At 46.7% G+C, this 140255-nt stretch overlaps 6 protein-coding genes and 1 pseudogene across 6 annotated transcripts; 3 read left to right on the top strand and 4 right to left on the bottom strand.

Moving 5' to 3' along the window:
* Positions 1 to 3045: 3045 nt before the first annotated feature.
* Positions 3046 to 5301, bottom strand: LOC117165496 (uncharacterized). The gene is made up of 2 exons (XM_033348878.2): positions 5191 to 5301; positions 3046 to 4941 (listed from the first exon to the last, which is right to left on the bottom strand). The coding sequence occupies exons 1-2, from the start codon at positions 5299 to 5301 to the stop codon at positions 3046 to 3048; spliced, it is 2007 nt and encodes a 668-aa protein (XP_033204769.2).
* A 390-nt stretch (positions 5302 to 5691) lies between these two features.
* On the bottom strand, positions 5692 to 6852 carry LOC117165494 (uncharacterized). Its single transcript, XM_033348879.2, has one exon. It carries the CDS (start codon positions 6850 to 6852, stop codon positions 5692 to 5694), a length of 1161 nt encoding a protein of 386 aa, XP_033204770.2.
* Positions 6853 to 9805: 2953 nt separating this feature from the next.
* LOC143304428 (uncharacterized) lies at positions 9806 to 74431 on the top strand (annotated as a pseudogene).
* Positions 74432 to 75235: 804 nt separating this feature from the next.
* Positions 75236 to 78136, top strand: LOC117165607 (uncharacterized). The gene is made up of 4 exons (XM_076626892.1): positions 75236 to 76226; positions 76292 to 77155; positions 77519 to 77703; positions 77900 to 78136. The coding sequence occupies exons 1-4, from the start codon at positions 75236 to 75238 to the stop codon at positions 78134 to 78136; spliced, it is 2277 nt and encodes a 758-aa protein (XP_076483007.1).
* Positions 78137 to 88075: 9939 nt separating this feature from the next.
* On the top strand, positions 88076 to 90331 carry LOC117165233 (uncharacterized). The gene is made up of 2 exons (XM_076626893.1): positions 88076 to 88186; positions 88436 to 90331. The coding sequence occupies exons 1-2, from the start codon at positions 88076 to 88078 to the stop codon at positions 90329 to 90331; spliced, it is 2007 nt and encodes a 668-aa protein (XP_076483008.1).
* A 14081-nt stretch (positions 90332 to 104412) lies between these two features.
* Positions 104413 to 112316, bottom strand: LOC143304429 (uncharacterized). Its single transcript, XM_076626894.1, has 3 exons — positions 111326 to 112316; positions 110710 to 111260; positions 104413 to 104985 (listed from the first exon to the last, which is right to left on the bottom strand). Exons 1-3 carry the CDS (start codon positions 112314 to 112316, stop codon positions 104413 to 104415), a joined length of 2115 nt encoding a protein of 704 aa, XP_076483009.1.
* Positions 112317 to 129463: 17147 nt separating this feature from the next.
* On the bottom strand, positions 129464 to 131012 carry LOC117162292 (uncharacterized). The gene is made up of 2 exons (XM_076626895.1): positions 130250 to 131012; positions 129464 to 129948 (listed from the first exon to the last, which is right to left on the bottom strand). Exons 1-2 carry the CDS (start codon positions 131010 to 131012, stop codon positions 129464 to 129466), a joined length of 1248 nt encoding a protein of 415 aa, XP_076483010.1.
* Between the last annotated feature and the right edge of the window lie 9243 nt (positions 131013 to 140255).

The following is a 140255-nucleotide window of genomic DNA, read 5'->3' on the forward strand; positions in this document are numbered from 1 at the left end:
GTCCGCAATAGAAATTGAACTGCATGGTTTCTGCGATGCCAGCGAAAAGGCTTACGGAGCCTGTGTTTATCTCCGAACCCTTAACACCAACGGCCGTGTTTGGACCCAACTTTTAACCGCAAAATCGAAAGTCGCCCCCCTCAAGTGCCAGACAATTCCTCGGCTCGAGCTGAGCGGAGCACTCCTTCTTACGTCCCTGATGTCGACAGTACAACAAGCTCTATCACATAAAATTACTCGAACTATCTATTGGACCGATTCCACTATCGTCCTCCATTGGCTCAATACATCACCTCACACCCTTAAAACATTCGTCGCTAACAGAGTCTCCGAAATTCAAACAAAAACCAGCATCCGCGATTGGCGCCACGTTCCTACCGACGACAATCCCGCGGACTTAATATCACGCGGCCAAACACCCGAAGAGTTTCTGCGCCCAACCATCTGGCAGCACGGTCCTGCATGGCTCTACCAGTCGGAAGGCTATTGGCCGACATGGGAGCTAACACCGCAAATTGAACTACCGGAGCAGAAAGGGGCGATTTGTCTGTCCGCAAACCCCGCCGATTACAGTTTGTTGCAAAGGTATTCATCCTGGCCCAAGTTGATACGAATCATAGCTCGTTGCCTCCGTTGGAAACAGAAAAAGAACCGAGCGGCACCCCTAACCGTTACCGAATTACGCATAACGCACAATAAGCTGATAAAATTGTTGCAAAACATCCATCTCTCCGAGGAAATTCGTACACTCCAAAAAGATCGGAACGCGGCGATAAAGGGTAAGCTCACGCGACTCAATCCATTCATAGACAAGGAAGGAATATTGCGAGTCGGGGGTCGACTCAGTCATTCGTCGATGACCTTCGCCCAGAAACATCCCATAGTATTACCTAAGTCATCCGTTACAACACACATCATAGAACACGAGCACAAGATCCACATGCACTCCGGAACGCAGGCTACATTATACGCAGTAAGACAAAGATACTGGCCCGTCGACGGTCGAAGTCAAGTATGGCGGGCGATCAAAGGCTGCGTCCGCTGCTGCCGCGCTCAACCACCGCCGGTAGAATACGTGATGGGTAATCTGCCGGAGGCGCGAGTAACGGAATCTCGCCCATTCACAAACGTCGGCGTCGATTACTGCGGGCCGTTCCACATCAAAGAAAAACGAGATCGTAACCGTCGTCAGATAAAGGTATACGTAGCCATTTTCGTATGCCTAGCAATTAAAGCGGTACACATCGAGCTTGTTGACGATCTCACTAGCGAAGCCTTCATCGCCGCTCTTCGCAGATTTATCGCTCGACGAGGGTATTGCTCCACCATCCATTCTGATAACGGCACCAACTTCAGAGGAGCAAGCAACGAATTACGAGAGCTTCATGATTTATTACAATCGGACGATCACAAAGAAAAAGTAACCGCATTTTTAGCCGACAAACAAATCGAATGGCGCTTCATTCCCCCTCATTCACCGCATTTCGGTGGGCTATGGGAAGCAGCGGTGAAGTCATTTAAACGCCACCTCAGGCGTGTAGCCGGCAACGAGTTACTCACCTCTGAACAATTGAATACTCTTATCATAGAAATAGAAGCAGTCCTCAATTCCCGCCCGCTAACTCCTATCTCCACCGATCCAAATGATCTCCTAGTCCTCACTCCCGGACATTTCCTCATTGGCGATTCACTAATGTGCTTACGTGATCGAGATTTCAGAGACATTCCATCGAACCGACTCTCCAGATGGCAGCATATCCAACAGCTTAAACAGCATTTTTGGAACCGCTGGCATAAGGAGTATTTGAACGAGCTAACCAACCGCAATAAGTGGAGCAAGGGTGGACACGGCATCCAAAAGGGCACAATCGTCATCCTCAGAGAGGACAACGTTCCCTCCATGCATTGGCCTCTGGGCCGAGTTATCAAGGTTCATCCAGGCGCCGATGGTGTCATCCGGACAGCTACAGTTCAGACGGCAAAGAGCGTTTTGGATCGGGCCGTCAAAAGGCTTGTCCCACTGCCAATTCAACCCGATTTAGAGAAACCCGAACAACTAGCCACCGAGACGAACTAAGATGGGAACTTCAACCTAACTTGATCGGTACCCTCTCAACGGGGGGAGAATGTTACGCCATGCGGCTTACCATAGATCATATTCTTAACTGTCGTTCGCGGCACTATAATGTCGCAGATGGATCGTCGCGGCTGCCCGGCAAACAAACTTGTAGTGGCAAGCGCATGGTTCATTAAGCAGGGCGACCTCCAGAAACGTCGATTCGTGGCCGTTATTTTACCTCGCGTAAAAGAATGTGGCGTGGTCCGAACGTAGTGGGGGTCGCCTTCCATAAAAAACGGGAAAAATCGAAAGGCGAGCAGAACTCTTCGAGAAGCCGAACCGTCAACACATCTCTTATATCGCGCATTACTTAACAAGCAAAACGCAGTTACATTTCTTTTTGTTGTTCTCTTTATGTCTTCCTAGTTGATAATTTGTTAAAATAAACGTTAATTTATTTGTGTTAATTCTGTGGAATTCATTGAACTACCCTTATTATCCTAATCGAAATAAGGGAATCGATCAGTTCGTGGCGTCGATTATTTAATCGTAACGGGAACTTACAACTCTCGTTGACGTGATATCTCGCGATCGCGTCTCTCCGCGAACGATCGAAACAACCATCGTGGTGGATAGATGACTGTGAGCGTGAGAAAAACCTAGCTTGTTTTATTACAGGGCTATTCGGATTTTCCTAATGGGTGCATACCCGCTTTCTCCGTGTTTTAAGTGCAACTAATAAACCCAAGGACCTCTCTAAAAACCGACTGTGTCTCGAGAATATTTTTAAGCTTTAGAAATTCTTCAAGACAAACGGATTGAAGACACATGGCGAAACAATACAGGGAAGTGAAAGTTATGGTGGGTCCTTAGGTTTATTGAGGGTCGAAGTGACGTTACGCAGGTCGGTTGTTGTCCGGTCGCCCGGGCTGGCGTGCAGATGTTTTAGGCGGCGTAACATCCTCCCCCCGTTGAGAGGGCACCGATCAAATTCTGGCTGTGGAGTCAGGTGTGTCGTTGGTGACCTCCTTCGCTCCGTGTGGACGTTCGGCCTCGTCTGGATCTGGGTGGATGGGTAAGGGGACCAGTCTTTTGACACCGCGGTCCAGGATGCTTGTTGCCGTCTGCACGGTAGCGGTCCGGATGATTCCGTCGGCTCCTGGATGGACCTTGATTACGCGGCCCAACGGCCACTGCATAGAGGGTACGTTATCCTCCCTGAGGATTACTACGGTGCCTTCACGAATGTTATGTTTGCCCTTGTCCCATTTGTTGCGGCGGGTTAGCTCATTTAGGTATTCTCGATACCATCTGCTCCAGAAGTGCTGCTTAATCTGGTGAATGCGCTGCCAACTGGATAGCCGGCCTGATGGAACTGTCCTGAAATCACGCTCCCGTAAACTGGTTAGTGTGTCACCGATCAGAAAATGTCCGGGAGTGAGGACAGGAGGATCTTTCGGATCGGATGAGATGGGAGTCAGTGGGCGTGAATTGAGAATGGCTTCAATTTCGATCACAAGGGTGTTGAGGTGCTCAAAGGTCAGGAGCTCCGTGCCGACCACGCGGATGAGATGGCGTTTGAACGCTTTAACCGCGGCTTCCCATAAGCCGCCAAAGTGTGGTGAGTTCGGAGGATTAAAACGCCATTGTATTTGTCGGTCGGCGAGAAAATTCTGTACCCTATCCTGGTGGTCGTCGGACTGCAATAGGGTCCGGAGTTCTTGCAGCTGCCGATTAGCCCCGACGAAATTGGTGCCGTTGTCGGTGAGGATCGTTGCGCAGTATCCTCGCCGCGAGATGAAACGGCGTAGCGCGGCCAAGAAGGCGTCGGTGGTTAGGTCGCTGACTAACTCTATGTGGACCGCCTTTGTCGCCAGACAGACGAATATGGCGGCGTACGTCTTTATTTTACGTCGGTTGCGGTCCCTCCTCTCCTTGATGTAGAATGGGCCGCAGTAGTCGATTCCGACGTTCGTGAACGGCCGCGATTCGGTAATACGCGCCTCTGGCAAATCACCCATCAAGTATTCCACTGGTGGAGGGTTGGCTCTGCAGCAGCGGACGCACCTTCTGAGAGTGCGCCATACCTGGCTACGGCCGTCGATTGGCCAATAGCGCAGTCTCACCGCGTATAGTGTAGCTTGTGTCCCCGTGTGATGATTGTTCCGGTGCTCTTGCTCTATAATTAGCTCTGTCACCGGGGACTTTGGTAGGATGATCGGGTGTTTTTGGCTGAAGGGTATGGCGGAGTTGGCTAGTCGTCCTCCTACCCGGAGTAGCCCATCTTCGTCGAGGAAGGGGTTTAATGGCTGTAGTTTCCCTCCAACGTCCTCGCTTCGATTTTTCTGGAGGATCCGAATTTCAGGCGCGAAACGACTGGATTGTAATATTTTTATTAGTCTGTTGTGCGCTGCAGTCAGTTCGTCTGTGGTGAGATGGGCAGATAGGTGTTGCTTATGTCTCCATCGAAGACACCGGGCGACGATTCTTATTAGTCTTGGCCAAGACGAGTAACGATGGAGGAGTGTGTTGTCGCTAATATTCGTCCTCAGACAGATCGTCTTCTTTTGCTCCGGGAGGTCGACTACCGGTGTCGGGCTCCAGACCGGCCAATAGTTTTCGCTTTGCAGGAGCCACCTTGGACCGTTTTTCCAAATGGACGGACATAGGAATTCCTTGGGCGTCTGGCCTCGGGAGATGAGATCCGCTGGATTATCGTCGGTAGGCACATGACGCCAGTCGGAGGTATTGGTCTTGGTCTGTATCTCAGCGACTCGATTCGCCACAAATGTTTTCAAGGTGTGCGACGAAGACCTGATCCAATGGAGCACGATGGTGGAGTCAGTCCAGTATACTATCCGCGATATCTTGGTCGCCAGGGCCTGTCGTATTGACGAAATCAAGAACGTCAAAATAAGTAAATTCGAGCTTAATTCGAGACGTGGTATGGAAAGCGATTTGAGCGGCGCTACCTTCGACCGCGCCGTGAGGAGTCGAGTCCAAATATTGTTCTTTCGGTCCGTCGTCCGCACGTAGACGCGCGCCCCATATGCCCTTTCGCTAGCGTCACAGAATCCGTGTAGCTCAATTTTCGTTGCGGATTCAATGATGGTCTTCCGAGGGAACCTTACCACATTTAACAACGGCAATTGGGTGTGGTATTTGATCCATTCTGTGTGTACGTCTGTCGGAAGGGATTCGTCCCAATCTACCTTCAATGTCCAGACTTGTTGCAAAATCATTTTTGCTCGAACGATTACCGGCGCGAGCAATCCTAGTGGATCATAGATTTGTGCGATGACTGAACTGATTGATCGCTTTGTGACTCGGGAAGTGTCACTGATCGTCTTGACCGAATAGAGTATGGCATCGTCGGCTGAATCCCAAAAGACGCCGAGTAGTTTTGACGTGGATGACTCACCGAGATGTAATTTCTGGTTGGTGTCTTCTTCAGGTAGCCCTCGTAGCAGATCCCGATCGTTTGATGCCCATGTGCGGATATTTAGACCGGCCAGCTTAAGTAATTTCGTGAGATCATTCCTGACTGATAAGGCTTCGTCCTTCGTATCGGCTCCGGTCAACGCATCGTCGACATAGAAGTCTCGCCGTAGGATCTGCGCTGCTCTCGGAAATCAAGGTCCCTCGTCTTCTGCCAACTGTTTGAGACATCGGATGGCCAGATACGGGGCTGCGGATAGACCGAACGTTACGGTGTTGACTCGGTATGTTTCGATCTCTCCGTTGTCGGCACGCCACAGAATCTTTTGATAAGGACGATCTTCTGGACGTAGGATGAATTGACGGTACATTTTCTCGATGTCGCCGGTAAGGACATATTGAAATGACCGGAATCTCAATAGGATGTTTCTCAGGTCTTCTTGTAATTTCGGGCCCGTATGAAGGGCGTCGTTTAGGGACACTCCCTTGGTACTTGATGCGGAGCCGTCGAACACAACCCGGAGCTTGGTGGTGTCGCTCGATTCCTTGATCACGCCGTGATGTGGTAAATAATATCCGTGGTCGGTGGCGTGATCCGTGTTGATCTTCGTCATGTGACCCAAGTCTAAATATTCTTGGATCACAGCACTATACGCGGTTTCATATTGTTTGTCGCGTTGGAATCGACGATGAAGAGAGGCGAGCCTGCTCATTGCAGCGGCCTTCGATGACCCTAGTGAGGAAAGCTTTTCGTTGAATGGTAATGCAACGATGTATCTGCCTTCCTTGGTTCGTCGGACGTGGTTTCGGAAATGTTCTTCGCATAGTCGTTCAGATTCCGAAAGATGAGTAGTGGCCGGTCCCTCGTCGATCTCCCAAAACCGTGCGAGGTCCTCTTGCAGAGCCGTTGTGGTTGCGTGGAACGTATTTATCGCGGCTTGGGACGTTGGACTCCCCCCGATTACCCAGCCGAACCGTGTTTTAAGTAGACGTAGTTCAGGTTCGCCTGGTTGCGCCAGATTGACCTGCCCGATGCACAGCGACGCAAATGTTGATCCGGTACTAAGTAAGACATCGATCGGGGCTGGGCAATGGAATTGTGGATCGGCTAATTGAATATTTCTGGGTAATCCCAGACTCGAGGGGTCGATGGGCTCGCTTGGTATGAAAGTCGACATGGCCGGGATAACAAGAAATCTCAATGTTTTCTTATACTTGCCGTCCGTCGACGTGATTGTGGCCGTGGTGTATCGTTTTGCCGTTGTGCTCAAATTGTCGAGGGCTCCGATCTGGATCGCACATCTCCTTTGTTTTATACCGAGGGAATTCGCGAGCTTGTCGGTCATGAAGTTCATGCTCGTCCCAGTGTCGAGTAAGGCTCGGGCTCGGATTGGTTGTGCCTGTTTGTTCAAAACCTTGATCTGTGCTGTGGCCAACAGATCATGATGCAGAGGGCTGTGGGGAGATGTGTTTGTTAGTCCGATCCCCCTTGCTGTCGTAGTCTCGGACAGTCAGTTTTGCCCCGGTTGGGACTTGGACGAGGAGGTAGGGGTGGTGTTCTTGATCCGGGCTGAGCGTGACTCATACGAGGCATGCCCTTTCGTACCTCTTGGAGCTGAAGATGTATGTTTCCGTGAAGTGTCGGATGTTCGTCTCGACTTGTGGGACGACCGCGATTTCGATGATCCAGATGGTGATTGTTCGGTGGAGGCTCGCTTGTGTGATGAACGACTACCCGACGACCGACCGCTCGGTGCGCGACTGCCCGACGTCCGACCGCTCGATGAGCGACTGTCCGACGACCGACTGCTCGGCGACCAATCGCTTGCCGATCGACCGCTCGACGATCGACCGCTCGAAGATCGACCGCTCGACGACCGTGAGTCTACCTGGGTTTGTTCGCGGTGTAGGTAAGTATGGTGTCGGTGACCGCAGATACGACACGAACCCGATGTACACTGTGTCGGCGAATGTCCTCTGCCTAGGCAATTTATACACAACGATGCCTTCTTCACGATCTGAAAACGTTTGGTCGATGATTTGGCCTTGAAGATTTTACAGTGTCTGATATCGTGAGGTCCGTTGCAGGTCGGACACACTACCGTTCTGCTGGTTGTAGCAAGGGTTCGCCCATGCGGTATGCTTGTTCGCTGACTGTGGTGTTTGTGGATTGACTCTTTTGATTCCTTCGCTTTAGAGAGGAATTGAGTCCCGTTCGCCCGTGTTTTGAGAAAGTGTATCAGATGCTGATAGGATGGCACCTGCTGGCGGGGCAGTGTGCGTTGCCATTTACGCAGGCTGGACGAGGGCAATTTCGACGCGATCAATTCGATAATCGCTATATTTGATGTGACGGGCTCTTTTAGGTGTTCGAGCGCCTTTAGATTTACGCTGATGGTTTCCAAAAAATCCTCTAGGGCTTCTGGAGTTTCCTTTTTGATTTCCGGATAGTTGCGCATCAAATTCCAATGGCGCATGCAGATTTGGAGGGGGCAATTGAACTTATCCTTCAGTGTGTCAAGCGCGATGGGATAGTTGGCCTCTGTGAGTTCTAATGACTGGATACTCTGTGCGGCCCGTCCAGTTATAGATGAGCGTAGATGCTGGAACTTTTGGATATTCGGCAAACTTTCGTTACGGTCCACTATGGATGAGAACGTGTCGTAGAAATAGGTTCAGTTCTCGAGGGCACCGTCGAATTGGGGCACGCGGACCTCTGGAAAGGTGGTCGGCTCTGGTTTCCGGCATGTCTCGCCTGTTTTTGTTGTCGACGGGGTTGTTGCTGACATTTGCTCAAAGAGACCTAGGAACCGCACGTCAAGCTCCCGATGCTCTTGCGACAACGAAGCTACACGCGCATCTTCCCCCTCATCTAACCCATCTAACTCTTCTTGAACCGCGAGTATCCTCCTCCAAAGTTCATCGAACGAGCTGCGGCAAGATGTTAGGAAGATTCTGTTTGCCTTCCCAGACGCTTCGTATTCATCGAGTTCGCGCTTTATGGTTGCAAGTCGACCGGCTAGGTCATAATTTTGTCCTCCGTCCACACTCAAAATATTATCTACATGCTATAATTAGGGATTCAATTTTATAATACGTTGCCTCACTTTCCATCACTGCTTTCCTACTATCAGTCACTTTAACTGTAATATAAACCAGTCTTTTATTTCCAATACTATTCTGCATACCATTTATCAGGAACAATACATTTTATTTGTTAATCTAACAAGATGCGAAGTTCCTCATTTGTCCTAACATCAATCAATGGATAAGTGAATTGAAATCTGTAAATATAAGTATCTAGTAATACGACTTCCGAACCGACGTAATTTGTTACGTCGCGTAACACTCTACCTAGCCCAGGCCACACACCGCGGGCAAGATGGCAACCAGATGTCTTCGGATACTCACTGCGTACGCTCAATAGTCTCAAGTACCTTCCATAAATCTCAGTAATTTCCTGGTCGAGGTCCTTCAAACTGGACAAACGTCTGTTTCCGAAGCATTTCTAAAGACCTTAGTCTACTACGGCTTGACAAGGGAAGTTTTTCTCACGTATGATGCAACTTTCCTTCCACTAACCACTTTCTCTCGAGGGCGGTTAAGACCCTTCGATTAACCAATTAACAACGAAGCCTATTTCCCTCACTCTCTTTACTAAAATCGTCACCAACAAATCCGATGGCCCCGTGGGCTATACACACCCATCCTTAGCTTTCCTCCGTCACAGCATCCTCTCCGAACCACACTGATTTTACATCCTTCGAACTGTCAACATCCTTTGACCGGGAATACACCCTTAGATCAGTCACTCACTCATCTCGTGCATACGCACCAGCGTAACTGTCTTCTTTACAAGTTGTCAGAATAAACGGTGATATATAACTTACTATACTGTTTCATATTCATTTAACCACCTCTGTTATCTTAACCGAAACAGGGGGAACGACGATTTCGCGGCGTCGATTATCCGAATCGTAGCGAGAACTTACGCCTCTCGCTGACGCGTTTTCCTCGCGACCGCGTCTCTCCGCCAAGAGTCGTAACATTTGGTCCTTCGAGCCGGATTCAGGGTCAAGTGAAAAGTGCACACCAGTGACACCCACTATCACACAGTGCCACGTGAATCCAACACAACCAGCAGCGGAAGCGTTACCACCCCAGCGAGGTCAGTAACGTCAAGGGCCGTCACCTTCGAAGAGGTATAATCCGGTGGTTGAAACGCAACCACACAGCCTCCTGCCGCAACTGGACAATCGTCGACAGAAGTAAGTTATAACCACTCCATTCTCAATTATATAACAAATAATGACAACCGGAAACGAACTTGCCGCCTTGCGTCGACGCCGGGGCCAATATACCGGCCACTTTACACGCTTATCAAAAAAACTGGACGTAATCGAACAATCCGGCTGTCCGCGAGAGGCCAAGTTTATCCAAATCAAAAATCGTCTGGAAATCTATGAGACGGAAATCCGCGTCATTTAAAACGAGATTGTGAGCATAGACGAGGAAGCGAGCGAGCGCGGCCTTGAAATAGCAGACGAGTACAAAAAATTAGTACTCCGAGTAACCAATCAGTTAAACCACATACGACTAACTACGACGTCACAATCGACCAACGACGAATCAGCTGCCGGTCGCGAGACTGCTTCGCTTAAATTACCGGAGAATCATTTTCCGGGACATAATGCGATGACGCCACCTTCGCCATTGCCACAAGGGCCCACGGATAAAGTACCCACCATGGCGAATTCACAACCACCAGAATATAGCAGCAACACGTCTATCAGTTTCCTGGGAAACAATAATAATCTAAACAGTAACGCTATTCAGACTCCGCCGACGGAGAAGATCGCATCGACTCGAACGCCGATCGCGTCGCGAGTCACGCGTAGCTCATTGCATGACACCTGCAGCTCATCACCTACACGCGACTTGACGACAACCAAGTTCGCGTCCGCATTATCTCGACCGTCCTACCCAAGGACACTATTAGGGAAGTGATACATTTACACTGTACATGAGAGTGTGTGTGTAAGGGTCAGAGGGCGTCCAGGTCTTAGTTGAGACAAAAGACTGCCGTTAGAAGATTCTGGATAGTCGGTTGGCGACAAGCGTGCGTGCAAGACGTTCTTCAGAGTGTAATATAGATGTATAGCTGTTGTGTGTGAAATATAGTCAATTATTTGTATTTCCAAATCCTCGAATTTCCTTAACATGGTAGCAGAGCGTGGTTACTAGTTTTGCAAGATATGTAGTGCGTGGTTACGATCTTGCGAGTGAGTTTTCAGTAAAGAAAAAAAAACTGTCAGAGGAAAAATATACTTCGAGCACGTAGGAACGCTTGAGTAAGAAAAGAAAAAAAAAGAAGAATCAATTAAAATGGAGAGATCGGAAATCGTGATACCTATATTCGATGGTGAGGATTATGGAATGTGGAAGCAAAGAATCACGATGTTTCTCAAATATAAGGAATGCGAGGTTGTTACAACTAGAATGAAGAACGAAAGAGACGATGAAGACTGGGACAAAAAGGATTTGAAGGCGATAAATATAATTTATAGTGCAATATCGAACAGACAATTGGAGTATGTTAGGGAAGGAAAAACGGCGTATGATATAATAAAAAGGTTCGATGAAATGTACTTGAAAGTGTCGACGGCACTGCAGATCGTATGCAGAAGGAGATTGGAAAACATAAGACTGGAGAACTACAGTGATTCAGCATCATTCTTTAACGATTTCGAAAAATTAATAAACGAATTAAAAAGTGCGGGCGCACAAGTAAGTGAGAGGGAAATGCTGAATTACATGCTGAATACGTTACCCGAAGAATACAGCTACATAGCGGACATAATAGACGCATTGAAAGAAGAGAATCAAACGGTAGCGTATGTGAAAAATAAAATAGAAATAGCAGAGAAGAAAAATAAATCCAATCGAGGAGAAAGACAAATCAACGCCTTTTCTGCAAAAAAGGAAGGATGATTCAGATGTGGAAGATTAGGACACTTTCCAAGAGAGTGTCAAAATGGCGTCCAAGCGGGAAGCAGTAACGGCTATTGGCATGGGCCAACACGTGGTCGAAACAGAGGAAGAGGGAACAAAGGCAATACGAGCAGGGGACGTGGAAACTTTCATCGTCAATCAACAACCGGCACGGGCGAGCATGGAAACTCAAGAGCAGGCATATGGATAGCAACGGCGCACGCAGCAAACAGCAGTGAGACGAATGAAATAAGTAAGAACGAAATAGTGTGGCTATTAGATAGCGGTTGTACCGATCACATAATTAATGATATCAATTATTTTGATAAATCTATCGACCTAAAAGAACCGGTAAATATATATTTAGGCGATAATAGACCGATAAAAGCGACAAAAGTTGGGAATGTTATAAGTTATTTTGAAGCATTCGGAAAACAAAATAAAATAAATATGAGGAAAGTATTTTACGCGAAAGAAATGTCCGCAAATTTGATTAGTTTAGGTAAACTAACAGATAATAAGAATACGGTTATTTCCAAAGGAAATATTGCGAAAGTAATAGATGAGGATAATAAACTTACAGCTGTAGCGTTCAAAGAGAATGGGACATATAGAATAAAAAGTATTGTGGCGGCACGGGCCACGGAACTTTTCAACGGCTCCGGATGCAAAGCGCGACGCCGCCAAAGTGCAACACCGACGTGCCCAATGTACCATCGATATCTTCACACTCTTTCCGCCGAATTCTCGGAAGAGCATACACGTGCCAGCACTGGCAGCACATCTAATGAATGCACGCTAGTGGGGGATATCGATGGGCTACGAAGGGAAGAATCTGCGCGATCCGAAACAAAAGCAGAGTCAGTCTGTCTTGCGCCATTAAATGTGTAACTCCTCGGTACTATTTGCATAGCAACGCGTCGAATGATCTCTCGGTGTCTATCGTTATTTGTTAGTTGTTACCTGTTGTCTGTTAAGTGTAATTGTTAGTTGTTAATTGTTAACTCTGATTGTTGATTAGTTCTAATTAAACTATTGTTCGTTAAAAACACCAAGAGTAGTTCCTTACGCACCTATCACCATACCACCTCAAACTGGTGACCCCGACGTGATTTAACGTGACATTTAGTGAAAGAGGTGACCGTGATAGTGCTATCGTCTTTAACCACCGATTTTGAGTGCACCGCGACGATGGAAAGTAATACACAGGGAACCATAGCCAGCCAGGTGATCAGCATGTCTCCACTGCTGCCCACGAACACGGCGGCATGGTTTGCCCTTCTGGAGAGACAATTCGAGGCAGCGCGAATTACGGAAGACACCATTAAGTACGTGACGCTGGCAAAATGCCTCAACGATCAACAGCTCCAGGACGTCGAAGACCTAATGACGAACCCTCCAGACATCGGACGCTACGAGAAAATAAAACATGCGCTCATTCGCAAATTATCCGATACGGACGCGACCCGGATAAAGAAGTTGGTGGAAAGCGAGGAGATGGGAGATAGAAAGCCATCCCAGTTTTACCAACACTTAAAAAAACTCTCCAGCCCCTCCACGCCCGATGATTTTACTCTCACGCTGTGGAGGAACCGATTACCCGCCCGCATCAGGCGTATCCTCGCGGCAGTCGACGATTCGGACCCAGAAAGGTTATTGCGGCAGGCGGACCTGATCGCTGAAGAATTCACGGAGGATTTTCAGCGCACCGCCCGGGTAACGGCAGTAATGGACCCACCAGCGCAAAACGCTGGAGTATACGAACCAATGGCCGCCGCAATCAACGTGTTGAGAGAGCAAATATCACAGTTGCAGGCACAGATGAACGCGTTGAGCATGATTAATCATCGTCGACCACGATCACGATCACGCTCGCGTTCGCGATACCACCGACGTTCGCGCTCGCGAGATCGGCCACGGCAAGACGGTCTGTGTTTCTATCATGCAAAGTTCGGAGAACGCGCGAGGAGCTGTCGTTTCCCATGCACGTGGAAGTCGGGAAACGAGACCAGCCGTCCGTAGACGCGGCAGACGACGACGGCCTGAGTTCCCGCCGCATCTTCGTTACGGACAAGGGAACGAAGATCTCTTTCCTTGTAGACACCGGCGCCGACATCAGCGTATACCCCCGCAGTAAAATCCATAGGCACGTCAGGAAAAACGCGTACGAACTATTCGCGACCAACGGGACGCGCATCGCAACGTATGGTGCCACTGCGATTGGCCTTAACCTGTCCCTAAGACGAGCCTTCAAGTGGAACTTCGTAATTGATGACGTTCAAACCCCTATCATAGGCGTAGATTTTTTAAGCCATTATGGGTTGCTCGTGGACCCGCGAAACAAACGACTCCTCGACACGACAACCCAATTATCAACAAGGGGATATGCTGCCACGACGGAAGAAATATCCATCAAAACCGTAATCGGCGAATCGGTCTACCATCGACTTTTGGCGGAGTTTCCGGATCTAGCTCGTCCACCGGCCTTCGGACGACAGAAAATCCGACACAGTGTGGTACAACATATTGAAACCACACCCGGGCCACCCGTCTACAGTAAACCTCGACGTCTCCCACCGGATCGTCTCAAGCAAGTCAAGGCGGATTTCGCAACAATGATCGAGCAAGGAGTGATGCGGCCATCGAAGAGTCCATGGGCATCACCCCTGCATGTCGTCCCAAAGAAGGACGGAAGTCTACGACCATGCGGCGACTGTCGTGCGTTGAACGCTCGCACCATACCCGACAGGTACTCCCCACCACATATCGAAGATTTCGCGCAACATCTGTACGGTAAGCGTGTCTACTCAAAAATCGACCTTGTCCACGCTTACCACCAAATCCCGATCGCGCCAGAAGACGTTAAGAAAAACGCGATCACGACACCTTTCGGACTTTTCGAAGCAACCAACATGACGTTTGGGCTTCGAAACGCCGCGCAAACGTGTCAAAGATTCGTTGACGAAATTACCCGTGGTCTGGACTTCGTGTTCGCTTACATAGACGATTTCTTAATCGCATCCGAAACCGAAGAACAACATCGCGAACACCTTCGGATTTTGTTTGAACGCTTAAACGAGTATGGCGTAGTCATCAGCCCAGTAAAGTGCGAATTCGGTGTGAACGAAATCACATTCTTGGGACACACCGTAAACGCCGACGGGATAAAGCCGCTAGCCGAACGCGTTGACGCTATTGTAGAAGTACCGCTCCCCGGGACCGTTAAAGCACTACGCAGGTACCTCGGTATGATTAATTTCTACCGACGTTTCATACCGGGGGCCGCAAAAATTTTTCAACCCCTAAACGACCTATTAAAAGGAGGAAAAAAGGGCAACGCGCCCATCAAATGGACAGAGCAATCCGAAGCCAGCTTCCGCGAGTCGAAACGCGCCCTCGCTAACGCCACGATGTTAGCGCATCCGATACCTGGCGCACCTGTTAACCTCGCGGTAGACGCATCCGACTATGGAATAGGAGCGGTCCTCCAGCAACGCGTCAACGACTCTTGGCAGCCGTTAGGTTTCCTTACCAAACCGTTGAAATCCGCGCAGCGAAAGTACAGCGCGTACGACCGCGAATTACTCGCTATGTACACTGCGGTAAAGCGATTTCGACACGCCATTGAAGGGAGAAATTTTATAATTTACACCGATCATAAACTCCTTACATATGCGTTCAACCAAGATCCTGATAAGTGTTCGCCGCGACAATTCCGGCAACTAGATTACATCGGACAATTCACTACCGACATAAGATATATCAAGGGGTTAGACAATAATGTTGCCGACGCTCTGTCACGCATCGAAGCGATAGGAAAGTCTGTGGACCATCGAGCTCTCGCCGCCGCGCAAGAAGCCGACAAAGAACTAAGCAACATCGTCAACTCCGGTACATCCGCGCTACGGTTAAAGAAAATACGTTTCCCCGATCACGACGTAGAAATATATTGCGACGTATCGGGTGACTTTGTACGACCGTACGTACCGAAATCCTTGCGGCGCGACGTATTTAATTCGCTCCATGGACTTTCCCATCCAGGGATACGTGCCACTCAAAACCTGGTGACGACGCGTTTCGTCTGGCCGTCCATAAACAAGGACTCCCGAAATAGGACACGACAATGTATCCCGTGTCAACAATGTAAAGTCACCAGGCACGTATCCTCACCCGTCGGAACATTCGGAGAATTAGCGGGCCGTTTCGAACACTTACACATAGACATTATCGTGATGCCATATTCAAAAGGCTACCGATATTGTCTAACGTGCATCGACCGTTTTTCGCGTTGGCCCGAAGCCGTTCCCATCGCCGACATGGAGGCAACCGTCGCTTCGGCTCTCCTTTCCACGTGGATATCTGGTTTCGGCGTGCCTTTAAGAATAACGACCGATCAAGGACGCCAGTTCGAGTCGAACCTAATTAACGAACTATGCCGGTTGCTCGGCATCAGACATTTGCGCACGACAGCCTATCACCCCGCGTCCAACGGGATGGTAGAGCGCCTCCACCGACAACTAAAAGCAGCAATCAAATGCCACGATACGAGCAACTGGGTGGATATCTTGCCGATAGTTCTATTAGGCATACGAACAGCTATTAAAGAGGACCTAAACGCGACGGCAGCCGAAATGGTTTATGGCACCGGCATACGATTGCCGGCCGAATTTTTTATACCGACTAAACAACAGGCCAATTCGGAATTCGCAAGTCGCTTAAAAGACCGAATAGGAAAAATCAGACCTCATCCAATTACGCGACACGGTGAAAAGAGAACCTTCGTGTTCCGCGACCTCGAAACATCGCCTTATGTATTTCTGCGTCGCGACGCCATCGGAGACCCCTTACAACCACCCTACGACGGGCCGTATCAGGTTATAGAGCGAGGAAAAAAGACCTTCACTATTAAAATAAATAATAAAAACGTAATAGTGTCCATAGACCGATTGAAACCCGCATTTCTATTTAACGATAATATTTAACACCATAGCACGGAAAGGCGCAATGTAACAATACCGCCCGGTGCCCGAAACGAACAAAGCGAAGGGGACTCAAGAGTTCATCACACCGCACGCGCGGGCAGGAGAGTTCGATTTCCTGATTGGTTTCAGGCGGGTCTCGGATAGGCGTTAGGAGCCGGCGAACGTGCACCCTTGCCTGTAACATTTATATATTTTTCATTTATATAGCGTTATCACTGGTAAGGGGGTACTGTGGCGGCACGGGCCACGGAACTTTTCAACGGCTTCGGATGCAAAGCGCGACGCCGCCAAAGCGCAACACCGACGTGCCCAATGTACCATCGATATCTTCACACTCTTTCCGCCGAATTCTCGGAAGAGCATACACGTGCCAGCACTGGCGGCACATCTAATGAATGCACGCTAGTGGGGGATATCGATGGGCTACGAAGGGAAGAATCTGCGCGATCCGAAACAAAAGCAGAGTCAGTCTGTCTTGCGCCATTAAATGTGTAACTCCTCGGTACTATTTGCATAGCAACGCGTCGAATGATCTCTCGGTGTCTATCGTTATTTGTTAGTTGTTACCTGTTGTCTGTTAAGTGTAATGGTTAGTTGTTAATTGTTAACTCTGATTGTTGATTAGTTCTAATTAAACTATTGTTCGTTAAAAACACCAAGAGTAGTTCCTTACGCACCTATCACCATACCACCTCAGTATATTGAAAGGGAAGAAGCACTTAGTAAACAGCGCCGAACGTAGTGGTATGAGTAAAAAGGAAAGATGGCATAAATATTAAATACTTGGCGTAAATTTATGGCGTAAATTTTATATACTTAAAGATTTTGGGTAAAGAGCAGCTAGTGACTGGCATACCGAATAAATTTGAAAAGGAACTTTTGAAATGTAGGGTGTGTATAGAAAGCAAAATGCATAACTTACCTTTCAAAAATAATCGAACTAAGGCTAGGGAAATAATGGAAATTATTCATACGGACGTATGTGGTCCCTTTAAAAATATTTTATTTCATTTATCGATGATTATAGTAAAATAACTAGGATCTATTGTATAAAATCAAAAGATGAGGTCTTTGATTCTTTCGTACAGTTCGTAAATGAAGCCGAAAATTTAACGGGCAAGAGGTTAAAAATATTAAGATGCGATAATGGCAAAGAATATTTAAATAATCGAATTTATAAATTTGCTAGGGATAAAGGTATAAGAATAAATAATTGCCCAACATACGTACATGAATTAAACGGGACAGCGGAAAGGTATAATAGAACAGTGATGGATATGGCGCGGTGCTTGTTAGCGGAAGCGAAAGTACATAAAAGGTACTGGCCGGAAATAGTTTGTACAGCGGTATACTTGAAAAATCGAATATTAGCGAATACTATAGAGAGAAAGACACCATTTGAAATATTCTTCGGGGGAAAACCAAGTTTTAAAAATCTACATCTATATGGAAGTAAAGTTTTTGTAAGAAGGCCAGAACAAAAAAGAGTTTCCAAATGGGACAAGAAGGCAGATATGGGAATTCTATTAGGATATAGTGAAGAAGGATACAGAGTCTTATTAGGTGGAAAAATAACAATAGCTAGACATGTAGAGGTCATAGAGGCAGACACTTAATGTATCGGTTTTGAGGAAAGCTCATTGGAGGCAGATTAGAGAAATGATAGCGAAGATAACTATTCATTGGATGGTATGGATAAGGAAGAGTTAGAAGGTAGGGAAGATGAAAATGATAGTAGTACTGAAAGCTCAAACACTACTAGGAGACCTACACGTATTAAGAAAACTCCAGTAAGGTATCCAGAAAAGGAAAATATTTGCGAGATTCATGCAAATTATTGTAAAGTAGATATCCCTCGTACATTTGAGGAGGCGATTTGTTGCGAAAATAATGAAGTTTGGAAACAGGCTATGGATAAGGAAATAGAATGTCTCTATAAGAATAAAACTTGGAAATTGGTAGAAATGGTAAAAGGCAAAGAAGTATTAGATGTAAAATGGGTTTACACGAAAAAATCAGAGGACAGGTATAAGGCTAGGTTAGTGGTAAGGGGATTTCAACAAAGAAACGTAGCCGATGACATATACTCTCCAGTGGCGAGTAATCAGACCTTTAAGATATTGCTATCATATTGTTGTCAAAATAGATTAATAATTGAGCAAATGGATGTAGAATCTGCCTTTTTAAATGGTGAAGTAACCTCGGACGTATATGTAAATCAACCAAAGGGATATGCGGACGGAACGAATAGAGTTTGTAAATTATCGAAAGCGCTTTATGGGTTAAAAGAAAGTCCGAGAGACTGGTATGAGTGTTTTGATAAGTATGTGACGAGATTAGGTTTTAAGAAGAACAATATAGAGCTGTGCCTATATACTTATGGAGAGGGAGAAAATGTTGTTTATTTGTTAATATACGTAGACGATTTGTTGATTTGTGGTAAAAACAAAGGGAAGATACAAAGTGTAAAAAAAATTATTAACTGATAAATTTGAAATGAAAGATTTAGGTGAAGTAAAAGAATATCTTGGAATTAATATAGAGTATGATTATTTAAAAAATGAAATGAGATTAAGCCAAAAGAAATACATAGAATCATTAGCAAACAAATATAAATTACATAATAGCAAATTGTACTGTACACCTATGGAGACCAACTTAAAAATTGAAAAAGCTGAGATAAATGGAGAGGACATTGGATACAAGAATTTAATTGGCGCATTGCTGTATATTAGTGTAAATACCAGACCCGATATAAGTTATAGTGTGAATTACCTGAGTAGATTTCAAGATTGTTGTAACGAGACACATTTTAAATATGCCTTGCGAATATTGAAATATTTGTACCGGACTAGAGATTTAGGGCTACATTATAAAAGAAATGAAAAGTGCGAAACGATAGATTGTTATGTGGACGCTGATTGGGCAGGAGATTATATAGATAGGAAATCGACTTGTGGGTATGTAATTAGATTGTATGGAAATGTAATTGGATGGAAGTCTAAAAAACAAAGGTGTGTGACAAAAGCCTCGACGTATGCAGAGTATGTTACTCTATCGGAAGCGGTGAGCGAAGTAATGACTATCAGAGAACTAATTAAAATCTTCGATGTAAATGTAGACGATAACCCTGTAAAAATCTATGAGCATAACACTGGAGTAATGAGTATAGCAAAATACGGAACTTTTACAAAAAATTCTAAACACATTGAAGTTCATTACCACTACGTTCACGAGTACGTAAAGGAAAATAAGATAAACATAATAAAAGTAAGTACAGAAGAAAACACTGCGGATATTTTTACGAAGACACTGTGTAGAGAGAAACTTGAAAGGTTTAGGTCATGGATGAATGTAAAATAAGAGAAATGTAAATAAAGCGATAAATGGTAAATATTTTGTTAATTCGACAAGTATGTAAATAAAATTAAGTGTACAGTATAAATGTAAGGAGGCGTGTTAGGGAAGTGATACATTTACACTGTACATGAGAGTGTGTGTGTGTAAGGGTCAGAGGGCGTCCAGGTCTTAGTTGAGACAAAAGACTGACGTTAGAAGATTCTGGATAGTCGGTTGGCGACAAGCGTGCGTGCAAGACGTTCTTCAGAGTGTAATATAGATGTATAGCTGTTGTGTGTGAAATATAGTCAATTATTTGTATTTCCAAATCCTCGAATTTCCTTAACAGACACAAACAACCTTGAAGGTGACAACCTTCAACGAGCCTTCGGACCTGAAGAAAGAGAAGGTCTCACCAGGCGACAAATCGATTCAGAAAGTAATCTCCCCCAATCTGTTACAGAACGTTCATGACTCTTTGACCGTAGTTCACAACCTAGAAAGTAACGGGTTGAGTCCCATCCAGGACAGCAACAAGGTCAACGTCGAGTCGAAACCTACTATAAAGGCTTCGAAATCCACTGTGAACAAACCATCCAGGGGCAGTGTTTCTCCGGCCAATACTTACACGATGGACGTCCAACACAACGTATCGACGTCCAATCATCTCTCTTACATCACGTCATCTGCACCACCCCAGATTAGAAACATTGCATCGGACAGTCACACTCCGAGACGTAACGTGAAGACTCCTCCTTCGCCACCTCAGACATGTGCTACGCCTGCAATTGGTCCTACTCAGAATAATTTCAGCATTATTAATACCATGACTAATCACTCAAATGGTGTCGGTAATTTACAGAACATTCTATCTGATCCCAACGATTCTCTACTGAGTTCACAGAGCGCCGTACCGAACTAGTCGCGTATCATAAACATCTCACTGGAGTCACCCGTGGCTCCAAAAACGCCAGTATACTCTCCAACACAAAGGCAAGTCACAGTCACGACGTCCAACGGTCATTCTCCACCGAGGATCATCACTAAGAGAATGCGATTCGAGCGGGTCATCGGGGGGAGTCCAGCCTCCCAATGAACCTCAAAACTCCGCACCGCGCTTGATGAATCTTCACAAAGCACCACCGACGTTCCCTTCAACGACACTTTCTGGGCCGAGGTGTTTAACGACACTTCCAGAAGCAAGATCCACGACACTTCCTTGGTCGTGAATTTCACCTGGAAATCGCTCGGCATCGACGAGGAAGACGGCGATCTAGACTACAAGGGAGACAACGTGCCATCCAGGCAACGGCCCTTCGGCCGCATCGCCAAGTTCACCCTGGGGACGACAGCATCATCCGGACGGCTGTTGTTCACACGGCAAGGAGCATCTTGGATCAAGGTGCCACGCAGCTCGTGCTACGCTCCTGGGCGAGTCAGACGCCGGACGCCTACGCAAAATAATAGTGAGTCAACAACTAGACGACGGGACGCCTTCTCAATTCTACGGGATCTGAAAAGCCTCGCCACTCCGGCAATATCAGACGAATTAATCCGGACTCTCTGGGAAGGCCGACTCCCGGTGTACGTGCAACGCGTCCTAGCCGCCGTCCAAGATAAGAGGTCCGAAACTCTGACCGCGATCGCCGACAGCATCTACGAAATACGCCCGGAACTAAGACAGGTTGTTGCGGTCAGTACAGACCGAACCACGGCAGGAGGCAATCCAACAACGTACGGCGGCGGGGTGAACGATGCTACGGCTGCCGCCATCAACGAGCTGAAGGAACAAATAACGCAGATACAGGCGCAGGTAAGCGCGTTGACCATCGGGGGCCGCCGGCGACCATTCTCCAGCGCTAAATACCGTCGCCGTTGGCGATCCCGAAGCCCGTCACGGCAAGGTGGCTTATGCCTTTATCATGCGACGTACGGGGAACGCGCGAGAAATTGCACCGAGAAGTGCACTCACCGTGCACATTGAAATCGGGAAACGGAACCGGCCGTCCGTAAATGCGGCAAACGACGACGGTTTGACCTCCCGCTGCATTTTTGTTCTGGATAAAAACACGCGCATCTTGTACTTGGTGGACACCGGCGCAGACATCAGCGTCTACCCGCGCAGCAAAGTGCAGGGACCTGCGATGAAGAGCGAGTACGAGTTGTTCGCGGCTAATGGAGCACGAATTGCGACGTATGGTACAGTCGCGATCCACCTCAACCCGTCCCTCCGACGCGCCTTCAAGTGGTATTTTACAGTGGCTGACGTCCAGACACCTATCCTCGGCATGGATTTCCTGAGTCACTGCGGGTTGCTCGTGGACCCACGGAACAAAAGATTAATCGACACGACGACCCAGTTATCATCAAAGGGGTACGCCGCCATAGACAACACGCCATCGGTGAAAACTATCTGCGGCGATTCGGTGTACCCCCAATTACTGGCGGAATTCCCGGCCCTCACGCGTCCTCCGTCTTTCGGGAAGGAAAAGGCCCGACACGGTGTAGTACACCACATCGAAACTACGCCTGGCCCGCCGGTCTACAACAAACACCAACGCCTTGTACCGGACCGCCTCAAGCAGGTGAGAGCTGAATTTGAGTTGATGATAGAACAAGCCGTGATGCGCCCATCGAAAAGCCCGTGGGCACCACCCCTTCACGTTCTGCCCAAAAAGGATGGAAATTTGCGACCATGCGGCGACTACCGAACGTTAAATGTTCGCCCGATACCCAACTAAGCAGCGTGCCACCACGGAATTTGCATCCCTGCTCAAGGAACAAATGGAGAAAGTCCGGCCTCAGCCTGTGACACAACACAGGGAAAAGAAATTATTCACTTTTCGCGAATTGGAGTCTTCTCCCTACGTATTCCTGCGACACGACGCAATTAGAGGCCCTTTACAGCCGCCTTACGATGGACCGTTTAGAGTAACGGGAAGAGGCGAGAAAATGTACACCATCAATGTTAACAATCGCGATATAAAAGTTTCCGTCGACCGGCTTAAGCCAGCATTTGTAGTATCAGAGGATCTCGACGCGAAAACCGCCGAAACCCGTGACATACTTATTCCACTAGAACAAATGAACGCTCGCAATGAAAGCGACGTGAATAGCGACAACGAAGGAAACACTAGTAATAGGAATGTTACACGGTCAGGCCGAAGAGTCCGTTTTCCTGATTGGTTACAGGCAGGTTTCGGCTAGGCATCACAAAAGATTACCCACGGGGACTTTCTCGGCAAAGGCAATAAAACGTTATCACTGGTAGGGGGGTGATGTAGCGGCACAAGAGTTAGAATTAGCTGCATACCGTGTTGTTGTTTTGCTTCGGAGTATCAAGACCGTTAGGTCACAGGTATTGCAAGGAGTTATGAACTCCGGGCAGAACAATGGTGCCGCTACATGTAACCGTAAAACAAGACGAATTTGTATCTTTTGACCTCCTTCTGACGATTATGACTAAACGAACGTGATCGCAAACGATTCAGTATAAACTGTGACTAAACGTCTGTATTGATATCGTTTCGCGACAAGATCTGTTTTAAATACACTAACGAGTACACATATTGGTAGTCTCATTATTCGATCCCCTACAGCTCTTATTAAGGAAGATAGAGGTCTGTGACAGTATTCAGCTTGGCCAACTTTGAACAGGGCATATTGATAAGCCAGAGTAACTCACATACAAATTTTTTTTTTCTTTTTTTTACGTGGAGAAATCCTCATGGACACTCCTCTGTTCCAGTAATTGCGTAACAGCAGAGTAGTGTCGGACTCCTACCGACTAAAACTCCACGATGACCATCTTATGCGCGTGACAGGGGTGCTCCAGGAACTTCTTATGAATTAACTTCAGTTGCACCCCCTTCTCGCGTTCTCTTGTTCGAGCCGGCTATTGAGTAGGCGTTAGGGGGAGGTCGTTGGCCCTAGCGCTGTCACTTCTTCTGGTCGTAGTCCGTTGGGGTGGTGGCGGGGCGGCTCTGGGTAGTCTGACTGCCATCCTTCTCCATCGTCTTATCCTGCAGGGGTGAAAGTTTTTTTTCTCTGCCTTTCCGCTCGCTCCTTCGCGAGCATAACTCGCTCGCAGAAGAGGCGGACGGCCTCGTGTTCCTGTCACCCTCTCAACATCGCTTCTACAATCGCTGAGGGTGTCAACGTTTCTCCTATGGCGTGCGGCAGGGTGTAGCGGGGCAGCTCCCACACCGGACAGAGCTCCAGGGTGTGCTGCGCTGTGTCCCTGCCATCTCCGCAGTGGTGGCAGGTGTCTGTCGTCTCTCGCCTTATTCTCTTCAGGAACTCGCCGAACACGCCGTGTCCGGTGAGCACTTGTGTCATCCTGAATGTGAGTGGGAAGCCGTGGCGGCTCCTCCATGCCTCCCAGTTTGGTAGGACCGCTTCCGCGCCTCGGTGTTCGCTTCTCCCGTTGATCAGTTGGGATCGCCACAGGTTCCATGTGTCCTCCTCGGCGGTTCCTGTGTCGTTTGGAGCCGCCTGCTCGGTGGGGTCTTCTCCCGGATGCCATTCTCTCCGGCGGGTGTATCACTTTTTGAGCGCCAGCGCCCGCAGCTCCCACGGGGGGGACGCGGCTAGGGTGGACGCCGACGCGTGAGACACCGTCCGGTATCCCCTAATGATTCTGATGGCGGTCACTCTGTGCCTCCTTCTCAGGAGCAGAATGCTGCCATCAGGTCGTCCGCCCATACTGGGGCCCCGTACATCACTCGTGACCGAACGACGCACTCGTAAAGTCGGCGCACCGCTTCTCCGGCCCCGCCGATGTTCGGTAGTAGGCCGCACAGGGCATTGGCAGCCGCTGACACCTTCGGGATCAGAGAGTCGAAGTGCAGGTCGAACGTCCACTGGCTGTCGATGGTGAGTCCCAGATACTTCATCTGTGATCCCACCCGGACGGTTTTACCTGCCATGTTTATGCATAGGCCGGGCGGTGGTGTCCCTCGCCTCTTCCTGTCAAAGAACCAGGTGGCCTCCGACTTCGCAGGGGAGACTCTTAGGCCCAGTTCGTTCACGGCACGGATCGCACAGGCCGTTGCGATTTCGCCAATGCGCATTGTCTCGTGCCAGCCACGACCCTCGACCAGGATTAGGGTGTCGACCGCATAACATATCATGGCCGCGCCTGGGGTAGCGGGCATCGCAGTACCTCGTCGTGCGCAACGTTCCATAGTATGGGGCCCAGCACCGAGCCCTGTGGGACGCCACGCTCGACGGATCGCTTTTCCTCTCCTTCCTTACTGGTGCAACACACCCACCTGTCGTCGAGGTAGGCTCGGATCAATCGGACGAGGTAGCTGGGAACCTCGAAGTGCTCCAGGGCCGTCACTATCCTGTCCCATGGCATGGTGTTGAACGCGTTGACGATGTCCAGGGAATCCGCCAGCGCCACGCCTTTCCGGGAGACCATGTCCTCCGCAATCGCTCGTACGCGTCTGACCGCGTCAATCATCGAGCGCCCCTTCCGGAAGCCGTACTGGCTTTCGCGCAAACCTGGCACTTGGCCCGCTATGTGTCGTTCCAAACGGGCGGCGACTACCCTCTCGAGTGGTTTGCCGACCTCGTCCAGTAGGCATATCGGCCGGTACGCTGACGGCGAGGTCTTCGGTTGGCCCTCTTTATGGAGCAGGACCAGTCTCGTCGTCCGCCACGCCCGGGGGTAGACTCCCTCCCTCAGGCATCTTGTGAAGAGGTGCCGGAGTCTGGGGGCCATGACCCCCATCACTTCCCCCCAGATCCGGCCAGGGATTCCGTCCGGGCCCGGTGCCACGTTGCGAGAAGTCATTCTTCTGGTAGCCTCCCATATCTCCTCCTCCGTGACTTCCCAGTCGTCCCTCCATTCCAGCGGTCGTGTCGTTTCCCGTGGCCGTTCCACCGCTCTGTTTTCTTGTGGGGGAAAGAGCGTTCCGGTGATCCGCGTCAGCAGCGCAGGTTCCATCTCCGTCGTTGTCAGGGGGCCCTTCGCGCGTAGTTTCTGTGTCACCGTCCTGTATGGCCTTCCCCATGGAACCGACTCGACTGTTTCGACCAGTTCGGACCAAGCACGGTCCTTCGCTTTTTTAATTTCCTTTTGTAGCGAGCGCCGTAGCGCGCGGTACGCCCGGTAGCGCAAGGAGACTTCTTCTTCGTCGCGTCGTCGCCAGCGGCGGGCCCTTAGGTACTGTCTTCGGGCCCGGACACATCTCGTCCTCAGTTCCGCGATGTCGGGGTTCCACCAGTAAACTGCTCCGCTTCGCACCGTGCCCGGTGTGGCCCGTGGCATGGATGCGTCGCAGATTGCTGTCGTGGCTTGGCGGAGGTTCTCGGCCTCCTCTTCCACGTCTGCTTCGGTCGTCGTTGTTGAGGCCTCCCAGCTCCAAGCTGTTGCTATAGCAGCCGCCCGGAGTAGATCTTCATTCCTCTCCTTTATTTTCCATCTAGGTGGTGGGCGCGCGTGTCTCCCCTTCGGCGGGCCGCGCCCGTCGTTTGTCGTCGGCATTCCAGGTCCAGGTGCGTCCACCTCCATGAATATGTAGAGGTGGTCCGACAGCGTCTCGACCCCTTCGGCCACTCTCCAGCCTGAGATCCGCCTGAATGCCTCGGGGGAGGCCCATGTTATGTCAACAATGGAGCTCCCTCTGCACGTCACGCAGGTACTGGTCGAGCCCCTGTTCACTAACAGAAGTCCAAGTCCCGCGGCCCAGTTTGATAGCATGCGGCCGCTCGCGTTGGTCCTGGCGTTCCCCCATTCCGTGGAGTGTGCGTTGAAGTCTCCCAGGACGAGCACCTGTCGGGGGAGTCGTCGCCTGACGCAGTCGCCAACTCCGTCTAGGAATTCTTCGAACGCTGCCCGTCCGCTGTTAGGTGACACGTACAACCCCACCACCATCATCCCTGCCCACTCGACCGCGGCGTACCCGTTGCCGCGTTCCAGCAGGGCTCCGTGGGCGAACGCCCCGGGCGTTGATGTCCAGGTGCCGGCAACCATTCCGTCCGTGTCTCCGACCCACGCCGGGGCATCCAGAACTCTGTATGGTTCCGCCACCACCGCTAGGGCGACCGTGCCCTCCCGGATGGTTTGGTGGAGCAGGTCTTGTGCTCGCCTTGACCTTCCCAGGTTAGTCTGGAGGATGCGCATTCTCAGTTCTTTGGTGTTCTTTCCTTGTTTGTGGCTTCCTCCGTGCCTACCTCCTTTTTCGCGCGCTTAGGGTCGCTTTGCGACGGGGAGCCTTTCGCGCTGCCTCTTGCAGCCTTTCTTCGAGGGGGCGCAGGCCGGTCCCCCCATCCTGTGCACCGACGGTGCTCCAAGCGCCTCGCAGAGCAGGTATTTCGGGCTCGCAGTAGTGCATGCTGTCGCCTGGTGCTCTGGTTCGCCGCATCTGAAGCACAGGTGCCCCTTGTCCTCCTTGGCGGTGCAGGTCTTCCCCGTGTGTCCTATCCCAAGGCACCTGTAGCACTGTAACGGTCTCCGTTCGATGGCTTCGACCTTCGCCGTCGACCAGCCTATTGCGACCTTTCCAGCCTGGGCCCGTTTCCTCGCTGCACTGGCAGGGCCTCGTATCCATACGGTGCCAAGTCCGTTCCGGGCGGGGCGGATTTCTCCCAGCCGGATGTCCTCCGGCTTGCAGCCGCTCTCCCTCGCCAGGGTGTTCTGGATTTCCGCCTTGGTGGCCGCTATGTCTATCAGGGACACCCTTGCCTCCGCGGCTCGGAAGGGGGTCGCCACGCGGACCTCGTTCGGGTCCAGAGCCCGCGTCAGCTGTGCTGCGAGCGCTGCGGCCTTCTCCCTTCCCTGGTCCTCAGGGACCTCTAAGATGACACCTCCGGTGATGGTCTTCCGCATCCTCATCGTGTTGATGCCGAGATCGGTCAGGGAGACACTGTCCTTGGCCGCAGCCACCACTTCCGCGTAGGATTGGCTCGATTTGTCCGTCAGGGTGATTGTTACCGCTGACGTTCGCGGTGCGCGCGGGAGGGGCCCCCTGCCACCCCCTCTTCGTGCGATCTCCAATCCACTCTCCGGAGTTTTCCTCTGGCTCTCCGCCCCTGTCTCGGGGATCAGCTTCGCCGGCTGCTTCTTCCCTGCCTCCTTCTTCTTTCCTCTTCTTTTCCTTCCGACGGTCTGCCATTCGGTGACAGCCGTTCGGCCTCCCTTGAGCGCTGGGGCGCTTGGGGCTCCAGGCTCCATCCCTCTCGTGTTCGCGGCAGGGGCGACCTCCTTTCCTTCTCCTTTTTCTGTTCCCTGCAGTTGTTCCTCCAGTCGGTGCAGCAAGGACCTCATCTCCTCTACATGGTGCTCGACTGCAGCGAGACGCGCCCTGTAGCTGCTCTCATCCGCGGTGGGGCGCGAGGCCGGCTCTTTTCGGAGTGCCTCTACCGCCGCCTCCAGTGTTGCTATGCGTCCTTGCGTTATAGCGAGTACGTCGGTGACAGGGTCCGTTCTCCTCACTATCTCTGTCACGCCCGCGGTGATGGTTCTCGCCGCCTCCTTCAGGGTTTTCCCCTGCGTGCCCTTGTGGCTGCGGGGTACCTCGGCAGCCTTGGCCACCTCGGCGGCCCGGCGAATCAGTTCGGCTCCTATGTCCGCCGTTGTGGCTGTTCTCATTTCTTCAGCCGGGTCCGTGGGGAGTTCGGGGGATTCGTTGGCCTTCTTTCTCTTCGCTCGGGGTGCTTCTCTGGCGGGGGTTTCCTCCTCCTCTGTTGTTTCCTCAGTCTATATTCCCTCCTTGTACAGCGTGAAGCGGGAGGGTCCCTCCTTTGGCGGCATCGCCTTCGTCACGCTCCAGGTGCTAACGTGCGGCGGCTCCGCAGCCAGTTCCGTTTCCCTCCGTCCCCTAGCGTTTTCCTCTACCACCTTCTCCTTCGCCATGATTGCGTCCGTTTCCCCGTTGGGCAGGAAATGTCGCTCGGTCAGCACTTGCCACTCTGCCAGTCGCTGTCACTTTCAAGTGGCCCGCGCAACGCGCTACGGCGCACGCGCCAATATGGCTGCGTCTGGGTAGTTCCTCAGGTAGCCCTTGTAGCGGCGCTGTTGTCACGCGTCCTAATATGGCTACTCCACCGTCCTAACCTCACACTTGGTATGTTTCGCTTTAACTCCTCCTTGTCCAAGCCGGACTACCCGCATCCACACCCGTTTTGCGCTCACAGGCACTAGTCCTCCATTCTGGTTACCTCCCTTGCCCAGGCTCTCCAGTTTACCGGAGATTTCGATTACGCTCGCAGCTCCGTCCTCTCTACGTCTGCCTCCCATGTATCCCCAGCCTGGGTTGTAATGGATCAGATGATACTGGAGTCATAGACTCGATTTCAATGATAAGTGTATTTAAATTTTCGAATGTAAAGAGCTCGATACCTGCGACACGCCTGAAATGTCGTTTGAAGGACTTCACTGCAGCTTCCCATAGCCCTCCGAAGTGAGGTGAGTTGGGAGGAATGAAGAGCCATTCGATCCGTCGGTCGGCTAAAAAGGACTGAACCTTTACCTTATGATCGTCGGATTGCAGGAGATTTCGGAGCTCTCGTAATTCATTGTTGGCGCCAACGAAGTTGGTACCGTTGTCGGAGTAAATTGTCACACAGAATCCTCGGCGAGCGATGAATCTTCGCAGAGCAGCAATGAAGGCCTCGCTAGTGAGGTCGCTGACCAGCTCGATGTGGACTGCTTTGACTGCAAGACATATAAAGATTGCTACATATACCTTAGTTTTGCGTCGGTTGCGATCCTTTCGTTCTTTGATGTAAAACGGTCCGCAATAATCTATTCCGACGTTGGTAAACGGTCGAGATTCCGTTATCCGTGCAGCTGGGAGGTCGCCCATTACGTAATCCACTGGAGGTGGATTAGCTCGGCAGCAACGGACGCACTTCTTCAGCGTGCTCCAAACTTGACTACGTCCGTCGATAGGCCAATAAGATCTTCTTAAGGCGTATAAGGTAGCTTGAGTTCCGGAGTGGACATTGATGAGGTGTTCATGCTCGATTATGAGCGCTGTGACTTAGGATTTGGGTAGAATGAGTGGGTGTTTCTGACTGAACGGCATTGATGAGTGACTGAGTCGGCCTCCGACTCGCAACATCCCGTCTTTGTCGAGAAATGGATTGAGTCGTTGCAGCTTCCCCTTCACTGCAGAATTTCGATCTGTTCGGAGAGTGCGGATTTCATCTGAAAAATAACAGAGTTGTAACAGTTTGATCAATTTGTTATGCGCATTGGTTAAATCATGTGTGGTTAGAGGTCTCCCTCGATCCTGTTTTTGTCTCCATCGGAGGCAACGAGTGGTAGTTCTAATCAGCTTGGGCCAAGAAGAAAATCTCTCCAGTAGACTGTGGTCAGCGGGAGTCACGGCCAGACATGTTGCTTTCTTCTGCTCTGATATTTCAGTTAATGGTACTGGGTTCCACGTCGGCCAGTATCTTTCTGGTTGTTGGAGCCATTCCGGACCATGTTGCCAAATGGTTGGTCGCAGGAAATCTTCGGGTGATTGGCCTCGAGATATGAGATCTGCAGGGTTATCGGCAGCGGGAATGTGACGCCAATCTGAGGTGTGAGTCTTCTGCTGCATTTCTGTCACACGATTAGCGACAAAGGTTTTCAGCGTATGGGGTGATGTATTGATCCAATGAAGTACGATTGTAGAATCCGTCCAGTAAACAGTCCGAGAAATGTTGCTTGGTAAAGCTTGAAGGACTGTGGTGGCCAATGATGCGAGAAGAAGTGCTCCACTCAGTTCCAGCCTTGGAATGGTTTGTGATTTCAGTGGAGCTACCTTTGATTTTGCAGTGAGGAGTCGTGTCCAGACATGACCATCCGGAGTGATGATGCGAAGGTAAACGCATGCCCCATAAGCCCTTTCGCTAGCGTCACAGAACCCGTGTAATTCATTTCCGCTGCTGCCTTGATTATCGTTTTACGTGGAAACTTCACGTTATTCAATAATGGCAGCTGTGCATAATATTTGCTCCATTCCGTGTGCACGTCAGCCGGTAGAGATTCGTCCCAATCAATTTTTAAAGTCCAGAGTCGTTGGAGCAGCATCTTAGCTCGAACGATCACTGGTGGCAATAATCCGAGGGGGTCGTAGATCTTGGCGATTTCGGAGCTGATTGTTCTCTTCGTGATTCGAGAGGCGGTGGAATTAATTTTTACGGAATATAGGATCGAATCGTCAAAGGAATTCCAAACCACACCCAGAGTTTTGAAGGTTTGCGATTCGCCTAGTAGCAGCTTGTCGTTTATGTCCTGCTCGGAAAGTCCTCGTAGCAGTTCCCGGTCGTTCGATGCCCATTTTCGAATGTTTAAGCCGGCTAGTTCAAGCAGTTCCGTGAGCTCCGTTCTCCATGATCGTGCCTCGACCTTTCTATCAACTCCAGTGAGAACATCGTCGACGTAGAAGTCTCGCTGTAAGACCGTCGCCGCTCGTGGGTACCGATGTCCCCCGTCGTCCGCCAGTTGTTTGAGGCACCGAATGGCTAGATCAGGGGCCGCTGACAGCCCGAATGTCACTGTATTAAGTTGATAGCTGTCAACTTCTCCATCAGAATTGCGCCACAAAATTTGTTGAAATTTTCGATCCTCTGGACGCACAAGAAATTGTCGATACATCTTTTCGACATCGCCTGTAATGACGTATTGATGAGAACGAAATCTTAGAAGGATGAAGAATAAGTCATCTTGTAGTTTCGGTCCCGTATGAAGTACGTCGTTTAATGAAACTCCGGTGGTGGTTGGTGCAGATCCGTCAAACACAACTCGGAGTTTTGTAGTTTGGCTGGACTCTTTGATCACGCCGTGATGTGGCAGAAAATATCCGTCGTCCGTGCAGTTGTCCGTGGTAATCTTCGTCATGTGTCCTAATTCCACATATTCTTGTATCACGGCGCGATAGTCGGCTTCGAATCGTTTGTCTCGTTGGAATCGACGACAGAGGGAAATGAGTCGCTTCATCGCCATTGTCTTAGAGGATCCAAGCGAAGGAGTTGTTTCGTTGAATGGGAGAGCGACCATGTATCGCCCTTCGTTGGTGCGTTGAACGTGATTTCGAAAGTGTTCTTCGCACTGTCGTTCCGCTTCCGAAATGTGTGCAGTGGGCGTTCATTCGTCGATTTCCCAAAAACGGGCGAGGTCCGCCTGTAAAGCCGCCGTGGAGGCGTGAAATGCGAGTGCTGATGATTGCGAGGTTGGGCTCTCCCCGATGACCCATCCGAATCGCGTTTTTTGCAGACGCAAGTCGGGCCCGTTTGCTTGACTGATGTCAAGTTGGCCGACACAGAGTGATGCTAGCGTTGGTCCGGCGCTCAACAATATTTCGATCGGCGCAAGCCTATGGAATCTTGGATCGGCTAGTTGGAGATTCCTCGGTATATGTATTATTGAGCGATCTACGGGTTGATCTGGGACCCAAGGCGATATTGTCGGTATGATTAGGAACGTCAAGGTGCGTTCGTATGTGCCGTCGATGGAGGTGATCGTGGCCGTGATGTAACGTTTCGAGGTTGTCGATAACGTGTTGAGTGTTCCGATTGGGACCTAACATTTCCGTTGGTTAAGTATTAGCGAATCAGCGAGTTTTTCGGTGATAAAGTTCATGCTAGAGCCGGTGTCTAGCAGAGCTCTACAACGGAATGCTTGAACTTTATTGTTCAATAGGTTGACCTGCGCTGTGACTAACAAATCGTGCTGCAGTGGTTCACAAGGAAGCGAGATCAATGAGTCCGTTTTCTGTGGTTCGGTCCCTCACAAGGTCGTTTGATGACGTCATTGTTTTCCTTGTCGTCTAGGACTGGACGATATATTTGATCCCGATGCCGTCGTTCGCGATAACCGAGATTCAGGTTTCGGAGATGTTCGCGGAGACGATCGGGGAGACGATCGGGGAGACGTGGATGCGCGTCTCGAACGATGTGACTATCGCGGGGTCGGTAATCGACCGTTGGATGATCGATCGCTCGATGATCGACCGCTCGATGACCGGCTTACACGTGGTCGTGATTTGCTATGACCATGGTCTTGATGTAGGTATGTATGGTGTCGCTGCTTGCAGATGCGACATGAACCGGCGGAGCAATGAGTAATAGCGTGTCCCTTACCTAAACACTTGGTACATAGAGACGCCCTCTTGGCGATTTCAAGGCGTTTTTTAGGCGACTTCGCTTTGAAGACATCACAATTCCATAATTCGTGTTGTCCTTGACAATTCGGACACACCAACGTATTATGTGTACTTGTGAATGCGTAACTTCGCGGTGCGTTCTGTCGCTGACGTTTGTGTTGATCGGACTCCCTTTTTATCACGGTTGATGCAGAGCTTGTCCTGTCGCCGTTCGTCCGTGTTTTCAGAAAGTCTACCAGATGCCTATATGACGGCATTTTCTTGTCCGGCAATGTGCGCTGCCATTTGCGAATGATGGCTGAGGGTAGCTTCGACGTGAATAATTTTATAAGAGCGACATTTGAGGTAACTGGTTCACCGAGTTTTTCTAACGCTTGGAGGTTTACCTTGACCGTCTCAAGAAAATCATCTATCGCTTCGGGTGTCTCTTTGGTTATTTTCGGATAATCAAAAATCAAGTCCCAGTCGCGCATGCAGACTTGACGGTGGCAGTCGAATTTTTCCTTCTGAACGTCAATAGCGATCGAATAATTTAACTCGGTGACATCTAACGATTGTATGCTTCGCGCGGCCTTTCCGGTCAAAGAGGATCGTAGGTAGTGGAATTTCTGCACGGGTGTAAGTCGCTCGCTTCGATCGATAGTGGATAAGAAGGAGTCGCATGTCTAATATTTCGATTAGTTGCTCTACTTGCGGTAGTTCGCCATTCTGGATCATCTAGACTCAACAAAGATGCGTTCAATTTATCCATGCCTTAAAAAGCTCTGTAGCGCCAAAAGAGTTAGAATTTGCTTCAAACCATGTTGTTGTTTTGCTTCGGAATATCAAGAGGTATTGTAAGGAATTATAAGCTCCGGGCAAAACAATGGCGCCGCTACATGTATCCGTAAGACAAGACGAATTTGTATCTTTTGACATCCTTCTGACGATTATGACTAAACGAAGGTGATCGCAAACGATTCAGTATAAACTGTGACTAAACGTCTGTATAGATATCGCTTTGCGACAAGATCTGTTTTAAATACACTAACGAGTACACATATTGGTAGTCTCATTATTCGATCCCGTACAGCTCTTATTAAGGAAGATAGACGCCTGTGACAGTATTCAGCATGGCCAACTTTGAACAGGGCATATTAATAAGCCAGAGTAACTAACATACAAATTTTTTTTTTTTGTTACGTGGAGAAATCCTCATGGACACTCCGCTGTTGCAGTAATTGCGTAACAGCAGAGTAGTGTCGGACTCTTACCGACTAAAACTCCACGATGACCACCCGACGCGTATGACAGGGATGCTCCAGGATTCTCTTATGAATTAACTTCAGTTGCACCCCCTTCACGCGTTCTCTAGTTCTAGCCAGTCCTAATATTTCCTGAATATTGAATTGGCGTTAGGGGGGGCCATTACCCCTAGCGAAGTCTCTCCTTATTGATATTCAGTGGAGGCTTGTCTTGTGTGCTTCGACAACTCGCATACAACCTGGTGGTACAAGCTATGAAAACACTTTTCGGGACATGAGAAGACACATTAGCACAGATAACGTACAAAAGGTATTAGAGCCCACCAAATAAGATTTGCTACAATTTGCTGTAGTTCGTCACAATAAGCCTATGAGTATCGCGTGTCAAACGATTTTCGAATTAGTTGATGCTTGGATGTTCAAGATACGGAAGCGCGGAGTGATGAGACGTTTATGTACAACTTGATCATGGTGCAACCCATACATCAGCCAGAAAACTTCATGCACGATTTTCTAAAAAGAAAGACATTTTCCCCCTTCTTTATGCCGTACCAATCCTCTCTCCTCGTTCCTTATCTCATACAGAGACAGGCCAAATAATGTTGCCGATGACGGCCAACAGCCTGGGTACATGTACGGTTCTCTTGCCTGCGACAGAATTTCGTTATGTGTAGTATGCGGGGCAGAAAAGCATTTTTGCCATTAATATGAACTAGAAGATTGCAGAAAAACTGTAAACATTTTCCAAATTTTATTAATTTCATTTCATTTCTTAAAGTCTACAAAACTGTTAATCAACATTAAGCAAATATACAAAATCTTGACGTACAGTATAATGGAGCGAATATTAGAAACGATACTTCTAAATCTACAAGCTAAAATGTACTATACAAATTTTCTTCAAACTATAAAACATACAAAGTATATATTTCTGAAAATAAAAAATATCGGATCAAACACTCTTCGAACATACCTCGAACGCTCATTATTACGTATATTACCAAACCAATACATATAATATAATATATAAACCAAACCAATGAAAGGCGCAGAGACTGGAGAACATGGGGTCCTCGAGCGTGCAGTACGCTTCAGCATCGCTGCAAACACCAACTCCCTCCGCTTGTCCCAATGCCATCTCGTACGGTGAGACTGCAAACAAAAAATATCCATATATACATCAAGATAGTAATGCGATTTCTATTCTTGCAGCACCGACGTAATACACGCTGCTCCGTAATCGCTCGAGATTCCATTTAGTTGTTGAAATCTCTACGCATTTGGTAGATAAAACGATGCGAGAAATCCTCTTGTCACAGTTAGGTCTTCCAAACCTGATCGCTTGCATTTTTCCCGCTACTTCAGCGTTGTAACGTTACTTTTATTTCTGCCAACTTAAACACGACATCGTCTAAACTGCCCACTTCAGGACACGATGGCTCCTCCCGGGGATTCTGTTGAGACGATCCCGGATTTTCCGTGTCCTCACCATTGTAGAGTTCATAATTTGTATAATTTACCTTCTTCTTCAAGCATTGTTTTTTAAATTTCTGCCATTTTGAAGCTGCTGATAATCGCCGGATGCGTAAATCATTTTTAGCTTTGGAAAGAGCGCACGTCAACATTGCTTCAATCCGTAAATCGCGTCTGCGCATTCGGCGACACTTTGATCTTTTGCGGCGAACTTCGTCAATCCATGTTAGTAACCGTTCTGTTTCTGGCTTGTTGGCGTTTGTTTTTGAGAGTCCCTTCTTTGTCCTCGCCATGCTTTCTCAACTATTTCACCCAATTATTGAGTAAGTAAAATGTATACCAACCTGTATCCGGCTCGTGTTTGTTGTAGAACAAAACAGAAGAGATTCACACAACTGCACACAAAGGATTTGAAACCACCGAGCAAAACACCCTCCTCACAGCACAGTCGTAAGATGACTAAGGGAAGTCTACGCTGCGCGTCTGAAGTCCGCTTTCTATACCCCCTCCCCTGTCTTTATGACGTAGTCTTACGCGCGAAAATGGAAACCAGTTCCGTGTAAAATCTTACGTTGGCCTTACATTCTAAGAATTTTTGAAAAATACTTCACTCCAATTAATTTTTAAATATATGTGCGACAATTTTAGTGCTAAATTTTATATATTTTGTACATTATATTAAAATTCTTGATTTACAGGAAATAATCAATAGCGTATGAAGGTGTACTGCACGTATTATTTGGCACGTACATTAATGTTGATGCAAAAATAATTATTCCAATGATTTTAAGTTACACACATAATAGATAAAGTAGGCTGTAGACTATGAAATTCGTATGAAATAAGCAGAGAATAGTAACTAAATAAATGTATATGTACATGGAACATAAATCTTGTAAAAATAATATATTAAATTACATTCAAATCAAATATATGAACAAGATCTATTGACTTTTAATTATTTTTTTGAAGCACTAGTATCAAATAAAATTGCGTCATTACGAATACAAAAACAATAACGTTGATATAAAAATGTCATCCCGAAACACAGTTTGACGTGATACAAGTGTATTATTTTAATTTAAGCAGAAAATATCTAATCATATTTAACAATTTTGAAAAACATACCTCTACTAAACTATCATTATCTTTTCCTATACCATCGGCAAGGCCCTGAACAGCAAGCAGTTCAGCAGTTGTTAAAAAACTAGCCAATTGTTCCCGAACCACATTTACTTCACCCTGATACATAAAATCAACCAATGCAGCCAAGTCATCGAAATTTACATTGCATTACGAGATAAAGATATGACCTTTTTCATCTTAATGTCTCCCAAAAACGTATTTAGCAGAAAGTATACGACATCTATTACGATCCAATTAGAAACTACCAGAGCATGTGTATCTTAAGCGGATCTTTAAACGTCGATTAAACGTGTTCTCTATCCAATCCTGGCTGAAACATAATTACTCACACCCCCAGTAACCCACCTCTAAGTCATTCCAATCAACGTACCATACGAACACGAATCCAACGCGTTCCAGGAATACAAACAACTGCCTGTAGCTGTTTAGCTGTACACGACGAGTATAATTATTTCGGGTACTCCTCCAGTACAAAACAGACACCCAAACGACAATATTTCAACACAAAAATATTTAAAACAATAGTTATAAAAGCATGATACTTAATACCGCGTTTGACATCAGGTATAAGCAAAAATAAATTTTTTCAAACAAATTTCAAGTTAAATCTTTAGCTTGTGTAATTATATCAAACTTGCTCAATTAACAACGAGCAATTTCCATCGTGTTTTGACAACTGACTCATCGATGATGTTTTTCCTTGGAATTGAAAAAGGAATGTGCATAATTTTGTCCTCCGTCCACACTGAAAATACTATCTACATCCTATAATTGGGGATTCAATTTTATAATACGTTGCCTCACTTTCCATCACTGCTTTCCTACTATCAGTCACTTGAACTGTAATATAAACCAGTCTTTTATTTCCAATACTATTCTGCATACCATTTATCAAGAACAATACATTTTATTTGTTAATGTAATAAGATGCGAAGTTCCTCATTTGTCCTAATATCAATCAATGGATAAATGAATTGAAATCTGTGAAAATAATGTAATATCGGAAAATAAGGATAGAAATTTTTTCCCGATTACTTGCAACTTATTAATATTAAATTGAATATACATATATAAATTGGACAGGAAACGATATTTATTTAACGGAAACTAAATGCAATACTCGTATCTATATCAAATAACTTTACAGTTATTTGACCACTCTCGTCACAACGAATCTAACACACAGACACTCTCTCTCTCTAACAACTCTATCAATTCTCACAACTCTACTCTTCGACGATTCGATACCTCTAACTACTCTACTCTTCGACGACTCAATTAGCTCTGATTCTCGCAACACGCACACTTTTCGACTCGCCTTGCGTAGCGAAACCGTCCTTCTTCTAACGTTGTCTATTGTTTCCCTCATTCCTATGTAAGAACTACCAACTACGTGCCTTTAGTCACGTAGGCACTCTTAAATGTAAACGAACCACAGAAACACGACGTACACGGTTTTTCTATTTTCAACTGATTTCTAATTCGAATTACTTTACGATATTACAATAAGTATCTAGTAACACGACTTCCGAACCGATGTAATTATTGCAATGATTGTTAAATTTCAAAACAATTTCCTATCCATGTTAAACATATTACGTATATGTGCATGTCTAGTATTTCGATTAGTTGCTCTACTTGCGGTAGTTCGCCATTCTGGATCATCTAGACTCAACAAAGATGCATTCAATTTATCCATGCCTTAAAAAGCTCTGTAGCGCCAAAAGAGTTAGAATTTGCTTCAAACCATGTTGTTGTTTTGCTTCGGAATATCAAGAGGTATTGTAAGGAATTATAAGCTCCGGGCAAAACAATGGCGCCGCTACATGTATCCGTAAGACAAGACGAATTTGTATCTTTTGACCTCCTTCTGACGATTATGACTAAACGAACGTGATTGCAAACGATTCAGTATAAACTGTGAATAAACGTCTGTATAGATATCGTTTTGCGACAAGATCTGTTTTAAATACACTAACGAGTACACATATTGGTAGTCTCATTATTCGATCCCGTACAGCTCTTATTAAGGAAGATAGACGCCTGTGACAGTACTCAGCATGGCCAACTTTGAACAGGGCATATTGATAAGCCAGAGTAACTCACATACAAATTTTTTTTTTTTTTTTTACGTGGAGAAATCCTCATGGACACTCCGCTGTTGCAGTAATTGCGTAACAGCAGAGTAGTGTCGGACTCTTACCGACTAAAACTCCACGATGACCACCCGACGCGTATGACAGGGATGCTCCTGGATTCTCTTATGAATTAACTTCAGTTGCACCCACTTCACGCGTTCTCTAGTTCGAGCCGGCTATTGAGTAGGCGTTAGGGGGATGTCGTTGCCCCTAGTGCTGTCACTTCTTCTGGTCGTAGTCCGTTGGGGTGGAGGCGGGGCGGCTCTGGGTCGTCTGACTGCCATCCTTCTCCATCGTCTTATCCTGCAGGGTTGAGAGTTTTTCTTTCTCTCCCTTTCCGCTCGCTCCTTCGCGAGCATAACTCGCTCGCAGAAGAGGCGGACGGTCTCGTATTCCTGTGACCCTCTCAACATCGCTTCCACAATCGCTGAGGGGGTCAACGTTTCTCCTACGGCGTGCCGCAGGGTGTAGCGGAGCAGCTCCCACGCCGGACAGAGCTCCAGGGTGTGCTGCGCTGTGTCCCTGCCCTCTCCGCAGTGGTGGCAGATGTCTGTCGTATCTCGCCGTTTTCTCTTCAGGAACTCGCAGAACACGCCGTGTCCGGTGAGTACTTGTGTCATCCTGAATGTGAGTGGGAGGCCGTGGCGGCTCCTCCATGCCTCCCAGTTTGGTAGGACCGCATCCGCGCCTCGGTGTTCGCTTCTCCCGTTGATCAGTTGGGATCGCCACAGGTTCCATGTGTCCTCTTCGGCGGTTCCTGTGTCGTTTGAAGCCGCCTGCTCGGTGGGGTCTCCTCCCGGGTGCCATTCTCTCCGGCGGGTGTATCTCTTTTTGAGCGCCAGCGCCCGCAGCTCCCACGGGGGGGACGCGGCTAGGGTGGACGCCGACGCGTGCGACACCGTCCGGTATCCCCTAATGATTCTGATGGCGGTCATTCTGTGCAGTCTTCTCAGGAGCAGAATGCTGCGACGGCTTGCCATCAGGTCGTCCGCCCATACTGGGGCCCCCACATACATCACTCGTGACCGAACGACGCCCTCGTAAAGTCGGCGCACCGCGTCTCCGGCCCCGCCGATGTTCGGTAGTAGGCCGCACAGGGCATTGGCAGCCGCTGACACCTTCGGGATCAGTGAGTCGAAGTGTGGCTCGAACGTCCACTGGCTGTCGATGGTGAGTCCCAGATACTTCATCTGTGATCCCACCCGGACGGTTTTACCTGCCATGTTTATGCATAGGCCGGGCGGTGGAGTCCCTCGCCTCTTCCTGTCAAAGAACCAGGTGGCCTCCCACTTCGCAGGGGAGACTCACAGGCCCAGTTCGTTCACGGCACGGGTCGCACAGGCCGTTGCGATTCCGCCAATGCGCAGCGTCTCGTGCCAGCCACGACCCTCGACCAGGATTAGGGTGTCGTCCGCATAGCATACTATGGACGCGCCTGGGGGTAGCGGGCATCGTAGTACCTCGTCGTACGCAACGTTCCATAGTATGGGGCCCAGCACCGAGCCCTGCGGGACGCCACGCTCAACGGATCGCTTTTCCTCTCCTTCCTTACTGGTGTAACACACCCACCTGTCGTCGAGGTAGGCTCGTATCAAACGGACGAGGTAGCTGGGAACCTCGAAGTGCTCCAGGGCCGTCACTATCCTGTCCCATGGCATGGTGTTGAACGCATTGACGATGTCCAGGGAAACCGCCAGCGCCACGCCTTTCCGGGAGACCATGTCCTCCGCAATCGCTCGTACGCGTCTGACCGCGTCAATCCTCGAGCGCCCCTTCCGGAAGCCGTACTGGCTTTCGTGCAAACCTGGCACTTGGCCCGCTATGTGTCGTTCCAACCGGGCGGCGACTACCCTCTCGAGTAGTTTGCCGACCTCGTCCAGTAGGCATATCGGCCGGTACGCTGACGGCGAGGTCGTCGGTCGGCCCTCTTTATGGAGCAGGACCAGCCTCGCCGTCCGCCACGCCCGGGGGTAGACTCCCTCCCTCAGGCATCTTGTGAAGAGGTGCCGGAGTCTGGGAGCCGTGACCCCCATCACTTCCCCCCAGATCCGGCCAGGGATTCCGTCCGGGCCCGGTGCCACGTTGCGGGCGGACATTCTTCTGGTTGCCTCACATATCTCCTCCTCCGTGACTTCCCAGTCGTCCCACCATTCCATTGGTCGTGTCGTTTCCCGTGGCCGTTCCGCCGCTCTGTTTTCTTGTGGGGGAAAGAGCGTTCCGGTGATCCGCGTCAGCAGCGCAGGTTCCATTTCCGCCGTAGTCAGGGGGTCCTTCGCGCGTAGTTTCTGTGTCACCGTCCTGTATGGCCTCCCCCATGGGTCCGACTCTACTGTTTCGACCAGTTCGGACCAGGCACGGTCCTTCGCTTTTTTAATTTCCCTTTGTAGCGAGCGCCGTAGCGCGCGGTACGTCCGGTAGCGCAAGGAGACTTCTTCTTCGTCGCGTCGTCGCCAGCGGCGGGCCCTTAGGTACTGTCTTCGAGCCCGGACACATCTCGTCCTCAGTTCCGCGATGTCGGGGTTCCACCAGTAAACTGCTCTGCTTCGCACCGTGCCCGGTGTGGCTCGTGGCATGGATGCGTCGCAGATTGCTGTCATGGCTTGGCGGAGGTGCTCGGCCTCCTCTTCCACGTCTGCTTCGGTCGTCGTTGTTGAGGCCTCCCAGCTCCAAGCTGTTGCTATAGCAGCCGCCCGGAGTAGATCTTCATTCCTCTCCTTTATTTTCCATCTAGGTGGTGGGCGCGCGTGTCTCCCCCTCGGCGGGCCGCGTCCGTCGTTTGTCGTCGGCATTCCAGGTCCAGGTGCGTCCACCTCCATGAATATGTAGAGGTGGTCCGACAGCGTCTCGACCCCTTCGGCCACTCTGCAGCCTGAGATCCGCCTGAATGCCTCGGGGGAGGCCCATGTTATGTCAACAATGGAGCTCCCTCTGCACGTCACGCAGGTACTGGTCGAGCCCCTGTTCACTAACAGAAGTCCAAGTCCCGCGGCCCAGTTTGATAGCATGCGGCCGCTCGCGTTGGTCCTGGCGTTCCCCCATTCCGTGGAGTGTGCGTTGAAGTCTCCCAGGACGAGCACTTGTCGGGGGAGTCGTCGCCTGACGCAGTCGCCAACTCCGTCTAGGAATTCTTCGAACGCTGCCCGTCCGCTGTTAGGTGACACGTACACCCCCACCACCATCATCCCTGCCCACTCGACCGCGGCGTACCCGTTGCCGCGTTCCAGCAGGGGCTCCGTGGGCGAACGCCCCGGACGTTGATGTCCAGGTGCCGGCAACCATTCCGTCCGTGTCTCCGACCCACGCCGGGGCATCCAGAACTCTGTATGGTTCCGCCACCACCGCTAGGGCGACCGTGCTCTCCCGGATGGTTTGGTGGAGCAGGTCTTGTGCTCGCCTTGACCTTCCCAGGTTAGTCTGGAGGATGCGCATTCTCAGTTCTTTGGTGTTCTTTCCTTGTTTGTAGCTTCCTCCGTGCCTACCTCCTTTTTCGCGCGCTTAGGGTCGCTTTGCGACGGGGAGCCTTTCGCGCTGCCTCTTGCAGCCTTTCTTCGAGGGGGCGCAGGCCGGTCCCCCCATCCTGTGCACCGACGGTGCTCCAAGCGTCTCGCAGAGCAGGTATTTCGGGCTCGCAGTAGTGCATGCTGTCGCCTGGTGCTCTGGTTCGCCGCATCTGAAGCACAGGTGCCCCTTGTCCTCCTTGGCGGTGCAGGTCTTCCCCGTGTGTCCTATCCCAAGGCACCTGTAGCACTGTAACGGTCTCCGTTCGATGGCTTCGACCTTCGCCGTCGACCAGCCTATGGCGACCTTTCCAGCCTGGGCCCGTTTCCTCGCTGCACTGGCAGGGCCTCGTATCCATACGGTGCCAAGTCCGTTCCGGGCGGGGCGGATTTCTCCCAGCCGGATGTCCTCCGGCTTGCAGCCGCTCTCCCTCGCCATGGTGTTCTGGATTTCCGCCTTGGTGGCCGCTATGTCTATCAGGGACACCCTTGCCTCCGCGGCTCGGAAGGGGGTCGCCACGCGGACCTCGTTCGGGTCTAGAGCCCGCGTCAGCTGTGCTGCGAGCGCTGCGGCCTTCTCCCTTCCCTGGTCCTCAGGGACCTCTAAGATGACACCTCCGGTGATGGTCTTCCGCATCCTCATCGTGTTGATGCCGAGATCGGTCAGGGAGACCCTGTCCTTGGCCGCAGCCACCACTTCCGCGTAGGATTGGCTCGATTTGTCCGTCAGGGTGATGGTTACCGCTGACGTTCGCGGTGCGCGCGGGAGGGGCCCCCTGCCTCCCCCTCTTCGTGCGTTCTCCAATCCTCTCTCCGGAGTTTTCCTCTGGCTCTCCGCCCCTGTCTCGGGGATCAGCTTCGCCGGCTGCTTCTTCCCTGCCTCCTTCTTCATTCCTCTTCTTTTCCTTCCGACGGTCTGCCATTCGGTGACAGCCGTTCGGCCTCCCTTGAGCGCTGGGGCGCTTGGGGCTCCAGGCTCCATCCCTCTCGTGTTCGCGGCAGGGGCGACCTCCTTTCCTTCTCCTTTTTCTGTTCCCTGCAGTTGTTCCTCCAGTCGGTGCAGCAAGGACCTCATCTCCTCTACATGGTGCTCGACTGCAGCGAGACGCGCCCTGTAGCTGCTCTCATCCGCGGTGGGGCGCGAGGCCGGCTCTTTTCGGAGTGCCTCTACCGCCGCCTCCAGTGTTGCTATGCGTCCTTGCGCTATAGCGAGTACGTCGGTGACAGGGTCCGTTCTCCTCACTATCTCTGTCACGGCCGCGGTGATGGTTCTCGCCGCCTCCTTCAGGGTTTTCCCCTGCGTGCCCTTGTGGCTGCGGGGTGCCTCGGCAGCCTTGGCCACCTCGGCGGCCCGGCGAATCAGTTTGGCTCCTATGTCCGCCGTTGTGGCTGTTCTCATTTCTTCAGCCGGGTCCGCGGGGAGTTCGGGGGATTCGTTGGCCTTCTTTCTCTTCGCTCGGGGTGCTTCTCTGTCGGGGGTTTCCTCCTCCTCTGTTGTTTCCTCAGTCTATATTCCCTCCTTGTACAGCGTGAAGCGGGAGGGTCCCTCCTTTGGCGGCATCGCCTTCGTCACGCTCCAGGTGCTAACGTGCGGCGGCTCCGCAGCCAGTTCCGTTTCCCTCCGTCCCCTAGCGTTTTCCTCTACCTCCTTCTCTTTCGCCATGGTTGCGTCCGTTTCCCCGTTGGGCAGGAAATGTCGCTCGGTCAGCACTTGCCACTCTGCCAGTTGCTGTCACTTTCAAGTAGCCCGCGCAACGCGCTTCGGCGCACGCGCCAATATGGCTGCGTCTGGGTAGTTCCTCAGGTAGCCCGTATAGCGGCGCTGTTGTCACGCGTCCTAATATGGCTACTCCACCGTCCTAACCTCACACTTGGTATGTTTTGCTTTAACTCCTCCTTGTCCAAGCCGGACTACCCGCATCCACACCCGTTTTGCGCTCACAGGCACTAGTCCTCCATTCTGGTTACCTCCCTTGCCCAGGCTCTCCAGTTTACCGGAGATTTCGATTACGCTCGCAGCTCCGTCCTCTCTACGTCTGCCTCCCATGTATCCCCAGCCTGTGTTGTAATGGATCAGATGATACTGGAGTCATAGACTCGATTTCAATGATAAGTGTATTTAAATTTTCGAATGTAAAGAGCTCGTTACCTGCGACACGCCTGAAATATCGTTTGAAGGTCTTCACTGCAGCTTCCCATAGCCCTCCGAAGTGAGGTGAGTTGGGAGGAATGAAGAGCCATTCGATCCGTCGGTCGGCTAAAAAGGACTGAACCTTTACCTTATGATCGTCGGATTGCAGGAGATTTCGGAGCTCTCGTAATTCATTGTTGGCGCCAACGAAGTTGGTACCGTTGTCGGAGTAAATTGTCACACAGAATCCTCGGCGAGCGATGAATCTTCGCAGAGCAGCAATGAAGGCCTCGCTAGTGAGGTCGCCGACCAGCTCGATGTGGACTGCTTTGACTGCAAAACATATAAAGATTGCTACATATACCTTAGTTTTGCGTCGGTTGCGATCCTTTCGTTCTTTGATGTAAAACGGTCCGCAATAATCTATTCCGACGTTGGTAAACGGTCGAGATTCCGTTATCCGTGCAGCTGGGAGGTCGCCCATTACGTAATCCACTGGAGGTGGATTAGCTCGGCAGCAACGGACGCACTTCTTCAGCGTGCTCCAAACTTGACTACGGCCGTCGATAGGCCAATAAGATCTTCTTAAGGCGTATAAGGTAGCTTGAGTTCCGGAGTGGACATTGATGAGGTGTTCATGCTCGATTATGAGCGCTGTGACTTAGGATTTGGGTAGAATGAGTGGGTGTTTCTGACTGAACGGCATTGATGAGTGACTGAGTCGGCCTCCGACTCGCAACATCCCGTCTTTGTCGAGAAATGGATTGAGTCGTTGCAGCTTCCCCTTCACTGCAGAATTTCGATCTGTTCGGAGAGTGCGGATTTCATCTGAAAAATAACAGAGTTGTATCCCTGGATGGGAAAGTCCATGGAGCGAATTAAATACGTCGCGCCGCAAGGATTTCGGTACGTACGGTCGTACAAAGTCACCCGATACGTCGCAATATATTTCTACGTCGTGATCGGGGAAACGTATTTTCTTTAACCGTAGCGCGGATGTACCGGAGTTGACGATGTTGCTTAGTTCTTTGTCGGCTTCTTGCGCGGCGGCGAGAGCTCGATGGTCCACAGACTTTCCTATCGCTTCGATGCGTGACAGAGCGTCGGCAACATTATTGTCTAACCCCTTGATATATCTTATGTCGGTAGTGAATTGTCCGATGTAATCTAGTTGCCGGAATTGTCGCGGCGAACACTTATCAGGATCTTGGTTGAACGCATATGTAAGGAGTTTATGATCGGTGTAAATTATAAAATTTCTCCCTTCAATGGCGTGTCGAAATCGCTTTACCGCAGTGTACATAGCGAGTAATTCGCGGTCGTACGCGCTGTACTTTCGCTGCGCGGATTTCAACGGTTTGGTAAGGAAACCTAACGGCTGCCAAGAGTCGTTGACGCGTTGCTGGAGGACCGCTCCTATTCCATAGTCGGATGCGTCTACCGCGAGGCTAACAGGAGCGCCAGGTATCGGATGCGCTAACATCGTGGCGTTAGCGAGGGCGCGTTTAGACTCGCGGAAGCTGGCTTCGGATTGCTCTGTCCATTTGATGGGCGCGTTGCCCTTTTTTCCTCCTTTTAATAGGTCGTTTAGGGGTTGAAAAATTTTTGCGGCCCCCGGTATGAAACGTCGGTAGAAATTAATCATACCGAGGTACCTGCGTAGTGCTTTAACGGTCCCGGGGAGCAGTACTTCTACAATAGCGTCAACGCGTTCGGCTAGCGGCTTTATCCCCTCGGCGTTTACGGTGTGTCCCAAGAATGTGATTTCGTTCACACCGAATTCGCACTTTACTGGGTTGATGACTACGCCATTGTCGTGTAAAATTAAGGTAAAAATAAGGAACTTGTTAATTTCCGAAAAGGAGATTAAGTTCTTTTTATTTTTTACTCAATTTATACAACTTTTCGGTTCGCGATGATACACTTTCGATACTTGGATTAGTTAAGAATTTTTTTATTAGACTGACTGGATGATTTTGAAGGGAGCATTTATATTCTTCCATTCGTTGGAGTGGGAGAAGGTTTTGTTTATACTTAGTGTAAAATTCGGAGAACGGCTGGAGTGATCGAATGCCACTCAGGCGGCTGAGAACGGGTGCTGACCGGACGGTCACACGCGATAAGGCGTTCGGAATTTCGGTTTGTTATATACAGTTGCTCGAATTTCGTCTGTGACATTCCCCCCTTCTTAGATTGAACTTGATCCCTCAAGTTTTCTTCAGAAGACTTTTGTGGAATCGGACTTGACGTGGCTTGAAAATTACAGCTGATTCCTCCTCTCCATCTGAGTGGTATGTGTTGGTTGGAATATAGATGTTGGGTGTTGAGCCCAGGGTGAGTGGTACTGGTGGGGCTGTCGCATTGTGGCTGTTGATTACAGTTTCATTTCGGCAGCAAAATAAATTGATACATAATTTGTTCGGTATACATTTCCTGATGCATTTGAATACCCCTATTTTGTTTAATCCATATATACCTAGTATGCCTAATGCTATGTACCCTAATATCTGGAGCGTGGTTAGTCCCCAATACTGTATATTTTTAATTCTGTGTTCGAAATTAAGAGTTTCTATCTCGTCGCCTATTTTATCGATCATTGTTTTATAGCCTTGTAAATTATCTATTATTTTCGGTGCTCGCTCGAGTTTATCTAATAGATGAGTGAAACTATCGTTTGTTTTGAGCACTAGGGTTTTTGTTTTGATTTCGTATATGACTTCGTTTTTTGTTTCGCCTATACGCATGTGTTCGTCTTTGTACAATATATCGCAAGAAGTGTTAGCTCTTATGATGGAAGGCTTGTCAAGTTTTTGTAAGGTATGTTTCGTTTGGCAAATTGTGTCTATTTCTATCGGATTTGCTGGTATCGCAATGTAACAGTTGCTAGTTTTGAGCGGTATAAAGCTAATGTCTTCAATCTTAAGTACAGTTATTTGACAATGTTCAATGTGTGGTTTGAAATTTATTATTTCGCTGCGACAATCGGTTTTTGAATTTCTGTCATGGATTGGTAGTGTTTGTTTGCATATAGTGGTTCCGGCTCGATTCTTACAAAGTTTGTTGAAATACTCGATATCAGCGTTTATAAATGAAAGACCTGAAGTTAAATATATCTGATGTTCGACTACTGGAGCCAAAAATACTCCATTTCTTTTACTCGGGATAGGATATACTTGTAATATGTTCCATTCTGTGTTAGAGACTAAAGGTACTATGATTTTGAAAAATATTTTGTCATCTATTGTGAAGATTTTAAGATCACTGATGTCGAGTATGAATTGAAAATGTTCGGTTTTGGCAGAAATCGCGGTGTTGTACATCTGGCTACCTATTGCCTTGGCGTAATTTTCTATGAATTCATTGGGGTCAAGTATTTGTGGACTAATTATTCCTTGTTTGCCTAATATCATGACGTTAAGTATTTCATCTAATTGGAAGTGTAAAGTTTGCATCGCGGTGTCGACTTTCATGATCATCTTAAGCATAGATCTATCGATATTTGCCTGCTGTTGTAATTTTAATATATCACTATATGATCTCTCTAAGTGGTTTAGGTTTTCTGAGTTTACAATTTTTCTAATAAGTGCTGTTTGATTAGCTATTATGGTCTTGATTTTATTATTATCATCGAATAGTTTGTCCATATTTTTGTTTATGAGCGTAAGATCATCATCGTCGAGAGTCCCGAACAGACTTTTCGATACGGAACCTATGATGTTAAGCAAACCTCGTGTGCTCCGGGTATGTGTTAACGCTTTCAAGTGTTTTGCGAGTTGTTTTAGGTTATTGATGCGATTTTGTAATCCGCCTAACTCTTCGACGTATTGTTTGCTGATTGCACGTGAGTCTATTGTTAATTTATATGATTCTATTGCGCTTATCTGTTCGTATATGTCGCTAGTGTCTAATCCTACTATTACGTTGGCAGTGTCGCTGTATAAATATCCTTTTCCTATGTTTTCTACGAATACAGAGTTTCCTTCTAATGGTGTAATATTTATTTGCGCGGATACTATTCCGGCAAAGAGGAGCGTCGACCTGGAAAGTAAGGTTTTAAACGATTACCGTGTATCTTTTTGTCTTGAATCAGATAGTATGGAGTACATACTTTATCAATCGTGTACGGTCCTAACCATTCCACATCAAGTTTATGCCTTTTATGATCGTTATGTATTAAAACAGAGTCTCCTTCTTTGAAAACTGATTGAGGTTTTATAATTTTACGTTTTTGATCGCGCTGATATCGCTGTTTACTTTTGATCAATGTTTCGCGAGCGTGTCGGAGTCTAGAGTCCCATTCCTTTTTGCGGAACGTGACTTCGTCTGCGTATGTGCGTTGGGGATTCTTGGATATTGTGGAGGGAAGATTGGCTTGGTGTCCGAATGTGAGTTCGAATGGCGTGTAACCAGTAGAGTCGTGTATCATTGTGTTATATGCAAGGCATACAAAGTTAAGTTGATCGTCCCATTCTTCATCCGAATTTCGCTGTATCGATTTTAACATGTCTGTTATTACTGCGTGTGTCCGTTCTAACGATCCGTTACTTTGTGGGTGGAAGGATGTCGTTTTGATATGTTTGATTTTGAACGCGTCTTCGTACTGTTGCATTAAACTAGATATAAAATTCTGTCCGCGGTCAGTTAATATCTTTTTTGGAGCGGAAAAGATGTAAATGTAATGATTCAAGAGTGCGTTCCAAATTGTTTCCGTTTGCTGAGTTTTTAGTGGTACGAGTATTAAGTATTTTGTCAATTCGTCATGTATGGATAGAATGTACTGATTGCCTTTTTTCGTCTTTTTCAGTGGGCCTAATAAGTCCATAGCAATTTTATCGTTTGGTTCGAGGGGTGTGTCGGTGATACAAGGTTCTTCGCGCGGTCTGATACGTGTAGTTTTAGATGTTTGACAGGTGTCGCATGATTCTATATGTTGTTGTATACGTTTCATCAAATCTGGTACTCTGTGCCGTTCACGAATGCGATCGTATGTCTTTTGTATACCGGGGTGTCCTACTAAATCGTGATTTTCTTTCAATAATTCGTCTATTTCTTCGTCGCTATATGTTTGAATTGGTTCCCATGCAAAATTTAATTCTTTTACGATGTCGTTCAGGAATAGTAAAATTTGTTTGATCGCGTTCTTTTCGGTCTCTGTGAAACTGTCGTCGCCTATACCTATCTTTTCGTTTATATGAATAATTTCGTTTAATTTAGTTAACCATTCGATTCTGTCGTAATTTCCTAGCTCTGTTTTGGATAATTGATAGAAAGATTTACGGTTCGGAGTCATTTTGAGAATTTTGGGTAACGTGTCGGTAGATTTTTCCCAATCGTGATATTTTTTATCGAGTTCTATGTTCAAATTTTCGCGTCGTCTGGTGAGAACATGTATTCTAGATAGTGCGTCGGCTGCAGTATTATCTTTTCCTTTCGTGTATTCTATGTCGTATTCGTATTCTTCTAGTTTTAATCGCCATCTCATCAAGCGTGATGAGGGGTCTTTGCAATTCTGTAACCATTTTAGTGCTTGGTGATCGGTTCGGATGAGGAATTTCCGTCCTAACAGATATTGTCGGAGGCGTTTCACGGCCCATACTATTGCTAAAAGTTCTTTTTCTGTAGTGGAATAATTTCGTTCCGGTGGGTTTAGAGTTCGCAAGATATAACAACATGGATGTCCGTCCTGTGATAAGATTGCACCTATACCTTCGTTACTGGCGTCAGTCGTTAATGTGAATGGTTTCGCAAAGTCTGGGAATTTTAGTACGGGTGATGAACAGAGTTTGTGTTTTAATGTCTGGAATGCTTCCTGGGTTTTATCTGTCCAATGAAATGGTGTCTCCTTTTTTGTAAGTTCGGTCAATGGTTTCGCGATCTTAGAAAAGTTTCTGATGAACTTACGGTAATAACCTGCTAGTCCTAAGAACGATTTGATGTCTGTGGGATTACGTGGCTGTTTGAAATTGCTAACGGCTTCTAATTTTTTGGGATTTGGCTTTACACCTTCGGCGGTTACTATATGTCCAAGATATTCTAATTCTGGTTTGAGAAATTCGCACTTGTCCGGCTGTATTTTGAGTCCGAGTTCGCGTAGGCGTTGCAATACTATCGCGAGGTTGCTATTGTGCTCTTCAATCGACTGTCCGAATATTATAATGTCGTCTAAATATACGAAGCAATGTTTATTTATGAGTCCTCTTAGCGCGGTATCCATCATGCGTTGAAATATTGCAGGTGCATTCTTTAAACCGAATGGCATCCTATTGTAATGATAGTGTCCTTGTGGTGTGGAGAATGCTGTGTACTTTTTAGAGTCTATGTCCATTGGGATTTGGTGGAATCCGGAGGATAAATCGAGGGCTGAGAAGAATTTTGCGTTGCCTAGTTGGGATAGTATGTCGTCTATGTCAGGTAATGGATATGCGTCCTGGTCAGTTAGTTCGTTTATTTTTCTGAAGTCTATTACAATTCGCCATTTCTGTTTCCCTGAGGCGTCTGCCTTTTTTGGTACTACCCAGACTGGTGAATTGTAAGGAGAATCAGATGGTTCTATAATGTTCTTTTGTAGCATTTCGTCCATTTGTCGTTTGATTTCTTCTTTATGGCATTCAGGCGGTCGGTAAGATTTTGTGTTAATGATTTTATTTTCTTTTAACGTTATTGTGTGTTTAGCAAGATTAGTGCATGGTAATAAGTCGGTCTCTAGATTGAATACGTCAAGGTAGAACAGCAATATCTTTTCGATTGGTTCACGGAGGGTTTTCTCTATATGCGAAAGTCTAACTAAATCTTTAAACGTGGAGACTTGATCATACGTATTTGAATTTTCGATAAAATTAGTCATTTTGGCTGGGCACTCACCACCATTGATAAAGCATATCGTTGTCGGTTTTCCTTCCAGGTAGACTGTTTTTGACACTGCTTGTTTTGGAGGTACGTCGTTTTCCTGTTGCAATAAAAGTATATTATTGTCAAGTTTTAATTGTTGATTCGAGAGTTCAAATTTGAATTTAGATAGGGCTGGCAAACCGAGTATGCCGTCTTCTATAATTGGAAAGTTGTCTTCTACCACAAAAAATTCTAGAGTTTTGCCAAATAGTTTTATCAAAGCGTGTTCGTTGGTTTTAAATTTAGAGTGTCCCATCGAGAATTTCTGTTCTTTTGTTATTCTTGGTCGTAATACGCATCTTCGCTTGAGTATATTAATTCCTGCTCCGCTGTCAATGAGGAATTTATGTCGCTGTCCGTCGGATCGTAAAAGTACTGTGGGTAGTCTTCCTGTTGTGGCGTTAATTCGTAGGTCTGGTCTATTGGTTCCTCTATTTCTTCCTTGTGTGTCTCGAGATTGTGGACTGCTGGTGATCTCGGAAATTGGCTGGGTGTTCGAAAATTTTTACATTGACTGGAGACATGTCCGATTTGGTTGCATTTGAAGCATTTTAATTGTGTCCTTTGGGCAAGTGGTATTTGTTCGGTTTGTCGGAAGCTTCTTGGCATTGGATTGGGTGTTGGAGTTGGTTTTTTAGTGATCGGATTAGGATTATTGGTTGTTAGTCGTTGCTGCTCAGGAAGTCGTAATCGTTCTATTGGTTTTAGTCGTCGATTTCGATCTTCCCTGAAGAATCGCTCGATGTCGGTGGCTTTCTTTTCGGCTTCAAGGATATTGTATGGTGGATTGGCGAGTAGTAATTGTCCTATTTCGCCTTTCAGGCCTCGGATAAAATCGATCACGGAGTCTTTTAAAATCCTGTCGTTCATAGCTCGTCTAGTAATTTCGTCACGGTATTCGTTCGTTATACTGTATTGTAACTTATTGAGTGCTCTGCGGAACCTGATGATATAACTTTGCACACTTTCGTCGTGACGCTGTCTCGTTTCGCGTAGCTGGTCTTGATGTTCTCTAACAGAGTCTTGGGTGGCTACGTTTCGTCTTAGGGCATCGTACAGGTGTCCGTATTCGTATATCGATATATTGCAGATGGCCATTGCGGCTTTACCCGTGATTTTCCCGATTTTAATCATTTTTAATAGTAACGTGGGTTCGCTACACATGGCTCGTAATTCGCGTACTTCGCGTATGAATTCTTCTACTCCGATATTGTCTTCGCCGTTTAATTGCGGAATACATACTATCGCGTCTTTGGCCCGTAAGCTCGGAGAGGCGAATTGCGGTGGACGGTCTTCGTAAGAGGGATGGTTGTCTTCTTCTGTTCGAATTGGAACGCATGGTGGGGAAGTTCTATCTCTCGCGGCAACAGATTCGTCCATAGTAATAAGGGAGCCTAGTTCTGTAGTAGCGTCGCGTCCTATTTTTATTTTGGAGATATTTTTGCCTAATAGTTCTATTTCCGCGGCACGCTTCTTATTTTCACTGTCGGCCGTCCGTTGTGTCTCTTCTACACGTTGCGCAAGAATTTCAATTTGTTTTTGTATCACGTCGAGTATGGCACGAATCGAATTGTCCGTACCTCCGTTTGTAGAAACGGTTTCAATAGTTTCGACTTTGTCTTTTCGTGATGTGGGCATGATTCTAATTGAGCTTATTGATTCTGAACTACTGTTGCTATTTGAACTCGAAGCGCTTGAGAAACTGGGTTTTCTCACACGGTATCGTGAAAATGAATCCAGATTTTTCAGCTTACCGTAGTAGCTATGGCCGTTGAGGAGTCTCAGGGATGTTTCCTCTCTGGTTGGTTTTAGATTCCGAATCTTATTCGTAGGCTTGCTCTGCGCTGACCGTAGTCCTCTCGTCTAGTTTCACCGTAATGGAACGTTGAAAGTTGCTGCAGGGCCTCGTAGTAGCAAAGATTCGCACTGGGTCCGTTGATCCTTCGATCTTCAATGATGCGCGTACGCCGAAATCGTAATTTCGTTTGCACTGAAGTGAATAGATCCTGGCACGGATCGCCAAAAATGTCGTGTAAAATTAAGGTAAAAATAAGGAACTTGTTAATTTCCGAAAAGGAGATTAAGTTCTTTTTATTTTTTTACTCAATTTATACAATTTTTCGGTTCGCGATGATACACTTTCGATACTTGGATTAGTTAAGAATTTTTTTTATTAGACTGACTGGATGATTTTGAAGGGAGCATTTATATTCTTCCATTCGTTGGAGTGGGAGAAGGTTTTGTTTATACTTAGTGTAAAATTCGGAGAACGGCTGGAGTGATCGAATGCCACTCAGGCGGCTGAGAACGGGTGCTGACCGGACGGTCACACGCGATAAGGCGTTCGGAATTTCGGTTTGTTATATACAGTTGCTCGAATTTCGTCTGTGACACCATACTCGTTTAAGCGTTCAAACAAAATCCGAAGGTGTTCGCGATGTTGTTCTTCGGTTTCGGATGCGATTAAGAAATCGTCTATGTAAGCGAACACGAAGTCCAGACCACGGGTAATTTCGTTAACGAATCTTTGACACGTTTGCGCGGCGTTTCGAAGCCCAAACATCATGTTGGTTGCTTCGAAAAGTCCGAAAGGTGTCGTGATCGCGGTTTTCTTAACGTCTTCTGGCGCGATCGGGATTTGGTGGTAAGCGCGGACAAGGTCGATTTTTGAGTAGACACGCTTACCGTACAGATGTTGCGCGAAATCTTCGATATGTGGTGGGGAGTACCTGTCGGGTATGGTGCGAGCGTTCAACGCACGATAGTCGCCGCATGGTCGTAGACTTCTGTCCTTCTTTGGGACGACATGCAGGGGTGATGCCCATGGACTCTTCGATGGCCGCATCACTCCTTGCTCGATCATTGTTGCGAAATCCGCCTTGACTTGCTTGAGACGATCCGGTGCGAGACGTCGAGGTTTACTGTAGACGGGTGGCCCGGGTGTGGTTTCAATATGGTGTACCACACCGTGTCGGATTTTCTCTCGTCCGAAGGCCGGTGGACGAGTTAGATCCGGAAACTCCGCCAAAAGTCGATGGTAGACCGATTCGCCGATTACGGTTTTGATGGATATTTCTTCCGTCGTGGCAGCATATCCCCTTGTTGATAATTGGGTTGTCGTGTCGAGGAGTCGTTTGTTTCGCTGGTCCACGAGCAACCCATAATGCCTTAAAAAATCTACGCCTATGATAGGCGTTTGAACGTCAGCAATTACGAAGTTCCACTTGAAGGCTCGTCTTAGGGACATGTTAAGGCCAATCGCAGTGGTACCATACGTTGCGATGCGCGTCCTGTTGGCCGCGAATAGTTCGTACGCGTTTTTCCTGACGTGCCTATGGATTTTACTGCGGGGGTATACGCTGATGTCGGCGCCGGTGTCTACAAGGAAACAGATCTTCGTTCCCTTGTCCGTAACGAAGATGCGGCGGGAACTCAGGCCGTCGTCGTCTGCCGCGTCTACGGACGGCTGGTCTCGTTTCCCGACTTCCACGTGCATGGAAAACGACAGCTCCTCGCGCGTTCTCCGAACTTTGCATGATAGAAGCACAGACCGTCTTGCCGTGGCCGATCTCGCGAGCGCGAACGTCGGTGGTATCGCGAACGCGAGCGTGATCGTGATCGTGGTCGACGATGATTAATCATGCTCAACGCGTTCATCTGTGCCTGCAACTGTGATATTTGCTCTCTCAACACGTTGATTGCGGCGGTCATTGGTTCGTATACTCCAGCGTTTTGCGCTGGTGGGTCCATTACTGCCGTTACCCGGGCGGTGCGCTGAAAATCCTCCGTGAATTCTTCAGCGATCAGGTCCGCCTGCCGCAATAACCTTTCTGGGTCCGAATCGTCGACTGCCGCGAGGATACGCCTAATGCGGGCGGGTAATCGGTTCCTCCACAGCGTGAGAGTAAAATCATCGGGCGTGGAGGGGCTGGAGAGTTTTTTTAAGTGTTGGTAAAACTGGGATGGCTTTCTATCTCCCATCTCCTCGCTTTCCACCAACTTCTTTATTCGGGTCGCGTCCGTATCGGATAATTTGCGAATGAGCGCATGTTTTAATTTCTCGTAGCGTCCGATGTCTGGAGGGTTCGTCATTAGGTCTTCGACGTCCTGGAGCTGTTGATCGTTGAGGCATTTTGCCAGCGTCACGTACTTAATGGTGTCTTCCGTAATTCGCGCTGCCTCGAATTGTCTCTCCAGAAGGGCAAACCATGCCGCCGTGTTCGTGGGCAGCAGTGGAGACATGCTGATCACCTGGCTGGCTATGGTTCCCTGTGTATTACTTTCCATCGTCGCGGTGCACTCAAAATCGGTGGTTAAAAACGATAGCACTATCACGGTCACCTCTTTCACTAAATGTCACGTTAAATCACGTCGGGGTCACCAGTTTGAGGTGGTATGGTGATAGGTGCGTAAGGAACTACTCTTGGTGTTTTTAACGAACAATAGTTTAATTAGAACTAATCAACAATCAGAGTTAACAATTAACAACTAACAATTACACTTAACAGACAACAGGTAACAACTAACAAATAACGATAGACACCGAGAGATCATTCGACGCGTTGCTATGCAAATAGTACCGAGGAGTTACACATTTAATTGCGCAAGACAGACTGACTCTGCTTTTGTTTCGGATCGCGCAGATTCTTCCCTTCGTAGCCCATCGATATCCCCCACTAGCGTTCATTCATTAGATGTGCTGCCAGTGCTGGCACGTGTATGCTCTTCCGAGAATTCGGCGGAAAGAGTGTGAAGATATCGATGGTACATTGGGCACGTCGGTGTTGCACTTTGGCGGCGTCGCGCTTTGCATCCGGAGCCGTTGAAAAGTTCCGTGGCCCGTGCCGCCACAATACTTTTTATTCTATATGTCCCATTCTCTTTGAACGCTACAGCTGTAAGTTTATTATCCTCATCTATTACTTTCGCAATATTTCCTTTGGAAATAACCGTATTCTTATTGTCTGTTAGTTTACCTAAACTAATCAAATTTGCGGACATTTCTTTCGCGTAAAATACTTTCCTCATATTTATTTTATTTTGTTTTCCGAATGCTTCAAAATAACTTATAACATTCCCAACTTTTGTCGCTTTTATCGGTCTATTATCGCCTAAATATATATTTACCGGTTCTTTTAGGTCGATAGATTTATCAAAATAATTGATATCATTAATTATGTGATCGGTACAACCGCTATCTAATAGCCACACTATTTCGTTCTTACTTATTTCATTCGTCTCACTGCTGTTTGCTGCGTGCGCCGTTGCTATCCATATGCCTGCTCTTGAGTTTCCATGCTCGCCCGTGCCGGTTGTTGATTGACGATGAAAGTTTCCACGTCCCCTGCTCGTATTGCCTTTGTTCCCTCTTCCTCTGTTTCGACCACGTGTTGGCCCATGCCAATAGCCGTTACTGCTTCCCGCTTGGACGCCATTTTGACACTCTCTCGCAAAGTGTCCTAATCTTCCACATCTGAAGCATCCTTCCTTTTTTGCAGAAAAGGCGTTGGTTTGTCTTTCTCCTCGATTGGATTTATTTTTCTTCTCTGCTATTTCTATTTTATTTTTCACATACGCTACCGTTTGATTCTCTTCTTTCAATGCGTCTATTATGTCCGCTATGTAGCTGTATTCTTCGGGTAACGTATTCAGCATGTAATTCAGCATTTCCCTCTCACTTACTTGTGCGCCCGCACTTTTTAATTCGTTTATTAATTTTTCGAAATCGTTAAAGAATGATGCTGAATCACTGTAGTTCTCCAGTCTTATGTTTTCCAATCTCCTTCTGCATACGATCTGCAGTGCCGTCGACACTTTCAAGTACATTTCATCGAACCTTTTTATTATATCATACGCCGTTTTGCCTTCCCTAACATACTCCAATTGTCTGTTCGATATTGCACTATAAATTATATTTATCGCCTTCAAATCCTTTTTGTCCCAGTCTTCATCGTCTCTTTCGTTCTTCATTCTAGTTGTAACAACCTCGCATTCCTTATATTTGAGAAACATCGTGATTCTTTGCTTCCACATTCCATAATCCTCACCATCGAATATAGGTATCATGATTTCCGATCTCTCCATTTTAATTGATTCTTCTTTTTTTTTCTTTTCTTACTCAAGCGTTCCTACGTGCTCGAAGTATATTTTTCCTCTGACAGTTTTTTTTTCTTTACTGAAAACTCACTCGCAAGATCGTAACCACGCACTACATATCTTGCAAAACTAGTAACCACGCTCTGCTACCATGTTAAGGAAATTCGAAGATTTGGAAATACAAATAATTGACTATATTTCACACACAACAGCTATACATCTATATTACACTCTGAAGAACGTCTTGCACGCACGCTTGTCGCCAACCGACTATCCAGAATCTTCTAACGGCAGTCTTTTGTCTCAACTAAGACCTGGACGCCCTCTGACCCTTACACACACACTCTCATGTACAGTGTAAATGTATCACTTCCCTAATAGTGTCCTTGGGTAGGACGGTCGAGATAATGCGGACGCGAACTTGGTTGTCGTCAAGTCGCGTGTAGGTGATGAGCTGCAGGTGTCATGCAATGAGCTACGCGTGACTCGCGACGCGATCGGCGTTCGAGTCGATGCGATCTTCTCCGTCGGCGCAGTCTGAATAGCGTTACTGTTTAGATTATTATTGTTTCCCAGGAAACTGATAGACGTGTTGCTGCTATATTCTGGTGGTTGTGAATTCGCCATGGTGGGTACTTTATCCGTGGGCCCTTGTGGCAATGGCGAAGGTGGCGTCATCGCATTATGTCCCGGAAAATGATTCTCCGGTAATTTAAGCGAAGCAGTCTCGCGACCGGCAGCTGATTCGTCGTTGGTCGATTGTGACGTCGTAGTTAGTCGTATGTGGTTTAACTGATTGGTTACTCGGAGTACTAATTTTTTGTACTCGTCTGCTATTTCAAGGCCGCGCTCGCTCGCTTCCTCGTCTATGCTCACAATCTCGTTTTAAATGACGCGGAGTTCCGTCTCATAGATTTCCAGACGATTTTTGATTTGGATAAACTTGGCCTCTCGCGGACAGCCGGATTGTTCGATTACGTCCAGTTTTTTTGATAAGCGTGTAAAGTGGCCGGTATATTGGCCCCGGCGTCGACGCAAGGCGGCAAGTTCGTTTCCGGTTGTCATTATTTGTTATATAATTGAGAATGGAGTGGTTATAACTTACTTCTGTCGACGATTGTCCAGTTGCGGCAGGAGGCTGTGTGGTTGCGTTTCAACCACCGGATTATACCTCTTCGAAGGTGACGGCCCTTGACGTTACTGACCTCGCTGGGGTGGTAACGCTTCCGCTGCTGGTTGTGTTGGATTCACGTGGCACTGTGTGATAGTGGGTGTCACCGGTGTGCACTTTTCACTTGACCCTGAATCCGGCTCGAAGGACCAAATGTTACGACTCTTGGCGGAGAGACGCGGTCGCGAAGAAAACGCGTCAGCGAGAGGCGTAAGTTCTCGCTACGATTCGGATAATCGACGCCGCGAAATCGTCGTTCCCCCTGTTTCGGTTAAGATAACAGAGGTGGTTAAATGAATATGAAACAGTATAGTAAGTTATATATCACCGTTTATTCTGACAACTTGTAAAGAAGACAGTTACGCTGGTGCGTATGTACGAGATGAGTGAGTGACTGATCTACGGGTGTATTCCCGGTCAAAGGATGTTGACAGTTCGAAGGATGTAAAATCAGTGTGGTTCGGAGAGGATGCTGTGACGGAGGAAAGCTAAGGATGGGTGTGTCTAGCCCACGGGGCCATCGGATTTGTTGGTGACGATTTTAGTAAAGAGAGTGAGGGAAATAGGCTTCGTTGTTAATTGGTTAATCGAAGGGTCTTAACCGCCCTCGAGAGAAAGTGGTTAGTGGAAGGAAAGTTGCATCATACGTGAGAAAAATTTCCCTTGTCAAGCCGTAGTAGACTAAGGTCTTTAGAAATGCTTCGGAAACAGACGTTTGTTCAGTTTGAAGGACCTCGACCAGGAAATTACTGAGATTTATGGAAGGTACCTGAGACTACTGAGCGTACGCAGTGAGTATCCGAAGACATCTGGTTGCCATCTTGCCCGCGGTGTGTGGCCTGGGCTAGGTAGAGTGTTACGCGACGTAACAAATTACGTTGGTTCGGAAGTCGTATTACTAGATACTTATATTTACAGATATCAATTCACTTATCCATTGATTGATGTTAGGACAAATGAGGAACTTCGCATGTTATTAAATTAACAAATAAAATGTATTGTTCCTGATAAATGGGATGCAGAATAGTATTGGAAACAACAGACTGGTTTATATTACAGTTCAAGTGACTGATAGTAGGAAAGCAGTGATGGAAAGTGAGGCAACGTATTATAAAATTGAATCCCTAATTATAGCATGTAGATAGTATTTTGAGTGTGGACGGAGGTCAAAATTATGCACATTCCTTTTTCAATTCCAAGGAAAAACATCATCGATGAGTCAGTTGTCAAAACACGATGGAAACTGCACCTTGTTAATTGAGCAAGTTTGATATAATTACACAAGCTAAGGATTTAACTTGAAATTTGTTTGAAAAAATTTATTTTTGCTTATACCTGATGTCAAGCCTGGTATTAAGTATCATGCTTTTATAACTATTGTTTTAAATATTTTTGTGTTGAAATATTGTCGTTTGGGTGTCTGTTTTGTACTGGAGGAGTACCCGAAATAATTATACTCGTCGTGTACAGCTAAACAGCTACAGGCAGTTGTTTGTATTCCTGGAACGCGTTGGATTCGTGTTTACATGGTACGTTGATTGGAATGACTCAGAGGTGGGTTACTGGGGGTGTGAGTAATTATGTTTCAGCCAGGATTGGATAGAGAACGCGTTTAATCGACGTTTAAAAATCCTCTTAATATACACATGCTCTGGTAGTTCCTAATTGGATCGTTATAGATGTCGTATACTTTCTGCTAAATCCGTTTTTGGGAGACATTAAGATGAAAAAGGTCATATTTTTATCTCGTAATGTAATGTAAATTTCGATGATTTGGCTGCATTGGTTGATTTTATGTATCAGGGTGAAGTAAATGTGGTTCGGGAACAATTGGCTAGTTTTTTAACAACTGCTGAACTGCTTGCTGTTCAGGGCCTTGCCGATGGTATAGGAAAAGATAATGCTAGTTTAGTAGAGGTATGTTTTTCAAAATTGTTAAATATGATTAGATATTTTCTGCTTAAATTAAAATAATACACTTGTATCACGTCAAACTGTGTTTCGGGATGACATTTTTATATCAACGTTATTGTTTTTGTATTCGTAATGACGCAATTTTATTTGATACTAGTGCTTCAAAAAAATAATTAAAAGTCAATAGATCTTGTTCATATATTTGATTTGAATGTAATTTAATATATTATTTTTACAAGATTTATGTTCCATATACATATACATTTATTTAGTTACTATTCTCTGCTTATTTCATACGAATTTCATAGTCTACAGCCTACTTTATCTATTATGTGTGTAACTTAAAATCATTGGAATAATTATTTTTGCATCAACATTAATGTACGTGCCAAATAATACGTGCAGTACACCTTCATACGCTATTGATTATTTCCTGTAAATCAAGAATTTTAATATAATGTACAAAATATATAAAATTTAGCACTAAAATTGTCGCACATATATTTAAAAATTAATTGGAGTGAAGTATTTTTCAAAAATTCTTAGAATGTAAGGCCAACGTAAGATTTTACACGGAACTAGTTTCCATTTTCGCGCGTAAGACTACGTCATAAAGACAGGGGAGGGGGTATAGAAAGCGGAATTCAGACGCGCAGCGTAGACTTCCCTTAGTCATCTTACGACTGTGCTGTGAGGAGCGTGTTTTGCTCGCTGGTTTCAAATCCTTTGTGTGCAGTTGTGTGAATCTCTTCTGTTTTGTTCTACAACAAACACGAGCCGGATACAGGTTGGTATACATTTTACTTACTCAATAATTGGGTGAAATAGTTGAGAAAGCATGGCGAGGACAAAGAAGGGACTTTCAAAAACAAACGCCAACAAGCCAGAAACAGAACGGTTACTAACATGGATTGACGAAGTTCGCCGCAAAAGATCAAAGTGTCGCCGAATGCGCAGACGCGATTTACGGATTGAAGCAATGCTGACGTGCGCTCTTTCCAAAGCTAAAAATGATTTACGCATCCGGCGATTATCAGCAGCTTCAAAATGGCAGAAATTTAAAAAACAATGCTTGAAGAAGAAGGTAAATTATACAAATTATGAACTCTACAATGGTGAGGACACGGAAAATCCGGGATCGTCTCAACAGAATCCCCGGGAGGAGCCATCGTGTCCTGAAGTGAGCAGTTTAGACGATGTCGTGTCTAAGTTGGCAGAAATAAAAGTAACGTTACGACGCTGAAGTAGCGGGAAAAATGCAAGCGATCAGGTTTGGAAGACCTAACTGTGACAAGAGGATTTCTCGCATCGTTTTATATAACAAATGCGTAGAGATTTCAACAACTAAATGGAATCTCGAGCGATTACGGAACACCGTGTATTACGTCGGTGCTGCAAGAATAGAAATCGCATTACTATCTTGATGTATATATGGATATTTTTTGTTTGCAGTCTCACCGTACGAGATGGCATTGGGACAAGCAGAGGGAGTTGGTGTTTGCAGCGATGCTGAAGCGTACTGCACGCTCGAGGACCCCATGTTCTCCAGTCTCTGCGCCTTTCATTGGTTTGGTTTATATATTATATTGTATGTATTAATTTGATAAGATACGTAATAATGAGCGTTCGAAGTATGTTCGAAGAGTGTTTGATCCGATATTTTTCATTTTCAGAAATATATACTTTGTATGTCTTATGGCTTGAAGAAAATTTGTATAGTACATTTTAGCTTGTAGATTTAGTAGTATCGTTTCTAATATTCGCTCCATTATTCTGTACGTCAAGATTTTGTATATTTGCTCAATGTTGATTAACAGTTTTGTAGACTTTAAGAAATGAAATGAAATTAATAAAATTTGGAAAACGTGTACAGTTTTTCTGCAATCTTCTAGTTCATATTTATGGCAAAAATGCTTTTCTGACGCGCATACTACACATAACGAAATTATGTTGCAGGCAGGAGACCCGTACATGTACCCAGGCTGTTGGCCTTCACCGGCAACATTATTTGGCCTGTCTCTGCTTGAGATAAGGAGCGACGAGAGAGGACTGATACGGCATAAAGAAGGGGGGAAATGTCTTTCTTTTTAGAAAATCGTGCATGAAGTTTTCTGGCTGCTGAATGGGTTGCACCATGATCAAGTTGTACATAAACGTCTCATCACTCCGCGCTTCCGTATCTTGAACATCCAAGCATCAACTAATTCGAAAATCATCTGACACGCGATACTCATAGGATTATTGTGACGAATTACAGCAAATTGTAGCAAATCTTATTTGGTGAGCTCTAATACCTTTTGTATGTTATCTGGGCTAATGTGTATTCTCATGTCCGGAAAAGTGCTTTCATAGCTTGTACCACCAGGTTGTATGCGAGTTGTCGAAGCACACAAGACAAGCCTCCGGTGAATATCAATAAGGAGAGACAGCGCTAGGTGTAATGCCCCCCCCCCACCCTAGCGCCTATTCAATAGTATGGAAATAATAGGACTGGCTAGAACTAGAGAACGCGTGAAGGGGGTGCAACTGAAGTTAATTCATAAGGGAATCCTGGAGCATCCCTGTCATACGCGTCGGGTGGTCATCGTGGAGTTTTAGTCCGTAAGAGTTCGACACTGCTCTGCTGTTACGCAATTTCTGCAACAGCGGAGTGTCCATGAGGATTCCTCCACGTAAAAAAAAAAAAATTTGTATGTGAGTTACTCTGGCTTATCAATATGCCCTGTTCATAGTTGGCCAAGCTGAATACTGTCACAGGCCTCTATTTTCCATAATAAGAGCTGTAGGGGATCGAATAATGAGACTGCCAATATGTGTACTCGTTAGTGTATTAAAAACAGATCTTGTCGCGAAACGATATCTATACAGACGTTTAGTCACAGTTTATACTGAATCGTTTGCGATCACGTTCGTTTAGTCATAATAGTCAGAAGAAGGTCAAAAGATACAAATTCGTCTTGTCTTACGGATACATGTAGCGGCGCCATTGTTTTTCCCGGAGCTTATAATTCCTTACAGTACCTCTTGATATTCCGAAGCAAAACAACAACATGGTTTGAAGCAAATTCTAACTCTTTTGACGCTACAGAGCTTTTTAAGGCATGGATAAATTGAATGCATCTTTGTTGAGTCTAGATGATCCAGAATGGCGAACTACCGCAAGTAGAGCCACTAATCGAAATACTAGACATGCACATATACGTAATATGTTTAACATGGATAGGAAATTGTTTCGAAATTTAACAATCATTGCAATAATTACATCGGTTCGGAAGTCGTGTTACTAGATACTTATTGTAATATCGTAAAGTAATTCGAATTAGAAATCAGTTGAATATAGAAAAACCGTGTACGTCGTGTTTCTGTGGTTCGTTTACATTTAAGAGTGCCTACGTGACTAAAGGCACGTAGTTGGTAGTTCTTACATAGGTGAGGGAAACAATAGACAACGTTAGAAGAAGGACGGTTTCGCTACGCAAGGCGAGTCGAAAAGTGTGCGTGTTGCGAGAATCAGAGCTAATTGTGTCGTCGAAGAGTAGAGTCGTTAGAGGTATCGAGACGTCGAAGAATAGAGTTGTGAGAATTGATAGAGTTGTTAGAGAGAGAGAGAGGGTGTGTGTTAGATTCGTTGTGACGAGAGTGGTCAAATAACTGTAAAGTTATTTGATACAGATACGAGTATTGCATTTAGTTTCCGTTAAACAAATATCGTTTCCTGTCCAATTTATATATGTATATTCAATTTAATATTAATAAGTTGCAAGTAATCGGGAAAAAATTTCTATCCTTATTTTCCGATATTACATTATTTTCACAGATTTCAATTCATTTATCCATTGATTGATATTAGGACAAATGAGGAACTTCGCATCTTATTACATTAACAAATAAAATGTATTGTTCTTGATAAATGGTATGCAGAATAGTATTGGAAACAACAGACTGGTTTATATTACAGTTCAAGTGACTGATAGTAGGAAAGCAGTGATGGAAAGTGAGGCAACGTATTATAAAATTGAATCCCTCTTTATAGCATGTAGATAGTATTTTGAGTGTAGACGGAGGACAAAGTTATGCACATTCCTTTTTCAATTCCAAGGAAAAACATCATCGATGAGTCAGTTGTCAAAACACGATGGAAATTGCTCGTTGTTAATTGAGCAAGTTTGATATAATTACACAAGCTAAAGATTTAACTTGAAATTTGTTTGAAGAAATTTATTTTTGCTTATACCTGATGTCAAGCGCGGTATTAAGTATCATGCTTTTATAACTATTGTTTTAAATATTTTTGTGTTGAAATATTGTCGTTTGGGTGTCCGTTTTGTACTGGAGGAGTACCCAAAATAATTATACTCGTCGTGTACAGCTAAACAGCTACAGGCAGTTGTTTGTATTCCTGGAACGCGTTGGAGTCGTGTTCGTATGGTACGTTGATTGGAATGACTCAGAGGTGGGTTACTGGGGGTGTGAGTAATTATGTTTCAGCCAGGATTGGATAGAGAACGCGTTTAATCGACGTTTAAAGATCCGCTTAATATACACATGCTCTGGTAGTTTCTAATTGGATCGTTATAGATGTCGTATCCTTTCTGCTAAATACGTTTTTGGGAGACATTAAGATGAAAAAGGTCATATTTTTATCTCGTAATGTAATGTAAACTTCGATGATTTGGCTGCATTGGTTGATTTTATGTATCAGGGTGAAGTAAATGTGGTTCGGGAACAATTGGCTAGTTTTTTAACAGCTGCTGAACTGCTTGCTGTTCAGGGCCTTGCCGATGGTATAGGAAAAGATAATGATAGTTTAGTAGAGGTATGTTTTTCAAAATTGTTAAATATGATTAGATATTTTCTGCTTAAATTAAAATAATACACTTGTATCACGTCAAACTGTGTTTCGGGATGACATTTTTATATCAACGTTATTGTTTTTGTATTCGTAATGACGCAATTTTATTTGATACTAGTGCTTCAAAAAAATAATTAAAAGTCAATAGATCTTGTTCATATATTTGATTTGAATGTAATTTAATATATTATTTTTACAAGATTTATGTTCCATATACATATACATTTATTTAGTTACTATTCTCTGCTTATTTCATACGAATTTCATAGTCTACAGCCTACTTTATCTATTATGTGTGTAACTTAAAATCATTGGAATAATTATTTTTGCATCAACATTAATGTACGTGCCAAATAATACGTGCAGTACACCTCCATACGCTATTGATTATTTCCTGTAAATCAAGAATTTTAATATAATGTACAAAATATATAAAATTTAGCACTAAAATTGTCGCACATATATTTAAAAATTAATTGGAGTGAAGTATTTTTCAAAAATTCTTAGAATGTAAGGCCAACGTAAGATTTTACACGGAACTAGTTTCCATTTTCGCGCGTAAGACTACGTCATAAAGACAGGGGAGGGGGTATAGAAAGCGGACTTCAGACGCGCAGCGTAGACTTCCCTTAGTCATCTTACGACTGTGCTGTGAGGAGGGTGTTTTGCTCGCTGGTTTCAAATCCTTTGTGTGCAGTTGTGTGAATCTCTTCTGTTTTGTTCTACAACAAACACGAGCCGGATACAGGTTGGTATACATTTTACTTACTCAATAATTGGGTGAAATAGTTGAGAAAGCATGGCGAGGACAAAGAAGGGACTTTCAAAAACAAACGCCAACAAGCCAGAAACAGAACGGATACTAACATGGATTGACGAAGTTCGCCGCAAAAGATCAAAGTGTCGCCGAATGCGCAGACGCGATTTACGGATTGAAGCAATGCTGACGTGCGCTCTTTCCAAAGCTAAAAATGATTTACGCATCCGGCGATTATCAGCAGCTTCAAAATGGCAGAAATTTAAAAAACAATGCTTGAAGAAGAAGGTAAATTATACAAATTATGAACTCTACAATGGTGAGGACACGGAAAATCCGGAATCGTCTCAACAGAATCCCCGGGAGGAGCCATCGTGTCCTGAAGTGGGCAGTTTAGACGATGTCGTGTCTAAGTTGGCAGAAATAAAAGTGACGTTACAACGCTGAAGTAGCGGGAAAAATGCAAGCGATCAGGTTTGGAAGACCTAACTGTGACAAGAGGATTTCTCGCATCGTTTTATCTACCAAATGCGTAGAGATTTCAACAACTAAATGGAATCTCGAGCGATTACGGAGCACCGTGTATTACGTCGGTGCTGCAAGAATAGAAATCGCATTACTATCTTGATGTATATATGGATATTTTTTGTTTGCAGTCTCACCGTACGAGATGGCATTGGGACAAGCGGAGGGAGTTGGTGTTTGCAGCGATGCTGAAGCGTACTGCACGCTCGAGGACCCCATGTTCTCCAGTCTCTGCGCCTTTCATTGGTTTGGTTTATATATTATATTATATGTATTGGTTTGGTAATATACGTAATAATGAGCGTTCGAGGTATGTTCGAAGAGTGTTTGATCCGATATTTTTTATTTTCAGAAATATATACTTTGTATGTTTTATAGTTTGAAGAAAATTTGTATAGTACATTTTAGCTTGTAGATTTAGTAGTATCGTTTCTAATATTCGCTCCATTATACTGTACGTCAAGATTTTGTATATTTGCTTAATGTTGATTAACAGTTTTGTAGACTTTAAGAAATGAAATGAAATTAATAAAATTTGGAAAATGTTTACAGTTTTTCTGCAATCTTCTAGTTCATATTAATGGCAAAAATGCTTTTCTGCCCCGCATACTACACATAACGAAATTCTGTCGCAGGCAAGAGACCCGTACATGTACCCAGGCTGTTGGCCGTCATCGGCAACATTATTTGGCCTGTCTCTGTATGAGATAAGGAACGACGAGAGAGGATTGGTACGGCATAAAGAAGGGGGAAAATGTCTTTCTTTTTAGAAAATCGTGCATGAAGTTTTCTGGCTGATGAATGGGTTGCACCATGATCAAGTTGTACATAAACGTCTCATCACTCCGCGCTTCCGTATCTTGAACATCCGAGCATCAACTAATTCGAAAATCGTTTGACACGCGATACTCATAGGCTTATTGTGACGAACTACAGCAAATTGTTGCAAATCTTATTTGGTGGGCTCTAATACCTTTTGTACGTTATCTGTGCTAATGTGTCTTCTCATGTCCCGAAAAGTGTTTTCATAGCTTGTACCACCAGGTTGTATGCGAGTTGTCGAAGCACACAAGACAAGCCTCCACTGAATATCAATAAGGAGAGACTTCGCTAGGGGTAATGGCCCCCCCTAACGCCAATTCAATATTCAGAAAATATTAGGACTGGCTAGAACTAGAGAACGCGTGAAGGGGGTGCAACTGAAGTTAATTCATAAGAGAATCCTGGAGCATCCCTGTCATACGCGTCGGGTGGTCATCGTGGAGTTTTAGTCGGTAAGAGTCCGACACTACTCTGCTGTTACGCAATTACTGCAACAGCGGAGTGTCCATGAGGATTTCTCCACGTAAAAAAAAAAAAAAAAAATTTGTATGTGAGTTACTCTGGCTTATCAATATGCCCTGTTCAATGTTGGCCATGCTGAATACTGTCACAGGCGTCTATCTTCCTTAATAAGAGCTGTACGGGATCGAATAATGAGACTACCAATATGTGTACTCGTTAGTGCATTTAAAACAGATCTTGTCGCAAAACGATATCTATACAGACGTTTAGTCACAGTTTATACTGAATCGTTTGCGATCACCTTCGTTAAGTCATAATCGTCAGAAGGAGGTCAAAAGATACAAATTCGTCTTGTCTTACGGATACATGTAGCGGCGCCATTGTTTTGCTTATAATTCCTTACAATACCTCTTGATATTCCGAAGCAAAACAACAACATGGTTTGAAGCAAATTCTAACTCTTTTGACGCTACAGAGCTTTTTAAGGCATGGATAAATTGAATGCATCTTTGTTGAGTCTAGATGATCCAGAATGGCGAACTACCGCAAGTAGAGCCACTAATCGAAATACTAGACATGCACATATACGTAATATGTTTAACATGGATAGGAAATTGTTTTGAAATTTAACAATCATTGCAATAATTACATCGGTTCGGAAGTCGTGTTACTAGATACTTATTGTAATATCGTAAAGTAATTCGAATTAGAAATCAGTTGAAAACAGAAAAACCGTGTACGTCGTGTTTCTGTGGTTCGTTTACATTTAAGAGTGCCTACGTGACTAAAGGCATGTAGTTGGTAGTTCTTACATAGGTATGAGGGAAACAATAGACGACGTTAGAAGAAGTACGGTTTCGCTACGCAAGGCGAGTCGAAAAGTGTGCGTGTTGCGAGAATCAGAGCTAATTGAGTCGTCGAAGAGTAGAGTCGTTAGAGGTATCGAGTCGTCGAAGAGTAGAGTTGTGAGAATTGATAGAGTTGTTAGAGAGAGAGAGAGTGTGTGTTAGATTCGTTGTGACGAGAGTGGTCAAATAACTGTAAAGTTATTTGATACAGATACGAGTATTGCATTTAGTTTCCGTTAAACAAATATCGTTTCCTGTCCAATTTATATATGTATATTCAATTAAATATTAATAAGTTGCAAGTAATCGGGAAAAAATTTCCATCCTTATTTTCCGATATTACATTATTTTCACAGATTTCAATTCACCTATCCATTGATTGATATTAGGACAAGTGAGAAACTTCGCATGTTATTAAATTAACAAATAAAATGTATTGTTCCTGATAAATGGTATGCAGAATAGTATTGGAAATAAAAGACTGGTTTATATTACAGTTCAAGTGACTGATAGTAGGAAAGCAGTGATGGAAAGTGAGGCAACGTATTATAAAATTGAATCCCTAATTATAGCATGTAGATAGTATTTTGAGTGTGGACGGAGGACAAAATTATGCACATTCCTTTTTCAATTCCAAGGAAAAACATCATCGATGAGTCAGTTGTCAAAACACGATGGAAATTGCTCGTTGTTAATTGAGCAAGTTTGATATAATTACACAAGCTAAAGATTTAACTTGAAATTTGTTTGAAGAAATTTATTTTTGCTTATACCTGATGTCAAGCCTGGTATTAAGTATCATGCTTTTATAACTATTGTTTTAAATATTTTTGTGTTGAAAAATTGTTGTTTGGGTGTCTGTTTTGTACTAGAGGAGTACCCTCAACAATTGTACTCGTCGTGTACAGCTAAACAACTACAGACAGTTGATTCTATTCCTGGAACGCGTTGGATTCGTGTTTACATGGTACGTTTATTGGAATGTCTTAGAGGTGGGATACTGGGAGTGTGAGTAATTATGTTTCAGCCAGGATTGGATAGAGAACGCGTTTAATCGACGTTTAAAGATCCGCTTAAAATACACATACTCTGGTAGTTTCTAATTGGATCGTTATAGATGTCGTATACTTTCTGCTAAATCCGTTTTTGGGAGACATTAAGATGAAAAAGGTCATATTTTTATCTCGTAATCTAATGTAAATTTCGTTGATTTGGCTGCATTGGTTGATTTTATGTATCAGGGTGAAGTAAATGTGGTTCTGGTACAATTGGCTAGTTTTTTAACAACTGCTGAACTGCTTGCTGTTCAGGGCCTTGCCGATGGTATTGGAAAAGATAATGCTAGTTTAGTAGAGGCATGTTTTTCAAAATTGTTAAATATGATTAGATATTTTCTGCTTAAATTGAAATAATAAACTTGTATCACGTCAAACTGTGTTTCGGGATGACATTTTTATATCAACGTTATTGGTTTTGTATTCGTAATGACGCAATTTTATTTGATACTAGTGCTTCAAAAAAATAATTAAAAGTCAATAGATCTTGTTCATATATTTGATTTGAATGTAATTTAATATATTATTTTTACAAGATTTATGTTCCATATACATATACATTTATTTAGTTACTATTCTCTGCTTATTTCATACGAATTTCATAGTCTACAGCCTACTTTATCTATTATGTGTGTAACTTAAAATCATTGGAATAATTATTTTTGCATCAACATTAATGTACGTGCCAAATAATACGTGCAGTACACCTTCATACGCTATTGATTATTTCCTGTAAATCAAGAATTTTAATATAATGTACAAAATATATAAAATTTAGCACTAAAATTGTCGCACATATATTTAAAAATTAATTGGAGTGAAGTATTTTTCAAAAATTCTTAGAATGTAAGGCCAACGTAAGATTTTACACGGAACGAGTTTCCATTTTCGCGCGTAAGACTACGTCATAAAGACAGGGGAGGGGGTATAGAAAGCGGACTTCGGACGCGCAGCGTAGACTTCCCTTAGTCATCTTACGACTGTGCTGTGAGGAGGGTGTTTTGCTCGGTGGTTTCAAATCCTTTGTGTGCAGTTGTGTGAATCTCTTCTGTTTTGTTCTACAACAAACACGAGCCGGATACAGGTTGGTATACATTTTACTTACTCAATAATTGGGTGAAATAGTTGAGAAAGCATGGCGAGGACAAAGAAGGGACTTTCAAAAACAAACGCCAACAAGCCAGAAACAGAACGGTTACTAACATGGATTGACGAAGTTCGCCGCAAAAGATCAAAGTGTCGCCGAATGCGCAGACGCGATTTACGGATTGAAGCAATGCTGACGTGCGCTCTTTCCAAAGCTAAAAATGATTTACGCATCCGGCGATTATCAGCAGCTTCAAAATGGCAGAAATTTAAAAAACAATGCTTGAAGAAGAAGGTAAATTATACAAATTATGAACTCTACAATGGTGAGGACACGGAAAATCCGGAATCGTCTCAACAGAATCCCCGGGAGGAGCCATCGTGTCCTGAAGTGGGCAGTTTAGACGATGTCGTGTCTAAGTTGGCAGAAATAAAAGTAACGTTACAACGCTGAAGTAGCGGGAAAAATGCAAGCGATCAGGTTTGGAAGACCTAACTGTGACAAGAGGATTACTCGCATCGTTTTATCTACCAAATGCGTAGAGATTTCAACAACTAAATGGAATCTCGAGCGATTACAGTGCACCGTGTATTACGTCGGTGCTGCAAGAATAGAAATCGCATTACTATCTTGATGTATATATGGATATTTTTTGTTTGCAGTCTCACCGTACGAGATGGCATTGGGACAAGCGGAGGGAGTTGGTGTTTGCAGCGGTGCTGAAGCGTACTGCACGCTCGAGGACCCCATGTTCTCCAGTCTCTGCGCCTTTCATTGGTTTGGTTTATATATTATATTATATGTATTGGTTTGGTAATATACGTAATAATGAGCGGTCGAGGTATGTTCGAAGAGTATTTGATCCGATATTTTTTATTTTCAGAGATATATACTTTGTATGTTTTATAGTTTGAAGAAAATTTGTATAGTACATTTTAGCTTGTAGATTTAGTAGTATCGTTTCTAATATTCGCTCCATTATACTGTACGTCATGATTTTGTATATTTGCTTAATGTTGATTAACAGTTTTCTGACTTTAAGAAATGAAATGAAATTAATAAAATTTGGAAAATGTTTACAGTTTTTCTGCAATCTTCTAGTTCATATTAATGGCAAAAATGCTTTTCTGCCCCGCATACTACACATAACGAAATTCTGTCGCAGGCAAGAGACCCGTACATGTACCCAGGCTGTTGGCCGTCATCGGCAACATTATTTGGCCTGTCTCTGTATGAGATAAGGAACGACGAGAGAGGATTGGTACGGCATAAAGAAGGGGGGAAATGTCTTTCTTTTTAGAAAATCGGGCATGAAGTTTTCTGGCTGATGAATGGGTTGCACCATGATCAAGTTGTACGTAAACGTCTCATCACTCCGCGCTTCCGTATCTTGAACATCCAAGCATCAACTAATTCGAAAATCGTTTGACACACGATACTCATAGGCTTATTGTGACGAACTACAGCAAATTGTAGCAAATCTTATTTGGTGGGCTCTAATACCTTTTGTACGTTATCTGTGCTAATGTGTCTTCTCATGTCCCGAAAAGTGTTTTCGTAGCTTGTACCACCAGGTTGTATGCGAGTTGTCGAAGCACACAAGACAAGCCTCCACTGAATAACAATAAGGAGAGACTTCGCTAGGGGTAATGGCCCCCCCTAACGCCAATTCAATATTCAGGAAATATTAGGACTAGCTAGAAATAGAGAACGCGTGAAGGAGGTGCAACTGAAGTTAATTCATAAGAGAATCCTGGAGCATCCCTGTCATACGCGTCGGGTGGTCATCGTGGAGTTTTAGTCGGTAAGAGTCCGACACTACTCTGCTGTTACGCAATTACTGCAACAGCGGAGTGTCCATGAGGATTTCTCCACGTAAAAAAAAAAAAATTTGTATGTGAGTTACTCTGGCTTATCAATATGCCCTGTTCAAAGTTGGCCATGCTGAATACTGTCACAGGCGTCTATCTTCCTTAATAAGAGCTGTACGGGATCGAATAATGAGACTACCAATATGTGTACTCGTTAGTGTATTTAAAACAGATCTTGTCGCAAAACGATATCTATACAGACGTTTAGTCACAGTTTATACTGAATCGTTTGCGATCACGTTCGTTTAGTCATAATCGTCAGAAGGAGGTCAAAAGATACAAATTCGTCTTGTCTTACGGATACATGTAGCGGCGCCATTGTTTTGCCCGGAGCTTATAATTCCTTACAATACCTCTTGATATTCCGAAGCAAAACAACAACATGGTTTGAAGCAAATTCTAACTCTTTTGACGCTACAGAGCTTTTTAAGGCATGGATAAATTGAACGCATCTTTGTTGAGTCTAGATGATCCAGAATGGCGAACTACCGCAAGTAGAGCAACTAATCGAAATATTAGACATGCGACTCCTTCTTATCCACTATCGATCGAAGCGAGCGACTTACACCCGTGCAGAAATTCCACTACCTACGATCCTCTTTGACCGGAAAGGCCGCGCGAAGCATACAATCGTTAGATGTCACCGAGTTAAATTATTCGATCGCTATTGACGTTCAGAAGGAAAAATTCGACTGCCACCGTCAAGTCTGCATGCGCGACTGGGACTTGATTTTTGATTATCCGAAAATAACCAAAGAGACACCCGAAGCGATAGATGATTTTCTTGAGACGGTCAAGGTAAACCTCCAAGCGTTAGAAAAACTCGGTGAACCAGTTACCTCAAATGTCGCTCTTATAAAATTATTCACGTCGAAGCTACCTTCAGCCATCATTCGCAAATGGCAGCGCACATTGCCGGACAAGAAAATGCCGTCATATAGGCATCTGGTAGACTTTCTGAAAACACGGACGAACGGCGACAGGACAAGCTCTGCATCAACCGTGATAAAAAGGGAGTCCGATCAACACAAACGTCAGCGACAGAACGCACCGCGAAGTTACGCATTCACAAGTACACATAATACGTTGGTGTGTCCGAATTGTCAAGGACAACACGAATTATGGAATTGTGATGTCTTCAAAGCGAAGTCGCCTAAAAAACGCCTTGAAATCGCCAAGAGGGCGTCTCTATGTACCAATTGCTTAGGTAAGGGACACGCTATTACTCATTGCTCCGCCGGTTCATGTCGCATCTGCAAGCAGCGACACCATACATACCTACATCAAGACCATGGTCATAGCAAATCACGACCACGTGTAAGCCGGTCATCGAGCGGTCGTTCATCGAGCGATCGATCATCCAACGGTCGATCACCGACCCCGCGATAGTCACATCGTTCGAGACGCGCATCCACGTCTCCCCGATCGTCTCCCCGATCGTCTCCGCGAACATCTCCGAAACGTGAATCTCGGTTATCGCGAACGACGGCATCGGGATCAAATATATCGTCCAGTCCTAGACGACAAGGAAAACAATGACGTCATCAAACGACCTTGTGAGGGACCGAACCACAGAAAACGGACTCATTGATCTCGCTTCCTTGTGAACCACTGCAGCACGATTTGTTAGTCACAGCGCAGGTCAACCTATTGAACAATAAAGTTCAACCATTCCGTTGTTGAGCTCTGCTAGACACCGGCTCTAGCATGAACTTTATCACCGAAAAACTCGCTGATTCGCTAATACTTAACCAACGGAAATGTTAGGTCCCAATCGGAACACTCAACACGTTATCGACAACCTCGAAACGTTACATCACGGCCACGATCACCTCCATCGACGGCACATACGAACGCACCTTGACGTTCCTAATCATACCGACAATATCGCCTTGGGTCCCAGATCAACCCGTAGATCGCTCAATAATACATATACCGAGGAATCTCCAACTAGCCGATCCAAGATTCCATAGGCTTGCGCCGATCGAAATATTGTTGAGCGCCGGACCAACGCTAGCATCACTCTGTGTCGGCCAACTTGACATCAGTCAAGCAAACGGGCCCGACTTGCGTCTGCAAAAAACGCGATTCGGATGGGTCATCGGGGAGAGCCCAACCTCGCAATCATCAGCACTCGCATTTCACGCCTCCACGGCGGCTTTACAGGCGGACCTCGCCCGTTTTTGGGAAATCGACGAATGAACGCCCACTGCACACATTTCGGAAGCGGAACGACAGTGCGAAGAACACTTTCGAAATCACGTTCAACGCACCAACGAAGGGCGATACATGGTCGCTCTCCCATTCAACGAAACAACTCCTTCGCTTGGATTCTCTAAGACAATGGCGATGAAGCGACTCATTTCCCTCTGTCGTCGATTCCAACGAGACAAACGATTCGAAGCCGACTATCGCGCCGTGATACAAGAATATGTGGAATTAGGACACATGACGAAGATTACCACGGACAACTGCACGGACGACGGATATTTTCTGCCACATCACGGTGTGATCAAAGAGTCCAGCCAAACTACAAAACTCCGATTTGTGTTTGACGGATCTGCACCAACCACCACCGGAGTTTCATTAAACGACGTACTTCATACGGGACCGAAACTACAAGATGACTTATTCTTCATCCTTCTAAGATTTTGTTCTCATCAATACGTCAGTACAGGCGATGTCGAAAAGATGTATCGACAATTTCTTGTGCGTCCAGAGGATCGAAAATTTCAACAAATTTTGTGGCGCAATTCTGATGGAGAAGTTGACACCTATCAACTTAATACAGTGACATTCGGGCTGTCAGCGGCCCCTGATCTAGCCATTCGGTGCCTCAAACAACTGGCGGACGACGGGGGACATCGGTACCCACGAGCGGCGACGGTCTTACAGCGAGACTTCTACGTCGACGATGTTCTCACTGGAGTTGATAGAAAGGTCGAGGCACGATCATTGAGAACGGAGCTCACGGAACTGCTTGAACTAGCCGGCTTAAACATTCGAAAATGGGCATCGAACGACCGGGAACTGCTACGAGGACTTTCCGAGCAGGACATAAACGACAAGCTGCTACTAGGCGAATCGCAAACCTTCAAAACTCTGGGTGTGGTTTGGAATTCCTTTGACGATTCGATCCTATATTCCGTAAAAATTAATTCCACCGCCTCTCGAATCACGAAGAGAACAATCAGCTCCGAAATCGCCAAGATCTACGACCCCCTCGGATTATTGCCACCAGTGATCGTTCGAGCTAAGATGCTGCTCCAACGACTCTGGACTTTAAAAATTGATTGGGACGAATCTCTACCGGCTGACGTGCACACGGAATGGAGCAAATATTATGCACAGCTGCCATTATTGAATAACGTGAAGTTTCCACGTAAAACGATAATCAAGGCAGCAGCGGAAATGAATTACACGGGTTCTGTGACGCTAGCGAAAGGGCTTATGGGGCATGCGTTTACCTTCGCATCATCACTCCGGATGGTCATGTCTGGACACGACTCCTCACTGCAAAATCAAAGGTGGCTCCACTGAAATCACAAACCATTCCAAGGCTGGAACTGAGTGGAGCACTTCTTCTCGCATCATTGGCCACCACAGTCCTTCAAGCTTTACCAAGCAACATTTCTCGGACTGTTTACTGGACGGATTCTACAATCGTACTTCATTGGATCAATACATCACCCCATACGCTGAAAACCTTTGTCGCTAATCGTGTGACAGAAATGCAGCAGAAGACTCACACCTCAGATTGGCGTCACATTCCCGCTGCCGATAACCCTGCAGATCTCATATCTCGAGGCCAATCACCCGAAGATTTCCTGCGACCAACCATTTGGCAACATGGTCCGGAATGGCTCCAACAACCAGAAAGATACTGGCCGACGTGGAACCCAGTACCATTAACTGAAATATCAGAGCAGAAGAAAGCAACATGTCTGGCCGTGACTCCCGCTGACCACAGTCTACTGGAGAGATTTTCTTCTTGGCCCAAGCTGATTAGAACTACCACTCGTTGCCTCCGATGGAGACAAAAACAGGATCGAGGGAGACCTCTAACCACACATGATTTAACCAATGCGCATAACAAATTGATCAAACTGTTACAACTCTGTTATTTTTCAGATGAAATCCGCACTCTCCGAACAGATCGAAATTCTGCAGTGAAGGGGAAGCTGCAACGACTCAATCCATTTCTCGACAAAGACGGGATGTTGCGAGTCGGAGGCCGACTCAGTCACTCATCAATGCCGTTCAGTCAGAAACACCCACTCATTCTACCCAAATCCTAAGTCACAGCGCTCATAATCGAGCATGAACACCTCATCAATGTCCACTCCGGAACTCAAGCTACCTTATACGCCTTAAGAAGATCTTATTGGCCTATCGACGGACGTAGTCAAGTTTGGAGCACGCTGAAGAAGTGCGTCCGTTGCTGCCGAGCTAATCCACCTCCAGTGGATTACGTAATGGGCGACCTCCCAGCTGCACGGATAACGGAATCTCGACCGTTTACCAACGTCGGAATAGATTATTGCGGACCGTTTTACATCAAAGAACGAAAGGATCGCAACCGACGCAAAACTAAGGTATATGTAGCAATCTTTATATGTCTTGCAGTCAAAGCAGTCCACATCGAGCTGGTCAGCGACCTCACTAGCGAGGCCTTCATTGCTGCTCTGCGAAGATTCATCGCTCGCCGAGGATTCTGTGTGACAATTTACTCCGACAACGGTACCAACTTCGTTGGCGCCAACAATGAATTACGAGAGCTCCGAAATCTCCTGCAATCCGACGATCATAAGGTAAAGGTTCAGTCCTTTTTAGCCGACCGACGGATCGAATGGCTCTTCATTCCTCCCAACTCACCTCACTTCGGAGGGCTATGGGAAGCTGCAGTGAAGTCCTTCAAACGACATTTCAGGCGTGTCGCAGGTATCGAGCTCTTTACATTCGAAAATTTAAATACACTTATCATTGAAATCGAGTCTATGACTCCAGTATCATCTGATCCATTACAACCCAGGCTGGGGATACATGGGAGGCAGACGTAGAGAGGACGGAGCTGCGAGCGTAATCGAAATCTCCGGTAAACTGGAGAGCCTGGGCAAGGGAGGTAACCAGAATGGAGGACTAGTGCCTGTGAGCGCAAAACGGGTGTGGATGCGGGTAGTCCGGCTTGGACAAGGAGGAGTTAAAGCGAAACATACCAAGTGTGAGGTTAGGACGGTGGAGTAGCCATATTAGGACGCGTGACAACAGCGCCGCTACAAGGGCTACCTGAGGAACTACCCAGACGCAGCCATATTGGCGCGTGCGCCGTAGCGCGTTGCGCGGGCCACTTGAAAGTGACAGCGACTGGCAGAGTGGCAAGTGCTGACCGAGCGACATTTCCTGCCCAACGGGGAAACGGACGCAATCATGGCGAAGGAGAAGGTGGTAGAGGAAAACGCTAGGGGACGGAGGGAAACGGAACTGGCTGCGGAGCCGCCGCACGTTAGCACCTGGAGCGTGACGAAGGCGATGCCGCCAAAGGAGGGACCCTCCCGCTTCACGCTGTACAAGGAGGGAATATAGACTGAGGAAACAACAGAGGAGGAGGAAACCCCCGCCAGAGAAGCACCCCGAGCGAAGAGAAAGAAGGCCAACGAATCCCCCGAACTCCCCACGGACCCGGCTGAAGAAATGAGAACAGCCACAACGGCGGACATAGGAGCCGAACTGATTCGCCGGGCCGCCGAGGTGGCCAAGGCTGCCGAGGCACCCCGCAGCCACAAGGGCACGCAGGGGAAAACCCTGAAGGAGGCGGCGAGAACCATCACCGCGGGCGTGACAGAGATAGTGAGGAGAACGGACCCTGTCACCGACGTACTCGCTATAACGCAAGGACGCATAGCAACACTGGAGGCGGCGGTAGAGGCACTCCGAAAAGAGCCGGCCTCGCGCCCCACCGCGGATGAGAGCAGCTACAGGGCGCGTCTCGCTGCAGTCGAGCACCATGTAGAGGAGATGAGGTCCTTGCTGCACCGACTGGAGGAACAACTGCAGGGAACAGAAAAAGGAGAAGGAAAGGAGGTCGCCCCTGCCGCGAACACGAGAGGGATGGAGCCTGGAGCCCCAAGCGCCCCAGCGCTCAAGGGAGGCCGAACGGCTGTCACCGAATGGCAGACCGTCGGAAGGAAAAGAAGAGGAAAGAAGAAGGAGGCAGGGAAGAAGCAGCCGGCGAAGCTGATCCCCGAGACAGGGGCGGAGAGCCAGAGGAAAACTCCGGAGAGTGGATTGGAGATCGCACGAAGAGGGGGTGGCAGGGGGCCCCTCCCGCGCGCACCGCGAACGTCAGCGGTAACAATCACCCTGACGGACAAATCGAGCCAATCCTACGCGGAAGTGGTGGCTGCGGCCAAGGACAGTGTCTCCCTGACCGATCTCGGCATCAACACGATGAGGATGCGGAAGACCATCACCGGAGGTGTCATCTTAGAGGTCCCTGAGGACCAGGGAAGGGAGAAGGCCGCAGCGCTCGCAGCACAGCTGACGCGGGCTCTGGACCCGAACGAGGTCCGCGTGGCGACCCCCTTCCGAGCCGCGGAGGCAAGGGTGTCCCTGATAGACATAGCGGCCACCAAGGCGGAAATCCAGAACACCCTGGCGAGGGAGAGCGGCTGCAAGCCGGAGGACATCCGGCTGGGAGAAATCCGCCCCGCCCGGAACGGACTTGGCACCGTATGGATACGAGGCCCTGCCAGTGCAGCGAGGAAACGGGCCCAGGCTGGAAAGGTCGCCATAGGCTGGTCGACGGCGAAGGTCGAAGCCATCGAACGGAGACCGTTACAGTGCTACAGGTGCCTTGGGATAGGACACACGGGGAAGACCTGCACCGCCAAGGAGGACAAGGGGCACCTGTGCTTCAGATGCGGCGAACCAGAGCACCAGGCGACAGCATGCACTACTGCGAGCCCGAAATACCTGCTCTGCGAGGCGCTTGGAGCACCGTCGGTGCACAGGATGGGGGGACCGGCCTGCGCCCCCTCGAAGAAAGGCTGCAAGAGGCAGCGCGAAAGGCTCCCCGTCGCAAAGCGACCCTAAGCGCGCGAAAAAGGAGGTAGGCACGGAGGAAGCCACAAACAAGGAAAGAACACCAAAGAACTGAGAATGCGCATCCTCCAGACTAACCTGGGAAGGTCAAGGCGAGCACAAGACCTGCTCCACCAAACCATCCGGGAGAGCACGGTCGCCCTAGCGGTGGTGGCGGAACCATACAGAGTTCTGGATGCCCCGGCGTGGGTCGGAGACACGGACGGAATGGTTGCCGGCACCTGGACATCAACGCCCGGGGCGTTCGCCCACGGAGCCCTGCTGGAACGCGGCAACGGGTACGCCGCGGTCAAGTGGGCAGGGATGATGGTGGTGGGGTTGTACGTGTCACCTAACAGCGGACGGGCAGCGTTCGAAGAATTCCTAGACGGAGTTGGCGACTGCGTCAGGCGACGACTCCCCCGACAGGTGCTCGTCCTGGGAGACTTCAACGCACACTCCACGGAATGGGGGAACGCCAGGACCAACGCGAGCGGCCGCATGCTATCAAACTGGGCCGCGGGACTTGGACTTCTGTTAGTGAACAGGGGCTCGACCAGTACCTGCGTGACGTGCAGAGGGAGCTCCATTGTTGACATAACATGGGCCTCCCCCGAGGCATTCAGGCGGATCTCAGGCTGGAGAGTGGCCGAAGGGGTCGAGACGCTGTCGGACCACCTCTACATATTCATGGAGGTGGACGCACCTGGACCTGGAATGCCGACGACAAACGACGAGCGCGGCCCGCCGAGGGGGAGACACGCGCGCCCACCACCTAGATGGAAAATAAAGGAGAGGAATGAAGATCTACTCCGGGCGGCTGCTATAGCAACAGCTTGGAGCTGGGAGGCCTCAACAACGACGACCGAAGCAGACGTGGAAGAGGAGGCCGAGAACCTCCGCCAAGCCACGACAGCAATCTGCGACGCATCCATGCCACGGGCCACACCGGGCACGGTGCGAAGCGGAGCAGTTTACTGGTGGAACCCCGACATCGCGGAACTGAGGACGAGATGTGTCCGGGCCCGAAGACAGTACCTAAGGGCCCGCCGCTGGCGACGACGCGACGAAGAAGAAGTCTCCTTGCGCTACCGGGCGTACCGCGCGCTACGGCGCTCGCTACAAAAGGAAATTAAAAAAGCGAAGGACCGTGCTTGGTCCGAACTGGTCGAAACAGTCGAGTCGGTTCCATGGGGAAGGCCATACAGGACGGTGACACAGAAACTACGCGCGAAGGGCCCCCTGACAACGACGGAGATGGAACCTGCGCTGCTGACGCGGATCACCGGAACGCTCTTTCCCCCACAAGAAAACAGAGCGGTGGAACGGCCACGGGAAACGACACGACCGCTGGAATGGAGGGACGACTGGGAAGTCACGGAGGAGGAGATATGGGAGGCTACCAGAAGAATGACTTCTCGCAACGTGGCACCGGGCCCGGACGGAATCCCTGGCCGGATCTGGGGGGAAGTGATGGGGGTCATGGCCCCCAGACTCCGGCACCTCTTCACAAGATGCCTGAGGGAGGGAGTCTACCCCCGGGCGTGGCGGACGACGAGACTGGTCCTGCTCCATAAAGAGGGCCAACCGACGACCTCGCCGTCAGCGTACCGGCCGATATGCCTACTGGACGAGGTCGGCAAACCACTCGAGAGGGTAGTCGCCGCCCGTTTGGAACGACACATAGCGGGCCAAGTGCCAGGTTTGCGCGAAAGCCAGTACGGCTTCCGGAAGGGGCGCTCGATGATTGACGCGGTCAGACGCGTACGAGCGATTGCGGAGGACATGGTCTCCCGGAAAGGCGTGGCGCTGGCGGTTTCCCAGGATATCGTCAATGCGTTCAACACCATGCCATGGGACAGGATAGTGACGGCCCTGGAGCACTTCGAGGTTCCCAGCTACCTCGTCCGATTGATCCGAGTCTAAGTCGACGACAGGTGGGTGTGTTACACCAGTAAGGAAGGAGAGGAAAAGCGATCCGTTGAGCGTGGCGTCCCACAGGGCTCGGTGCTGGGCCCCATACTATGGAACGTTGCGTACGACGAGGTACTACGATGCCCGCTACCCCCAGGCGCGGCCATTGTATGCTATGCGGACGACACCCTAATCCTGGTCGAGGGTCGTGGCTGGCACGAGACGCTGCGCATTGGCGGAATCGCAACGGCCTGTGCGACCCGTGCCGTGGACGAACTGGGCCTGAGAGTCTCCCCTGCGAAGTCGGAGGCCACCTGGTTCTTTGACAGGAAGAGGCGAGGGACACCACCGCCCGGCCTATGCATAAACATGGCAGGTAAAACCGTCCGGGTGGGATCACAGATGAAGTATCTGGGACTCACCATCGACAGCCAGTGGACGTTCGAGCCACACTTCGACTCACTGATCCCGAAGGTGTCAGCGGCTGCCAATGCATTGTGCGGCCTACTACCGAACATCGGCGGGGCCGGAGACGCGGTGCGCCGACTTTACGAGGGCGTCGTTCGGTCACGAGTGATGTACGGGGCACCAGTATGGGCGGACGACCTGATGGCAAGCCGTCGCAGCATTCTGCTCCTGAGAAGACTGCACAGAATGACCGCCATCAGAATCATTAGGGGATACCGGACGGTGTCGCACGCGTCGGCGTCCACCCTAGCCGCGTCCCCCCCGTGGGAGCTGCGGGAGCTGGCGCTCAAAAAGAGATACACCCGCCGGAGAGAATGGCACCCGGGAGAAGACCCCACCGAGCAGGCGGCTTAAAACGACACAGGAACCGTCGAAGAGGACACATGGAACCTGTGGCGATCCCAACTGATCAACGGGAGAAGCGAACACCGAGGCGCAGATGCGGTCCTACCAAACTGGGAGGCATGGAGGAGCCGCCACGGCCTCCCACTCACATTCAGGATGACACAAGTACTCACCGGACACGGCGTGTTCGGCGAGTTCCTGAAGAGAGAACGGCGAGATACGACAGACATCTGCCACCACTGCGGAGAGGGCAGGGACACAGCGCAGCACACCCTGGAGCTCTGTCCGGCGTGGGAGCTGCTCCGCTACACCCTGCGGCACGCCGTAGGAGAAACGTTGACCCCCTCAGCGATTGTGGAAGCGATGTTGAGAGGGTCACAGGAATACGAGACCGTCCGCCTCTTCTGCGAGCGAGTTATGCTCGCGAAGGAGCGAGCGGAAAGGGAGAGAAAGAAAAACTCTCAACCCTGCAGGATAAGACGATGGAGAAGGATGGCAGTCAGACGACCCAGAGCCGCCCCGCCTCCACCCCAACGGACTACGACCAGAAGAAGTGACAGCACTAGGGGCAACGACATCCCCCTAACGCCTACTCAATAGCCGGCTCGAACTAGAGAACGCGTGAAGTGGGTGCAACTGAAGTTAATTCATAAGAGAATCCTGGAGCATCCCTGTCATACGCGTCGGGTGGTCATCGTGGAGCTTTAGTTGGTAAGAGTCCGACACTACTGTGCTGTTACGCAATTACTGGAACAGAGGAGTGTCCATGAGGATTTCTCCACGTAAAAAAAAAGAAAAAAAAAATTTGTATGTGAGTTACTCTGGCTTATCAATATGCCCTGTTCAAAGTTGGCCAAGCTGAATACTGTCACAGGCCTCTATCTTCCTTAATAAGAGCTGTAGGGGATCGAATAATGAGACTACCAATATGTGTACTCGTTAGTGTATTTGAAACAGATCTTGTCGCGAACAGATCTTGTTCGTTTATTCATTATCGTCAGAAGAAGGCCAAAAGATACAAATTCGTCTTGTTTTACGGTTACATGTAGCGGCACCATTGTTTTGCCCGGAGCTTATAATTCCTTACAATACCTCTTGATATTCCGAAGCAAAACAACAACATGGTTTGAAGCAAATTCTAACTATTGTGCCGCTACAAAGCGTTTTAAGGCATGGATAAATTGAATGCATCTTTGTTGAGTCTAGATGATCCAGAATGGCGAACTACCGCAAGTAGAGCAACTAATCGAAATACTAGACATGCAGATATACGTAATATGTTTAACATGGATAGGAAATTGTTTTGAAATTTAACAATCATTGCAATAATTACATCGGTTCGGAAGTCGTATTACTAGATACTTATTGTAATATCGTAAAGTAATTCGAATTAGAAATCAGTTGAAAATGGAAAAACCGTGTACGTCGTGTTTCTGTGGTTCGTTTACATTTAAGAGTGCCTACGTGACTAAAGGCACGTAGTTGGTAGTTCTTACATAGGTATGAGGGAAACAATAGACAACGTTAGAAGAAGGACGGTTTCGCTACGCAAGGCGAGTCGAAAAGTGTGCGTGTTGCGAGAATCAGAGCTAATTGTGTCGTCGAAGAGTAGAGTCGTTAGAGGTATCGAGTCGTCGAAGAGTAGAGTTGTGAGAATTGATAGCATTGTTAGAGAGAGAGAGTGTGTGTGTGTGTGTGTTAGATTCGTTGTGACGAGAGTGGTCAAATAACTGTAAAGTTATTTGATATAGATACGAGTATTGCATTTAGTTTCCGTTAAATAAATATCGTTTCCTGTCCAATTTATATATGTATATTCAATTTAATATTAATAAGTTGCAAGTAATCGGGAAAAAATTTCTATCCTTATTTTCCGATATTACATTATTTTCACAGATTTCAATTCACTTATCCATTGATTGATATTAGGACAAATGAGGAACTTCGCATCTTGTTAGATTAACAAATAAAATGTATTGTTCCTGATAAATGGTATGCAGAATAGTATTGGAAATAAAAGACTGGTTTATATTACAGTTCAAGTGACTGATAGTAGGAAAGCAGTGATGGAAAGTGAGGCAACGTATTATAAAATTGAATCCCTAATTATAGCATGTAGATAGTATTTTGAGTGTGGACGGAGGACAAAATTATGACCTAGCCGGTCGACTTGCAACCATAAAGCGCGAACTCGATGAATACGAAGCGTCTGGGAAGGCAAACAGAATCTTCCTAACATCTTGCCGCAGCTCGTTCGATGAACTTTGGAGGAGGATACTCGCGGTTCAAGAAGAGTTAGATGGGTTAGATGAGGGGGAAGATGCGCGTGTAGCTTCGTTGTCGTAAGAGCATCGGGAGCTTGACGTGCGGTTCCTAGGTCTTTTTGAGCAAATGTCAGCAACAACCCCGTCGACAACAAAAACAGGCGAGACATGCCGGAAACCAGAGCCGACCACCTTTCCAGAGGTCCGCGTGCCCCAATTCGACGGTGCCCTCGAGAACTGAACCTATTTCTACGACACGTTCTCATCCATAGTGGACCGTAACGAAAGTTTGCCGAATATCCAAAAGTTCCAGCATCTACGCTCATCTATAACTGGACGGGCCGCACAGAGTATCCAGTCATTAGAACTCACAGAGGCCAACTATCCCATCGCGCTTGACACACTGAAGGATAAGTTCAATTGCCCCCTCCAAATCTGCATGCGCCATTGGAATTTGATGCGCAACTATCCGGAAATCAAAAAGGAAACTCCAGAAGCCCTAGAGGATTTTTTGGAAACCATCAGCGTAAATCTAAAGGCGCTCGAACACCTAAAAGAGCCCGTCACATCAAATATAGCGATTATCGAATTGATCGCGTCGAAATTGCCCTCGTCCAGCCTGCGTAAATGGCAACGCACACTGCCCCGCCAGCAGGTGCCATCCTATCAGCATCTGATACACTTTCTCAAAACACGGGCGAACGGGACTCAATTCCTCTCTAAAGCGAAGGAATCAAAAGAGTCAATCCACAAACACCACAGTCAGCGAACAAGCATACCGCATGGGCGAACCCTTGCTACAACCAGCAGAACGGTAGTGTGTCCGACCTGCAACGGACCTCACGATATCAGACACTGTAAAATCTTCAAGGCCAAATCATCGACCAAACGTTTTCAGATCGTGAAGAAGGCATCGTTGTGTATAAATTGCCTAGGCAGAGGACATTCGCCGACACAGTGTACATCGGGTTCGTGTCGTATCTGCGGTCACCGACACCATACTTACCTACACCGCGAACAAACCCAGGTAGACTCACGGTCGTCGAGCGGTCGATCTTCGAGCGGTCGATCGTCGAGCGGTCGATCGGCAAGCGATTGGTCGCCGAGCAGTCGGTCGTCGGACAGTCGCTCATCGAGCGGTCGGTCGTCGGGCAGTCGCGCACCGAGCGGTCGGTCGTCGGGTAGTCGTTCATCACACAAGCGAGCCTCCACCGAACAATCACCATCTGGATCATCGAAATCGCGGTCGTCCCACAAGTCGAGACGAACATCCGACACTTCACGGAATCATACATCTTCAGCTCCAAGAGGTACGAAAGGGCATGCCTCGTATGAGTCACGCTCAGCCCGGATCAAGGACACCACCCCTACCTCCTCGTCCAAGTCCCAACCGGGGCAAAACTGACTGTCCGAGACTACGACAGCAAGGGGGATCGGACTAACAAACACGTCTCCCCACAGCCCTCTGCGTCATGATCTGTTGGCCACAGCACAGATCAAGGTTTTGAACAAACAGGCACAACCAATCCGAGCCCGAGCCTTACTCGACACTGGGACGAGCATGAACTTCATGACCGACAAGCTCGCGAATTCCCTCGGTATAAAACAAAGGAGATGTGCGATCCAGATCGGAGCCCTCGACAATTTGAGCACAACGGCAAAACGATACACCACGGCCACAATCACGTCGACGGACGGCAAGTATAAGAAAACATTGAGATTTCTTGTTATCCCGGCCATGTCGACTTTCATACCAAGCGAGCCCATCGACCCCTCGAGTCTGGGATTACCCAGAAATATTCAATTAGCCGATCCACAATTCCATTGCCCAGCCCCGATCGATGTCTTACTTAGTACCGGATCAACATTTGCGTCGCTGTGCATCGGGCAGGTCAATCTGGCGCAACCAGGCGAACCTGAACTACGTCTACAAAAAACACGGTTCGGCTGGGTAATCGGGGGGAGTCCAACGTCCCAAACCGCGATAAATACGTTCCACTCAACCACAACGGCTCTGCAAGAGGACCTCGCACGGTTTTGGGAGATCGACGAGGGACCGGCCACTACTCATCTTTCGGAATCTGAACGACTATGCGAAGAACATTTCCGAAACCACGTCCGACGAACCAAGGAAGGCAGATACATCGTTGCATTACCATTCAACGAAAAGCTTTCCTCACTAGGGTCATCGAAGGCCGCTGCAATGAGCAGGTTCGCCTCTCTTCATCGTCGATTCCAACGCGACAAACAATATGAAACCGCGTATAGTGCTGTGATCCAAGAATATTTAGACTTGGGTCACATGACGAAGATCAATACGGATCACGCCACCGACCACGGATATTATTTACCACATCACGGCGTGATCAAGGAATCGAGCGACACCACCAAGCTCCGGGTTGTGTTCGACGGCTCCGCATCAAGTACCAAGGGAGTGTCCCTAAACGACGCCCTTCATACGGGCCCGAAATTACAAGAAGACCTGAGAAACATCCTATTGAGATTCCGGTCATTTCAATATGTCCTTACCGGCGACATCGAGAAAATGTACCGTCAATTCATCCTACGTCCAGAAGATCGTCCTTATCAAAAGATTCTGTGGCGTGCCGACAACGGAGAGATCGAAACATACCGAGTCAACACCGTAACGTTCGGTCTATCCGCAGCCCCGTATCTGGCCATCCGATGTCTCAAACAGTTGGCAGAAGACGAGGGACCTTGATTTCCGAGAGCAGCGCAGATCCTACGGCGAGACTTCTATGTCGACGATGCGTTGACCGGAGCCGATACGAAGGACGAAGCCTTATCAGTCAGGAATGATCTCACGAAATTACTTAAGCTGGCCGGTCTAAATATCCGCACATGGGCATCAAACGATCGGGATCTGCTACGAGGGCTACCTGAAGAAGACACCAACCAGAAATTACATCTCGGTGAGTCATCCACGTCAAAACTACTCGGCGTCTTTTGGGATTCAGCCGACGATGCCATACTCTATTCGGTCAAGACGATCAGTGACACTTCCCGAGTCACAAAGCGATCAATCAGTTCAGTCATCGCACAAATCTATGATCCACTAGGATTGCTCGCGCCGGTAATCGTTCGAGCAAAAATGATTTTGCAACAAGTCTGGACATTGAAGGTAGATTGGGACGAATCCCTTCCGACAGACGTACACACAGAATGGATCAAATACCACACCCAATTGCCGTTGTTAAATGTGGTAAGGTTCCCTCGGAAGACCATCATTGAATCCGCAACGAAAATTGAGCTACACGGATTCTGTGACGCTAGCGAAAGGGCATATGGGGCGTGCGTCTACGTGCGGACGACGGACCGAAAGAACAATATTTGGACTCGACTCCTCACGGCGCGGTCGAAGGTAGCGCCGCTCAGATCGCTTTCCATACCACGTCTCGAATTAAGCTCGAATTAACTTATTTTGACGTTCTTGATTTCGTCAATACGACAGGCCCTGGCGACCAAGATATCGCGGATAGTATACTGGACTGACTCCACCATCGTGCTCCATTGGATCAGCTCTTCGTCGCACACCTTGAAAACATTTGTGGCGAATCGAGTCGCTGAGATACAGACCAAGACCAATACCTCCGACTGGCGTCATGTGCCTACCGACGATAATCCAGCGGATCTCATCTCCCGAGGCCAGACGCCCAAGGAATTCCTATGTCCGTCCATTTGGAAAAACGATCCAAGGTGGCTCCTGCAAAGCGAAAACTATTGGCCGGTCTGGAGCCCGACACCGGTAGTCGACCTCCCGGAGCAAAAGAAGACGATCTGTCTGAGGACGAATATTAGCGACAACACACTCCTCCATCGTTACTCGTCTTGGCCAAGACTAATAAGAATCGTCGCCCGGTGTCTTCGATGGAGACATAAGCAACACCTATCTGCCCATCTCACCACAGACGAACTGACTGCAGCGCACAACAGACTAATAAAAATATTACAATCCAGTCGTTTCGCGCCTGAAATTCGGATCCTCCAGAAAAATCGAAGCGAGGACGTTGGAGGGAAACTACAGCCATTAAACCCCTTCCTCGACGAAGATGGGCTACTCCGGGTAGGAGGACGACTAGCCAACTCCGCCATACCCTTCAGCCAAAAACACCCGATCATCCTACCAAAGTCCCCGGTGACAGAGCTAATTATAGAGCAAGAGCACCGGAACAATCATCACACGGGGACACAAGCTACACTATACGCGGTGAGACTGCGCTATTGGCCAATCGACGGCCGTAGCCAGGTATGGCGCACTCTCAGAAGGTGCGTCCGCTGCTGCAGAGCCAACCCTCCACCAGTGGAATACTTGATGGGTGATTTGCCAGAGGCGCGTATTACCGAATCGCGGCCGTTCACGAACGTCGGAATCGACTACTGCGGCCCATTCTACATCAAGGAGAGGAGGGACCGCAACCGACGTAAAATAAAGACGTACGCCGCCATATTCGTCTGTCTGGCGACAAAGGCGGTCCACATAGAGTTAGTCAGCGACCTAACCACCGACGCCTTCTTGGCCGCGCTACGCCGTTTCATCTCGCGGCGAGGATACTGCGCAACGATCCTCACCGACAACGGCACCAATTTCGTCGGGGCTAATCGGCAGCTGCAAGAACTCCGGACCCTATTGCAGTCCGACGACCACCAGGATAGGGTACAGAATTTTCTCGCCGACCGACAAATACAATGGCGTTTTAATCCTCCGAACTCACCACACTTTGGCGGCTTATGGGAAGCCGCGGTTAAAGCGTTCAAACGCCATCTCATCCGCGTGGTCGGCACGGAGCTCCTGACCTTTGAGCACCTCAACACCCTTGTGATCGAAATTGAAGCCATTCTCAATTCACGCCCACTGACTCCCATCTCATCCGATCCGAAAGATCCTCCTGTCCTCACTCCCGGACATTTTCTGATCGGTGACACACTAACCAGTTTACGGGAGCGTGATTTCAGGACAGTTCCATCAGGCCGGCTATCCAGTTGGCAGCGCATTCACCAGATTAAGCAGCACTTCTGGAGCAGATGGTATCGAGAATACCTAAATGAGCTAACCCGCCGCAACAAATGGGACAAGGGCAAACATAACATTCGTGAAGGCACCGTAGTAATCCTCAGGGAGGATAACGTACCCTCTATGCAGTGGCCGTTGGGCCGCGTAATCAAGGTCCATCCAGGAGCCGACGGAATCATCCGGACCGCTACCGTGCAGACGGCAACAAGCATCCTGGACCGCGGTGTCAAAAGACTGGTCCCCTTACCCATCCACCCAGATCCAGACGAGGCCGAACGTCCACACGGAGCGAAGGAGGTCACCAACGACACACCTGACTCCACAGCCAGAATTTGATCGGTGCCCTCTCAACGGGGGGAGGATGTTACGCCGCCTAAAACATCTGCACGCCAGCCCGGGCGACCGGACAACAACCGACCTGCGTAACGTCACTTCGACCCTCAATAAACCTAAGGACCCACCATAACTTTCACTTCCCTGTATTGTTTCGCCATGTGTCTTCAATCCGTTTGTCTTGAAGAATTTCTAAAGCTTAAAAATATTCTCGAGACACAGTCGGTTTTTAGAGAGGTCCTTGGGTTTATTAGTTGCACTTAAAACACGGAGAAAGCGGGTATGCACCCATTAGGAAAATCCGAATAGCCCTGTAATAAAACAAGCTAGGTTTTTCTCACGCTCACAGTCATCTATCCACCACGATGGTTGTTTCGATCGTTCGCGGAGAGACGCGATCGCGAGATATCACGTCAACGAGAGTTGTAAGTTCCCGTTACGATTAAATAATCGACGCCACGAACTGATCGATTCCCTTATTTCGATTAGGATAATAAGGGTAGTTCAATGAATTCCACAGAATTAACACAAATAAATTAACGTTTATTTTAACAAATTATCAACTAGGAAGACATAAAGAGAACAACAAAAAGAAATGTAACTGCGTTTTGCTTGTTAAGTAATGCGCGATATAAGAGATGTGTTGACGGTTCGGCTTCTCGAAGAGTTCTGCTCGCCTTTCGATTTTTCCCGTTTTTTATGGAAGGCGACCCCCACTACGTTCGGACCACGCCACATTCTTTTACGCGAGGTAAAATAACGGCCACGAATCGACGTTTCTGGAGGTCGCCCTGCTTAATGAACCATGCGCTTGCCACTACAAGTTTGTTTGCCGGGCAGCCGCGACGATCCATCTGCGACATTATAGTGCCGCGAACGACAGTTAAGAATATGATCTATGGTAAGCCGCATGGCGTAACATTCTCCCCCCGTTGAGAGGGTACCGATCAAGTTAGGTTGAAGTTCCCATCTTAGTTCGTCTCGGTGGCTAGTTGTTCGGGTTTCTCTAAATCGGGTTGAATTGGCAGTGGGACAAGCCTTTTGACGGCCCGATCCAAAACGCTCTTTGCCGTCTGAACTGTAGCTGTCCGGATGACACCATCGGCGCCTGGATGAACCTTGATAACTCGGCCCAGAGGCCAATGCATGGAGGGAACGTTGTCCTCTCTCAGGATGACGATTGTGCCCTTTTGGATGCCGTGTCCACCCTTGCTCCACTTATTGCGGTTGGTTAGCTCGTTCAAATACTCCTTATGCCAGCGGTTCCAAAAATGCTGTTTAAGCTGTTGGATATGCTGCCATCTGGAGAGTCGGTTCGATGGAATGTCTCTGAAATCTCGATCACGTAAGCACATTAGTGAATCGCCAATGAGGAAATGTCCGGGAGTGAGGACTAGGAGATCATTTGGATCGGTGGAGATAGGAGTTAGCGGGCGGGAATTGAGGACTGCTTCTATTTCTATGATAAGAGTATTCAATTGTTCAGAGGTGAGTAACTCGTTGCCGGCTACACGCCTGAGGTGGCGTTTAAATGACTTCACCGCTGCTTCCCATAGCCCACCGAAATGCGGTGAATGAGGGGGAATGAAGCGCCATTCGATTTGTTTGTCGGCTAAAAATGCGGTTACTTTTTCTTTGTGATCGTCCGATTGTAATAAATCATGAAGCTCTCGTAATTCGTTGCTTGCTCCTCTGAAGTTGGTGCCGTTATCAGAATGGATGGTGGAGCAATACCCTCGTCGAGCGATAAATCTGCGAAGAGCGGCGATGAAGGCTTCGCTAGTGAGATCGTCAACAAGCTCGATGTGTACCGCTTTAATTGCTAGGCATACGAAAATGGCTACGTATACCTTTATCTGACGACGGTTACGATCTCGTTTTTCTTTGATGTGGAACGGCCCGCAGTAATCGACGCCGACGTTTGTGAATGGGCGAGATTCCGTTACTCGCGCCTCCGGCAGATTACCCATCACGTATTCTACCGGCGGTGGTTGAGCGCGGCAGCAGCGGACGCAGCCTTTGATCGCCCGCCATACTTGACTTCGACCGTCGACGGGCCAGTATCTTTGTCTTACTGCGTATAATGTAGCCTGCGTTCCGGAGTGCATGTGGATCTTGTGCTCGTGTTCTATGATGCGTGTTGTAACGGATGACTTAGGTAATACTATGGGATGTTTCTGGGCGAAGGTCATCGACGAATGACTGAGTCGACCCCCGACTCGCAATATTCCTTCCTTGTCTATGAATGGATTGAGTCGCGTGAGCTTACCCTTTATCGCCGCGTTCCGATCTTTTTGGAGTGTACGAATTTCCTCGGAGAGATGGATGTTTTGCAACAATTTTATCAGCTTATTGTGCGTTATGCGTAATTCGGTAACGGTTAGGGGTGCCGCTCGGTTCTTTTTCTGTTTCCAACGGAGGCAACGAGCTATGATTCGTATCAACTTGGGCCAGGATGAATACCTTTGCAACAAACTGTAATCGGCGGGGTTTGCGGACAGACAAATCGCCCCTTTCTGCTCCGGTAGTTCAATTTGCGGTGTTAGCTCCCATGTCGGCCAATAGCCTTCCGACTGGTAGAGCCATGCAGGACCGTGCTGCCAGATGGTTGGGCGCAGAAACTCTTCGGGTGTTTGGCCGCGTGATATTAAGTCCGCGGGATTGTCGTCGGTAGGAACGTGGCGCCAATCGCGGATGCTGGTTTTTGTTTGAATTTCGGAGACTCTGTTAGCGACGAATGTTTTAAGGGTGTGAGGTGATGTATTGAGCCAATGGAGGACGATAGTGGAATCGGTCCAATAGATAGTTCGAGTAATTTTATGTGATAGGGCTTGTTGTACTGTCGACATCAGGGACGTAAGAAGGAGTGCTCCGCTCAGCTCGAGCCGAGGAATTGTCTGGCACTTGAGGGGGGCGACTTTCGATTTTGCGGTTAAAAGTTGGGTCCAAACACGGCCGTTGGTGTTAAGGGTTCGGAGATAAACACAGGCTCCGTAAGCCTTTTCGCTGGCATCGCAGAAACCATGCAGTTCAATTTCTATTGCAGACTCGATTATTGCCTTGCGTGGGAACCTGACGTTGTTTAATAAGGGTAATTGGGCATAGTACCTTTCCCACTCTATATGTAACTCGATCGGAAGTGATTCATCCCAATCGATTTTCGACGACCATATTCGTTGAAGTAGCATCTTGGCCCGAACAATCACCGGTGCGAGCAGACCGAGCGGATCGTAAATTTTTGCAATCTCCGAGCTGATGATTCGTTTCGTGACTCGGGAGGGCGTGGGTTTGACTTCGACCGAGTAAAGAATAGAGTCGTCGGATGAATTCCAAAACACCCCCAGCGTCTTCAAGGTTTGCGAGTCGCCCAAAAAATGTTGGTGATTTGTTTCTTCTAAGGAAAGTCCGTGTAATAAGTCATTATCGTTTGACGCCCATTTTCGTATGTTTAAGCCGGCCAGTTGAAGTAAATTGGTGAGTTCTGTTCTGAGCGTGAGGGCTTCGTCCTTCGTTTCAGCTCCGGTGAGAGCGTCGTCGACGTAGAAATCCCGCTGCAGTACCTGTGCTGCACGTGGAAATCGATGTCCTTCGTCCTCTGCCAGTTGCTTGAGGCACCGAATAGCTAGATACGGTGCTGCGGATAAACCGAACGTTACAGTGTTAAGTTCATATGTTTCTGTTTCTCCACTCGCGCTGCGCCATAATATCCTTTGATATTTCCGATCCTCTGGTCGTACGAGGAATTGCCGATACATTTTCTCGATGTCGCCAGTGAGTACGTATTGATGAGCGCGGAATCTAATTAATATACAAAATAAATCTTCCTGTAACTTGGGTCCTGTGTGAAGTGTATCGTTTAGGGAGGTTCCGGTAGTGCTTGGTGCCGATCCGTCGAAAACTACACGGAGTTTGGTGGTTTGACTCGATGCTTTGGTCACGCCATGATGGGGTAAATAGTATCCGTTGTCGTCGGAGTGGTTGTCATTGACCTTCGTCATGTGTCCCAACGCCAGGTATTCCTGTATTACCGTTCGATATTCTGATTCGAAGCGTTTGTCGTGCTGGAATCGGCGATTGAGTGAGGCGAGTCGTTTACTCGCCAGCGTTTTAGAGGATCCGAGTGACTGAAGCTGATCGTTGAAAGGTAGAGCGACGATGTATCGTCCTTCGCTGGTGCGTCGGGTGTGGGCTTGGAAGTGTTCTTCGCATCGTCGATCTGCCTCTGAGATATGTTTAATTGAGGGTCCTTCATCGATTTCCCAAAACCGCGCGAGGTCTGCTTGTAAGGTCGTCGTGGATGTGTGAAATATGTTTGTCGCGGTTTGGGAAGTTGGACTCCCCCCGATTACCCATCCGAATCGCGTCTTTTGCAGACGCAGTCCAGGCTCGTCTGGCTGCGTGAGGTTGACTTGTCCCACACACATCGACGCGAGTGTTGAACCTGAGCTTAGTAGTACATCTATCGGAGCTGGTAAATGAAATCGTGGATCGGCCAATTTGAGATTTTTTGGTATCTCAAGTGTCGAACGATCGATGGGTTCGCTGGGAATGAAGGTTGATATGGTTGGAATGACAAGGAACGTTAATGTCCGCGTGTATGTACCGTCAGTGGAAGTGATCGTGGTCGTGATGTGTCGCTTAGAAGTCGTTGTCAAGGTATCTAGAGCTCCGATCGGGACCGAACATTTGTTTTGCCTTATCTTTAGCGATTTTGCTAATTCCTCGGTAATGAAATTCATACTGGATCCGGTGTCGAGCAACGCTCGACGACGGATTGGTTGCTGTTTATCATTCAAAATGTTAATCTGCGCTGTGATGACTAGATCATTGGACAGTAATTCGGATGCTATTGGTCTGATATGTTCGGTCATCAACGGAGTCGTCGATCGTCGGCGTCATTGGTTGTGTGTTCGTTTGTCACTGGGCGGTGGACTTGGAGACGCGGCTGTTCGTGGTGTTTCCGATCTGTGGTCTGTTGTGTGCTTTTTGCGACGAGTGGGTGATACGTAGGGCGGCAAAGAAGGTGTTGTGGATCGGCTATTTGATGGGGAAGATTTCGGGCTGGACGTGCTGGAACGAGACCCTGAATGGCGTTTTGTCCTATGCAGCATTGTATGATGTCGTTCTCCGCATACGCGACATGATCTTGCGAAACAATGCTTCGTTGTGTGCCCTTTCTCGAGGCAGTTGAGGCATAGTAATGCTCTTTTGACCTCCCGAATGCGTTCGCGAAGGGATTTGGTTTTGAAGGTGTCACATCTCCAAATGGGGTGTGGTCCTTGACAGGTGGGGCATGTTGGAGTAACCTATGTCGCCGTAAGTGCATGCCCTCGTGATGCGCGTTGACGGACCGGAGTAGTTTGTTCCGGTGATTCTCTTGTTTGTCTGACCCTGGTGATCGGTCTGGAGCTTCGTGCTAATCTCTCTAGGAAGTTTAGTAAATGAATGTACGGAGGCACCTCGTTATTGGGCAGCGTCATTTCCCATTGCTTTTGGATACTTAGTGGTATTTTCGAGAGGATGAGGCTGTTGAGCGTAGCACTGGTATCGAGGTAGGATTCTCCTAATTTGTTCAATGCATATATGTGTTGTTTAAATGTGTGGACTAAGCGCCTTAATTCCGTTGGAGATTCCTTGGTTATCCTTGGATAATCAATTATTGCCATGCAGTGACTGAAAGCTGTGTATCGTGTACATTCAAAACTCTCCTTGAGAACGGCTATAGCCTGACTGTAGTTTACATTACTAAGGGGTAACGCGTTTAAACAATCGGCTGCTTCTCCTTGCAGGGCGGACTGCAGGTAATGGAATTTTTGTATGTCAGTGAGACTAGGATTTTTATCGCTTGTGGAGGAAAAGGTATCATAAAACGTGTTCCATTTTTCTAAGCTTCCGTCAAAAGTAGGGAGCCGAAGATCTGGTAATTTAATGGATATCGGATTTAAACTTGCGGATGATGCACAGGTTGGAAGGTTTATGGATGTCGACGGCGAAGCTGTTTGCGCGTTCCTCAGAAGATTTTGTAGCCTTGTGTCTACCGCGACGTACTGGTCCCTTATTTCGAAGCCGCGTGCTTGTTCCTCCTCGTCTAATACTTCTAATTCGAGTTGGATCGCTTCGAATTGACTCGCAACTTCGGTCAGTTGTTTCTCGTAATTCGTTAATAAGGAGTTTTGCTGACTGTCGGATTGCTCGTACTCGTCCAGTCGGTTCGATAAGTATGTGAATCGGCCGCTACAATAGCCTCGTCTCCGACGCAGGGAGATGAGTTGGTCTTCGCTCGTCATCGTTGCCGAGGATAGGAGATGGTCGAAATAAGGAACGAGCTTACCTTACTGTCGTGCTGCGTGAGGTCGCGTGTATGTTTGGTGAGGAACGCCTTGTTCCTTCCCGACGGCCACTCGTTCGGTTGTATTGTTAAGTTGTGAAATTCGTTGCGTTGATGATTGTCCAGCTGCGACGGAAGGCTGCGTGGTTGCGTTCCCTTGCCAATGGGATGTGTTTCTTCGAAGATGACGCGCCTGACGTCACTGGTTTCGCTGTGGTGGAAGCTCCTGCTCCCGCTGCTGGTTTTGATAAAGTCACGTGGCACTGTGTGGTCACTGGTAAGTGCACTCTTCACTGGCACGTGATCCGGCTCGAAGGACCAAAATGTTTCGATCGTTCGCGGAGAGATGCGATCGCGAGATATCACGTCAACGAGAGTTGTAAGTTCCCGTTACGATTAAATAATCGACGCCACGAACTGATCGATTCCCTTATTTCGATTAGGATAATAAGGGTAGTTCAATGAATTCCACAGAATTAACACAAATAAATTAACGTTTATTTTAACAAATTATCAACTAGGAAGACATAAAGAGAACAACAAAAAGAAATGTAACTGCGTTTTGCTTGTTAAGTAATGCGCGATATAAGAGATGTGTTGACGGTTCGGCTTCTCGAAGAGTTCTGCTCGCCTTTCGATTTTTCCCGCTTTTTATGGAAGGCGACCCCCACTACGTTCGGACCACGCCACATTCTTTTACGCGAGGTAAAATAACGGCCACGAATCGACGTTTCTGGAGGTCGCGCTGCTTAATGAACCATGCGCTTGCCACTACAATGTTTGTTTGCCGGGCAGCCGCGACGATCCGTCTGCGACATTATAGTGCCGCGATCGACAGTTAAGAATATGATCTATGGTAAGCCGCATGGCGTAACAATGGTAGAAGACTCCCTACTCATCCCTTCGAGCAGTAGTGCAGGTCATGACCAATCGACACCGCGGTTCGTAACCCTCACTTTTCCTAACGAAAATGGGAACAACGAATCCGCGTTCTTTAGGCACAGGGGCACACCCACACCGAACTTTTCTTCCGTATTAGAAAAAGAGCGACAGGCAGTCTAAAAACTAACGCCTAACGCGGCAGTCTACACATAGCGCGAGAGTCGCATACTTCACGCAAATCTTTTGTCGGTTCTCGGTGTTGTCGAACATACATCTTCTCTCCTAAATATATTATAGTGCTAAGTCCATTAAAACATTAATTTCCATTATAAGAGCCCTGCTCTAGCGTACATATCTATCGCATCTTCGTGCGACAAGTTGTTAACTATTTATTTCTCTACGTCAGTGTAATCTAAGTGTTGGAAATATATAATTTATAATTCTGTGAATCACAGTCTTATACAAACTCAATCACCCCAATTATCTCAACGGAAATCAGGGGATCGATCAATTCGTGGTGTCGATTGTCATAATCGTAGCTACCGTAATAAATCGTAATAGATTTACGACCCCCGTTGACGTCTCTCCGCGCGATTACGTCTCCCCGCAATTGGTCGAAATTTACATGAGGAACGTATTATAAAATTGAATCCCTAATTATGGCATGTAGATAGTATTTTGAGTGTGGACGGAGGACAAAATTATGCACATTCCTTTTTCAATTCCAAGGAAAAACATCATCGATGAGTCAGTTGTCAAAACACGATGGAAATTGCTCGTTGCTAATTGAGCAAGTTTGATATAATTACACAAGCTAAAGATTTAACTTGAAATTTGTTTGAAGAAATTTATTTTTGCTTATACCTGATGTCAAGCGCAGTATTAAGTATCATGCTTTTATCACTATTGTTTTAAATATTTTTGTTTTGAAATATTGTCGTTTGGGTGTCTGTTTTGTACTGGAGGAGTACCCGAAAAAATTATATTCATCGTGTACAGCTAAACAACTACAGACAGTTGATTCTATTCCTGGAACGCATTGGATTCGTGTTTACATGGTACGTTGATTGGAATGACTTAGAGGTGGGATACTGGGAGTGTGAGTAATTATGTTTCAGCCAGGATTGGATAGAGAACGCGTTTAATCGACGTTTAAAGATCCGCTTAAAATACACATGCTCTGGTAGTTTCTAATTGGATCGTTATAGATGTCGTATACTTTCTGCTAAATCCGTTTTTGGGAGACATTAAGATGAAAAAGGTCATATTTTTATCTCGTAATGTAATGTAAATTTCGATGATTTGGCTGCATTGATTTTATGTATCAGGGTGAAGTAAATGTGGTTCGGGAACAATTGGCTAGTTTTTTAACAACTGCTGAACTGCTTGCTGTTCAGGGCCTTGCCGATGGTATAGGAAAAGATAATGATAGTTTAGTAGAGGTATGTTTTTCAAAATCGTTAAATATGATTAGATATTTTCGGCTTAAATTAAAATAATACACTTGTATCACGTCAAACTGTGTTTCGGGATGACATTTTTATATCAACGTTATTGTTTTTGTATTCGTAATGACGCAATTTTATTTGATACTAGTGCTTCAAGAAAATAATTAAAATTCAATAGATCTTGTTCATATATTTGATTTGAATGTAATTTAATATATTATTTTTACAAGATTTATGTTCCATATACATATACATTTATTTAGTTACTATTCTCTGCTTATTTCATACGAATTTCATAGTCTACAGCCTACTTTATCTATTATGTGTGTAACTTAAAATCATTGGAATAATTATTTTTGCATCAACATTAATGTACGTGCCAAATAATACGTGCAGTACACATTCATACGCTATTGATTATTTCCTGTAAATCAAGAATTTTAATATAACGTACAAAATATATAAAATTTAGCACTAAAGTTGTCGCACATATATTTAAAAATTAATTGGAGTGAAGTATTTTTCAAAAATTCTTAGAATGTAAGGCCAACGTAAGATTTTACACGGAACTAGTTTCCATTTTCGCGCGTAAGACTACGTCATAAAGACAGGGGAGGGGGTATAGAAAGCGGACTTCGGACGCGCAGCGTAGACTTCCCTTAGTCATCTTACGACTGTGCTGTGAGGAGGGTGTTTTGCTCGGTGGTTTCAAATCCTTTGTGTGCAGTTGTGTGAATCTCTTCTGTTTTGTTCTACAACAAACACGAGCCGGATACAGGTTGGTATACATTTTACTTACTCAATAATTGGGTGAAATAGTTGAGAAAGCATGGCGAGGACAAAGAAGGGACTTTCAAAAACAAACGCCAACAAGCCAGAAACAGAACGGTTACTAACATGGATTGACGAAGTTCGCCGCAAAAGATCAAAGTGTCGCCGAATGCGCAGACGCGATTTACGGATTGAAGCAGTGCTGACGTGCGCTCTTTCCAAAGCTAAAAATGTTTTACGCATCCGGCGATTATCAGCAGCTTCAAAAAGACAGAAATTTAAAAAACAATGATAGAAGAAGAAGTTAAACTATACAAATTATGAACTCTACAATGGTGAGGACACGGAAAATCCGGAATCGTCTCAACAGAATCCCCGGGAGGAGCCATCCTGTCCTGAAGTGGGCAGTTTAGACGATGTCGCGTCTAACTTGGCAGAAATAAAAGTAACGTTACAACGCTGAAGTAGCGGGAAAAATGCAAGCGATCAGGTTTGGAAGACCTAACTGTGACAAGAGGATTTCTCGCAACGTTTTATCTACCAAATGCGTAGATTTCAACAACTATATGGAATCTCGAGTCGGTGCTGCAAGAATAGAAATCGCATTACTATCTTGATGTATATATGGATATTTTTTGTTTGCAGTCTTACCGTACGAGATGGCATTGGGACAAGCGGAGGGAGTTGGTGTTCGCAACGATGCTGAAGCGTACTGCACGCTCGAGGACCCCATGTTCTCCAGTCTCTGCGCCTTTCATTGGTTTGATTTATATATTATATTATATGTATTGATTTGGTAATATACGTAATAATGAGCGTTCGAAGTATGTTCGAAGAGTGTTTGATCCGATATTTTTTATTTTCAGAAATATATACTTTGTATGTTTTATAGTTTGAAGAAAATTTGTATAGTATATTTTAGCTTGTAGATTTAGTAGTATCGTTTCTAATATTCGCTCCATTATTCTGTACGTCAAGATTTTGTATATTTGCTTAATGTTGATTAACAGTTTTGTAGACTTTAAGAAATGAGATGAAATTAATAAAATTTGGAAAATGTTTACAGTTTTTCTGCAATCTTCTAGTTCATAGTAATGGTAAAAATGCTTTTCTGCCCCGCATACCACATATAACGAAATTCTGTCGCAGGCAAGAGACCCGTACATGTACCCAGGCTGTTGGCCGTCATCGGCAACATTATTTGGCCTGTCGCTGTATGAGATATGGAGTGACGAGAGAGGATTGGTACGGCATACAGAAGGGGGGAAATGTCTTTCTTTTTAGAAAATCGTGCATGAAGTTTTCTGGCTGATGAATGGGTTGCACCATGATCAAGTTGTACATAAACGTCTCATCACTCCGCGCTTCCGTATCTTGAACATCCAAGCATCAACTATTTCGAAAATCGTCTGACACGCGATACTCATAGGCTTATTGTGACGAACTACAGCAAATTGTAGCAAACCTTTTTTGGTGGGCTCTAATACCTTTTGTACGTTATCTGGGCTAATGTGTTTCCTCATGACCGGAAAACTGTTTTCATAGCTTGTGCCACCAGGTTGTATGCGAGTTGTCGAAGCACACAAGACAAGCCTCCACTGAATATCAATAAGGAGAGACAGCGCTAGGGGTAATGGCCCCCCCACCCCTAACGCCAATTCAATGTACAGGAAATATTAGGACTGGCTAGAACTAGAGAACGCGTGAAGGGGGTGCAACTGAAGTTAATTCATAAGAGAATCCTGGAGCATCCCTGTCATACGCGTCGGGTGGTCATCGTGGAGTTTTAGTCGGTGAGAGTCCGACACTACTCTGCTGTTACGCAATTACTGCAACAGCGGAGTGTCCATGAGGATTTCTCCACGTAAAAAAAAAAGAAAAAAGATTTGTATGTGAGTTACTCTGGCTTATCAATATGCCCTGTTCAAAGTTGGCCAAGCTGAATACTGTCACAGGCCTCTATCTTCCTTAATAAGAGCTGTAGGGGATCGAATAATGAGACTACCAATATGTGTACTCGTTAGTGTATTTAAAACAGATCTTGTCGCGAAACGATATCAATACAGACGTTTAGTCACAGTTTATACTGAATCGTTTGCGATCACGTTCGTTTAGTCATAATCGTCAGAAGGAGGTCAAAAGATACAAATTCGTCTTGTTTTACGGTTACATGTAGCGGCACCATTGTTCTGCCCGGAGTTCATAACTCCTTGCAATACCTGTGACCTAACGGTCTTGATACTCCGAAGCAAAACAACAACACGGTATGCAGCTAATTCTAACTCTTGTGCCGCTACATCACCCCCCTACCAGTGATAACGTTTTATTGCCTTTGCCGAGAAAGTCCCCGTGGGTAATCTTTTGTGATGCCTAGCCGAAACCTGCCTGTAACCAGTCGGGAAAACGAACTCTTCGGCCTGACCGTGTAACATACCTATTACTAGTGTTTCCTTCGTTGTCGCTATTCACGTCGCTTTCATTGCGAGCGTTCATTTGTTCTAGTGGAATAAGTATGTCACGGGTTTCGGCGGTTTTCGCGTCGAGATCCTCTGATACTACAAATGCTGGCTTAAGCCGGTCGACGGAAACTTATATATCGCGATTGTTAACATTGATGGTGTACATTTTCTCGCCTCTTCCCGTTGCTCTAAACGGTCCATCGTAAGGCGGCTGTAAAGGGCCTCTAATTGCGTCGTGTCGCAGGAATACGTAGGGAGAAGACTCCAATTCGCGGAAAGTGAATAATTTCTTTTCCCTGTGTTGTGTCACAGGCTGAGGCCGGACTTTCTCCATTTGTTCCTTGAGCAGGGATGCAAATTCCGTGGTGGCACGCTGCTTAGTTGGGTATCGTGCGAACATTTAACGTTCGGTAGTCGCCGCATGGTCGCAAATTTCCATCCTTTTTGGGCAGAACGTGAAGGGGTGATGCCCACGGGCTTTTCGATGGGCGCATCACGGCTTGTTCTATCATCAACTAAAATTCAGCTCTCACCTGCTTGAGGCGGCCCGGTACAAGGCGTTGGTGTTTGTTGTAGACCGGCGGGCCAGGCGTAGTTTCGATGTGGTGTACTACACCGTGTCGGGCCTTTTCCTTCCCGAAAGACGGAGGACGCGTGAGGGTCGGGTATTCCGCCAGTAATTGGGGGTACACCGAATCGCCGCAGATAGTTTTCACCGATGGCGTGTTGTCTATGGCGGCGTACCCCTTTGATGATAACTGGGTCGTCGTGTCGATTAATCTTTTGTTCCGTGGGTCCACGAGCAACCCGTAGTGACTCAGGAAATCCATGCCGAGGATAGGTGTCTGGACGTCAGCCACTGTAAAATACCACTTGAAGGCGCGTCGGAGGGACGGGTTGAGGTGGATCGCGACTGTACCATTCGTCGCAATTCGTGCCCCATTAGCCGCGAACAACTCGTACTCGCTCTTCATCGCAGGTCTCTGCACTTTGCTGCGCGGGTAGACGCTGATATCTGCGCCGGTGTCCACCAAGTACGAGATGCGCGTGTTTTTATCCAGAACAAAAATGCAGCGGGAGATCAAACCGTCGTCGTTTGCCGCGTTTACGGACGGCCGGTTCCGTTTCCCGATTTCCATGTGCACGGTGAGTGCACTTCTCGGTGCAATTTCTCGCGCGTTCCCCGTACGTCGCATGATAAAGGCATAAGCCACCTTGCCGTGACGGGCTTCGGGATCGCCAACGGCGACGGTATTTAGCGCTGGAGAATGTTCGCCGGCGGCCCCCGATGGTCAACGCGCTTACCTGCGCCTGTATCTGCGTTATTTGTTCCTTCAGCTCGTTGATGGCGGCAGCCGTAGCATCGTTCACCCCGCCGCCGTACGTTGTTGGATTGCCTCCTGCCGTTGTTCGGTCTGTACTGACCGCAACAACCTGTCTTAGTTCCGGGCGTATTTCGTAGATGCTGTCGGCGATCGCGGTCAAAGTTTCGGACCTCTTATCTTGGACGGCGGCTAGGACGCGTTGCACGTACACCGGGAGTCGGCCTTCCCAGAGAGTCCGGATTAATTCGTCTGATATTGCCGGAGTGGCGAGGCTTTTCAGATCCCGTAGAATTGAGAAGGCGTCCCGTCGTCTAGTTGTTGACTCACTATTATTTTGCGTAGGCGTCCGGCGTCTGACTCGCCCAGGAGCGTAGGACGAGCTGCGTGGCACCTCGATCCAAGATGCTCCTTGCCGTGTGAACAACAGCCGTCCGGATGATGCTGTCGTCCCCAGGGTGAACTTGGCGATGCGGCCGAAGGGCCGTTGCCTGGATGGCACGTTGTCTCCGTTGTAGTCTAGATCGCCGTCTTCCTCGTCGATGCCGAGCGATTTCCAGGTGAAATTCACGACCCAGGAAGTGTCGTGGATCTTGCTTCTGGAAGTGTCGTTAAACACCTCGGCCCAGGAAGTGTCGTTGAAGGGAACGTCGGTGGTGCTTTGTGAAGATTCATCAAGCGCGGTGCGGAGTTTTGAGGTTCATTGGGAGGCTGGACTCCCCCCGATGACCCGCTCGAATCGCATTCTCTTAGTGATGATCCTCGGTGGAGAATGACCGTTGGACGTCGTGACTGTGACTTGCCTTGGTGTTGGAGAGTATACTGGCGTTTTTGGAGCCACGGGTGACTCCAGTGAGATGTTTATGATACGCGACTAGTTCGGTACGGCGCTCTGTGAACTCAGTAGAGAATCGTTGAGATCAGATAGAATGTTCTGTAAATTACCGACACCATTTGAGTGATTAGTCATGGTATTAATAATGCTGAAATTATTCTGAGTAGGACCAATTGCAGGCGTAGCACATGTCTGAGGTGGCGAAGGAGGAGTCTTCACGTTACGTCTCGGAGTGTGACTGTCCGATGCAATGTTTCTAATCTGGGGTGGTGCAGATGACGTGATGTAAGAGAGATGATTGGACGTCGATACGTTGTGTTGGACGTCCATCGTGTAAGTATTGGCCGAAGAAACACTGCCCCTGGATGGTTTGTTCACAGTGGATTTCGAAGCCTTTACAGTAGGTTTCGACTCGACGTTGACCTTGTTGCTGTCCTGGATGGGACTCAACCCGTTACTTTCTAGGTTGTGAACTACGGTCAAAGAGTCATGAACGTTCTGTAACAGATTGGGGGAGATTACTTTCTGAATCGATTTGTCGCCTGGTGAGACCTTCTCTTTCTTCAGGTCCGAAGGCTCGTTGAAGGTTGTCACCTTTAAGGTTGTTTGTGTCTGTTAAGGAAATTCGAGGATTTGGAAATACAAATAATTGACTATATTTCACACACAACAGCTATACATCTATATTACACTCTGAAGAACGTCTTGCACGCACGCCTGTCGCCACCCGACTATCCAGAATCTTCTAACGTCAGTCTTTTGTCTCAACTAAGACCTGGACGCCCTCTGACCCTTACACACACACACTCTCATGTACAGCGTAAATGTATCACTTCCCTAACACGCCTCCTTACATTTATACTGTACACTTAATTTTATTTACATACTTGTCGAATTAACAAAATATTTACCATTTATCGCTTTATTTACATTTCTCTTATTTTACATTCATCCATGACCTAAACCTTTCAAGTTTCTCTCTACACAGTGTCTTCGTAAAAATATCCGCAGTGTTTTCTTCTGTACTTACTTTTATTATGTTTATCTTATTTTCCTTTACGTACTCGTGAACGTAGTGGTAATGAACTTCAATGTGTTTAGAATTTTTTGTAAAAGTTCCGTATTTTGCTATACTCATTACTCCAGTGTTATGCTCATAGATTTTTACAGGGTTATCGTCTACATTTACATCGAAGATTTTAATTAGTTCTCTGATAGTCATTACTTCGCTCACCGCTTCCGATAGAGTAACATACTCTGCATACGTCGAGGCTTTTGTCACACACCTTTGTTTTTTAGACTTCCATCCAATTACATTTCCATACAATCTAATTACATACCCACAAGTCGATTTCCTATCTATATAATCTCCTGCCCAATCAGCGTCCACATAACAATCTATCGTTTCGCACTTTTCATTTCTTTTATAATGTAGCCCTAAATCTCTAGTCCGGTACAAATATTTCAATATTCGCAAGGCATATTTAAAATGTGTCTCGTTACAACAATCTTGAAATCTACTCAGGTAATTCACACTATAACTTATATCGGGTCTGGTATTTACACTAATATACAGCAATGCGCCAATTAAATTCTTGTATCCAATGTCCTCTCCATTTATCTCAGCTTTTTCAATTTTTAAGTTGGTCTCCATAGGTGTACAGTACAATTTGCTATTATGTAATTTATATTTGTTTGCTAATGATTCTATGTATTTCTTTTGGCTTAATCTCATTTCATTTTTTAAATAATCATACTCTATATTAATTCCAAGATATTCTTTTACTTCACCTAAATCTTTCATTTCAAATTTATCAGTTAATAATTTTTTTTACACTTTGTATCTTCCCTTTGTTTTTACCACAAATCAACAAATCGTCTACGTATATTAACAAATAAACAACATTTTCTCCCTCTCCATAAGTATATAGGCACAGCTCTATATTGTTCTTCTTAAAACCTAATCTCGTCACATACTTATCAAAACACTCATACCAGTCTCTCGGACTTTCTTTTAACCCATAAAGCGCTTTCGATAATTTACAAACTCTATTCGTTCCGTCCGCATATCCCTTTGGTTGATTTACATATACCTCCGAGGTTACTTCACCATTTAAAAAGGCAGTTTCTACATCCATTTGCTCAATTATTAATCTATTTTGACAACAATATGATAGCAATATCTTAAAGGTCTGATTACTCGCCACTGGAGAATATATGTCATCGGCTACGTTTCTTTGTTGAAATCCCCTTACCACTAATCTAGCCTTATACCTGTCCTCTGATTTTTTCGTGTAAACCCATTTTACATCTAATACTTCTTTGCCTTTTACCATTTCTACCAATTTCCAAGTTTTATTCTTATAGAGACATTCTATTTCCTTATCCATAGCCTGTTTCCAAACTTCATTATTTTCGCAACAAATCGCCTCCTCAAATGTACGAGGGATATCTACTTTACAATAATTTGCATGAATCTCGCAAATATTTTCCTTTTCTGGATACCTTACTGGAGTTTTCTTAATACGTGTAGATCTCCTAGTAGTGTTTGAGCTTTCAGTACTACTATCATTTTCATCTTCCCTACCTTCTAACTCTTCCTTATCCATACCATCCAATGAATAGTTATCTTCGCTATCATTTCTCTAATCTGCCTCCAATGAGTTTTCCTCAAAACCGATACATTAAGTGTCTGTCTCTATGACCTCTACATGTCTAGCTATTGTTATTTTTCCACCTAATAAGACTCTGTATCCTTCTTCACTATATCCTAATAGAATTCCCATATCTGCCTTCTTGTCCCATTTGGAAACTCTTTTTTGTTCTGGCCTTCTTACAAAAACTTTACTTCCATATAGATGTAGATTTTTAACACTTGGCTTTCTCCCGAAGAATATTTCAAATGGTGTCTTTCTCTCTATAGTATTCGCTAATATTAGATTTTTCAAGTATACCGCTGTACAAACTATTTCCGGCCAGTACCTTTTATGTACTTTCGCTTCCGCTAACAAGCACCGCGCCATATCCATCACTGTTCTATTATACCTTTCCGCTGTCCCGTTTAATTCATGTACGTATGTTGGGCAATTATTTATTCTTATACCTTTATCCCTTGCAAATTTATAAATTCGATTATTTAAATATTCTTTGCCATTATCGCATCTTAATATTTTTAACCTCTTGCCCGTTAAATTTTCGGCTTCATTTACGAACTGTACGAAAGAATCAAAGACCTCATCTTTTGATTTTATACAATAGATCCTAGTTATTTTACTATAATCATCGATAAATGAAATAAAATATTTTTCTCCATTGAATCCGGTAGTCTTAAAGGGACCACATACGTCCGTATGAATAATTTCCATTATTTCCCTAGCCTTAGTTCGATTATTTTTGAAAGGTAAGTTATGCATTTTGCTTTCTATACACACCCTACATTTCAAAAGTTCCTTTTCAAATTCATTCGGTATGCCAGTCACTAGCTGCTCTTTACCCAAAATCTTTAAGTATTTAAAATTTACGCCATAAATTTACGCCAAGTATTTAATATTTATGCCATCTTTCCTTTTTACTCATACCACTACGTTCGGCGCTGTTTACTAAGTGCTTCTTCCCTTTCAATATACTGAGGTGGTATGGTGATAGGTGCGTAAGGAACTACTCTTGGTGTTTTTAACGAACAATAGTTTAATTAGAACTAATCAACAATCAGAGTTAACAATTAACAACTAACCATTACACTTAACAGACAACAGGTAACAACTAACAAATAACGATAGACACCGAGAGATCATTCGACGCGTTGCTATGCAAATAGTACCGAGGAGTTACACATTTAATGGCGCAAGACAGACTGACTCTGCTTTTGTTTCGGATCGCGCAGATTCTTCCCTTCGTAGCCCATCGATATCCCCCACTAGCGTGCATTCATTAGATGTGCCGCCAGTGCTGGCACGTGTATGCTCTGCCGAGAATTCGGCGGAAAGAGTGTGAAGATATCGATGGTACATTGGGCACGTCGGTGTTGCGCTTTGGCGGCGTCGCGCTTTGCATCCGGAGCCGTTGAAAAGTTCCGTGGCCCGTGCCGCCACAGTACCCCCTTACCAGTAATAACGCTATATAAATGAAAAATATATAAATGTTACAGGCAAGGGTGCACGTTCGCCGGCTCCTAACGCCTATCCGAGACCCGCCTGAAACCAATCAGGAAATCGAACTCTCCTGCCCGCGCGTGTGGTGTGATGAACTCTTGAGTCCCCTTCGCTTTGTTCGTTTTGGGCACCGGGCGGTATTGTTACATTGCGCCCTTCCGTGCTATGGTGTTCAATATTATCGTTAAATAGAAATGCGGGTTTCAATCGGTCTATGGACACTATTACGTTTTTATTATTTATTTGAATAGTGAAGGTCTTTTTTCCTCGCTCTATAACCTGATACGGCCCGTCGTAGGGTGGTTGTAAGGGGTCTCCGATGGCGTCGCGACGCAGAAATACATAAGGCGATGTTTCGAGGTCGCGGAACACGAAAGTTCTCTTTTCGCCGTGTCGCGTAATTGGATGAGGTCTGATTTTTCCTATTCGGTCTTTTAGGCGACTTGCGAATTCCGAATTGGCCTGTTGTTTAGTCGGTATAAAAAATTCGGCCGGCAATCGTATGCCGGTGCCATAAACCATTTCGGCTGCCGTCGCGTTTAGGTCCTCTTTAATAGCTGTTCGTATGCCTAATAGAACTATCGGCAAGATATCCACCCAGTTGCTCGTATCGTGGCATTTGATTGCTGCTTTTAGTTGTCGGTGGAGGCGCTCTACCATCCCGTTGGACGCGGGGTGATAGGCTGTCGTGCGCAAATGTCTGATGCCGAGCAACCGGCATAGTTCGTTAAATAGGTTCGACTCGAACTGGCGTCCTTGATCGGTCGTTATTCTTAAAGGCACGCCGAAACCAGATATCCACGTGGAAAGGAGAGCCGAAGCGACGGTTGCCTCCATGTCGGCGATGGGAACGGCTTCGGGCCAACGCGAAAAACGGTCGATGCACGTTAGACAATATCGGTAGCCTTTTGAATATGGCATCACGATAATGTCTATGTGTAAGTGTTCGAAACGGCCCGCTAATTCTCCGAATGTTCCGACGGGTGAGGATACGTGCCTGGTGACTTTACATTGTTGACACGGGATACATCGTCGTGTCCTATTTCGGGAGTCCTTGTTTATGGACGGCCAGACGAAACGCGTCGTCACCAGGTTTTGAGTGGCACGTATCCCTGGATGGGAAAGTCCATGGAGCGAATTAAATACGTCGCGCCGCAAGGATTTCGGTACGTACGGTCGTACAAAGTCACCCGATACGTCGCAATATATTTCTACGTCGTGATCGGGGAAACGTATTTTCTTTAACCGTAGCGCGGATGTACCGGAGTTGACGATGTTGCTTAGTTCTTTGTCGGCTTCTTGCGCGGCGGCGAGAGCTCGATGGTCCACAGACTTTCCTATCGCTTCGATGCGTGACAGAGCGTCGGCAACATTATTGTCTAACCCCTTGATATATCTTATGTCGGTAGTGAATTGTCCGATGTAATCTAGTTGCCGGAATTGTCGCGGCGAACACTTATCAGGATCTTGGTTGAACGCATATGTAAGGAGTTTATGATCGGTGTAAATTATAAAATTTCTCCCTTCAATGGCGTGTCGAAATCGCTTTACCGCAGTGTACATAGCGAGTAATTCGCGGTCGTACGCGCTGTACTTTCGCTGCGCGGATTTCAACGGTTTGGTAAGGAAACCTAACGGCTGCCAAGAGTCGTTGACGCGTTGCTGGAGGACCGCTCCTATTCCATAGTCGGATGCGTCTACCGCGAGGCTAACAGGTGCGCCAGGTATCGGATGCGCTAACATCGTGGCGTTAGCGAGGGCGCGTTTCGACTCGCGGAAGCTGGCTTCGGATTGCTCTGTCCATTTGATGGGCGCGTTGCCCTTTTTTCCTCCTTTTAATAGGTCGTTTAGGGGTTGAAAAATTTTTGCGGCCCCCGGTATGAAACGTCGGTAGAAATTAATCATACCGAGGTACCTGCGTAGTGCTTTAACGGTCCCGGGGAGCGGTACTTCTACAATAGCGTCAACGCGTTCGGCTAGCGGCTTTATCCCGTCGGCGTTTACGGTGTGTCCCAAGAATGTGTAACAGTTTGATCAATTTGTTATGCGCATTGGTTAAATCATGTGTGGTTAGAGGTCTCCCTCGATCCTGTTTTTGTCTCCATCGGAGGCAACGAGTGGTAGTTCTAATCAGCTTGGGCCAAGAAGAAAATCTCTCCAGTAGACTGTGGTCAGCGGGAGTCACGGCCAGACATGTTGCTTTCTTCTGCTCTGATATTTCAGTTAATGGTACTGGGTTCCACGTCGGCCAGTATCTTTCTGGTTGTTGGAGCCATTCCGGACCATGTTGCCAAATGGTTGGTCGCAGGAAATCTTCGGGTGATTGGCCTCGAGATATGAGATCTGCAGGGTTATCGGCAGCGGGAATGTGACGCCAATCTGAGGTGTGAGTCTTCTGCTGAATTTCTGTCACACGATTAGCGACAAAGGTTTTCAGCGTATGGGGTGATGTATTGATCCAATGAAGTACGATTGTAGAATCCGTCCAGTAAACAGTCCGAGAAATGTTGCTTGGTAAAGCTTGAAGGACTGTGGTGGCCAATGATGCGAGAAGAAGTGCTCCACTCAGTTCCAGCCTTGGAATGGTTTGTGATTTCAGTGGAGCCACCTTTGATTTTGCAGTGAGGAGTCGTGTCCAGACATGACCATCCGGAGTGATGATGCGAAGGTAAACGCATGCCCCATAAGCCCTTTCGCTAGCGTCACAGAACCCGTGTAATTCATTTCCGCTGCTGCCTTGATTATCGTTTTACGTGGAAACTTCACGTTATTCAATAATGGCAGCTGTGCATAATATTTGCTCCATTCCGTGTGCACGTCAGCCGGTAGAGATTCGTCCCAATCAATTTTTAAAGTCCAGAGTCGTTGGAGCAGCATCTTAGCTCGAACGATCACTGGTGGCAATAATCCGAGGGGGTCGTAGATCTTGGCGATTTCGGAGCTGATTGTTCTCTTCGTGATTCGAGAGGCGGTGGAATTAATTTTTACGGAATATAGGATCGAATCGTCAAAGGAATTCCAAACCACACCCAGAGTTTTGAAGGTTTGCGATTCGCCTAGTAGCAGCTTGTCGTTTATGTCCTGCTCGGAAAGTCCTCGTAGCAGTTCCCGGTCGTTCGATGCCCATTTTCGAATGTTTAAGCCGGCTAGTTCAAGCAGTTCCGTGAGCTCCGTTCTCCATGATCGTGCCTCGACCTTTCTATCAACTCCAGTGAGAACATCGTCGACGTAGAAGTCTCGCTGTAAGACCGTCGCCGCTCGTGGGTACCGATGTCCCCCGTCGTCCGCCAGTTGTTTGAGGCACCGAATGGCTAGATCAGGGGCCGCTGACAGCCCGAATGTCACTGTATTAAGTTGATAGCTGTCAACTTCTCCATCAGAATTGCGCCACAAAATTTGTTGAAATTTTCGATCCTCTGGACGCACAAGAAATTGTCGATACATCTTTTCGACATCGCCTGTAATGACGTATTGATGAGAACGAAATCTTAGAAGGATGAAGAATAAGTCATCTTGTAGTTTCGGTCCCGTATGAAGTACGTCGTTTAATGAAACTCCGGTGGTGGTTGGTGCAGATCCGTCAAACACAACTCGGAGTTTTGTAGTTTGGCTGGACTCTTTGATCACGCCGTGATGTGGCAGAAAATATCCGTCGTCCGTGCAGTTGTCCGTGGTAATCTTCGTCATGTGTCCTAATTCCACATATTCTTGTATCACGGCGCGATAGTCGGCTTCGAATCGTTTGTCTCGTTGGAATCGACGACAGAGGGAAATGAGTCGCTTCATCGCCATTGTCTTAGAGGATCCAAGCGAAGGAGTTGTTTCGTTGAATGGGAGAGCGACCATGTATCGCCCTTCGTTGGTGCGTTGAACGTGATTTCGAAAGTGTTCTTCGCACTGTCGTTCCGCTTCCGAAATGTGTGCAGTGGGCGTTCATTCGTCGATTTCCCAAAAACGGGCGAGGTCCGCCTGTAAAGCCGCCGTGGAGGCGTGAAATGCGAGTGCTGATGATTGCGAGGTTGGGCTCTCCCCGATGACCCATCCGAATCGCGTTTTTTGCAGACGCAAGTCGGGCCCGTTTGCTTGACTGATGTCAAGTTGGCCGACACAGAGTGATGCTAGCGTTGGTCCGGCGCTCAACAATATTTCGATCGGCGCAAGCCTATGGAATCTTGGATCGGCTAGTTGGAGATTCCTCGGTATATGTATTATTGAGCGATCTACGGGTTGATCTGGGACCCAAGGCGATATTGTCGGTATGATTAGGAACGTCAAGGTGCGTTCGTATGTGCCGTCGATGGAGGTGATCGTGGCCGTGATGTAACGTTTCGAGGTTGTCGATAACGTGTTGAGTGTTCCGATTGGGACCTAACATTTCCGTTGGTTAAGTATTAGCGAATCAGCGAGTTTTTCGGTGATAAAGTTCATGCTAGAGCCGGTGTCTAGCAGAGCTCAACAACGGAATGGTTGAACTTTATTGTTCAATAGGTTGACCTGCGCTGTGACTAACAAATCGTGCTGCAGTGGTTCACAAGGAAGCGAGATCAATGAGTCCGTTTTCTGTGGTTCGGTCCCTCACAAGGTCGTTTGATGACGTCATTGTTTTCCTTGTCGTCTAGGACTGGACGATATATTTGATCCCGATGCCGTCGTTCGCGATAACCGAGATTCACGTTTCGGAGATGTTCGCGGAGACGATCGGGGAGACGATCGGGGAGACGATCGGGGAGACGTGGATGCGCGTCTCGAACGATGTGACTATCGCGGGGTCGGTGATCGACCGTTGGATGATCGATCGCTCGATGATCGACCGCTCGATGACCGGCTTACACGTGGTCGTGATTTGCTATGACCATGGTCTTGATGTAGGTATGTATGGTGTCGCTGCTTGCAGATGCGACATGAACCGGCGGAGCAATGAGTAATAGCGTGTCCCTTACCTAAACACTTGGTACATAGAGACGCCCTCTTGGCGATTTCAAGGCGTTTTTTAGGCGACTTCGCTTTGAAGACATCACAATTCCATAATTCGTGTTGTCCTTGACAATTCGGACACACCAACGTATTATGTGTACTTGTGAATGCGTAACTTCGCGGTGCGTTCGGTCGCTGACGTTTGTGTTGATCGGACTCCCTTTTTATCACGGTTGATGCAGAGCTTGTCCTGTCGCCGTTCGTCCGTGTTTTCAGAAAGTCTACCAGATGCCTATATGACGGCATTTTCTTGTCCGGCAATGTGCGCTGCCATTTGCGAATGATGGCTGAGGGTAGCTTCGACGTGAATAATTTTATAAGAGCGACATTTGAGGTAACTGGTTCACCGAGTTTTTCTAACGCTTGGAGGTTTACCTTGACCGTCTCAAGAAAATCATCTATCGCTTCGGGTGTCTCTTTGGTTATTTTCGGATAATCAAAAATCAAGTCCCAGTCGCGCATGCAGACTTGACGGTGGCAGTCGAATTTTTCCTTCTGAACGTCAATAGCGATCGAATAATTTAACTCGGTGACATCTAACGATTGTATGCTTCGCGCGGCCTTTCCGGTCAAAGAGGATCGTAGGTAGTGGAATTTCTGCACGGGTGTAAGTCGCTCGCTTCGATCGATAGTGGATAAGAAGGAGTCGCATGTCTAATATTTCGATTAGTGGCTCTACTTGCGGTAGTTCGCCATTCTGGATCATCTAGACTCAACAAAGATGCGTTCAATTTATCCATGCCTTAAAAAGCTCTGTAGCGTCAAAAGAGTTAGAATTTGCTTCAAATCATGTTGTTGTTTTGCTTCGGAATATCAAGAGGTATTGTAAGGAATTATAAGCTCCGGGCAAAACAATGGCGCCGCTACATGTATCCGTAAGACAAGACGAATTTGTATCTTTTGACCTCCTTCTGACGATTATGACTAAACGAACGTGATCGCAAACGATTCAGTATAAACTGTGACTAAACGTCTGTATAGATATCGTTTTGCGACAAGATCTGTTTTAAATACACTAACGAGTACACATATTGGTAGTCTCATTATTCGATCCCGTACAGCTCTTATTAAGGAAGATAGACGCCTGTGACAGTATTCAGCATGGCCAACTTTGAACAGGGCATATTGATAAGCCAGAGTAACTCACATACAGATTTTCCGTGTCCTCACCATTGTAGAGTTCATAATTTGTATAATTTACCTTCTTCTTCAAGCATTGTTTTTTAAATTTCTGCCATTTTGAAGCTGCTGATAATCGCCGGATGCGTAAATCATTTTTAGCTTTGGAAAGAGCGCACGTCAGCATTGCTTCAATCCGTAAATCGCGTCTGCGCATTCGGCGACACTTTGATCTTTTGCGGCGAACTTCGTCAATCCATGTTAGTAACCGTTTTGTTTCTGGCTTGTTGGCGTTTGTTTTTGAAAGTCCCTTCTTTGTCCTCGCCATGCTTTCTCAACTATTTCACCCAATTATTGAGTAAGTAAAATGTATACCAACCTGTATCCGGCTCGTGTTTGTTGTAGAACAAAACAGAAGAGATTCACACAACTGCACACAAAGGATTTGAAACCACCGAGCAAAACACCCTCCTCACAGCACAGTCGTAAGATGACTAAGGGAAGTCTACGCTGCGCGTCCGAAGTCCGCTTTCTATACCCCCTCCCCTGTCTTTAAGACGTAGTCTTACGCGCGAAAATGGAAACTCGTTCCGTGTAAAATCTTACGTTGGCCTTACATTCTAAGAATTTTTGAAAAATACTTCACTCCAATTAATTTTTAAATATATGTGCGACAATTTTAGTGCTAAATTTTATATATTTTGTACATTATATTAAAATTCTTGATTTACAGGAAATAATCAATAGCGTATGAAGGTGTACTGCACGTATTATTTGGCACGTACATCAATGTTGATGCAAAAATAATTATTCCAATGAGTTTAAGTTACACACATAATAGATAAAGTAGGCTGTAGACTATGAAATTCGTATGAAATAAGCAGAGAATAGTAACTAAATAAATGTATATGTATATGGAACATAAATCTTGTAAAAATAATATATTAAATTACATTCAAATCAAATATATGAACAAGATCTATTGACTTTTAATTATTTTTTTGAAGCACTAGTATCAAATAAAATTGCGTCATTACGAATACAAAAACAATAACGTTGATATAAAAATGTCATCCCGAAACACAGTTTGACGTGATACAAGTTTATTATTTTAATTTAAGCAGAAAATATCTAATCATATTTAACAATTTTGAAAAACATACCTCTACTAAACTAGCATTATCTTTTCCAATACCATCGGCAAGGCCCTGAACAGCAAGCAGTTCAGTAGTTGTTAAAAAACTAGCCAATTGTACCCGAACCACATTTACTTCACCCTGATATATAAAATCAACCAATGCAGCCAAATCAACGAAATTTACATTAGATTACGAGATAAAAATATGACCTTTTTCATCTTAATGTCTCCCAAAAACGGATTTAGCAGAAAGTATGCGACATCTATAACGATCCAATTAGAAACTACCAGAGTATGTGTATTTTAAGCGGATCTTTAAACGTCGATTAAACGCGTTCTCTATCCAATCCTGGCTGAAACATAATTACTCACACTCCCAGTATCCCACCTCTAAGACATTCCAATAAACGTACCATGTAAACACGAATCCAACGCGTTCCAGGAATAGAATCAACTGTCTGTAGTTGTTTAGCTGTACACGACGAGTACAATTGTTTAGGGTACTCCTCTAGTACAAAACAGACACCCAAACGACAATTTTTCAACACAAAAATATTTAAAACAATAGTTATAAAAGCATGATACTTAATACCAGGCTTGACATCAGGTATAAGCAAAAATAAATTTCTTCAAACAAATTTCAAGTTAAATCTTTAGCTTGTGTAATTATATCAAACTTGCTCAATTAACAACGAGCAATTTCCATCGTGTTTTGACAACTGACTCATCGATGATGTTTTTCCTTGGAATTGAAAAAGGAATGTGCATAATTTTGTCCTCCGTCCACACTCAAAATACTATCTACATGCTATAATTAGGGATTCAATTTTATAATACGTTGCCTCACTTTCCATCACTGCTTTCCTACTATCAGTCACTTGAACTGTAATATATACCAGTCTTTTATTTCCAATACTATTCTACATACCATTTATCAGGAACAATACATTTTATTTGTTAATTTAATAACATGCGAAGTTTCTCACTTGTCCTAATATCAATCAATGGATAGGTGAATTGAAATCTGTGAAAATAATGTAATATCGGAAAATAAGGATGGAAATTTTTTCCCGATTACTTGCAACTTATTAATATTTAATTGAATATACATATATAAATTGGACAGGAAACGATATTTGTTTAACGGAAACTAAATGCAATACTCGTATCTGTATCAAATAACTTTACAGTTATTTGACCACTCTCGTCACAACGAATCTAACACACACTCTCTCTCTCTCTAACAACTCTATCAATTCTCACAACTCTACTCTTCGACGACTCGATACCTCTAACGACTCTACTCTTCGACGACTCAATTAGCTCTGATTCTCGCAACACGCACACTTTTCGACTCGCCTTGCGTAGCGAAACCGTACTTCTTCTAACGTTGTCTATTGTTTCCCTCATACCTATGTAAGAACTACCAACTACATGCCTTTAGTCACGTAGGCACTCTTAAATGTAAACGAACCACAGAAACACGACGTACACGGTTTTTCTGTTTTCAACTGATTTCTAATTCGAATTACTTTACGATATTACAATAAGTATCTAGTAACACGACTTCCGAACCGATGTAATTATTGCAATGATTGTTAAATTTCAAAACAATTTCCTATCCATGTTAAACATATTACGTATATGTGCATGTCTAGTATTTCGATTAGTGGCTCTACTTGCGGTAGTTCGCCATTCTGGATCATCTAGACTCAACAAAGATGCATTCAATTTATCCATGCCTTAAAAAGCTCTGTAGCGTCAAAAGAGTTAGAATTTGCTTCAAACCATGTTGTTGTTTTGCTTCGGAATATCAAGAGGTATTGTAAGGAATTATAAGCAAAACAATGGCGCCGCTACATGTATCCGTAAGACAAGACGAATTTGTATCTTTTGACCTCCTTCTGACGATTATGACTTAACGAAGGTGATCGCAAACGATTCAGTATAAACTGTGACTAAACGTCTGTATAGATATCGTTTTGCGACAAGATCTGTTTTAAATGCACTAACGAGTACACATATTGGTAGTCTCATTATTCGATCCCGTACAGCTCTTATTAAGGAAGATAGACGCCTGTGACAGTATTCAGCATGGCCAACATTGAACAGGGCATATTGATAAGCCAGAGCAACTCACATACAAATTTTTTTTTTTTTTTTTACGTGGAGAAATCCTCATGGACACTCCGCTGTTGCAGTAATTGCGTAACAGCAGAGTAGTGTCGGACTCTTACCGACTAAAACTCCACGATGACCACCCGACGCGTATGACAGGGATGCTCCAGGATTCTCTTATGAATTAACTTCAGTTGCACCCCCTTCACGCGTTCTCTAGTTCTAGCCAGTCCTAATATTTTCTGAATATTGAATTGGCGTTAGGGGGGGCCATTACCCCTAGCGGAGTCTCTCCTTATTGATATTCAGTGGAGGCTTGTCTTGTGTGCTTCGACAACTCGCATACAACCTGGTGGTACAAGCTATGAAAACACTTTTCGGGACATGAGAAGACACATTAGCACAGATAACGTACAAAAGGTATTAGAGCCCACCAAATAAGATTTGCTACAATTTGCTGTAGTTCGTCACAATAAGCCTATGAGTATCGCGTGTCAAACGATTTTCGAATTAGTTGATGCTCGGATGTTCAAGATACGGAAGCGCGGAGTAATGAGACGTTTATGTACAACTTGATCATGGTGCAACCCATTCATCAGCCAGAAAACTTCATGCACGATTTTCTAAAAAGAAAGACATTTCCCCCCTTCTTTATGCCGTACCAATCCTCTCTCGTCGTTCCTTATCTCATACAGAGACAGGCCAAATAATGTTGCCGATGACGGCCAACAGCCTGGGTACATGTACGGGTCTCTTGCCTGCGACAGAATTTCTTTATGTGTAGTATGCGGGGCAGAAAAGCATTTTTGCCATTAATATGAACTAGAAGATTGCAGAAAAACTGTAAACATTTTCCAAATTTTATTAATTTCATTTCATTTCTTAAAGTCTACAAAACTGTTAATCAACATTAAGCAAATATACAAAATCTTGACGTACAGTATAATGGAGCGAATATTAGAAACGATAATACTAAATCTACAAGCTAAAATGTACTATACAAATTTTCTTCAAACTATAAAACATACAAAGTATATATTTCTGAAAATAAAAAATATCGGATCAAACACTCTTCGAACATACCTCGAACGCTCATTATTACGTATATTACCAAACCAATACATATAATATAATATATAAACCAAACCAATGAAAGGCGCAGAGACTGGAGAACATGGGGTCCTCGAGCGTGCAGTACGCTTCAGCATCGCTGCAAACACCAACTCCCTCCGCTTGTCCCAATGCCATCTCGTACGGTGAGACTGCAAACAAAATATATCCATATATACATCAAGATAGTAATGCGATTTCTATTCTTGCAGCACGGACGTAATACACGGTGCTCCGTAATCGCTCGAGATTCCATTTAGTTGTTGAAATCTCTACGCATTTGGTAGATAAAACGATGCGAGAAATCCTCTTGTCACAGTTAGGTCTTCCAAACCTGATCGCTTGCATTTTTCCCGCAACTTCAGCGTCGTAACGTTACTTTTATTTCTGCCAACTTAGACACGACATCGTCTAAACTGCCCACTTCAGGACACGATGGCTCCTCCCGGGGATTCTGTTGAGACGATTCCGGATTTTCCGTGTCCTCACCATTGTAGAGTTCATAATTTGTATAGTTTAACTTCTTCTTCTATAATTGTTTTTTTAAATTTCTGCCATTTTGAAGCTGCTGATAATCGCCGGATGCGTAAATCATTTTTAGCTTTGGAAAGAGCGCACGTCAGCATTGCTTCAATCCGTAAATCGCGTCTGCGCATTCGGCGACACTTTGATCTTTTGCGGCGAACTTCGTCAATCCATGTTAGTAACCGTTCTGTTTCTGGCTTGTTGGCGTTTGTTTTTGAAAGTCCCTTCTTTGTCCTCGCCATGCTTTCTCAACTATTTCACCCAATTATTGAGTAAGTAAAATGTATACCAACCTGTATCCGGCTCGTGTTTGTTGTAGAACAAAACAGAAGAGATTCACACAACTGCACACAAAGGATTTGATACCAGCGAGCAAAACACCCTCCTCACAGCACAGTCGTAAGATGACTAAGGGAAGTCTACGCTGCGCGTCTGAAGTCCGCTTTCTATACCCCCTCCCCTGTCTTTCTGACGTAGTCTTACGCGCGAAAATGGAAACTAGTTCCGTGTAAAATCTTACGTTGGCCTTACATTCTAAGAATTTTTGAAAAATACTTCACTCCAATTAATTTTTAAATATATGTGCGACAATTTTAGTGCTAAATTTTATATGTTTTGTACATTATATTAAAATTCTTGATTTACAGGAAATAATCAATAGCGTATGAAGGTGTACTGCACGTATTATTTGGCACGTACATTAATGTTGATGCAAAAATAATTATTCCAATGATTTTAAGTTACACATATAATAGATAAAGTAGGCTGTAGACTATGAAATTCGTATGAAATAAGCAGAGAATAGTAACTAAATAAATGTATATGTATATGGAACATAAATCTTGTAAAAATAATATATTAAATTACATTCAAATCAAATATATGAACAAGATCTATTGACTTTTAATTATTTTTTTGAAGCACTAGTATCAAATAAAATTGCGTCATTACGAATACAAAAACAATAACGTTGATATAAAAATGTCATCCCGAAACACAGTTTGACGTGATACAAGTGTATTATTTTAATTTAAGCAGAAAATATCTAATCATATTTAACAATTTTGAAAAACATACCTCTACTAAACTAGCATTATCTTTTCCTATACCATCGGCAAGGCCCTGAACAGCAAGCAGTTCAGCAGTTGTTAAAAAACTAGCCAATTGTTCCCGAACCACATTTACTTCACCCTGATACATAAAATCAACCAATGCAGCCAAATCATCGAAATTTACATTACATTACGAGATAAAAATATGACCTTTTTCATCTTAATGTCTCCCAAAAACGGATTTAGCAGAAAGTATACGACATCTATAACGATCCAATTAGAAACTACCAGAGCATGTGTATATTAAGCGGATCTTTAAACGTCGATTAAACGCGTTCTCTATCCAATCCTGGCTGAAACATAATTACTCACACCCCCAGTAACCCACCTCTGAGTCATTCCAATCAACGTACCATGTAAACACGAATCCAACGCGTTCCAGGAATACAAACAACTGCCTGTAGCTGTTTAGCTGTACACGACGAGTATAATTATTTCGGGTACTCCTCCAGTACAAAACAGACACCCAAACGACAATATTTCAACACAAAAATATTTAAAACAATAGTTATAAAAGCATGATACTTAATACCGCGTTTGACATCAGGTATAAGCAAAAATAAATTTTTTCAAACAAATTTCAAGTTAAATCTTTAGCTTGTGTAATTATATCAAACTTGCTCAATTAACAAGGAGCAGTTTCCATCGTGTTTTGACAACTGACTCATCGATGATGTTTTTCCTTGGAATTGAAAAAGGAATGTGCATAATTTTGTCCTCCGTCCACACTCAAAATACTATCTACATGCTATAATTAGGGATTCAATTTTATAATATGTTGCCTCACTTTCCATCACTGCTTTCCTACTATCAGTCACTTGAACTGTAATATAAACCAGTCTTTTATTTCCAATACTATTCTGCATACCATTTATCAGGAACAATACATTTTATTTGTTAATCTAACAAGATGCGAAGTTCCTCATTTGTCCTAATATCAATCAATGGATAAGTGAATTGAAATCTGTGAAAATAATGTAATATCGGAAAATAAGGATAGAAATTTTTTCCCGATTAATTGCAACTTATTAATATTAAATTGAATATACATATATAAATTGGACAGGAAACGATATTTATTTAACGGAAACTAAATGCAATACTCGTATCTATATCAAATAACTTTACAGTTATTTGACCACTCTCGTCACAGCGAATCTAACACACACACACACACTCTCTCTCTCTCTAACAATGCTATCAATTCTCACAACTCTACTCTTCGACGACTCGATACCTCTAACGACTCTACTCTTCGACGACACAATTAGCTCTGATTCTCGCAACACGCACACTTTTCGACTCGCCTTGCGTAGCGAAACCGTCCTTCTTCTAACGTTGTCTATTGTTTCCCTCATACCTATGTAAGAACTACCAACTACGTGCCTTTAGTCACGTAGGCACTCTTAAATGTAAACGAACCACAGAAACACGACGTACACGGTTTTTCTATTTTCAACTGATTTCTAATTCGAATTAGTTTACGATATTACAATAAGTATCTAGTAACACGACTTCCGAACCGATGTAATTATTGCAATGATTGTTAAATTTCAAAACAATTTCCTATCCATGTTGAACATATTACGTATATGTGCATGTCTAGTATTTCGATTAGTTGCTCTACTTGCGGTAGCTCGCCATTCTGGATCATCTAGACTCAACAAAGATGCATTCAATTTATCCATGCCTTAAAACCTCTGTAGCGTCAAAAGAGTTAGAATTTGCTTCAAACCATGTTGTTGTTTTGCTTCGGAATATCAAGAGGTATTGTAAGGAATTATAAGCTCCGGGCAAAACAATGGTGCTGCTACATGTAACCGTAAAACAAGACGAATTTGTGTCTTTTGGCCTTCTTCTGACGATAATGAATAAACGAACGTGATCGCAAACGATTCAGTATAAAGTGTGACTAAACGTCTGTATAGATATCGTTTCGCGACAAGATCTGTTTCAAATACACTAACGAGTACACATATTGGTAGTCTCATTATTCGATCCCCTACAGCTCTTATTAAGGAAGATAGAGGTCTGTGACAGTATTCAGCTTGGCCAACTTTGAACAGGGCATATTGATAAGCCAGAGTAACTCACATACAAATTTTTTTTTCTTTTTTTTTACGTGGAGAAATCCTCATGGACACTCCTCTGTTCCAGTAATTGCGTAACAGCAGAGTAGTGTCGGACTCCTACCGACTAAAACTCCACGATGACCATCTTATGCGCGTGACAGGGGTGCTCCAGGAACTTCTTATGAATTAACTTCAGTTGCACCCCCTTCTCGCGTTCTCTTGTTCGAGCCGGCTATTGAGTAGGCGTTAGGGGGAGGTCGTTGGCCCTAGCGCTGTCACTTCTTCTGGTCGTAGTCCGTTGGGGTGGTGGCGGGGCGGCTCTGGGTAGTCTGACTGCCATCCTTCTCCATCGTCTTATCCTGCAGGGGTGAAAGTTTTTTTTCTCTGCCTTTCCGCTCGCTCCTTCGCGAGCATAACTCGCTCGCAGAAGAGGCGGACGGCCTCGTGTTCCTGTCACCCTCTCAACATCGCTTCTACAATCGCTGAGGATGTCAACGTTTCTCCTATGGCGTGCGGCAAGGTGTAGCGGGGCAGCTCCCACACCGGACAGAGCTCCAGGGTGTGCTGCGCTGTGTCCCTGCCATCTCCGCAGTGGTGGCAGGTGTCTGTCGTCTCTCGCCTTATTCTCTTCAGGAACTCGCCGAACACGCCGTGTCCGGTGAGCACTTGTGTCATCCTGAATGTGAGTGGGAAGCCGTGGCGGCTCCTCCATGCCTCCCAGTTTGGTAGGACCGCTTCCGCGCCTCGGTGTTCGCTTCTCCCGTTGATCAGTTGGGATCGCCACAGGTTCCATGTGTCCTCCTCGGCGGTTCCTGTGTCGTTTGGAGCCGCCTGCTCGGTGGGGTCTTCTCCCGGATGCCATTCTCTCCGGCGGGTGTATCACTTTTTGAGCGCCAGCGCCCGCAGCTCCCACGGGGGGGACGCGGCTAGGGTGGACGCCGACGCGTGAGACACCGTCCGGTATCCCCTAATGATTCTGATGGCGGTCACTCTGTGCCTCCTTCTCAGGAGCAGAATGCTGCCATCAGGTCGTCCGCCCATACTGGGGCCCCGTACATCACTCGTGACCGAACGACGCACTCGTAAAGTCGGCGCACCGCTTCTCCGGCCCCGCCGATGTTCGGTAGTAGGCCGCACAGGGCATTGGCAGCCGCTGACACCTTCGGGATCAGAGAGTCGAAGTGCAGGTCGAACGTCCACTGGCTGTCGATGGTGAGTCCCAGATACTTCATCTGTGATCCCACCCGGACGGTTTTACCTGCCATGTTTATGCATAGGCCGGGCGGTGGTGTCCCTCGCCTCTTCCTGTCAAAGAACCAGGTGGCCTCCGACTTCGCAGGGGAGACTCTTAGGCCCAGTTCGTTCACGGCACGGATCGCACAGGCCGTTGCGATTTCGCCAATGCGCATTGTCTCGTGCCAGCCACGACCCTCGACCAGGATTAGGGTGTCGACCGCATAACATATCATGGCCGCGCCTGGGGTAGCGGGCATCGCAGTACCTCGTCGTGCGCAACGTTCCATAGTATGGGGCCCAGCACCGAGCCCTGTGGGACGCCACGCTCGACGGATCGCTTTTCCTCTCCTTCCTTACTGGTGCAACACACCCACCTGTCGTCGAGGTAGGCTCGGATCAATCGGACGAGGTAGCTGGGAACCTCGAAGTGCTCCAGGGCCGTCACTATCCTGTCCCATGGCATGGTGTTGAACGCGTTGACGATGTCCAGGGAATCCGCCAGCGCCACGCCTTTCCGGGAGACCATGTCCTCCGCAATCGCTCGTACGCGTCTGACCGCGTCAATCATCGAGCGCCCCTTCCGGAAGCCGTACTGGCTTTCGCGCAAACCTGGCACTTGGCCCGCTATGTGTCGTTCCAAACGGGCGGCGACTACCCTCTCGAGTGGTTTGCCGACCTCGTCCAGTAGGCATATCGGCCGGTACGCTGACGGCGAGGTCGTCGGTTGGCCCTCTTTATGGAGCAGGACCAGTCTCGTCGTCCGCCACGCCCGGGGGTAGACTCCCTCCCTCAGGCATCTTGTGAAGAGGTGCCGGAGTCTGGGGGCCATGACCCCCATCACTTCCCCCCAGATCCGGCCAGGGATTCCGTCCGGGCCCGGTGCCACGTTGCGAGAAGTCATTCTTCTGGTAGCCTCCCATATCTCCTCCTCCGTGACTTCCCAGTCGTCCCTCCATTCCAGCGGTCGTGTCGTTTCCCGTGGCCGTTCCACCGCTCTGTTTTCTTGTGGGGGAAAGAGCGTTCCGGTGATCCGCGTCAGCAGCGCAGGTTCCATCTCCGTCGTTGTCAGGGGGCCCTTCGCGCGTAGTTTCTGTGTCACCGTCCTGTATGGCCTCCCCCATGGGTCCGACTCGACTGTTTCGACCAGTTCGGACCAGGCACGGTCCTTCGCTTTTTTAATTTCCCTTTGTAGCGAGCGCCGTAGCGCGCGGTACGTTCGGTAGCGCAAGGAGACTTCTTCTTCGTCGCGTCGTCGCCAGCGGCGGGCCCTTAGGTACTGTCTTCGAGCCCGGACACATCTCGTCCTCAGTTCCGCGATGTCGGGGTTCCACCAGTAAACTGCTCTGCTTCGCACCGTGCCCGGTGCGGCTCGTGGCATGGATGCGTCGCAGATGGCTGTCATGGCTTGGCGGAGGTTCTCGGCCTCCTCTTCCACGTCTGCTTCGGTCGTCGTTGTTGAGGCCTCCCAGCTCCAAGCTGTTGCTATAGCAGCCGCCCGGAGTAGATCTTCATTCCTCTCCTTTATTTTCCATCTAGGTGGTGGGCGCGCGTGTCTCCCCCTCGGCGGGCCGCGCCCGTCGTTTGTCGTCGGCATTCCAGGTCCAGGTGCGTCCACCTCCATGAATATGTAGAGGTGGTCCGACAGCGTCTCGACCCCTTCGGCCACTCTCCAGCCTGAGATCCGCCTGAATGCCTCGGGGGAGGCCCATGTTATGTCAAAAATGGAGCTCCCTCTGCACGTCACGCAGGTACTGGTCGAGCCCCTGTTCACTAACAGAAGTCCAAGTCCCGCGGCCCAGTTTGGTAGCATGCGGCCGCTCGCGTTGGTCCTGGCGTTCCCCCATTCCGTGGATTGTGCGTTGAAGTCTCCCAGGACGAGCACTTGTCGGGGGAGTCGTCGCCTGACGCAGTCGCCAACTCCGTCTAGGAATTCTTCGAACGCTGCCCGTCCGCTGTTAGGTGACACGTACACCCCCACCACCATCATCCCTGCCCACTCGACCGCGGCGTACACGTTGCCGCGTTCCAGCAGGGCTCCGTGGGCGAACGCCCCGGGCGTTGATGTCCAGGTGACGGCAACCATTCCGTCCGTGTCTCCGACCCACGCCGGGGCATCAAGAACTCTGTATGGTTCCGCCACCACCGCTAGGGCGACCGTGCTCTCCCGGATGGTTTGGTGGAGCAGGTCTTGTGCTCGCCTTGACCTTCCCAGGTTAGTCTGGAGGATGCGCATTCTCAGTTCTTTGGTGTTCTTTCCCTGTTTGTGGCTTCCTCCGTGCCTACCTCCTTGTTCGCGCGCTTAGGGTCGCTTTGCGACGGGGAGCCTTTCTCGCTGCCTCTTGCAGCCGTGGATCCGCGGGCGGCTACTTTCGTTCCTTTCTTCGAGGGGGCGCAGGCCGGTCCCCCCATCCTGTGCACCGACGGTGCTCCAAGCGCCTCGCAGAGCAGGCATTTCGAGCTCGCAGTAGTGCATGCTGTCGCCTGGTGCTCTGGTTCGCCACATCTGAAGCACAGGTGCCCCTTGTCCTCCTTGGCGGTGCAGGTCTTCCCCGTGTGTCCTATCCCAAGGCACCTGTAGCACTGTAACGGTCACCGTTCGATGGCTTCGACCTTCGCCGTCGACCAGCCTATGGCGACCTTTCCAGCCTGGGCCAGTTTCCTCACTGCACTGGCAGGGCCTCGTATCCATACGGTGCCAAGTCCGTTCCGGGCGGGGCGGATTTCTCCCAGCCGGATGTCCTCCGGCTTGCAGCCGCTCTCCCTCGCCAGGGTGTTTTGGATTTCCGCCTTGGTGGCCGCTATGTCTATCAGGGACACCCTTGCCTCCGCGGCTCGGAAGGGGGTCGCCACGCGGACCTCGTTCGGGTCCAGAGCCCGCGTCAGCTGTGCTGCGAGCGCTGCGGCCTTCTCCCTTCCCTGGTCCTCAGGGACCTCTAAGATGACACCTCCGGTGATGGTCTTCCGCATCCTCATCGTGTTGATGCCGAGATCGGTCAGGGAGACACTGTCCTTGGCCGCAGCCACCACTTCCGCGTAGGATTCTCTCGATTTGTCCGTCAGGGTGATTGTTACCGCTGACGTTCGCGGTGCTCGCGGGAGGGGCCCCCTGCCTCCCCCTCTTCGTGCGTTCTCCAATCCACTCTCCGGAGTTTTCCTCTGGCTCTCCGCCCCTGTCTCGGGGATCAGCTTCGCCGGCTGCTTCTTCCCTGCCTCCTTCTCCTTTCCTCTTCTTTTCCTTCCGACGGTCTAACATTCGGTGACAGCCGTTCGGCCTACCTTGAGCGCTGGGGCGCTTGGGGCTCCAGGCTCCATCCCTCTCGTGTTCGCGGCAGGGGCGACCTCCTTTCCTTCTCCTTTTTCTGTTCCCTGCAGTTGTTCCTCCAGTCGGTGCAGCAAGGACCTCATCTCCTCTACATGGTGCTCGACTGCAGCGAGACGCGCCCTGTAGCTGCTCTCATCCGCGGTGGGGCGCGAGGCCGGTTCTTTTCGGAGTGCCTCTACCGCCGCCTCCAGTGTTGCTATGCGTCCTTGCGCTATAGCGAGTACGTCGGTGACAGGGTCCGTTCTCCTCACTATCTCTGTCACGCCCGCGGTGATGGTTCTCGCCGCCTCCTTCAGGGTTTTCCCCTGCGTGCCCTTGTGGCTGCGGGGTGCCTCGGCAGCCTTGGCCACCTCGGCGGCCCGGCGAATCAGTTCGGCTCCTATGTCCGCCGTTGTGGCTGTTCTCATTTCTTCAGCCGGGTCCGCGGGGAGTTCGGGGGATTCGTTGGCCTTCTTTCTCTTCGCTCGGGGTGCTTCTCTGGCGGGGGTTTCCTCCTCCTCTGTTGTTTCCTCAGTCCATATTCCCTCCTTGTACAGCGTGAAGCGGGAGGGTCCCTCCTTTGGCGGCATCGCCTTCGTCACGCTCCAGGTGCTAACGTGCGGCGGCTCCGCAGCCAGTTCCGTTTCCCTCCGTCCACTAGCGTTTTCCTCTACCTCCTCCTCTTTCGCCATGGTTGCGTCCGTTTCCCCGTTGGGCAGGAAATGTCGCTCGGTCAGCACTTGCCACTCTGCCAGTCGCTGTCACTTTCAAGTGGCCCGCGCAACGCGCTTCGGCGCACGCGCCAATATGGCTGCGTCTGGGTAGTTCCTCAGGTAGCCCGTGTAGCGGCGCTGCTGTCTCGCGTCCTAATATGGCTACTCCACCGTCCTAACCTCACACTTGGTATGTTTTGCTTTAACTCCTCCTTGTCCAAGCCGGACTACCCGCATCCACACCCGTTTTGCGCTCACAGGCACTAGTCCTCCATTCTGGTTACCTCCCTTGCCCAGGCTCTCCAGTTTACCGGAGATTTCGATTACGCTCGCAGCTCCGTCCTCTCTACGTCTGCCTCCCATGTATCCCCACCCTGTGTTGTAATGGATCAGATGATACAGGAGTCATAGACTCGATTTCAATGATAAGTGTATTTAAATTTTCGAATGTAAAGAGCTCGTTACCTGCGACACGCCTGAAATGTCGTTTGAAGGACTTCACTGCAGCTTCCCATAGCCCTTCGAAGTGAGGTGAGTTGGGAGGAATGAAGAGCCATTCGATCCGTCGGTCGGCTAAAAAGGACTGAACCTTTACCTTATGATCGTCGGATTGCAGGAGATTTCGGAGCTCTCGTAATTCATTGTTGGCGCCAACGAAGTTGGTACCGTTGTCGGAGTAAATTGTCACACAGAATCCTCGGCGAGCGATGAATCTTCGCAGAGCAGCAATGAAGGCCTCGCTAGTGAGGTCGCTGACCAGCTCGATGTGGACTGCTTTGACTGCAAGACATATAAAGATTGCTACATATACCTTAGTTTTGCGTCGGTTGCGATCCTTTCGTTCTTTGATGTAAAACGGTCGCAATAATCTATTCCGACGTTGGTAAACGGTCGAGATTCCGTTATCCGTGCAGCTGGGAGGCCGCCCATTACGTAATCCACTGGAGGTGGATTAGCTCGGCAGCAACGGACGCACTTCTTCAGCGTGCTCCAAGCTTGACTACGGCCGTCGATAGGCCAATAAGATCTTCTTAAGGCGTATAAGGTAGCTTGAGTTCCGGAGTGGAGATTGATGAGGTGTTCATGCTCGATTATGAGCGCTGTGACTTAAGATTTGGGTAGAATGAGTGGGTGTTTCTGACTGAACAGCATTGATGAGTGACTGAGTCGGCCTCCGACTCGCAACATCCCGTCTTTGTCGAGAAATGGATTGAGTCGTTGCAGCTTCCCCTTCACTGCAGAATTTCGATCTGTTCGGAGAGTGCGGATTTTATCTGAAAAATAACAGAGTTGTAACAGTTTGACCAATTTGTTATGCGCATTGGTTAAATCATGTGTAGTTAGAGTTCTCCCTCGATCCTGTTTTTGTCTCCATCGGAGGCAACGTGCGCTAATTCTAATCAGCTTGGGCCAAGAAGAAAATCTCTCCAGTAGACTGTGGTCAGCAGGAGTCTCGGCCAGACATGTTGCTTTCTTCTGCTCTGGTATTTCAGTTAATGGTACAGGGTTCCACGTCGGCCACTATCTTTCTGGTTGTTGGAGCCATTCCGGACCATGTTGCCAAATGGCTGGTCGCAGGAAATCTTCGGGTGATTGGCCTCGAGATATGAGATCTGCAGGGTTATCGGCAGTGGGAATGTGACGCCAATCTGAGGTGTGAGTCTTCTGCTGAATTTCTGTCACACGATTAGCGACAAAGGTTTTCAGCGTATGGGGTGATGTATTGATCCAATGAAGTACGATTGTAGAATCCGTCCAGTAAACAGTCCGAGAAATGTTGCTTGGTAAAGCTTGAAGGACTGTGGTGGCCAATGATGCGAGAAGAAGTGCTCCACTCAGTTCCAGCCTTGGAATGGTTTGTGATTTCAGTGGAGCCACCTTTGATTTTGCAGTGAGGAGTCGTGTCCAGACATGACCATCCGGAGTGATGATACGAAGGTAAACGCATGCCCCAAAAGCCCTTTCGCTAGCGTCACAGAACCCGTGTAATTCATTTCCGCTGCAGCCTTGATTATCGTTTTACGTGGAAACTTCACGTTATTCAATAATGGCAGCTGTGCATAATATTTGCTCCATTCCGTGTGCACGTCAGCCGGTAGAGATTCGTCCCAATCAATTTTTAAAGTCCAGAGTCGTTGGAGCAGCATCTTAGCTCGAACGATCACTGGTGCCAATAATCCGAGGGGGTCTTGGCGAGGTAGATCTTGGCGATTTCGGAGCTCATTGTTCTCTTCGTGATTCGAGAGGCGGTGGAATTAATTTTTACGGAATATAGGATCGAATCGTCAAAGGAATTCCAAACCACACCCAGAGTTTTGAAGGTTTGCGATTCGCCTAGTAGCAGCTTGTCGTTTATGTCCTGCTCGGAAAGTCTTCGTAGCAGTTCCCGGTCGTTCGATGCCCATTTTCGAATGTTTAAGCCGGCTAGTTTAAGCAGTTCCGTGAGCTCCGTTCTCCATGATCGTGCCTCGACCTTTCTATCAACTCCAGTGAGAACATCGTCGACGTAGAAGTCTCGCTGTAAGACCGTCGCCGCTCGTGGGTACCGATGTCCCCCGTCGTCCGCCAGTTGTTTGAGGCACCGAATGGCTAGATCAGGGGCCGCTGACAGCCCGAATGTCACTGTATTAAGTTGATAGGTGTCAACTTCTCCATCAGAATTGCGCCACAAAATTTGTTGAAATTTTCGATCCTCTGGACGCACAAGAAATTGTCGATACATCTTTTCGACATCGCCTGTAATGACGTATTGATGAGAACGAAATCTTAGAAGGATGAAGAATAAGTCATCTTGTAGTTTCGGTCCCGTATGAAGTACGTCGTTTAATGAAACTCCGGTGGTGGTTGGTGCAGATCCGTCAAACACAACTCGGAGTTTTGTAGTTTGGCTGGACTCTTTGATCACGCCGTGATGTGGCAGAAAATATCCGTCGTCCGTGCAGTTGTCCGTGGTAATCTTCGTCATGTGTCCTAATTCCACATATTCTTGTATCACGGCGCGATAGTCGGCTTCGAATCGTTTGTCTCGTTGGAATCGACGACAGAGGGAAATGAGTCGCTTCATCGCCATTGTCTTAGAGGATCCAAGCGAAGGAGTTGTTTCGTTGAATGGGAGAGCGACCATGTATCGCCCTTCGTTGGTGCGTTGAACGTGATTTCGAAAGTGTTCTTCGCACTGTCGTTCCGATTCCGAAATGTGTGCAGTGGGCGTTCATTCGTCGATTTCCCAAAAACGGGCGAGGTCCGCCTGTAAAGCCGCCGTGGAGGCGTGAAATGCGAGTGCTGATGATTGCGAGGTTGGGCTCTCCCCGATGACCCATCCGAATCGCGTTTCTTGCAGACGCAAGTCGGGCCCGTTTGCTTGACTGATGTCAAGTTGGCCGACACAGAGTGATGCTAGCGTTGGTCCGGCGCTCAACAATATTTCGATCGGCGCAAGCCTATGGAATCTTGGATCGGCTAGTTGGAGATTCCTCGGTATATGTATTATTGAGCGATCTACGGGTTGATCTGGGACCCAAGGCGATATTGTCGGTATGATTAGGAACGTCAAGGTGCGTTCGTATGTGCCCTCGATGGAGGTGATCGTGGCCGTGATGTAACGTTTCGAGGTTGTCGATAACGTGTTGAGTGTTCCGATTGGGACCTAACATTTCCGTTGGTTACGTTTTTGCGAATCAGCGAGTTTTTCGGTGATAAAGTTCATGCTAGAGCCGGTGTCTAGCAGAGCTCTACAACGGAATGGTTGAACTTTATTGTTCAATAGGTTGACCTGCGCTGTGACTAACAAATCGTGCTGCAGTGGTTCACAAGGAAGCGAGATCAATGAGTCCGTTTTCTGTGGTTCGGTCCCTCACAAGGTCGTTTGATGACGTCATTGTTTTCCTTGTCGTCTAGGACTGGACGATATATTTGATCCCGATGCCGTCGTTCGCGATAACCGAGATTCACGTTTCGGAGAAGTTCGCGGAGACGATCGGGGAGACGATCGGGGAGACGATCGGGGAGACGTGGATGCGCGTCTCGATGTGACTATCGCGGGGTCGGTGATCGACCGTTGGATGATCGATCGCTCGATGATCGACCGCTCGATGACCGGCTTACACGTGGTCGTGATTTGCTATGACCATGGTCTTGATGTAGGTATGTATGGTGTCGCTGCTTGCAGATGCGACATGAACCGGCGGAGCAATGAGTAATAGCGTGTCGCTTACCTAAACAATTGGTACATAGAGACGCCCTCTTGGCGATTTCAAGGCGTTTTTTAGGCGACTTCGCTTTGAAGACATCACAATTCCATAATTCGTGTTGTCCTTGACAATTCGGACACACCAACGTATTATGTGTACTTGTGAATGCGTAACTTCGCGGTGCGTTCGGTCGCTGACGTTTGTGTTGATCGGATTCCCTTTTTATCACGGTTGATGCTGAGCTTGTCCTGTCGCCGTTCGTCCGTGTTTTCAGAAAGTCTACCAGATGCCTATATGACGGCATTTTCTTGTCCGGCAATGTGCACTGCCATTTGCGAATGATGGCTGAGGGTAGCTTCGACGTGAACAATTTTATAAGAGCGACATTTGAGGTAACTGGTTCACCGAGTTTTTCTAACGCTTGGAGGTTTACCTTAACCGTCTCAAGAAAATCATCTATCGCTTCGGGTGTCTCTTTGGTTATTTTCGGATAATCAAAAATCAAGTCCCAGTAGCGCATGCAGACTTGACGGTGGCAGTCGAATTTTTCCTTCAGAACGTCAATAGCGATCGAATAATTTAACTCGGTGACATCTAACGATTGTATGCTTCGCGCGGCCTTTCCGGTCAAAGAGGATCGTAGGTGGTGGAATTTCTGCACGGGTGTAAGTCGCTCGCTTCGATCGATAGTGGATAAGAAGGAGTCGTAAAATGAATGCCAATTTTCGATGGTACCGTCGAACGTAGGCAGGTGAATTTCAGGGCAGTTTAATTGATGTCGGCTCGGCGACATTGGATGACTCGCAGCCTTGTATTTTCGACGACGATGCTGGGGTATCATCCATGAGAGTGTGTATTCGTATTACCAGATTGTAATATGTGTCGGTTACTTCGGAAACGCGCGCGTCGTCTATCTCGCCTAAATCTTCTAATTCCTCTTGTAACAATCGATATTGTTTCCACGTGTCGTCGAGTAGTGTCGTATGGGCCGTTAAATGGGCTTTATTCGGTTGTCTAGATTTTTCGTAATCATCGAGTCGTTTCGATAGAAAAGTAAATCGACCGATTTGAAAGCCTCGTCTCCGATGCAAGGAGGTAACTTTCTCTGTGTTTTCCATTGGTATAGCAGATTGTAAGAAGAATGCAATGAACGAGCTTACATTGTGGTTGCGAGTTCAAATGTTACTCGTCACCGCGTGTGTCTCGTTTAATGTGTAAGACGTGTTCTTACTGAAGTCAACCCTCTAGTTGTTGGCGTGAGGCTGCGTCGTTGCGTTCTTGCGTTTTCAAGAGGGTTATGCCTCTTCAAAACTGATGGTCCCTGGCGCTACTGACTTCGCTGGAGTGGTAACGCTTCTGCTGCTGTTTGTATTGGATTCACGTGGTACTGTATGGTAGTGGATGTCACTGGCGTGCACTTTTCACTTGCCACTGTATCCGGCTCGAAGGACCAAATGTTACGACCGTTAGCGGAGAGACGCGGTCGCTAGGAAAACGCGTCAGCGAGAGGCGTAAATTCTCGCTACGATTATGTTAATCGACGCCGCGAAATAACACTGTAACACTGTATTAACAGGTTAACATAAAATAATATATTTAACAATAATATGATTATTATATTACAGAAATTTGACTCGACTTTGCGATCTCTCTAGATAAATTCGTTTGCACGTCAGATTTGTGGAAGTGTCACGTTTGACTCGTCAGAAGGAACTGATCGCCCTTCGATAATTCCTTTGTCTTATTTGGAAGACGAGCCCCACTATGCGCGGGTCACGCCACCGCTCGCGCTTATGATCACGTATGCCTCTTCTTGTGTGAAAAACGTAACGGTCAAAAATCGACGTTTCTAGAGCTCGCTGCTTGGCGACAACTATGCTCTCGTCGATACATTGTATATGATGCGGCGGGCAGATAAGATGGTCTGCCTGCGACGTTGGAGGACCGCGAGCGACGGTTAGAAAATACAGCCTGTGGTGAGCCTCGTGGCGTAACATCCTTCATATAAAATTGTTATCTCTATCCAATGCATACCACCTCTCTCCTCCTCTTTAAAAATATGGCCATTTTGAACTTAATGTCTCCCAAAAACGGATTTAGCAGAAAGTATACGACATGTATAACGATCCAATTAGAAACTACCAGAGCATGTGTATTTTAAGCGGATCTTTAAACGTCGATTAAACGCGTTCTCTATCCAATCCTGGCTGAAACATAATTACTCACACTCCCAGTATCCCACCTCTAAGTCATTCCAATCAACGTACCATGTAAACACGAATCCAACGCGTTCCAGGAATAGAATCAACTGTCTGTAGTTGTTTAGCTGTACACGACGAGTATAATTTTTTCGGGTACTCCTCCAGTACAAAACAGACACCCAAACGACAATATTTCAACACAAAAATATTTAAAACAATAGTTATAAAAGCATGATACTTAATACCGCGCTTGACATCAGGTATAAGCAAAAATACATTTCTTCAAACAAATTTCAAGTTAAATCTTTAGCTTGTGTAATTATATCAAACTTGCTCAATTAACAACGAGCAATTTCCATCGTGTTTTGACAACTGACTCATCGATGATGTTTTTCCTTGGAATTGAGAAAGGAATGTGCATAATTTTGTCCTCCGTCCACACTCAAAATACTATCTACATGCTATAATTAGGGATTCAATTTTATAATACGTTGCCTCACTTTCCATCACTGCTTTCCTACTATCAGTCACTTGAACTGTAATATAAACCAGTCTTTTATTTCCAATACTATTCTGCATACCATTTATCAGGAACAATACATTTTATTTGCTAATGTAATAAGATGCGAAGTTCCTCATTTGTCCTAATATCAATCAATGGATAAATGAATTGAAATCTGTGAAAATAATGTAATATCGGAAAATAAGGATAGAAATTTTTTCCCGATTACTTGCAACTTATTAATATTAAATTGAATATACATATATAAATTGGACAGGAAACGATATTTATTTAACGGAAACTAAATGCAATACTCGTATCTATATCAAATAACTTTACAGTTATTTGACCACTCTCGTCACAACGAATCTAACAGACACACACACTCTCTCTCTCTCTCTCTAACAACTCTATCAATTCTCACAACTCTACTCTTCGACGACTCGATACCTCTAACGATTCTACTCTTCGACGACTCAATTAGCTCTGATTCTCGCAACACGCACACTTTTCGACTCGCCTTGCGTAGCGAAACCGTCCTTCTTCTAACGTTGTCTATTGCTTCCCTCATACCTGTAGTAACTTGTGGATTCTTAGAGTAAGGACAAGTGATTGCTGGTAGAATTTAAAGTTTAAGGTATTTTAATGAGTGATATTCGATAACAAAAGGACAGACTACGATATCTTCGCACGCCGACTCACACTCCGTGTCCGCTCAACTCGCACTCTGCTTCTCGACTGACTCTCTGGCCGTTGTAGCACTCTATTGTCTATTGCTGGGCCCACCGCACACGTGTTCTACAGACGCTCGTAGCCAGGGTCACGTAGGTCTTTTCGGCTATTTACCTATATACCTGAAGGACCCGGTAATGCATTGATGGAGCCGACAGCGCCTCGGCTCTCGCGACATTGTCTGTAGTTAGCTCGACGTTTCTTGGGCCCTTCTCCCCGATACTACACTCGGCCATCCTGCAGTAACATCTGCCCTCAGATGTTGTGCTCGCTCTCGCTATCGTCGGATGCGTCATCTTCGGCGTTCAGGACCCAAGGCGTTCATGAAATCTGCAGTCGTCGAGGTGTGCGCGGGTCCTTCCTTCGGTACTGCTTCGCACGCTTTCTTCTTTTCTTGTAACTTCGACGATTCTCCTCTTGAGTTGCGGCGATCTTCCTCTTCGCGTCCTCACGTAGCTCGCGACGTTGTTCTTCAAACCTCGCGGCCCACTCTTCGTCGATCAGCTTTCTAATCTTCGCCTCTTCCCTGACTTGCATTTCGACCCCGACCAGTAGCTGGAAAGGAGTCTTCCCTGTGCTTCTGTTTACGGTGGAATTCAGGTATTTCTGAACCTGGTCGACATGCTGCCCGTTCCCCCTCGGCGCCAGTCTTCGCGGTCTTCGCGCTACCGGTTTGTCGCTTTTCAGAACTATCTTTGCTGTTATTCCGACGTCTCTCTTCTTCTCCGGCCTATACCCTTTAGTAATATCCCGAATGGCTTCGCGGTAATGAGGTTCTCGTACATGCGACAAGTCGATCTCGTCGGATTGTTCTATCGCGTTTACCCTCAGTACATCCGGCGCGTCCTCGTGACCGTCGGTCTGATCGTCGAGTCGTAAAAATGTCACCTCGCCCCGTTTGACTCGCAACTCTACCTGGTCTAAAAAATCGGTACCTAAGAGTAGACTGTGTCTTGTCATTACCTTATTCGAGACAACATGCAGGGTGACAGTAAAGTCGTACCCGTCGACCGTCATTACCCTTGTAAACTCGCCCCAGGTACTATTGCCAGCGGAACCAAAACCATCAAGCCTAAGTTTGCAGTTTCCCAGAGGTGGTGATCCTAACCTCGCATACTCATCCGCTCGTATGAACGTAAGGTCACTACCTGTATCCACTAACGAGACAAACCTGCAGCCATCTATCGACACGTCCTTCAAGTACTTTCCCTTTTCGGATCTTGACACTACGCAAGTCTCTTTCGGTCGTGCCGTACACCTCGCTGCAATATGTCCAAATCCGCTGCACTTGAAACACCTAACACCTTCTCCCCTCTCCGGACACTTAACACTTAGATGATCCTCACTACCGCAAATGAAGCATCTTCTTTTCTTCATTGCGTCTACAGATTGACTGGGCTTCCCGTTCTTCTGGGTTTTAGCCGGCTTCACAATCGACTTTGCTCTGCGACTCTTCTGCTCTTCGTACATCACTAACCTCTTCCTCAACTCTTTGATTGACGTAGCGCCGTACAATACAGCCTTATTGTTCTCGTCGTCTATTATTCCATCCACTATGTATTCCACCTTTGCTTCCTCCTCCATGTTCACATGGCTGGCTATTTCGAGCATGCAGTACATGTAAGCCAAACATGCTTCATCACTCTCCTTTTTTGTTTCTTCAAGTTTCTGATGTACTTGCCTACTGTTGACTTTCCTCGAAAATTCTTTCACTAGCCCCCTCTTCAACTCATGCCAAGTCCTGGCATGACACTCGAAGCTCGCAAATATTTTCGCTGATCCCTTCAGCAGCTTCCTCGCGTAGACTGCCTTCTGCCCATCCGACCACATGCACGTATCAGCGACTTCCTCGAACGACTCGAACCATCGTTCGACATTTTCACCTCTGTTGCCACTAAACGACTCTAATGCATCTTCGACGTCTCTAAAACTCAGTGTCGAACCAACACATGCCCTTCGACAACATTCGTCACGGCCCTGATACACCCTTCGCGTACCTCTCTTGTATCCTCTGCCTTTTTTCTGTCATCTTCATCCTCACTTTCGTCGTCGCTTTCTTCTTCCGACTCATCGTCTTCATCCTCCGGGTCGTCTCCTCGTGCACCATGCTCCCGTTCTACACGTAACGCAGCAAGCAGTCGCTCAACCAGCTCGCGTTTTCTGCCCGCTAGTCTCAGCCGTCGTCTTCTCAGTTCGTCTTTTAGTTCAGATGTCCGCATCTGAACCACCTGCTCGTCGGTCAATCCTGCTTCTCCTGTATCGTAGTCAGCCATTGTTCTCAAATACCACTTTCACGAATAAACCGTCACTTAAACTCTTCACTTGTCACTTGGCACTCTAAATCCCGGACGAGCCCCCAAAAATATGTAGTAACTTGTGGATTCTTAGAGTAAGGACAAGTGATTGCTGGTAGAATTTAAAGTTTAAGGTATTTTAATGAGTGATATTCGATAACAAAAGGACAGACTACGATATCTTCGCACGCCGACTCACACTCCGTGTCCGCTCAACTCGCACTCTGCTTCTCGACTGACTCTCTGGCCGTTGTAGCACTCTATTGTCTATTGCTGGGCCCACCGCACACGTGTTCTACAGACGCTCGTAGCCAGGGTCACGTAGGTCTTTTCGGCTATTTACCTATTGACCTGAAGGAACCGGTAATGCATTGATGGAGCCGACAGCGCCTCGGCTCTCGCGACATTGTCTGTAGTTAGCACGACGTTTCTTGGGCCCTTCTCCCCGATACTACATACCTATGTAAGAACTACCAACTACGTGCCTCTAGTCACGTAGGCACTCTTAAATGTAAACGAACCACAGAAACACGACGTACACGGTTTTTCTATTTTCATCTGATTTCTAATTCGAATTACTTTACGATATTACAATAAGTGTTTAGTAATACGACTTCCGAACCGATGTAATTGTTGCAATGATTGTTAAATTTCAAAACAATTTCCCATCCATGTTAAACATATTACGTATACGTGCATGTCTAGTATTTCGATTAGTTGCTCTACTTGCGGTAGTTCGCCATTCTGGATCATCTAGACTCAAGAAAGATGCATTCCATTTATCCATGCCTTAAAAAGCTCTGTAGCGGCACAAGAGTTAGAATTTGCTTCAAACCATGTCGTTGTTTTGCTTCGGAATATCAAGAGGTATTATAAGGAATTATAAACTCCGGGCAAAACAATGGCGCCACTACATGTAACCGTAAAACAAGACGAATTTGTATCTTTTGACCTTCTTCTGACGATTATGACTAAACGAACGTGATCGCAAACGATTCAGTATAAACTGTGACTAAACGTCTGTATAGATATCGTTTCGCGACAAGATCTGTTTTAAATACACTAACGAGTACACATATTGGTACTCTCATTATTCGATCCCGTACAGCTCTTATTAAGGAAGATAGAGGCCTGTGACAGTATTCAGCATGGCCAACTTTGAACAGGGCATATTGATAAGCCAGAGTAACTAACATACAAATTTTTTTTTTGTTACGTGGAGAAATCCTCATGGACACTCCGCTGTTGCAGTAATTGCGTAACAGCAGAGTAGTGTCGGACTCTTACCGACTAAAACTCCACGATGACCACCCGACGCGAATGACAGGGATGCTCCAGGATTCTCTTATGAATTAAATTCAGTTGCACCCCATTCACGCGTTCTCTAGTTCTAGCCAGTCCTAATATTTCCTGAATATTGAATTGGCGTTAGAGGGGGCCATTACCCCTAGCGCTGTCTCTCCTTATTGATATTCAGTGGAGGCTTGTCTTGTGTGCTTCGACAACTCGCATACAACCTGGTACTACAAGCTATGAAAACACTTTTCCGGACATGAGAATACACATTAGCCCAGATAACGTACAAAAGGTATTAGAGCCCACCAAATAAGATTTGCTACAATTTGCTGTAGTTCGTCACAATAAGCCTATGAGTATCGCGTGTCAGACGATTTTCGAATTAGTTGATGCTTGGATGTTCAAGATACGGAAGCGCGGAGTGATGAGACGTTTATGTACAACTTGATCATGGGGCAACCCATTCATCAGCCAGAAAACTTCATGCACGATTTTCTAAAAAGAAAGACATTTCCCTCCGTCTTTATGCCGTACCAATCCTCTCTCGTCGTTCCTTATCTCATACAGAGACAGGCCAAATAATGTTGCCGATGACGGCCAACAGCCTGGGTACATGTACGGGTCTCTTGCCTGCGACAGAATTTCGTTATGTGTAGTATGCTGGGCAGAAAAGCATTTTTGCCATTAATATGAACTAGAAGATTTTCAGAAAAACTGTAAACATTTTCCAAATTTTATTAATTTCATTTCGTTTCTTAAAGTCTACAAAACTGTTAATCAACATTAAGCAAATATACAAAATCTTGACGTACAGAATAATGGAGCGAATATTAGAAACGATACTACTAAATCTACAAGCTAAGATGTACTATACAAATTTTCTTCAAACTATGAAACATACAAAGTATATATTTCTGAAAATAAAAAATATCGGATCAAACACTCTTCGAACATACTTCGAACGCTCAGTATTACGTATATTACCAAATCAATACATATAATACAATATATAAACCAAACCAATAAAAGGCGCAGAGACTGGAGAACATGGGGTCCTCGAGCGTGCAGTACGCTTCAGCATCGTTGCGAACACCAACT

This window comes from Bombus vancouverensis, unplaced genomic scaffold, assembly GCF_051014615.1.
Source record: "Bombus vancouverensis nearcticus unplaced genomic scaffold, iyBomVanc1_principal scaffold0035, whole genome shotgun sequence".
NCBI classification, from domain to species: Eukaryota; Metazoa; Arthropoda; class Insecta; order Hymenoptera; family Apidae; genus Bombus; species Bombus vancouverensis.

What these genes read in the sequence shown, in the direction of transcription:
- LOC117165496 (XM_033348878.2), bottom strand. Translation starts at nt 5,301, where the DNA reads ATGATTTTGCAACAAGTCTGGACATTGAAGGTAGATTGGGACGAATCC. An exon ending in AATTGCCGTTGTTAAATGTG is followed by an intron (nt 4,942 to 5,190) that starts GTAAGGTTCCCT and finishes TCAATACGACAG; the next exon opens with GCCCTGGCGACCAAGATATC.
- LOC117162292 (XM_076626895.1), bottom strand. Translation starts at nt 131,012, where the DNA reads ATGGCGATGAAGCGACTCATTTCCCTCTGTCGTCGATTCCAACGAGAC. An exon ending in GCAAACCTTCAAAACTCTGG is followed by an intron (nt 129,949 to 130,249) that starts GTGTGGTTTGGA and finishes ACGATAATCAAG; the next exon opens with GCTGCAGCGGAAATGAATTA.
- LOC117165233 (XM_076626893.1), top strand. Translation starts at nt 88,076, where the DNA reads ATGATTTTGCAACAAGTCTGGACATTGAAGGTAGATTGGGACGAATCC. An exon ending in AATTGCCGTTGTTAAATGTG is followed by an intron (nt 88,187 to 88,435) that starts GTAAGGTTCCCT and finishes TCAATACGACAG; the next exon opens with GCCCTGGCGACCAAGATATC.
- LOC117165607 (XM_076626892.1), top strand. Translation starts at nt 75,236, where the DNA reads ATGGCGATGAAGCGACTCATTTCCCTCTGTCGTCGATTCCAACGAGAC. An exon ending in TGACGTGCACACGGAATGGA is followed by an intron (nt 76,227 to 76,291) that starts GCAAATATTATG and finishes ACGATAATCAAG; the next exon opens with GCAGCAGCGGAAATGAATTA. An exon ending in TGCAATCCGACGATCATAAG is followed by an intron (nt 77,704 to 77,899) that starts GTAAAGGTTCAG and finishes CTATGACTCCAG; the next exon opens with TATCATCTGATCCATTACAA.
- LOC143304429 (XM_076626894.1), bottom strand. Translation starts at nt 112,316, where the DNA reads ATGGCGATGAAGCGACTCATTTCCCTCTGTCGTCGATTCCAACGAGAC. An exon ending in TGACGTGCACACGGAATGGA is followed by an intron (nt 111,261 to 111,325) that starts GCAAATATTATG and finishes ACGATAATCAAG; the next exon opens with GCAGCAGCGGAAATGAATTA. An exon ending in AGAAAGCAACATGTCTGGCC is followed by an intron (nt 104,986 to 110,709) that starts GTGACTCCCGCT and finishes TTTCCTTAACAG; the next exon opens with ACACAAACAACCTTAAAGGT.
- LOC117165494 (XM_033348879.2), bottom strand. Translation starts at nt 6,852, where the DNA reads ATGAACTTCATGACCGACAAGCTCGCGAATTCCCTCGGTATAAAACAA.